This window comes from Cimex lectularius, unplaced genomic scaffold (genome assembly GCF_000648675.2).
Source record: "Cimex lectularius strain Harlan isolate CLEC.00 unplaced genomic scaffold, Clec_2.1 scaffold220, whole genome shotgun sequence".
Classification (NCBI taxonomy): domain Eukaryota; kingdom Metazoa; phylum Arthropoda; class Insecta; order Hemiptera; family Cimicidae; genus Cimex; species Cimex lectularius.
The window spans coordinates 406,111-550,289 of NW_019392830.1; the positions used below are offsets into that span (position 1 = coordinate 406,111).

At 34.0% G+C, this 144,179-nt stretch overlaps 8 protein-coding genes, 1 non-coding gene and 1 pseudogene across 32 annotated transcripts in view; 6 read left to right on the forward strand and 4 right to left on the reverse strand.

Moving 5' to 3' along the window:
* Positions 1 to 13,274: 13,274 nt before the first annotated feature.
* Positions 13,275 to 14,550, forward strand: LOC106665475 (trafficking protein particle complex subunit 6B). The gene has a single exon (XM_014391920.2). The coding sequence runs from the start codon at positions 13,441 to 13,443 to the stop codon at positions 13,930 to 13,932; it is 492 nt and encodes a 163-aa protein (XP_014247406.1). The 5' UTR covers positions 13,275 to 13,440; the 3' UTR covers positions 13,933 to 14,550.
* A 1,467-nt stretch (positions 14,551 to 16,017) lies between these two features.
* On the forward strand, positions 16,018 to 24,942 carry LOC106673969 (annotated as a pseudogene).
* A 2,309-nt stretch (positions 24,943 to 27,251) lies between these two features.
* Positions 27,252 to 29,917, reverse strand: LOC106665822 (TLD domain-containing protein 1-like). Of its 2 annotated transcripts, none has more exons than XM_014392580.2 (10): positions 29,638 to 29,917; positions 29,300 to 29,524; positions 28,920 to 29,072; positions 28,486 to 28,700; positions 28,259 to 28,416; positions 28,073 to 28,191; positions 27,722 to 27,889; positions 27,647 to 27,667; positions 27,480 to 27,569; positions 27,252 to 27,308 (listed from the first exon to the last, which is right to left on the reverse strand). In XM_014392580.2, the coding sequence occupies exons 1-9, from the start codon at positions 29,761 to 29,763 to the stop codon at positions 27,501 to 27,503; spliced, it is 1,254 nt and encodes a 417-aa protein (XP_014248066.1). In that variant the 5' UTR covers positions 29,764 to 29,917; the 3' UTR covers positions 27,252 to 27,308; positions 27,480 to 27,500. The 2 variants fall into 2 exon arrangements, with proteins under 2 accessions (XP_014248066.1, XP_014248055.1); XM_014392569.2 differs by having other exon boundaries at positions 27,271 to 27,308; positions 27,500 to 27,569.
* A 5,123-nt stretch (positions 29,918 to 35,040) lies between these two features.
* On the reverse strand, positions 35,041 to 61,518 carry LOC106662220 (C-Jun-amino-terminal kinase-interacting protein 4). 15 transcript variants are annotated; one of them, XM_014386163.2, is made up of 28 exons: positions 60,850 to 61,518; positions 56,535 to 56,655; positions 56,263 to 56,452; positions 55,476 to 55,629; positions 55,249 to 55,415; positions 55,096 to 55,187; positions 54,302 to 54,337; positions 53,777 to 53,806; positions 52,712 to 52,729; positions 51,525 to 51,582; positions 51,311 to 51,367; positions 51,080 to 51,227; positions 50,820 to 51,010; positions 50,563 to 50,742; positions 49,696 to 49,924; positions 48,747 to 48,911; positions 48,511 to 48,685; positions 48,173 to 48,448; positions 45,235 to 45,321; positions 42,458 to 42,617; positions 42,123 to 42,339; positions 41,892 to 42,063; positions 41,294 to 41,308; positions 40,948 to 41,061; positions 40,719 to 40,889; positions 40,518 to 40,649; positions 38,873 to 38,936; positions 35,041 to 36,086 (listed from the first exon to the last, which is right to left on the reverse strand). In XM_014386163.2, exons 1-28 carry the CDS (start codon positions 61,141 to 61,143, stop codon positions 36,083 to 36,085), a joined length of 3,717 nt encoding a protein of 1,238 aa, XP_014241649.1. In that variant the 5' UTR covers positions 61,144 to 61,518; the 3' UTR covers positions 35,041 to 36,082. The 15 variants fall into 15 exon arrangements, with proteins under 15 accessions (XP_014241649.1, XP_014241733.1, XP_014241667.1 ...); XM_014386247.2 differs by lacking the exon at positions 38,873 to 38,936 and having other exon boundaries at positions 50,668 to 50,742; XM_014386181.2 differs by lacking the exon at positions 41,294 to 41,308 and having other exon boundaries at positions 60,850 to 61,517.
* Positions 61,519 to 65,154: 3,636 nt separating this feature from the next.
* LOC106663332 (hippocampus abundant transcript 1 protein) lies at positions 65,155 to 80,177 on the reverse strand. Of its 6 annotated transcripts, XM_024228514.1 has the most exons (16): positions 79,724 to 80,177; positions 74,301 to 74,396; positions 73,646 to 73,708; positions 73,445 to 73,572; positions 73,270 to 73,384; positions 72,991 to 73,209; positions 72,792 to 72,905; positions 72,543 to 72,724; positions 70,784 to 70,881; positions 70,543 to 70,709; positions 70,310 to 70,336; positions 70,029 to 70,155; positions 69,851 to 69,956; positions 65,589 to 66,803; positions 65,304 to 65,532; positions 65,155 to 65,207 (listed from the first exon to the last, which is right to left on the reverse strand). In XM_024228514.1, exons 1-13 carry the CDS (start codon positions 79,802 to 79,804, stop codon positions 69,859 to 69,861), a joined length of 1,515 nt encoding a protein of 504 aa, XP_024084282.1. In that variant the 5' UTR covers positions 79,805 to 80,177; the 3' UTR covers positions 65,155 to 65,207; positions 65,304 to 65,532; positions 65,589 to 66,803; positions 69,851 to 69,858. The 6 variants fall into 6 exon arrangements, with proteins under 6 accessions (XP_024084282.1, XP_024084283.1, XP_024084286.1 ...); XM_024228515.1 differs by lacking the exon at positions 65,589 to 66,803; XM_024228518.1 differs by lacking the exon at positions 70,310 to 70,336 and having other exon boundaries at positions 65,589 to 66,628; positions 79,724 to 79,804.
* Positions 80,178 to 82,900: 2,723 nt separating this feature from the next.
* On the forward strand, positions 82,901 to 94,729 carry LOC106664762 (microcephalin). Of its 2 annotated transcripts, none has more exons than XM_014390761.2 (9): positions 82,901 to 84,046; positions 86,917 to 87,026; positions 87,098 to 87,286; positions 87,367 to 87,399; positions 87,471 to 87,514; positions 88,162 to 88,773; positions 88,832 to 88,994; positions 89,265 to 89,342; positions 94,365 to 94,729. In XM_014390761.2, the coding sequence occupies exons 1-9, from the start codon at positions 83,281 to 83,283 to the stop codon at positions 94,647 to 94,649; spliced, it is 2,280 nt and encodes a 759-aa protein (XP_014246247.1). In that variant the 5' UTR covers positions 82,901 to 83,280; the 3' UTR covers positions 94,650 to 94,729. The 2 variants fall into 2 exon arrangements, with proteins under 2 accessions (XP_014246247.1, XP_014246237.1); XM_014390751.2 differs by having other exon boundaries at positions 88,159 to 88,773; positions 94,365 to 94,728.
* Positions 94,730 to 99,916: 5,187 nt separating this feature from the next.
* LOC106662429 (paramyosin, long form) lies at positions 99,917 to 120,009 on the reverse strand. Its single transcript, XM_014386522.1, has 17 exons — positions 119,775 to 120,009; positions 119,602 to 119,658; positions 112,384 to 112,470; positions 112,104 to 112,270; positions 111,247 to 111,325; positions 108,053 to 108,298; positions 107,801 to 107,997; positions 105,657 to 105,789; positions 105,383 to 105,599; positions 105,187 to 105,314; positions 104,362 to 104,474; positions 101,592 to 101,787; positions 101,408 to 101,536; positions 101,187 to 101,351; positions 100,922 to 101,128; positions 100,656 to 100,856; positions 99,917 to 100,589 (listed from the first exon to the last, which is right to left on the reverse strand). The coding sequence occupies exons 1-17, from the start codon at positions 119,886 to 119,888 to the stop codon at positions 100,392 to 100,394; spliced, it is 2,634 nt and encodes an 877-aa protein (XP_014242008.1). The 5' UTR covers positions 119,889 to 120,009; the 3' UTR covers positions 99,917 to 100,391.
* Trnad-guc lies at positions 118,685 to 118,757 on the forward strand. The gene has a single exon. It is a non-coding gene; the product is annotated as a tRNA-Asp (tRNA).
* A 13,026-nt stretch (positions 120,010 to 133,035) lies between the features above and the next one.
* Positions 133,036 to 139,704, forward strand: LOC106664633 (pyridoxine/pyridoxamine 5'-phosphate oxidase-like). Of its 3 annotated transcripts, XM_014390546.2 has the most exons (8): positions 136,598 to 136,806; positions 136,880 to 137,076; positions 138,421 to 138,492; positions 138,636 to 138,781; positions 138,841 to 138,940; positions 139,002 to 139,073; positions 139,196 to 139,401; positions 139,461 to 139,704. In XM_014390546.2, the coding sequence occupies exons 3-8, from the start codon at positions 138,475 to 138,477 to the stop codon at positions 139,585 to 139,587; spliced, it is 669 nt and encodes a 222-aa protein (XP_014246032.1). In that variant the 5' UTR covers positions 136,598 to 136,806; positions 136,880 to 137,076; positions 138,421 to 138,474; the 3' UTR covers positions 139,588 to 139,704. The 3 variants fall into 3 exon arrangements, with proteins under 3 accessions (XP_014246031.1, XP_014246030.1, XP_014246032.1); XM_014390545.2 differs by lacking the exons at positions 136,598 to 136,806; positions 136,880 to 137,076 and adding an exon at positions 133,036 to 133,139; XM_014390544.2 differs by lacking the exons at positions 136,598 to 136,806; positions 136,880 to 137,076 and adding an exon at positions 136,045 to 136,561.
* Positions 139,705 to 141,211: 1,507 nt separating this feature from the next.
* The window catches only part of LOC106664634 (putative methyltransferase NSUN6), a 3,593-nt gene continuing 625 nt past the window's right edge, over positions 141,212 to 144,179 (forward strand). Inside the window, exons 1-5 of the mRNA XM_014390548.2 lie at positions 141,212 to 141,459; positions 143,241 to 143,351; positions 143,413 to 143,777; positions 143,834 to 144,032; positions 144,096 to 144,179. The exon at positions 144,096 to 144,179 is cut by the window's right edge and continues 207 nt beyond it. Coding sequence (XP_014246034.2) covers positions 141,376 to 141,459; positions 143,241 to 143,351; positions 143,413 to 143,777; positions 143,834 to 144,032; positions 144,096 to 144,179 — 843 coding nt within the window. The 5' untranslated portion in view covers positions 141,212 to 141,375. The remainder of the gene's footprint in view (positions 141,460 to 143,240; positions 143,352 to 143,412; positions 143,778 to 143,833; positions 144,033 to 144,095) is intronic.

Here is a 144,179-nt window from a genome sequence, read left to right on the forward strand (position 1 = left end):
AGCACTAGAAATGATAACCAATACTGCACCTCTACACATAGAGTTCAAGGTTAGAGTACTAACCTGCTATAGATTAATTAGTGAAGGCAGCTGGAATCATAAGGGAAACAATATAGGACACTCGAAAATTCTACATTTACTGAGTAAGGTTAATAACCAACTAATAAGTGCTAGCGACAAAAAGGTTAAAACACCTTTGGGGAAAAAACAATTTAAGGTAGTTACTCCATGTGATTATAACTATAATGCGGATGATGACCATAATAGCATAGATTGCTTCACCGATGGCTCACTCATTAAGGATAAGGGAAGCGGTGCTGGTATACACATACACAAATTAGTAATCAGCATCTCCTCCCCTTTTGGTAATAACACCTCAATCTTTCAGGCTGAGGTCTGGGCCATCAATGTTTGCTGTAGAACACTCATGGATAATAATACTAAGGGAAAAGATATTAGAATTTTTTCCGACAGTCAGGCCAGTCTTAAGTCATTACAAAAAGAATTATCTACATCTAGGCTGGTAGAGGAAACCGTTGAACTTATCAATAGGATAACTACTAGGGACGAGAATAGGGTAACCCTCATATGGATACCTGCTCAGGGGCACTGTGATAATAAAGAGGCGGACAGCCTGGCCAAAGAAGGATCAAATACTGCGTTTGTCGGGCCACAATCGGTATTACCCCACTCTATAAGCACAGCGAAAGAGAGTATTAGTTGCTGGGGCATGAAACAATTCCTTAAAGAATGGAATATGTCTCCCGGACACAGGCAATCGAAGGAGTTTCTGAAGGAAATCAAACCAAAAGAAACGAAATGGCTATTCTCTAACTCTAGGAGGGTAATTAGGAGGCTGATAGGTATTCTGACGGGCCACTGCCTACTGAGAAGACACCTCTTCATAATGAGTACTCTACCAGACCGCTTCTGTGAAACAAAGGAAGAAACGGCTCGACACTACCTTGCATAATGTGATAGGTATGCTAGGGAAAGAATTGAAAGTTTCGAAGGAGAGGACATAACCAAAACACTCCCCAAGATAAAATGGTCCAAAATCTTGGGGTTTGTGAATAGGTCCAAAAGGTTTATGCAGGACTCGTGAGCCGACCAGGTCCCGGACCTTTTAGGGATGGGGTACGGGCCTACCTAGGCTTTTAACCCCTCGGGTCCTGGTCACCCGCCCTGCGTAATATATATAGTACCGCTGTAACCATATTTTCTTGTTGCTTCTTTGGTCTGAAACCTTCGAAAATTGGTGTTACGGATCATTTTGGCCTGCTTGCATCCTTGTTGGGTTGGTCTGACGCCATTTTAGATTTTTATATGGTTTAGATAACTGCGGCTGTGAACATTTTTTTAGGTGTTGTCGAATTTTGTGTCGAAGACAATAAAATGCCTTAAATTAACGAGAAAAACCTGACTACAACTATTTATCTACGAAAAGAATATATTGCAGCACGTGATATACCAATTTTACAATGAAAATAATTCTTAATTAACTAGACGGACGATGGAGTCGATAAGAAATTGACATTCCTTGATTAAGGTCGCTATAAATCAAAATTCGTCTTTTCCAGTATTCGTCATAGGTAATTTTTATTGTTCGTGTGACATAAGAGGGAAATGTGACTTGGCGATACCTTGACATAGATGTTGCCGAGCCCACGCCCCGCCTCTCTTTGACCCCGGGTCGTCGAGGGGCGATTTTTCATGAGTGACGTCCTTTATTTTGAAAAGAGCCAAACCCTCAGCGGTTTCTATGACTGTCTTAAAGTCCGGATGTTTTAAGTATAAAAAAAATCGTCCAAAGTAAATATTGCTCCAAAAGCTGTTCCTCAAAATGGTCTAGACCTTGAAATTAGAAATTCACAAAATATAAAATGTAACTGGGCTGAAATTTTCAAATAATGGACAAAAGGTTCTTGCGTGTCTGCCGAAAATCCGCTAGTGGATCCGTGAATGACAAATTCGTTCCCCCATCATAGATGTTGAACAATGTTCATGTCCCACGTTCACCTCTTTTGCAGACTAGTTTTCACCTCAGCAAGATTACAAGAAGCAACAAATCACACACGAAAACAAGAAGCCAAAGAAGTCAAGCCAAAGCATGATAAAGCCAGATTTTTTAAAGATTTTTTAAAAGTCTATCGCTATGGTTTTTCTGTCCAGTGAGATCCAAAAGTACTAAATGCAACAAAACTATATAAGCAGCCTAACATGACGAAATTACCATAATGATTTGAAGACTCTACCATACGAAAATCTTTAACGAAATTGTACAAAGTATATTTTTGGATTAAAGTAATCCAATAATTTATATTTTTCCCCTGAGGTCACTCGTGACTAGTCTAATTTTCTTTCAATGCTACCCTAAAAGATCTATTGTGAAATTTTTCCTTCTTTATTTCTATACCCATTACGGTAGATGAGTACTTTCCAAGGTTCCTCTTTGCTGAAATGGCTGTACCAAGGTTAATGCTTTGCACTCACATGGAGTTACAGTAAATCTTAATTTTTACCATTTTTTTTATTGGCAACAGACCAACAAAATACCTGATCTCTTAGACTTTTTTATTAGCAAAAAAGTTTCTCCTAACTTCATTAAAGTAACAGAAAACTTTGATCTAAATTCTGATCACTTAGCAGTTATACTGACTAGAGTAGTTTTGCCTTAGACGTGGATGCAAAAACAGTCCTTAATGTTCCTCTAAAAACGAAAGAACAATTAGATAATGAAGCAGAGGTGTTCACCTCAATCATGACTTCAGTATGGTGTAATACTAGACAGACTATCCATAAAACAATTGGCTTCAACTACCCCAAGGAAATTAAAGAACCAATAAATCAGAAAAGAAAGGCTAGAAGAAGATGGCAACAATCAAGAGACCCTGTAGACAAAAACATTCTTAACAATATGTCTCAAAAACTTAAACAAAAGATAAAAAAACTACATGATGACTCAATCACAAATTATCTAGAAGACCTAACTCCAGGCGAAGCCACTGACTACTCGCTGAAGAAGACCATAAAAAACATTAAAAGACCAATCGCCCAAATTCCTTCATTAAAAAAAGATGATGATACTTGGGCGAGAGATAGCAGAGAAAAAACCGAATTGTTTGCTAGTTACCTTGCTGAAATCTTCAAACCAAATGAAATCATCAATAGCAGCTTACTTGAAGTAACAACCACGAAGAAAATATAAAGCTAGTTTCACCTAAAGAAATAGCACAAGAAATTAAAAATTTACATGCTAAAAAGACTCCAGGATATGACCTTATCACTGGAGAAATACTAAAACAATTGCCAAAAAAAGGGTATAGTTAAACTACCATACTATTTAATGCTGCAATCAGACTTGCAATCCCAGCATCTGGAAATTCGCAGAAGTCATTATGATAAAAAAAAAAAAGGAAAACCGGCGAACGAGGTCAAATCATATAGACCAATATCGCTACTACCAACAGTGTGTAAACTCTACGAAAAGTTATTATTAAAACGAATAAAACATATCGCTGAAAAAAAGAAAATCATTCCTGACCACCAATTTGGATTCTGAACAAGACACTCAACAATAGACTAAATTCAACGAGTAACGCACATAATAGAAAAATCTCTCGAAGAAAAACAAATTTGTTCTGCTATCTTCCTTGATGTCTCACAAGCTTTTGACAAGGTCTGGCACGGAGGACTCATCAGTAAACTAAAAGATATGCTACTAAAGCATTATGTCGATATTATCAGTTCCTACCTACTGGCAGATTGTTTAGAGTCAAACAATTCAAAATTAAAAACAATAAATGCAGGAGTGCCACAAGGTAGCATATTAGGTCCACTGCTTTACTTGTTATACACCAGTGATTTTCTAAAAATAGAGTAAAAATTGCAACGTTTGCAGATGACAGAGCAGTGATATCACTAGGACCGACTATCACCCACTCAACCAAAATCCTCCAAAATGCATGTAATAAGATAAACGAATGGACAAAAAAATGGAAAATCAAGCTAAATCAACATAAATCAGTTCATCTAATCTTTACAAACAAAAAGGTGGACCATGTTCCGCCGCTCACAATCGATGGAACTACTATACCATACAGCAATACAGCTAAATATCTGGGAATGACCTTAGATGCCAAGCTGAGATGGAAAGAACACGTGAAAAAAAAAGTACAGAAAGAGGATTAAGATATAGACAACTATACTGGTTGATAGGATGTGGCTCCGACATTGCTATACAAAATAAAATATTATGGACATATGGTATTAACAATGGGGTTGTACCAAACACAGCAATAAAATCTTATGTAACATGCTCAATGCAACTTGGCACATAAGGAATAAAGACTTACATAGGGGTCTTAAGATCCCTGAAGTCACGGCAGAAATACAAAGATTTGCCGCCAAACACCAGGCTCCCCTCAGCCAGCACGAGAATGTGGAAGCGACCAAACTCTTACATAACCGAAACATGGTCAGAAGATTAAAAAGATCAAAGTCATATGAACTTGTGTAGTTAAAAGTGAATAGTGAATAGTGAAATGTAAATCTTATTGTACCAACGGGTTTATAAGAATGTAAACATTTATTTATTCTATGATATTACTGTAAAATTAATGGTTGGAATGACAAAGAGGATGACATCGAAGCTGAGATTGGAATTTTGTTTCCAGTGAATTTGTTGAATATGTCAGCAGCAATCTCATTGTCACATCCTATTATGGCAACCTCACTACCATTTATGTTTTAATTTAGTTGCTATGTAGTTCTCCATACTTCCATGTCTATCTATGTGATCTGGTGTAATATTGAGCAGTGCTGAAATGTCCACGTTAATTTTATTCATCAGCTCCAGTTGAAAAGAGGAAAATTCAATTAAATAAATTTCTGCATCTCTTTCTAGATCCAAAACAAGAACACCTAAATTTCCGCCAATAGCTACTTTTTTCCCAGATTTTAATATGTGCCCTATTAGTGATGTAGTGGTTGATTTACCATTTGTTCCTGTGATGCTGGTTTGTAGTTTTAGCTTCAAGAAATAGTTCAATATCCGATTTTATTTTGCAATTAAAGCTTCTTGCAAGTTTTACTATCCAATGCGGTGCTGGGTATGAAATTGGCACTCCAGGGCTTAAAACCAATGTTCTTATCTTATGCCAATTTATTCCTTGGGATGAATAAAATTATACTCCTTATACATCATTTTTGCATTTGCTATTTGCTCTTTATAATCGTCCCATGCATATATTTTCGCACCACTCTTTATCAGAGCGTTAATGGCGGATAAACCAGTTTTACCAAGACCAAAAACCGCGACGTTTTGATTTTTGTATTTGTTTAGTTGCACTGCTAGATAACTTATGCGAACCATTTTATAAAGATAGCGTACAAACTACAACAGACTTGCATAGGTCACAACTGTCATTCAGTAGAAACGAAAAAATTTCCTTGACAAACTCCACCAGCCCCCTTATCATGAAACTGGAGCTATTTATTTATCTTCGCAATCTGTGCAGGTTAATGACAAAAAACTTAGGGTATTTGGCGTCTCATGTTTAATTTTTCGCATTATGTGCATCGCATGTCTTTAAAAACTTCTAGTTACCTATATAAGCCGAAACGCGCTTACAAAGCGTTTAAGACAGCAAAAAATGTCGTTGACAAGGGAGAATTTGAATACTAGCTACTCTGGGTTTTCTTTGCCTTTTTTCCTGCTTAGTAAATTTCTTAAACACTTGCGGTGTGGGTTAGTTGCAAGTTAAAAGCAGCTAAATCGCTCTTAATCGAGCGTCTTGGAATTTAAAAAAACGCCGATATTTTAGTACATAGTAAATAGCCAACCACCATGGGGCTTCTTTTGCCTTTTTTTATTTGGTAAATTTCTTAATGTTTGTAGCTAAACGACAACCGTCATCCCGCTACGTGTTAGCGGAATCTATGTTTTGAGATACGCGGCGGTATGACGTAGAAGCTATACTTTTATACTCACCAACTCAGTATCCAATCTGGATCCAAGTAGTCAGCTACTTGAATGACAAGAAAGGGGTACTTGGATGACAAAAAATAGGCCCTGGAATTGCAAAGAGTTTGCAAATATTAGTTATTACCTGTAGAATACAGAGGAATTAGTAAGGATTTTAATAGGAATAATATGCCATCTGTTACTTTTGTTTTACCTGATGGGAGTAAGAAAAGCTATGAAGCTGCAGAGGGAGAAACTCTGCTTAATTTAGCCCACAGAAGTGATCCAGATCTGCTTGAAGGTGCATGTGAAGGCTCTCTTGCTTGTTCTACATGCCACGTGATTGTTGATCCAGAATTTTATGATGCTGCTGTAAAAACGCATAATCCCATATCTGATGAGGAAAACCATGGTTATTGGTCTAATAAGACCAGTTTTAATCAATAAATTTAACTTTAAAAAAAAATTTATTGGCAGTATAATGGCCTATTATTTTCCTTAACTCTAGCCTACTGAGATGTTTTTCTTTTCCTGGTTGGGATGTTGAAGAACTTTGATTATTTTGCACCTGGTGACTTCGTCCATCATCGTCATTTCTTTCTCCACCCAGTTCAATTCCACTTGTAACATGCTTTTGCAAAAGGTGTAAGGGCTGCTCTTGATTTTGGTATTTTGTTAACTGGTTCAATCACCTTGTGTCCCGAACTACTCCACCAGAGTAACTTATGTTTTGAAATTAGAAGGAGAAGAGAAGCAGACCAGATTTGTATTGTATGCAGGAGAGTTTCAAGCCTTCAGTGCTGCTTGGCTGTCTGAGAACATCTGTGCACCTTTTAATTTTTTTTTAACGAAGTTCTATTGCATCTTAGCTCAGAAAATTTTATGGGGTGTAGTGGTTTTGCTAGGTCAAAATTTGGGCATTTGACCCCTACCCCCAATCAATGTTTCATTTTATATCTATCTGTATACCATAACTGTTAAATTCAGGGTGATCATTCTTTCATCACTTTCTTGTTATTTTTAATTGTCAAAATTTACTTTTAATTTCATTTCAGACATTTTTGTAGCCATCTCATTTATTTTTAACTTTTTATGATGGCTTACTCTTAGGTAGGGTTTTATTTCATTTTGTCCTAAGACTGCTCACACTCTCGATTGACATCAATGATGTATGCAATGGTGTCAATCCCAGTGCCACTTCCACTGTTGTGTATGAAAATTTTGTTAAAATCCTAGGTCAGCCTATTCCTTGCTGCATGTATCAGCTTTACATTTTTTTTCCTCTAAAAATTAAATAACATGAATGAACCGGTTTTATTATATGGCATTATTAAACAGTAAGTTTACATTTTCTTGAAACTTCGAATTTCTTGATAGTACAAATTCATCAGGACACATCGGTGAATCGAAAAAATTCTGTATATTTTGATAAACTTGGTAATACGAAATAATTTTCATAACAGGGGAAGGAAAATCGCACTATTGCTAAAATGGAGCCACTTCCTATTTTTATAATTTGTACTTTTTCTTTGTTATATTCCTCTAAATTTCCACGTATTCCTTCTTACTCCCTTACAGCTTAATGTTTTTTTATAAATTTTCTCTAATTTGTTATGTTCTGTGATCAGTGTTTTGTCAATGTGTTCTCAGCACTGGTCACTTTATGGAAAATCATTTAAACAAAGGGTACCACGCCGGATTGAAACAAAAACCACTTCACAATTTTTTTTAATAATGTTCAATTTTACAGTTGATTTATTTCCACTTTTTTCTTAATTTTTAATACGTTTTATACATGTACAATTTAAGTAATAACTTACAATTAATTAAGGTTTTTTAGTTGAGATGAAAAAAAGTTAATGGCACGAGAGGGATTTGAACCCACGACCTTCGGCTAGATACGCCGATGCTCTACCACCTGAGCTATCGTGACCTCGATCCGCTCGGACATCAACTCCCCATCTCAACCTCACCCTTATGAGTTTTGAGATGGGGAGTTGATGTCCGAGCGGATCGAGGTCACGATAGCTCAGGTGGTAGAGCAGCGGCGTATCTAGCCGAAGGTCGTGGGTTCGAATCCCTCTCGTGCCATTAACTTTTTTTTATCTCAACTAAAAAACCTTAATTAATTGTAATGATTTAATTGGTCAAGCGGGCCACAAAATTAGTTAATATTAAGTAATAACTTGGAAAAATGCATATCAGATCTAAACATTTTTTTTTCTTTTTGATAATTCAAATTATTTTTTGGTCCCTTGAGTTTCGAATTATAACGAGTCGACTGTATAAAAATAAACATAAACGTTAACTTATTATATAATAAGCAATAAGAACAAATCTTAATTTTGCTAAACAAATAAAACTTCCAATTATAATAAAAAAGTCAATTGTCAAATCTAATTATTTGAATATGATATAACAATTTGTAAAGAACTACTGAATATATCTATATTTCTGGAAACTTTTGAATAATGTTATTAACAATTTTCCGGAGTCGGATGATACCAGAATGAAGATAATTATGAGTGAAAAATATGGAAGAAGGTCTTTGATTTTTTTATAGGTGCAAACAGGGCTTTAAGCCCCCTTACATTGTACATATCTTAAAAATAAATTTAATTATATAAAATAAATAATAGTAAAATAATAATAATAAAAATAATAATAGTATCTAATTGCGAGTAGGCGAATCAGGCTAATTCATAATAGGCTTTTAATAGGCAACAATTTTCCAACTTGTCCTCGAAGTATGCGGAGTGGAGAACGTATCATTCTGACGTAAAACATATTTTGGTCGACTTTTAGGCAAAGGCTTAACTTTCGAGTGATTTACAGGAGTTACTGGGTGGGTCCCCAGTGATTCTTTCGAAGAGCACTTTTCAGCTTTCTCAAATTTATTGGAATTTATAATGAGATTTACGCCTTTTCCCAAATTGTTTGCCTGCTAATGTTTGAATGAGAGTTGTGCGTGCAAGATTTCTTCTTTTTTTCAGAAATTTTTGAGGCTGCCGGAGCGGAAACATGAAATGGAAGAAAATACAAATTGCGGGGTAATAAACTGAAATGCCCAAAATCGCAATTTAAATAAGAAAGTTAGCTCCACACACACACACACACACACACACACACACAAAGAGTATTATTATTATTACTATTGTTATGTAGCATTAGTTTATTTATCATATTTGAATGGCAGAATAAAAGAATAAGTATGAGCCTATACTCATGCTGAGACTGTTGCTAATCTGACTCCAATATTATTATTTTTTTCACTAATTTCATGGTCCGCTTTACCAATTAATACATTACAATTAATTAAGGTTTTTAGTTGAGATGAAAAAATGTTAATGGCACGAGGGAAATGGCAAAAAGGAGGGATAACTCATAAGGTGGGGTTGAGATAAGAAGTTGATGTCCGAGTGGATCGAGGTCACGGTAGCTCAAGTGGTAGAGCAGCGGCGTATCTAGCCGAAGATCGTGGGTGCCATTGACTTTTTTTCATCTCAACTAAAAACCTTAATTAATTATTAGCCATACAAGCCTATAGGAAATGTTTAAATTAAGGAACAAAAATACAAAATTCTAATAAAAAAAACAGGAATAAATTTTATATGTAATTTAAAATGAGATTTTTGCATACATTTGGCGTTCCAAATTAAGAATTTTAAAAGAATAAATTAAAGCTTTGGATGGCAATAGGATAAATTGGGCCAAAGCCCGTGCAGGTGCCCCTTATACAGAGAAAGGTTGCTCGATGTGTCCCACATACTGGAAACATGTCATGCCTTGACAGGGAGCATGTAGGCATGCCATCCAATCTGAAGATGGTACTCGAGCACTGCAGCGAGTTTCAGAGTCCCCTGTTCCAATTTGTAGGAGAAATTGGTTTTTTTTATTGTAATATGTCTTATATGTTGTGTGTCTATGTTTTATCTGAGTGCCTGTATTTATTAGCGTGAATGGCGAGGGGTGAGGGTGAAATATAACGTCATCATCGCCCCTTGAACGTTGAGAGCGGATGAGTGTGTGTTCGGGGTCGATGGCGGAGTATTTATAAAAATACTCCATCGACCCCAATCTAGATTAGTTTGAATATAGGTCAGTGGAGGAATATCAAGTACTCCACCGACCAAACGAAAAGAGTGTATTGTATGGATGTATTTATTTGTATGAATGTAGTGTTTGAAAGTGTAAATAGAATACAGACTTAGTTGGGGGCTGAAATGATGTCGGAAAGCCCAGTCAAAAAAAAAAAAAATTAGGATAAATAAGTTTATGAGTGAATGTTTGGAGTCAGAGCTTCATAGCACTCAGAAGGGATATAGCTAACCTAAGATAGAAGGTTTGGATGTTAGGGCGTGAAATGACCTTAGCTGTTAAAACACCCTTAAAAATTAATAATAATAGTGTTACGCCCAATGCCGTGTAAGAAAAAAAAAATAATTAAAAAAAATGAAATGTTAATAAAATAAATTTAAGAAAAATCTAAATTAAAATAAAATAAGGGAGAAATTCATAGGGGACTTACCACCTTCCTTCAGATGCCGGCTGCACGAAGTGTAGGGAGCTCGGGCCCGATTCCTCTGACTTCGTCGCAGAATATCCGATGAATTCAGGTGGAAGAGATCGATGCAGCAGCACAGAGGGTTTTTTGGAGATTCGCGTTATTTTGAATCTTTTTAAATTAATAAAGGAGAGAAACATACGAGATTAAAGAGAGGCGTAAGGACACTTTCTTTCGTATGAGTAGAACAGGACTGGGTTTGCAAGGAGCGTGGGAGTAGGATTAGGGATTACAATAATCCAAAACAAAGTATATTTAAAAATGAGATGGCTGGCGCCAACAAATAGTAAAACATATAATAAATTATACAATGGAGGTGTCAGTGGCAATAACAGTTTAGGTGTTGACACAGCGCACTGTGAGGTAAAGGTCCCAGGTTTGAATCCAGCGGCCATGTGAACCTGACAGACTTACAAATGGGCTTTTTTTTTTCAAAAACACTAGCACCCTGAGGGTTGATATGACCTCTGCTGTCGCAAACCCTCATAAAAGAACAAAAATGTACAAAACAGGGTTATTGAGGAATATCAAACACCTACTCAACAACTCTGAGTGAATGGTAAATAAATTGGAAAGAACGTATTTAAGAATGACTGAGAGTGTGAATTGGATGCTCAATTGACAACGCCCGCAGCCCAACCTCAGGGGCCAGACGCATAAGACCGAGATCGTACCCCTGACTGCCCACACCTAAAGTTGGTGATTCTCGAGTCCTGCCAGTAATTTATTGTAAACTATAAAATCTAGAATTGCAGGTTGACTGCAAAAAGTGATATGCTCAATTCGGTACATGTGTACATACATATCAACAAGTGCAGTTTTGAGCTTATATAAATCAATAAATTAAAATATTAAAATGTAAATGAATATGCAATGTGACCTATGTGTCGTTCAGATATGATATGATACCTATGTGGCTGGTCAACAACCTCAGCTCATCCTGAAGACTCCACCTCCTTGTAAGTCAATAATTGTAGTAGTTAGTACTATTTCCATTTCATTTTTTAGTATAGTTTTATAAAATAAGTAACATCTCTATATTTTGCAGAAACTAAATATACATAACATTTTTAAATTTAAATTTTGTTAACAAATTCAGTATTTTTCCTATATGTTGGTTCTTTCTTCAATCTATGTGTATTCATTCTCCCACCACCCCAATAATTTATTAGTCCTGTACGTTCATAATTTACCATTTTTATAAACTGATTAAGCAAAAATAAAATTATAATAACAATTATAAATGATTTTAAATCTTTTAAATAGTATACGCTGTATATACACAATTATATATTACATACATGCATAGATTACTTTTATGCTTAACAATAATTTCCTTTACATGAATCGAGTAGAAAAAAAAATCATTCAAAATTTCCTGAAATTGAAAGTTACACAGATAAAATCATCTTATTTTGTGTCCTCTTCTGTGTATAAGTGTTGCAAGTTGTGTACATGAAATCTTTTGGTATTTCCTGCCCATCTGCACTTATGGATCTCGCGACATAATATTTTTCTTATGAATATTAACTTTTATCATGGAACCTCGAAAGGGGCGAAGACTGAAAACGGCACGAGGCAACAAGTCCAGACTGGTACTCAGACCAGTTCAGAGCCCGGAAAGAAATAGTTCAGCTGCGCCTTCCCAAACCATGACTGCTGCTGCAGCTGCTGCAGTAACAGCTGTAGCAGCATCAAAAAAGAAGCCACGATACCTTCATCAGAAGAGTACTCAAGCCCCACCAGTCCATTCAGACAACAACCACAGTACGTAAATTAATTCTAGAGTTTGAACATAAGATAATACAGTGAAACTTCCAAATGCTGTTTCCCCAGCGCTTTTCCCATTAGTTTCCTCATATTAAATTTTCTATAAAGCAGACACTCGCATAAAAGATGCAGACAGCTTTTTCAACTATATTCTGACACCAAAACATTCGCAAAAGCGAACAGCAGCCTCCTGAAAATAAATGTTTTCCTGATAAACACAGTGGTGTTTCCCCTATGTTTTGTTCCCTTTTTAATATTCTTCTTTGTCTTGAATTCCTAGATTTTGATTAAACCACTTCGCAAACATGTTTAAATACTTTTTTTGTCTTCTTCAGTTTCACTTTGAATTTTGATGCAAAAATACTGACTGTGCCTCTCTGCTTGCATTTGACGCTTAAATGAGAAAAAAAATTAAAGTGAGTGTAAGTGAACAACTAAGTGGCACGACTTGGCCGTGAAGTTTTCTATCGGAAAGACTCAGGCCTATGAACAAAAAAATAAGATAAATTTTATGATCATGTAAATTTTCCACAGATATTTTCCTAAGATGTCTGGTTTGACCAAAAACAAGGATATTTTGAATGGTTTTACATGCTTGTTACATACCATTGGCTGGTTCGCTCCCTTTTTAAATAGTACATTTTAATGTCAAGAGTATTTGTAGGTCTGTTTTTTTAATTAATTAGTAATTTTGGAGTTCATATGACAGGCTGTTTGAAAGAATTGCTTTTTAGATGCAGAGTTATACATGTAATATTGATACATTTTTTAATTAATAAATTTAAATTATTTTCATATAAGATGGCGGTGCAATCATAAACTTTAGTTAATTGAATTATTGAGTTGACAAAAATTTCAGTTTTTCACACTTTCTGCAAAAACTTAGTATTCTCATTTTTTAAAAATCTCTAAGGCATAGAATATTAAAATGTAAATGAATATGTAACATTAATGGTATGAAGGAAGAAGAAACATGGAATTGAATGATAAGGAGTCCTGATAAGACTAAGATAAGAGAACCAGTCGTTAACCTCCCAGTTTGACTTTGAAAGTTTGAAGTTTGAACCTGTAGTCGTCAAAACAAGATGATGTTCGTATAGTTGATGAATTATTAAATTTTTAAGTGAGAAAACCATTTGTCATGCAGTACGCGGACGAAATCCTCCTTGAATTGTTGCACGGGGAGTTGGTCAATTATGTGGCGAAGACTGAGGTGAAGGAGCACGGAGTCAAGGAGGGCAATCTCTCAACCCTGGAGTATTTCGGCTTTAACACGGGTTTCCGGATAATCGAAAGGATCACCAAGGATACGCCCAGGTTTAAAGACGAACTCGAAACCGTCAAATACATATGCACAGAACTGTGGCCTGCGGTTTACCTGAAGCCCATCGACAACCTGAGAACGAACCACAAAGGGGTCTTCGTACTTCAGGATAATGCTTTCAGGTTCATGGACAAGATATCGTCGAAGAATCAATATTTGGACGTAGCGCCTTTGTACATCGCTTTCACGTCAGGGCTTGTTCGTGGAGCGCTGGCAAATCTCGGCATCAACTCGGTTGTGACGGCTGAAGTTGAGACGATGCCAATCTGTAAATTTCACATTCACGTTGATGTCCACAGCAATAATTAATGTTACGTTTGAATTTATTCATGTTCGATATTATTTTATGTACATTCGAAATATATTTGCAAATAAAATTGTTATTTCAATACAGCCTACAAGGTGGATGGGTGGGGGAGACAGACTCTGAGCATGTTTAGCTACTGGGAGACAAACTTTTCCATAGTTTTTTCAATCTTCATTTCATACGTTTAAGACAATGTGTTTTTATACATAAGGTACGTCTGTTTGTCTCCCAGCTCTTCAGTCTGTGCTTCCAGGCATCGTGTCATCTCTCAATAACCAGATCTACTATTTTTACTGAATTTTTTCCAGGCAGAATGAGCTTGTAATGTTTCTTGCTGATAATTTTGCTCTGCCTGTGCGCAAAACCAGACCAGCAACGATGTACAGACCAAAATGATCAGTAACAACCACAATGCTTGTTTTTATTCCACAAATGTTGAACCATACATAATCTGAGATCGTTGGTAATAAAAAATGTTCTTTTCCTTAACAAAATTCCTTCATTTAAGGTCCAAATATTAAATGAAATGTTATAACTAAACTGCCATGTACTATAATTGATTACTATAATTTTATTGTTATTATAAAAGCAGTAAGAGAATAAAAGTTTTAGACTTTTAATTTCAGCAGACTTCATCATCCTTATTCACTTATTTTAGCTAGAGAATACAGGGAGGGTCTTGATAACAGACAATGAAACTTGGCAAATACATAACTAACGAAAATATAGAATATACGAGATTATATATAAAAATTGGGGGTGAAAATGTCACTTCTGGCATGAAAATTTCAAGTGTTTTTGACTTTATCAATAAACTGTATCGGTACGAACTATTTGCTCCAAACTTTACATAAATTATGTAACAATTATAAATTATAAAAAATATAATGATACAAAGGGGCATCGGTGTCTTGGACATTCTTGTACTTGTTTTTGGTAGTATTTTTGTTCGCGTTTCCTATTGGGTGTTTTCCCAGAGTAGCTTTTCGCTAGAATCACAAGATTGCGGTTCTTTTTTTTAATGTGGCTCATGCCACAAAATTATTCGGACCTATGTGTCATTCAGAGGCTCCTTATTTAAATAAGACATTTCATTGTCAAAAGTATTTGTAAACCTGTTTTTTTTTTTTTTTTTTTTTTTTAATTAGTAATTTTTGTGTTGATGTGACAGGCTGTTTGAAAGAATTGCTTTTTAGATGCACATTTATACGTGTAATATTGATACATTTTTTAATTAATATGCACAAAATTTTAAATTATTTCCATATAAGATGGCAGTGCAATCAAACTTTAGTTAATTGAATTATTGAGTTGACAAAAATTCCAGTTTTTCACACTTTCTGCAAAAACTTAGTGTTCTCATTTTTTTTTTTTTAAATCTAAGGCATAGCCACCACGAAATCGGGGTGAAAATATCACCTGAAAATTTTAAGTGTTCTTTACTTTATCAACAAACTCTATCAAGGTAAACCATTTAATTTTGCCACAATTAGCATAAATAACAAAAATAATTAATTAATTTGTGTCTACAAAAATATATTGTACAAATTTTTATTTGAAGGTTAAAATGCAGCCTGTCAATATCTGTACATTTTAAACCATAATGCATGGCTCTAAAATGTTTTTTTGTGCAAAAAAAAATTTGAAAATGTTGAGCCACTTTTGAAACTAATTGCCTCAAATGATACATATTTTGGGGCCAAATTCAGTAAGACATTAAAAAATTTAATTTACATATAAAAATAAAACAGATTAACATAAAAAAAACATTATTCAGGAGATAAAATATTACATAATTTATACAAATGTATATAAATTTGCTTTTATAATTTTGGGTAAACTTTTGAAGACTATCAAATATCGAGTGTGTCTACTCCTATAATAATGCAAAATCATTCTTTACCAAGCCTATAGATTAAGCCTCTTTTAAACCAATAATAATATTATATTAGATCAGGTAGGTTGTTACATAAATATTTCAATATTTTTAGACAAAATTTCAACAGTAATTTTCGTTTTCTTTGAAGTTTTACCCATCATTTGCAGTATATTATCTGTTTAAGCAATTAACTTGTGTTTACTACGACGATAAAGCAAAAATTTTCTTTTATGACAGAACAACAACAATACTTGCTTTAAAACCGGCAGCTGAGTCAGTTTCAAGCTAGTAGATAATACGATGGAGTCGCTTACTGATCTGTTTAATGTTAAATTTTTAATTATTTGTATTTTCTTTCTAGCTTTTTATTACTATGGCAAGTCGACATACAATTACTGGAAGAATTTGGGCGTCGCTTACANCCTTATAGAATACCAGATAGTTCTGTTGTTTTAGAGAAAAATAGTAGAGTTTTAGTTCCTATTTATTCACTTCACCATGATAGTGCACACTTCCCTGATCCGGAGCGATTCATGCCTGAAAGATTTTCAGAGGAAAACAAGAGTATGATTAAGAAAGGGACTTATCTGCCATTTGGCGATGGGCCTAGGATCTGCATCGGTACTGTAGATAATATATTATTTAAAAATTAGTATTTAAATGTTTATTTATTTAGGAATGAGATTCGCGAGGATGGAAATAAAAACTGGTTTGGCCAAAATACTGATGAATTACAGAGTGAGCTTGAACAAGAAGACGATAACACCACTTCAGTATGATCCAAAGACATTATTTCTTGTACCTGTCGGTGGAATTTGGGTAGACATAACAGAGAGAAATCCTCACTAACACTTACAGCAAAATGTCTTATTTCTTGAAAGTTTGATTAACTAGAAATATTTTAATATTAAAGCAGTACCAATTATTTACATTGTCTTTTATTTAACATCATAAATAACATAACATAAATATTAGAATAATGATCAATTATGTAATAATAATAATGGAAATAAGATAATTTGGGATGAAATGGCTATTCTAGACCGGCAATTTTGTCAAACCAATTATTTAGACCCATATTAACATAAATAGTATATTCACTAATTTCGTGGTCCGCTTGACCAATTAATATATTATAATTAATTAAGGTGGTTGTTTTTTTTTTAGTTGAGATAAAAAAAAGTCAATGGCACGAGCGGGATTCGAACCCACGATCTTCGGCTAGATACACCGCTGCTCTACCACTTGAGCTATCGTAACCTAAATCCACTTCAATTCAAAAGGTGGGGTTGAGATGGGAAGTTAGTGTCCGAGTGGATCAAGGTCACGATAGCTCAAGTGGTAGAGCAGCGGCGTATCTAGCCGAAGATCGTGGGTTCAAATCCCGCTCGTGCCATTGACTTTTTTATCTCAACTAAAAAAAAACCTTAATTAATTGTAATAAATATTATATATAAGTAACAGTAGCCCTAGGGGTAAAATTGCTAATTCAGAACAATCATTTTCTAACAATTTTAACTGTTTTCTCCTTCAGTACTGTATCGGTGTATTGGTTGTTATTGAACATAAATAATTTAACTCTTTTCCAATAATAAGTTGAAGTGCTGATTACTTGAATTATAAATATTTTTATTTTTATTTGAGATTGCTGAGTAGATTATGCTTTAGTAAATATAAATAGAAAGGAAATACTCACTCCTTAATAAACTGCATGTTTGTAAAAAGAAACCTCGATAGTCACTGGCTATGAATACTTTAACATATCAATCACATTTAATTGATATATTTTATTGAAATTCTGGCCCAAAACAAATGAAAGTTGTTAAAGTTCTCTATGCTTTGTTTGGAACAAAAGTGAATCAATCCAGTACAAAAATGCGACCAAATTCATGGGTCTTAAATCATCAGCTCAGTCCAATCTTCACCATCTGGGCATTTTTTATTTTCTCCAATAAAAATTTAATTTCCTTTTTAATTTTTTCCTACTTAAGAAGTAAGAATATAGTTTTGTTTTTATTGTAACTAGATTTATGGAAATAGATGGGAATTGAACCAATAAATCAAGAGTAATTTGGACTTATTTTACCAAAATAATTGGTTAGTTACACAGATTCTTCAAAACTGGTTCAATCCAACATTTAAATTTAAAATTTTTTGCAACCTGGAAATGCAAATATACAATATTTAAAATTAAATCTTAAATGTATGGAGATGTGTCTTTCTTCCCCCCTCCCAAAAAAAAAAAATAATTACAAAATCTAAACCATAATTCATGGCTCTAAAATATTTTTTGTCTTCTGTAAAAAAAAATATTAAATTTTGAAAATGGATTGAGACAATTTTGAAACTAATTACCTCAAATAAATATTTATTTTAGGGCCATATTCAGTGTGACATTAGAACATTTAATTTTACATAGAAAAATGAAACATAGATTAACATTAAAAAAACATAATTCAGGAGATAAAATATTACATAATGTGTAAATGTAATTAAACAAACCTTTCAATAATTTATACAAATTGTTGGCTTTCCTTTTTGTTTTTATAGGGATAGGGATAAAAGAGGCGGCCTCAAGACCTACTGCACCTCGACCTGAAACGATCTATTGTGCTCCCCTGTTTTTTTTTTATTTATTTATTTTTTTTTTTTTTTATAGCTCACTGGTCAGCTTCATTAATCAGCCTCCACAGCTTTGCCAGTGCCATAAGGAAAAGTTTTAAAATCGTTTAACGAAGCATATAATGTAAAAAACATCACAATGAAAAAAGAAAAAGAAAATTATATCCCATTTGTAGATGTAAAAAATATTAAAATTTCATTTTAGATTGGTATAAAAATTCAAATACAACCAACAGAATAACACATTCAATAAAACAAAAAAATAATGTATATAATTTCGTAGATAAAAATTTAAAATTTAATGATATTAGATTTCCTAACAATAAGATAAATAATTTAATAAAAACTTTCTGCAAATAATTCCCCCAAAAATCTACCAGAAAAAATTGGAAAAAAAATTAAATTGTTATAGTAACTTAAAGAAAAGTACTAACAATGCCGGTATGATTTTTTATCTCAAGCAGGATAAAGAAAAAGTTTTAAAATCATTTAATGAAGCATAAATCATTAAATAAAGACCACAATGGAAAAAAAGAAAATTATATCCCATTTCCAAATGTAAAAAATAATAAAAAGTTCATTTTAGATTGGTATAAAAATCCAAATACAAATTTATATAATTTTGTAGATAAAAATTAAATTTTAATGATATTATCTTTCGTAGCAATAATATAAACAATTTAATAAAAACTTTCTACAAATAATTACCCAAAAAAACTAGCAGACAAAAAATTGCAAAAAATTAAATTATTATAGTAACTTAAAGAAAAATAATAACAATGATGGTATGATTTATGTACAAAGAAAAACAGAAAAAAATATTAACAATCCTTAAAAAAGAAAAGGAATAGATAATAATTTAATTGTATATCAGTATTTGAAAATTAAAATATGGAATTGCCTACTATCTCTACATAAATTTAAAAATAAAGAGTATAATTCTAATATTGTCAGTGATAAAGGTGGTTGGAAGAGCAGAGGAAAACGTATTTGCCTTCTTTGCGTTGAAAATCGTATGCGTCCACTTTTGCAGGCTGAAGAGAGCCCACAGCCTTCCGCAGCTCTGCCTGAGGGGTGAACGATAAGGTACGTAGTCGGTGACGTTCCTCTGTTTCATGTTAGATCACAAGCTTCGATTGACGCCGTCGAAGTGAAGGGAAGTAATAAACTAATAACATTGTTAAAGTTCATCGAACACTTCACGTGGGGTGCAGACAGGGAGACCCTCCTGGAAATATTTGGCTCACAGCTGTGCTCGACCTTCTTTTATGGTTACATGGACTATTCTTCAGCCCAAAAAACGTGCCTGCAAAGGCACTAAGGTCTTCCAGCGGTCTCTGACGCGTTCAGATCAAACCCTTTGGCCAACCTTTGCAATGAGTTGGGAGTGTTGTTCAGACGTGGTTTCTTGCCATGGGATAGGGGGATAGAGATAAAATAGGGAGCCATAAAGCCTACTGAACCTTGACCTAAATAGATCTATTGTGTTCCTCTGTTAATTATAGCGCACTGGCCAACTTCAGGTTATTAACCAGCCTCCACAGCTTTGCCAGCGGTTCTTTGGTGTAGGATCTTGCTTGTGGTTTTTCTTGTCCTAATTGCAAGAACCTGCACCTACATAGACCTTCACAGAAACATACAATGTGTTCTATGGTCTCCTCCTCTTCCTGGCAGTACCTGCACAGTGTTTCTTCTGTCTGTACTCCTATACAGTGCGTGTGCTTTCTTAAGTGGCAGTGCCCTGTCAGGAGTCCAACCAGAATCCTGGCTCGGTTGCGGTTGCCTTCTAGTAGTTCTTTTGTAAGATGCAGAGGTCGGGCGCAGTAGGGTTCTGGGCCAAGAGAGTCCAAGTTGGTTCCCTTTTTGGCCAACATGTCAACCTTTTCGTTTTTGAGTGTCCAGGGACCCATGCCAGGGTCAGGTCGTTAGTGTCACTCACTTCCATCAGGGCCTCCATGCAGTTTCAAACTCTCTTTGCCTTCGCCTCGCATGAGGCTATGGCTGTGAGTGCTATCTTCCGAGAATGTATTCCTAGCCTTTTTATTTCTCTGGCACATTGTTCGATCGCTATTATTTCAGACTGGAAAACTGTAGCATACTTACCTAGGTTTACCGTCAGTTCGGTCTTGGGATACATCCTGAAGACCCCACCTCCCGTACCCTTGTCAGTATTGGTTTTCAGTAGGAATTTGCCTTTAATAGTGTCCCTTTGGCCTATTCTTCCCGTTCAGGTATCAGTACTTTGTCCTTCTTGGTAAAGTTATACTTTGGAGTAGTGCCATCAATTGGCATACCTACAATGGCATCTGCCTGTATCTCCTCCCTGTTTCCATTGTTTATTTACACGACTTATCCTAGCATGTGGTTCCATTTATGAGGTCCATTTATGAGCCAGTGGGCTGCTGCTCTGGCTTCTTCTTAGATTAAAATCTGAAGTGGTGGGAGGTTTAACAAAACTTCCAAGGCCGCAGTTGGCATTGTGTTCTTGGCAGCAGTAACACTGAGACAAGCTTGTCTTTGGGTGCCACTTAATAGCCTTATTGCTTTGGCCTGAGGAGTTTTGGTCCAACCACACCACCGACCAATATGTCAATATTGGTCTTAGGACATAGCCATAGGGGTCATTTTGGGGTATAGTAGTAGGTAGTACCCCAGTTCTTGGCGCAGAGCGTTCTGCACCTCCCCAGGCAATTTTCCCTCTTTGGGTAGTTTTATTTAGATGTGAATTCCACATGACCCGCTGATCTAGTGTAATCCTTCGATATTTGGCCTCCTTGGAAAATGAAATCAGGCTTGGAGTTTTTAAGCTTCCTGTTGTCCTCTTCCTTGTGAATGGAAGTTCATTATGGTTTTATAGGGGTTGATAGATAAACTCCTCCCTTTTGCACCACCTGTCAACCAGATTGAGGGCTCGTTGTATACGATCCATCACGATGTTCTCATGGCGGCTATTTACTACTATGCAAGGCCATCCGCATAACCTAGGCAGTAGAATCCTTCTTGTTCCAACATTTGTAGGAGCTCGTCTTCCAGTGTCGTCCACAGTAGAGGTAAGAGAACACCCTTTATATGGTCTATACGAGTTAGGCTTGTAGTTGATAGGTCATCCTACTTTTGATATGTATACCACTCGTATCTCTTGTCCTCTTTTGGGAATACAGCCAAACGCTAAGCAGGCTCTGAATATTCTTACTAAGAATGGCATGAGAATCTCTTGTCCTTTTCATAGTAGCGCTGTGTATAGTCCATCTATTCCTGGTGCCTTGTATGGGCTGAACTTGTCATGTGCCCAGCTTATGGCAGCCACCTCCTTCCACTCTTCCTTTGTGGTTTTTATTTGTTTTGAGCGTGAGTGAGTTTGTGTTGTAAAGAGAGTGTTTCTTCTTCTGCTTGTGTGAAGCTTCCATCTGTTTTTGTAAGTAAGCTTATCTGCCAACTGTACCATCCTTGGCTAGGGTCCTGTGCAGGCACATTGAGGTGTTTGTGTGATTTCCCCACAAAATCTTCACCACGAGTCCTTGCCTCAAGGCTCCCTTATAGGATATCTCTTTGGGGGGGGGGGGCTTGACTTTTATGGCACCTGCTTGTTTTTTTTGTTTTTTTTTTTGGGGGGGGGGTCTTCTGACCTTGGCCTTTTCTTCTCGGATTTCGAAGCAGGCTTTGTCACATGAGCTGACTTTTCCTCTTGCTTCTTTTCCTTTGTCGGCTTCAAGGTCACCTTTATGAAGACATCCCGGATGATTGTCCTTCACCCCTTCATGTATTCAACTCCCTCCCTCCTTCAGCAAGGTTGTTAGCCCATTTCTGGAGGCTCCTGACAGGCGGACCTTAATAATCTCATCTGCCAAGGGTTAATCGATTTCATCCAGGCTTTTTGCCTTGAAGGGAATGGATTTCGCACTGCTGCCAGGTTGGGTGGCTTCTGGGCCTGACCCAGGTGGGTTTTTGTTTTTGTATTAGGTTCCATATGGTTCCCACGGGTAGCTAGGGATATAAGGTGTCAGCCCCAGCAGATCCCCGCTTGCTGAGGTAAGCCTAGATACAGCAGCGTGTCGGCCAGTTCCCTGAGGGCTCTGTTTGAGACACTATTTTTTTATCACCTCAGTGCCACTCTTCCTTCGCCACGGATCGCTTAACAACTTGGATTAGGGTAGCCATTTCCCCCTGCCTCACACTGGCCCTTGAGGGGTGTCGGCAACATCGAGGTGTTTCCCAGGCAGCACTATGTGGAAGTAGGGGTTGATCTTTGTTGCCTCACTTTTGTTTTTATGATTTTGATTAAACTTTTGAAGACAATCAATCAAATATCGAGTATGTTTACTCCTGTGACAATACAAAATTATTCTTTACCAAACCAATAGATTATGCCTCTTTTAAAGGCAATAATAATATTATATCAGATCAAATAACAAAATTCATTAATAATTTTCGTTTTCTTTCAACATTATCTTTATTCAGTACATTATCTGCTCAAGCAATTCACGTGTGTTTACAACCATGATAAAGCAAAATTTTTCTTAATCATAGAACAACAACAATATTTGCTTTAAAACAGGCTTCTATGTCAGTTTCAAGCTAGTAGATAATATGATGGAGTCGCTTACTGAACTGTTTAATGTTAAATTTTTAATTATTTGTATTTTCTTTCTAGCTTTTTATTACTATGGCAAGTCGACATACAATTACTGGAAGAATTTGGGCGTCGCTTACATGAAACCAAAATATCCCTTATTTGGCAACTCCTTTGAAAATGCTTTCAGTATTATATCTACAGTAGAGAATCAACGCCAAAAATATGATTTTTTCAAAGGGAACCGTTATGGAGGAATATTCCACTTTAGAAAACCTGTACTGTTTTTAAAGGATCCTGAGTTAATAGAAAGTGTTTTGATTAAGGACTTCCCACATTTTTATAATAGAACTACTTATGTTGACAAAAAATTGGATCCTTTATCAAACCATCTCGTCCACATGGAGAACGAACAATGGAAAAACCTGAGGGCCAAATTGACACCGATTTTCAGCTCAGTCAAACTAAAAGGGATGCATGAACAACTTCTGGATTGTACAGATGAACTGATTAGGTACATGGATCAGTTTTTAAATCGTAGTCCATTTGAAACAAGGGAAATGATGGGGAAATTTACTACAGATGTTATAGCTTCTTGTGCCTTTGGTCTAAGTGCCAATGCCATAAAAGACCCGGATTCAGAATTTAGAAGAATTGGAAAACAAGTATTCAAGATTTCTTTTTTAACAAAACTCAGACTAGTTCTTAGAAGTCGCTTTCCATGGTTGCTTAGATTATTGAATTGGAGAGCCAGGCCTACTAAAGTGCTACAATTTTTCACAAATACAGTCAACGAAACATTAGAATACCGTGAAAAGAATAACATCAAAAGGGATGATTTTTTGTACCTCATGAATGAGTTGAGAAAGAAAGACCAGCAATTAAGAAACGGAAATGCTTCACATCCTGATAATAAATGCAAGTATAATTTATACTCATGACATTTAATTTAATGACAATTGTTTTATTCTAGATATTTTTGATACAACATCCCTGGTTGCAAATGCATTTGTATTTTTTGCCGCCGGCTTTGAAACAACTGCTTCGACATTGAGTTATGCATTGTACGAACTTGCCATCAATGAAGATATACAAGAAAAAGCTTACAATCAATGTTGTTTCAAAAATAAAAAAACATGGCGGTGAATCAAATTATGAAGCAATCAAAGAAATGGATTATTTGGATCAAATTGTTTCAGGTGAATTCTAATTCACATTATTTTACAATTTTAAAAGTACATTTTGTTTGTGACTACTTGTTTGGGCTTTAGCTTTATATCAAATTTATTTTGGTTTAAATTGAACAGGAAAGTAATTAAATGACAAGATGTATTGTGATAATTTGTTTAAGTGTGTAATTGTAGAAACTTTTTTTTTGCAGAAACATTGAGGAAATACCCTCCTGTCCCAGAAGTCTCAAGAAAAGTATCCAAGCCCTATAGAATACCAGATAGTTCTGTTGTTTTAGACAAAAATAGTGAAGTTGTGGTTCCTATTTATTCACTTCACCATGATAGTGCACACTTCCCTGACCCAGAGCGATTCGTACCTGAAAGATTTTCAGAGGAAAAAAAGAGTATGATTAAGAAAGGAACTTATCTGCCATTTGGCGATGGGCCTAGGATCTGCATCGGTACTGTAGATAATATATTATTTAAAAATTAGTATTTGAATGTTTATTTATTTAGGAATGAGATTCGCGAGGATGGAAATGAAAACTGGTTTGGCCAAAATACTGATGAATTACAGAGTGAGCTTGAACAAGAAGACGTTAACACCACTTCAGTATGATACAAAGACATTATTTCTTGTACCTGTCGGTGGAATTTGGGTGGACATAACACAGAGAAATTCTCAATAACACTTGCAGCAAAATGTCTAATTTCTTGAAAGTTTGATTAACTAGAAATATTTTAATATTAAAGCAGTACCAATTATTTACGTTGTCTTTTTTTTTAACATCAGTACAATTTGCTTGCCAACCTTTAGACAGATTTGATTAACAAACTTACTATCTTAAATTTAAACATATTGTTTATACTCTTTCCATATCCCCTTCCCATCATGAATTTCTACATCCCCGAGGTTTTTGAACAACTAGACCAAAAACTGAATCAAATAAAAACAATATTCGAAATCAGATAAAAACTGTGGCCTGGGCATCACGTACAATATTTTATCACACAAACATATGTTTCATATATTCAATTTTAGAATGGTCTGAAACAGATTTGTGCGAGATTACTTTTTGCGCTTTGGGTTGTCCCCCTGGATCAATTCTAGGGCATCGCTCTTATACAAAAAGCCTTAGGTTCAGAGAGACATCCTAAAGAAAGTAGAAGTATTTTTTCAAAAAATAAAAATCTTTGAATAATTTAAAAACAATAATTAATGAAGTTCGGCAGGCTTCAAAAAGGACATTCGCATTTTTTAGTCAAATTATAATAATTTTTTCAACCAAATTATATCTTCTGTAATTACCAAAAATAGGTGTGCAATTGGATTTCTAATGAACAAATAAGAATAGTTTTTCCTTCTTTATTGACTTTCAGATCCTACAGCCATTTCAATACAAACTTAAATTGAAGTTATTACAGTTGCTAATCATTTTATCATCACATCATCTTAACTCGTTTATCATATTACATACAAAGAAGAAAAAATATACAATTGAGTATGTGACCATACAGTTTTTACTTGAAGTGTGAAATAAAAACCAGAATTAGTATAGTGCAGGGCAGTGATCTCAATGCCTCAGCCTCATGTCCGAGGCAGACGGTTTTTCAAGAATGTGAGTACGTTTATATAGACAGATATTATTAATATTTGAAAATGTGGTATGTTGCAAAGGGGTTTGGGATCAAACCTTCCATGACCAATTTAATGGCCTCCTCGTTGCTCCTCTACTCTGGAATACAAGGGTAATTTTATTGTCTTGAACTGATATGGACAGGAGCAGGACTTTACCTCCAATGAGGTAATTGCCTGGCTGTCCAAGTAAGCTATTTTTTGTGGCAATACCAATGATACATGCCATCAATGCTTGTGCCCTGGAAAATCTTAAAAGAGGTTACACATAAGGTCAGACAGCCAAGCAGCTATTAAAGCATTAGCATGTAAAAGAATCACATCAAAATTAGTCAGTGAATGCATCCAAAATCTCCAAAACCTGGGGAAACATAACAACCTGATGATTGGGTGCCAGGGCTCAGGGGAATTTTGGGTAACGAGAAAGCAGACAGACTGGCCAGAGGAGGATCTGTAAGACCATACAGGCCCCGAACCTATTCTTGGGATAACAAAAACAAATATAGAATCCTCCATCGCAGAATGGATCCAAGCAAAACAAAAGGAGAAGTGGATAAACTCTAGCAGTGCTATACATAATAAACTTATGATGAAACAACCCTCACCAAAACTGGCAAAAGCATTGCTGAAATTGGAGAGGGCCAAACTCTGAGGAGTGGTAGGACTGCTAACCGATCACTGGCATCTGAGGAAACATCTACACATGGGTATATACAGCGATGATCCCATTGGCAGATTATGTAATGAGGAGGAAGAAACAGCCACTCATATCATCTTCGAATGCGAAGCAACAGCTCAATGGAGATTTAACCTCGTACGGAAAAAACTTAGGGAATCAAATTGCAGAAGCGACAGTCAAGTGGTAGAGCAGCGGCGTATCTAGCCGAAGATCGTGGGTTCGAATCCCGCTCGTGCCATTGACTTTTTTATCTCAACTAAAAACCTTAATTAATTGTAATATATTAATTGGTCAAGCGGACCACGAAATTAGTGAATTTTATGATTTAAAATGAAGTATACTTCACTAAAGCTCTCCGTGGCCATTTCATTTGTCGTCGAGAAACCAATCCGATTACACGACATTTGAAAAATGGCAAAAAGGAGGGACAATTCAAAAGGTGGGGTTGAGATGGAAAGTTAGTGTCAGAGTGGATTGAGGTCACGTCAGCTCAAGTGGTAGAGCAGCAGTGTATTTAGCTGAAGATCGTGGGTTCAAATCCCGCTCGTGCTGCTGACTTTTTTTATCTCAACATTAATTAATTGTAATATATTAATTGGTCAAGCGGACCACGAAATTTGTGAATTCTTGAATAATGTACAAATAAAATTGGTCTTGCGCAATTTCTCATTATTAATTAATCGAAAGTAGTAATTTGGTCAATAGACCACCAAATACAATGGATTTAATTAATAATAATAATTCAAAAGTAGGCCATTTTTATAAAACTTTTATATTTTTTAATAGAAACATCAACTGTGTCACTTTTGAGAGTCTTAATCTGTATAACAAATAAATATTTTTATTGAAATTTATTATTTAAGAAACTTAAAAGTTGACATTTTACATGTAAGGCTAGAATTGTACATAAAACTAGGACATTAGAATATGTACAATGGGAAAATGTATATGATAACTATAAACTATTAATTTACTAAAAAAAAATAAGCACATTTTGAGGAACCAGTGTACCTCATCTTGTGATTTCAATGAGTGCACGGGCAAAAGGATCTGAATCTGTTATTGACAAACGACTCTGCAACTGTAATCGACATGTGAATGTGAGATTGTCCTATTTCAAATATTTTTTTATATATGACTAATTTTAAAAATACTTACGTAAAAGTTTTTGTCGTCATCCTAAAAAATATATGCGTGATATAGATGTTTATTAGCGGTAAAATTATTACTCACCTCAGAATCATCGGCAACAGCCCAAACCTCGATGTGAGTGAATGTAAACTGTGTAGAAACAGACGGGCGTACGAAATTTGTAAAAGTGCTGCAAAAGTCTGAACATGCACCATGCCCGAAATCGCCGTCAACCCACAAGCCAAAAAAACCTATCTGCCCTCCCATACCCTAAAATGGAAAACAATAGTAAATAATTTCTTTTCTGGTTGTTGACCTTTTATATTTGTTTGGTTTATTTTCAGGAACTAGACAATCATAACAGAAAATGAGTGATGGTTTAGTTCCTGAAAAAAAAAACAACCTAAGAAATAGCAAATAAGTATTTCTATTAATAGTTATTTTGATACTTACAAATCCATTAGGATAAGTGTGATGACTAGAATTGTGGTACATGAAGTTATTGTTGGTACCGCTTGGTTCAAAGAGGCGTAGCACAGGTGATAATTGAAACAAAAAGCATCTATTGTCACCTGAAAAATTTTATTTTTCCTTGCTGTACTAATACACGATCAAATTATACGAATAAGCCTTTCAAACCATAAAATTGTGTCGACTGTTTCCAAGATTCTGATGCAAAGCATCCAAACACATGATTCCCGTGGTCTTTGATTATTAATAAATTTGGCCCGACGCCGAGAATGGTTTTACACAGAAGTGTATAATTGCTACCGTGGCCTTGATTGTGAAACCGCAGCCTTTAATAAAAAAAAAAATATATAAAAAAAGTTTAAACACGAAATAGTACCTTTTACAGCTGGACATACTTCCAATTTTTTGTGCACGTCTTTGTCAAATGTGCGCATAGAAATATCACATGCGATATATCTAGAATTGTTGAGAAATACGATAACGGTTTGGGTAAAACACAAGGGACAGAAGTGACATCCACAATTCCATACGCTATGCATAAAAGCCCATTAAGAATATCACTGATTATCGGCTTAGTCCTGAGCCAATCTTCAACATCTTTAGCTACAACCTAAAAATCAACTATTCTTTATTTAATAGGTATACAATATTATATTATTAACACAGGTTTTAACCGATTTAATACATTTCCATTAATAAAATTTGAAGATATGTAAGTATGAAAATGATTTAATAGCCTGAACAAACAAATATTTTGTAATAGAAATTTTAAATTATGAATTTTGTCTAAAATAAATAAATAGAAAGTGTATTTTACTGTATTTCTTACTTCATCGGTTTTCAATTCAGATGTTAAACTGTTTATGATATCAGATAAATTGTAAGAGAACGTAGTTGCATCGATTTTTAACCACTTGAAGAAGTCTGCATTTTCATAGCTTCCCAAGCTTCGAAGATAGGAAGCTATTACATCCCTGAAATACTACAATTAAATTAAACTCTTAAAATTTTCCCTCCAAAATACTCATCCTTCAAATAATAATTTTTAGGGGAAAAACTGACAGCGATTGAAATGTTCTGAAAGAGACACCAAGCGTTTACACAGTTGTCAAATATTTTTGAAGCATGCATCCATTAGCACCAATTGTAAGCAACCCTGTATCTCTTTCAAAGCATGTTTTCAAATTTTTTGAGAAATTGCCAATGTACCGTTTTCACTTTTTCTGTTTCGACAGAGCGTTCTAAAGGTTCCTCCTTTGGGATGTTAATCAATACCCTGACAATCGCTTGGGCTTTTTCTTCCAAAAAGTGACTTCCCTGGCCTTTATGTAAGTATGTGAACCTGCTCCAATCCAAGTTCTTACTCGTTCCAGGGAACAAGTATTGTAACCATATGTCTATAGTTGTGTTGAGCATGTAATCATGCCATTTTACCTTAAAACAATGATAAAAAAAAAACACAAATTATACAAACTGCATTTATATATCCATATGCTTAATGGGATCATTACACCAAACTAGAGAAATTTAGAAAAAATTTCACTTACCGAGAGAACTTCTGTTGACATTGTAGCTATTTCACTCCTGTTAATTTCAAAAGATTCTTCTATTAATTTTATCTCCTCCTCTGTGAAAACCCTCGGGTTTCTAAATTTTGAAATCTTCTTACCCATCGCACAGCACAATGAACCGTGTATTACTCACAATTTTATTTCTGATATTAGTCGGTGCACAAATGTGAAATATTTTCATTCCTGACATGTGATAAGCAATGCTTAATTGATTTTTAAAATAAAATGAGTCCTGTTCATGCTCTTTTCATTTAAAAAAAAAAGTTTACATGAACCAACAAAAACAAATAAATTATTTTTCGAAACAAAGAATATAAGTTTACAAAAGTAAAAAAGATATATTTTATGCTCTTAAAATACATGTACAGCTCAATTTTATATTGAATTTTTTTAGATGTCAAAAATTCATGAAATTAAAACTTAAATTTTATTGTACAGTTTTATTCAAATTATTATACCTTCACTAGTTTCGCGGTCCGCTTGAACAATTAATATATTACAATTAATTAAGGTTTTTAGTTGAGATAAAAAAGTCAATGGCACGAGCGGGATTCGAACCCATGATCTTCGGCTCGATACGCCACTGCTCTACCACTTGAGCTATCATGACCTCGATCCACTCGGACACCAACCTCCCATCTCAACCGCACCTTTTGAATTTTCCCTCCTTTTTGCCATTTAATAAGTTTAAAATGAAGTATACTTCACTAAAGCTCTCCGTGGCCATTTCATTTGTCACCGAGAATCAAATTGATTACACATTTGAAAAATGGCAAAGAGGAGGGAAAATTCAAAAGGTGCGGTCGAGATGGGAAGTTGGTGTCTGAGTGGATCGAAGTCACGATAGCTCAAGTGGTAGAGTAGCCGTGTAACAAGCCGAAGATCGTGGGTTCGAATCCCGCTCGTGCCATTGACTTTTTTATCTCAACTGAAAACCTGAATTAATTGTAAGATCGTTATTACCTCAGACAAAACATTTTGTTAAGATCTGTGAACTTAGGAACCTGTAGCTTGTCTTCAAACATCCCATACAATCACAGAACAGAAGCTATTAATTACATCCTCAGGAATAGTTACAATTCCTAGGGATTTGAGTCCAAATTTCTATCAAAACTCATACAAAGGGGGACCGCGGTAGCCGAGTGGTGAAGGCGTCAGACTCTTAGCTAGTAGATCCTGCGGTCGCGGGTTCGATCCCCACCGTCGCCTCTGGACTTTTTCTGACACTTAAGAGGACCTATGGCCGCAATTGAAATTGACACAGCACTCAACTATGGAAGGGGCGGGATCAGATCTCAGCGACCCTGAATTTGGTCCTCTTCAAAAATGAGTTTCTTCGATGGAAGAACACCAGCACATCAGGAGCCCAAATTCACATTTGTTTTGCGACCCCCCCCAAAAAAAAAAAAAAAATGAGCCAGGGGATAAAGGACAATAAGCTGCACAGCTGCAGTGCTCAGGAGGGAACTCCTCCAGTTCCTGGTATTCATTGTAAAAGAAAAAAAAATCATGCAAAAGCGTTTGAACTCAACGTGAACAAATTCAATTTTTGAGTTGGGCTCGGTCCCACCATTCCATTTAGCAGTGTTATGATAAAACTGAACCAATAATTCTCTCAGTAGACAGCACAAAGCGTGAGATGCTACAGTTTTACCATGAGATTTGCTAACACATCCAAATCGCCAATGGATACACGCAAATTGGAGGACCTTGGCAATTCTTTTTGGGTGCCAATTATTTCATCGGTACCTTCATTCGATGGAAGAGCCTTGGTACCTTCTTTTTGTGTAAACCAATCATAAACCTTTAGAACCCATTTTTTAAAACAATTGAGAATAAGTGCCCCCTGCTAATTCAATGATCGGTATTGATCTGTCGTGCATTTCCATTGTGGTCTAGAGCTCCTCATTAAGCTTAAGACTTTTTCCCAGATCCCAAAGATTTTTCAAGGACTCCTTGTGTATCCTTCAGGCCCTGGCATTTCCTTTCTCAGAAGTAGGAAGCCTTTGCACCAGCAGGTTCCCACTGTCCCTTATTCTTCCTCGCAATATCTGCACAGGTTCAAGTCTGTATTTATACCTTTGGAGTCTGCAGTCTAACTATTCTAGTCCTAAATTTAGTAATTCTGCCATCAGTTTCTGTGATGGTCCTGTCACGAACAGTTTTGCATACATCCCAATTGAATCTTATTTTTAATCCATTGTCGAGGGATCCAATTTTTGTCAGTTTGGTACGCCACAAAAGGCCCTCATCGAACTTTCCTCGGCCAATTTATTGGCTTTTTCATTGTCTCTCTGCCCTGGTAGAGTAGGTGTAATTTTGTTGCTTTCTCCAATGTGTTACGTAACATCATTGTCAAGCAGCGCTACTGTACTGGACCTACAAGATCAACAAAGAAGAGGAGGGCAGTCTTACGCTGAACGCGGTACCGCAAACTTCTCTCAAAAAATAAGGAGACGGATTTATCGACTCTGAGGGATAAAGAAAAGCACCTATTCTCAAGAAGGAAATCTTTTTTTTCTTTAATCAGATAAGAAAGTTAAATTTTTATTTATAATTAATTTTGAATAGCGAAATAATTTATGTTTATTTTTTAATTATATTTTTTTATTGTAAAAAGGAAATTTTTTTAGTTTTAAGGTAGAAAACAAACAATTTAAAGCTGTTTATTTTTGTTAGTTTTTGCTGAAAATTGATCATAAATATAATTGTTTCCATCATGCCCATTTTATTCTATTTACTTACTGAAAACTCTTATTTTACAAATTCAAGAATTTTAACAACCAACTTACAAATTTTAGTAGCAGAGCGTGGTTTCTATCCTCTTTACTTAAAATAGCTAAAGTTGAATTTAGTGTAAAGATAGATATTTCCTTCTTAATTAGAACCTGATTGTCCCAATATTTTGCATCATTATTTTTTACAGAATTCAATAGAAACTGAAAATTTTCAAAGCCCAAATGGCAATCAAAACCTATCTATGCCTTCATTAAAAAAAAAACAGAAATTATAAGCCACAAGGGCCTTATCTCAAGCCTTAGATTTATCAGAAAATGTAATTTTCCAATCAATTTAAAAAAAAAAAACTTGCTAATCTTTTACAAAATTCACCAAGAAAAATAACAAAAGATATTAAAAGTAATGTACATAAAATTGTCAGTAAATATGAAAAAGCGTTAACCTTAAAACTAAAAAAAAATTTCCTTTTTACAATAAAAAAAATATAATTAAAAAATAAACATTAATTCTTTCACTATCCCAAATTAATTATAAATTAAAATTTAACTTTCTTATCTGATTAAAAAAGATTTCCTTCTTGAGAATAGGTGCTTTTCTTTATCCCTCAGCATCGATAAATCCATCTCCTTATTTTTTGAGAGAAGTTTACGGTACCGCGTTCAGCGTAGGACTCCCTTCAGCATAAGACTGCTCCTTTATGAATACCGTCCCATTTCCATCCTCTCAAACCAGAAAGATTAGTCGAAGTTACTATACTTGTCCTTCCTGATTTTTCTAAAGCCTTTGATTCTGTCCCTCACTTTTCTGTCCTCTCTAAACCCGAATCTTTTTCCTTCTCCGCCAGCACCATCCGTTGGTTCCATTCCTACCTTACCAATCGCCACCAAGCTGTCTCCCTTCCCAATGGCTTTACTTTCTACTTCCTCTAAAATCTGGGGTGACTCAAGGGTCTAGCATCTCTCCTATCCTTTTTTCCATTTATATCAATGATCTGCCCGACTCCATCCAGTCCTGTAACTATCACCTATATGCCGATGACTCCCAAATATACATATCCTTCCACCCTTCCGATCTTCCCTCAGCCACTCTCAAGATCCAAAAAACCTAAACTCCATCAACAAATGGGCCTATAAAAATTCCCTAGTCCACAATCTGTCCAAATCCACCGCCATAATTATCGGGTCCAGGCAACTCCTCAATTCCCTCCCCAGCATCCCACCTCTCATGCTAAATAACCATCCCATCCCTTTCTGCTCTTCGGTTAAAAACCTAGGAGTCATCTTTGACCAAAACCTTTCCTGGCGTTCTCACATTTCCCAAATTTCCCGCCATTCCATTGCCTCCCTCAGCCTGTTTCGTCGGTCCTGGGTCCTCTTACCTTTCTCCACCCTCAAACTCCTTGTATCTTCCCTTATACTTCCCTTCTTCGATTATAGCTGTTTGGCATACGGTGGTCTCTCAGAGAGGGAGAACGAGCGTTTGAAGCGTATTTTGAATTGTTGCGTAAGATTTGTGTACGGCACCACACGGGGATCCCAGGTGTCGGGGTTGTATTTCCAACTTTCCTGGCTATTCCCCTCCTTCCGTGCACAGTATTTCCTAAGTTGCTTTCTTTTCCAGTCCATCCACACTTGTCATCTTCCTTACATCATCCAATCCCTCCAATTCAACTCCTCACATCTCACTCGTAAAACCCGCTCATCCCCAATCGATCTTATCCTTCTGCAACGTTCAACCCACACCTTCGAAAGATCCTTTCTGATCCGAGCCCCTAAACTCTGGAACTCCCTTCCCCTACCTATTCGTCACGCTGCCTCCTTCTCCTCATTTAAATCCCATCTTTATAATCACCTCCTCTCCCTCCAAGCAGAGACCTCACGATAACATTTATTATTTTTGTTTAATATTCTTGTAATTTTCTCTTCTGCCTTACTGGCTTTTTTTTTTCGATTTTGTAACTTCATAGAAGGTACTTCCTTTATTTTATATCATGTAAATTATTCTTAGGGGACACCAGTCCCAGAATAAAGTTATTTTTCTTCTTCTTCTTCTCCTTTGTTGATCTTGTAGGTGCAGTACGGTAGCGCTGCTTGACAATGATGTTACGTAACAAATGTCTGACATGGTCCTAATGAAATCCAACTTATGTCTCATCAACATTATCTCAATTATGTTTCGTCACTGAATGCAGAGCAAAATTCAGCTGCCATACTGCGCTTTAATTCAAACAATAAGCACTAGTAACTATTGAGTTTGAAGGTTTTTCCATGAATTTTAACTTCATTTTTAAACTTTGCTAAGTTTTTTTTTCGGTAACTTAGAATGGCTGCAAACTCTATGTTCTGTCATCAGAGTTTCTAATTCTACCTCTAGCTATTAGGTTAGATCTGGCTCACCAGGGTCAAATAATTACTAAGACCTAAAAATAAAAATTAGGCAATAAATTAAAAGTAGGGAAGGGTAAAGGAGAAATTTCTTAAAGGAATTCTTCCTCGACAATTTTATAAAACAAGGGAGACAATAAAAAAGAAAAATTTAACACCGTATTTGTTAATTTATAAATTAATTGTTTACTTCAAAGGAGAAAAGTCTTTGGTAAAATAATCAAATATCGCATGCTAAATAAATAAAATATGCAAATAAAGTTTTTCAATAAAAATGTATATAAATAAAAATGCTTCCCTTCCTGGGAATTTACATATCCCTACTTATAACATTCATCTACAAATGTACAAATTAAGTCATTTAACAACGTAATAATTTTTGTTACTCACCAGGCGAAAAAATGCAACTGAATATTTACAGACTGTGCACTCTACAAGTTAAAACAAAACCCAATAAATTAATCTTATTAAAATTAGTTATTAACATATATATGTAACATATAAATATAAATATCACAAGCTTATATTTACGATAACAAATCGCCAAACAATCCTGAAATTATTATAACATTAAATTATTATAACAATTATAATTTATGTAATTTGATTTCTAACAAAAACCATTTAATGAACTAGATTGCACATTCAATCTTTCTACAAAAATATTAATCTTGTTTAATTAACTACTTTATTTTCTATTTTTAGCTTTGAAAATCTCACTTGTTTAATTTGTAACTGTAATTGTATCATTGTTCTTTTTATTTATTTATATAGTCACTATAATTTCAACTGATAATTTTTTGCTTATTTAATGCTTGCTCAAGAAAAGCACATATAAATTTTTATCATACAAAGGTAACAATCTCAAAATAACATTCATTACTTTTTTTTAAATATAATTTTACACCAAATGTTATTAACTTTGCCAATAATTCTTCGTTTGAGCTTTGACCTAAAAATTCACCCTGGTCAGCATATTCAATAAGCAATCCCTCATTAATCTTTCATATTGGGTAATTTAAACATTAAAAAAAATGTGAGAGGGGCCCATAATTTTATCCGCTTACATCTTGACACAATCATTTAACAATTAAATAATTTTTCATCATTGCAATATACTCTCAATTGTGAATACGTTAAAACCAATCATTAAGTATATTAAAGTTGAATATTAAAAATTACATATAAAAGTAAAATAAAAACTTGCTGTCGATTAATTGTTTGGAGGCGTCACCTGCCACACTATAAGATAACACGGATCACTTTTCTTTTCGACAGAGGTATCATCATCATCGTCATCACCTGAAAATACCACCACTAGATAATAAATCACAAATAAAAATTAAAAACACAATACAACTAGTGCCCAAAACCTGTATTAGTATTTGTGAAGAAAATAATGCATTGGTTAGCCATGCCATGTTTGATTAAATTAAATTTTGCACTCAGATTAGGTTTAGGATAAGAGAAAAAGAAATATTGTTTTTGAATGGCAATTAATAACAGTAAAAGTTTAAGAATTGAGAATATCAAGGAAAACAGAGTGAAGGGCTAGAATGAAAAACAGACTGATTATTACAATTTGTTCATTATGTCCATGAAACAATAATGACAATAAGACAGTTAAGACAGATAAATAGAAAAATGTTATGTTCCATTCCAAGAACTAAAAATACCTTCAAGCTAATAACAAAATTTAAATTTATCCAGTAGATACTGTCATTTTATGGGACTGCAATGGCCGAGGGGTCAGGCCATTGAAGTTTTGAATTTTAATTTTATTTTGTTCAATAACAGATGAACCAACACTTCGACCGTGTTTTCTTCTTTTTTTGCTTCTCTTTTTGCAGAAGAGCAAGCACTTGTTTTTCTTAGGTTCTCATCATACCCCTTGTGAAGAGGTGTTTCCTTAAATAGACCAAACGGCCTTGTTAGTGCAATTTCTGAGGTAATAAAGAAAAGCCACTATTTAAACAGTACATCTTTTAGACTGCAGTGGAAGAAACGTTGACTAAAGACACCAGAGACCATGGGAAAAAAATTCTGGGTCGACTTATATTCGTATTGCCATGACTTGCATACTGAGCTAGAACCCCGTAAATACTGATGTTAAAAATAGTAATAAAGTGAGCTCTCGAAAAAGAGGCCAAGGTATCACAGAAATCAAGACAGAATTGAACATTCGGCCATAAAATGGCAGATTGCAATTATACTGAATTCACTATTTTTCGTGCTCCGCTTGACCAATTAATATCATTCAATTAATTAAGGTTTTAAGTTGAGATAAAAAAGTCAGTGTCACGAGCGGGATTTGAACCCATGACTTTCGGCTTGATACGCTGCTACTCTACCACTTGAGCTATCGTGACTTCGATCCCCTAAGAATAATTTACATGAACTAAATAAAGGAAGTTCCTTCTATGAAGTTAAAAGTTTAAAAAAAAAAATAGAAATCTTGGCACAATGTATACCAATAAGGCAGGACAGAAAAAAAAAATTACGAGAATATTAAACAAAAATAACAAATGTTAACGTGAGGTCTCTGCTTGGAGGGAGAGGAGGTGATTATAAAGATGGGATTTAAATGAGGAGAAGGAGGCAGCGTGACGAATAGGTAGGGGAAGGGAGTTCCAGAGTTTAGGGGCTCGGATCAGAAAGGATCTTTCGAAGGTATGGGTTGTATGTTGCGGAAGGATAAGGTCGATTGGGGATGAGCGGGTTTTACGAGTGAGATGTGAGGAGTTGAATTGGAGGGATTGGATGATGTAAGGAGGACGACGAGTGTGGATGGACTGGAAAAGAAAGCAACTTAGGAAATACTGTACACGGAAGGAGGGGAATAGCCAGGAAAGTTGGAAATACAACCCCGACACCTGGGATCCCCCTGGGGTGCCGTACACAAATCTTATGCAACAATTCATAATACACTTCAATAGCGCGTTCTCCCCCTCCGAGAGACCACCGTATGCTAAACAGCTATAATCAAAGAAGGGAAATATAAGGGAAGATACAAGGAGTTTGCGGGTAGGTAAGAAAAGCCAGGACCGACGAAACAGGCTGAGGGAGGCAATGGAATGGCGGGAAATTTGGGAAATGTGAGAACGCCAGGAAAGGTTTTGGTCAAAGATGACTCCTAGGTTTTTAACCGAAGAGCAGAAAGGGATGGGATGGTTATTTAGCATGAGAGGTGGGATGCTGGGGAGGGAATTGAGGAGTCGCCTGGACCCGATAATTATGGCAGTGGATTTGGACGGGTTGAGGACTAGGGAATTTTTATGGGCCCATTTATTGATGGAGTTTAGGTCTTTTGGATCTTGAGAGTGGCCGAGTGAAGATCGGAAGGGTGGAAGGATATGTATATTTGGGAGTCATCGGCATATAGGTGATAGTTACAGGACTGGATGGAGTCGGGCAGATCATTGATATAAATGGAAAAAACGATAGGAGAGATGCTAGAGCCTTGAGGCAGCCCAGATTTTAGAGGGAGGAAGGAGGAGGTAAAGCCATTGGGAAGGGAGACAGCTTGGTGGCGATTGGTAAGGTAGGAGAGGAACCAACGGATGGTGCTAGCGGAGAAGGAAAAAGATTCAAGTTTAGAGAGGACAGAAGAGTGACGGACAGAATCGAAGGCTTTAGAAAAATCAGGAAGGACAAGTATAGTAACTTTCTGTTGGTCCATTGCTAAGTGGAGGTCACTGGTAATTTTTATTAGTGCTGAATGGGTGGAAAAACCTTGGCGGAAGCCAGATTGGAGGGGGTTGAGAAGATGGGACTGTTCAAGGTGCCTGGAGGACTAATCTTTCTAGGGGCTTGGACAGGTTTGAGAGGATGGAAATGGGACGGTAGTCTGTAGGGGAGGATGGGTTGGGGGTTTTATTGACAGGATAGACATCAAATTATGTACAGCAAAATGTAAGAAATCCATACGGACTATTTAGAAGACATCAAACATGAATAGTACAAAAAGTACAAAGGAACCCAATTGACATTTAAAGAAAAAATAGACAAAAAAGAATTCACATGCACACAAAAGCTTACAAAAAGAAAGTGAAATATGCAATTGAAGTAACACATAAAACATGACATACCGAAGGAGCAACTGCCACACTATTAGATGAGAGGCTCCATCCTTAGGTTCCTCTCCATCGTCAACTGGAAAACACGATGACAAACTCAAAAACACTACTACACCACTTACCTCAATATAATCCATTAGCTCTTTATATAACAGCTCACCTTTTTGACTGTTCGCTTTTTTAAAATGATGCTTCTACTCACAGATTTGTTGTTTACAACAATCCAGATTTCAAGCATTAAACGCTCATCAGGTTGAAAGAATTACGAGACCCCATTGGAAACCGTTTCGTTTCATAAAATTTATTATTAACTGTACAATAATTAGATAGAAAGCATATTTAAGAGATCTATTATATTTTTTTTAAATTGTATCATTATTGTTCTATCCTCAGTGTATTATTGGAACGTTGCGTTGGTGGTTGATCAGCAGGTTCACTCTTACAATTTGTTTCAAGAGACTTTTTTTTATCTTCTTCAACCTGATGTCGAGTGTTTAATGCTCGAAATCCGGATCGTTGTAAACAACAAATCTCTGAGTAGAAACATCATTTACAAAAAGTGAATCTACATACTCACCCTAACCTTCATCATTTCTACTTCTGACTGTTGGTACTGAGTGATCAAAACTGTAATTGGTCAACCCATTTATGTTAAATTTGCTTAGATGCGTTTGTCATGAAGGCATTTGTAGCGGTACATTTACTTTTTATTCCATTTTATTGCTATCATTATTATATTAGTGTGGGGTCTTTTAAAAGCTTATGAATGAATCTTTCTGTTAAGAGTAGCTCTGAAATTTGATCATTACCAATCATTTTGGTCTACCTATCCTTGATGGGTGTTAAGTCGGATTTTTTTTTTTGGCATTTTGTGTGTCCAGGTAGAATTAGGCAGACCAAAATAATCGGAAACAACTAAATTTCAGGTTCATCATGGAGACGACATGGAAAAATCTCATCAAGACAATAAGCTGACCAGGTTATTAAAATTAACCATCCCCGATGATTTCTTGAACTTCGCTAGCATTTTTTTGGTTTTTTTTTCTAATTTCTAAATTTCACAAACTAAACAGCAACACAATATCTAACACCAGACCTCATAAAAGCTCAAATATTACTGACGAGTTTGTTCAAATGTTCAAAATCAAAAAATCAAGTTTAGTTTTTAAGATCGAAAATTGTTTAATTCAGAATTGTTTATTACAAGAGGCTAGAAATTCCAAGGCAGAAGAGATTCAAGCCTATAACCATACCAGTGACAAATCGAGTGACTGATGCTCCCTTACAAATCTTAACAAATCAAAGTTAATTAAATATTTAATTAATCCCGAGGATATTCTTTTAAAAACCAACTGTTCTTCTTGCCAATGAATAAATTACCTGATGATTAACATATAACAAATTATTAAGATAAACATTTACACTAAAAAAAATAGTTGAATAAAATTTTTGAAAGGTTTGATTTATTTTGTTTTATACTGGAATTGAGTTAATCTTTCCTCTTTTTTTCTTGAATATTTGAGCTTACAGGTGTTAAAACATGCAACTAAGAACGACACAAATTTTTGTAAGCAGAAAAAAAGTAGTTTCCAAAAACAAACTGGTGCAAAAAAGAAAAACCAGCTAAGCATTACTCCAAAGTACAATTGGTACTTACCAACTCTGAAATCGATGTATCCCTCACCGCCGGACATCACAAGCATAGACTGCGGTTTATCGTTTTCATTGTTGTTATTAATTATCGGGGATGTTGTATTTGTCGCCGTCGCTGCAGACATTCCTCCACAACCTAGGGGCAGATTACGCTTAGAAACGATTAACGGAAATATATTTGGATTTTATTTCAACAAAAACGGACCGGGAACTGCAACAAAGAATTTGACGGAATCTCTATGACCGTGGAAAGACAACTGGGCATGTTGCATCGAACAGTAAGGAACGAAACTGGCAGGAGTTAAATGCGACGTGGCTGGATCTGCAAAAACATTCACTACCGCTCCAGGTACTTTATTTGGATTGACAGTACCACCTAAAAAATCGTTAAAATTTACCGGTGAATACTGAAATTTTATTTAATTAATACTTACTTTCCGATAATGGAACTGAAATAATAACTCCATTCCCGGTTCCAATCCAAAGCCTTGAACATGATATTAAGAGCGCGGTGATTCTGACAAAAGAAAACCCCAATTTTCCAGCTCCTGTTTTTTAATTAAATAAACGAAATATTTATACATTAAACGATATAATATACAGATAAAAAAAGAAAATCAGATCAAAATCTGGCTCCATGCTCGTATTAAGTATTAATTGAACAAGCATCGTTAATGATTAGACAGTACAGAGACAGTAACATTTTTTCATGATAAAAAAAAACATGCGGAGTATAAAGGAAAAAAGCATCTTTTATGTTATGAATTACTAATAATGTACCTGAGGGTATGACTGCTACGTGGGTAAGCGAAGCACATCCACAGCAAATAGTAGCAAACAGATATAAAAAAAAGAAGTAATGTGAGGATAAATAATAGAATGCCTAGTTTTCTATATAAAATAAAATATTAACAAACAGTCGATGTAACCGTTTCAAATCAAATTAACGACATACACCTATCATGCCACAATGTTAATACATAATTAATGAAAAATCTCAGGGGGGTGATTGAAATCAGAATGATGTGTTATTTTATGCAGGGAATGTTTTTAAAACCATGTTAACCCCAAGAAAATGATAGTAAAATAGACGTTTTGGCAACCAATTTGTTCCATCGCCTCTATTTACATAAAATTACTTTTAAAAAAATTTTTTTTTTAAATTAAACTAATCATATTAAAACAATATGATTCTCCAGAAAAGAGCAAATCTACTATCATTTGTTAAATTATCATATTTTTTAGCTGAAAACATCAAAGGCAATGCTAAAACAAAAAGTGCTCATGCTGCTTTTATATGAGTGTCGGGAGTTAATTCGCGTTTAAAATGAAAGGAGGATCATGAGATAGCTCTCTATGTTAAAGCTAATATACAGACCTAGCATTTTGCTGACGTAGGGTTCTATATCAACATCCTGTAGGTGCTCGTATGTATGGGCGTGGTAAAGCCGGAGTGTCGAGTCTAATCTGATAGACACCCAGACACCATCACCGACCCATGCCATTAACTTTACATGGCTTTCTTTCCTCGGATGGACGTCGAGAGTTTTCTAAAATGTAAAAAGTATTAGAAAATTTATACACAGGGACTTTTTTATGTTTTTAGTACCTGAACAGCCATCGATTGTGGATCAAGCACGAGTATTTTATTTTTGTAGCCACACCATACTTTGTTGTGCACTACTAACAGGCATCGCATGGATTGCTGAGGTGGGCCGAGATGAACTATGTGGTAATGGTTGAGATCCCACTGGCCGTCACTGCCTCGTCTAAATATTGCGACTGTGCAATCAGCGACGGAACACAAAACTCTACCTCGCACATGACTGGAAAACAATGAGATAGTTTTTAATTTTTTTTTTAAATTATAATTTGAGTTTTATTATACTTATAATCTTTTAAATCAGTCTTCTTATCATATAAATGTGGTTTAAAGAAACTTACACTATACTTAGTACAGCATCTTTCAATTTGATCGAGTGGAGGCACTTTTTCCAATTTGACACAGCAGAATGAACAAATATGCAACCGTTCTGAGCCCCGAGCCACATTGTTGGCAAAATACTGCTCGCCTTTTCTAGCTCTTCATTGGCTAAATCATTTACTGAAATTAAAAATTTAATGAATTACTAACTGATAGAAAAAAAAACTTGTTAATTAATAAAATATAGATTATAATAATCCACTTGTTAACATGCCTAACAATTTGAGAAAAATGATTTCAATAATTTACACGAGAACAAAAACTAATATTCATTGCCAGGCATTTTGGGTTATTTTATCCTTATTCTAATGTGGTTGTTTTTGGGCTGGATCACACATTTTTCAGACAAACATTTTTGTGTCATTGATTTTAAGTTATTGGAGAGTGCGCTTGGGCTGAGATGGTTTGTGTTATGTTACGTAGGGTTACATTTAAGGTTTGTGTTAGGCTGGGTGAGAGATGAATTACATAAGATAGGGTTAGAGATGGACCAGGTTAAAGAGGGTTAGGGATGCATTAGGTTAGGAAGAGTCAGGGATGGGTCAGGTAGGGTTAGAGTTGGATCAGATTAGGTGGAATTAGGGATGGTTTAGGTTAGGCAGGGTTAGGGATGGATCGGATCAGGTGAAATTAGGCATGAGTTAGGTAGGGTTAGAGTTGGATCAGCTTAGGTGGAATTAGGGATGGTTTAGGTTAGGTAGGGTTAGAGATAGATCAGCTTAGGTGGAATTAGGGATGGTTTAGGTTAGGTAGGGTTACAGGTAGATGAGCTTAAGTGGAATTAAGGCGGTTTAGGTTAGGTAGGGTTAGGGAGAGTTAGAGATGGATTAGATTAGGTGGAATTAGGGATGGTTTAGGTTAGGTAGGGTTAGAGTTGGATTAGATTAGGTGAAATTAGGGATCGTTTAGGTTAGGTAGGGTTAGGGATGGATCAGATTAGGTGAAATTAGTGATGGTTTAGGTTAGGTAGGGTAAGAGTTGGATCAGATTAGGTGAAATTAGGGATGGTTTAGGTTAGGTAGGGTTAGAGTTGGATCAGATTAGGTGAAATTAGGGATGGTTTAGGTTAGGTAGGGTTACAGATGGATTGGATCAGGTGAAATTAGTGATGGTTTAGGTTAGGTAGGGTTAGGGATGGATCAAATTAGGTGAAATTAGGGATGGTTTAGGTTAAGTAGGGTTAGAGTTGGATCAGATAAGGTGAAATTGGGGATCGTTTAGGTTAGGTAGGGTTAGGGATGGATCAGATTAGGTGAAGTAAGGGATGGTTTAGGTTAGGTAGGGTTAGAGATGGATCAGCTTAGGTCCCCAGTTAGGGATGGATTAGGTTAGTTAAGGTTAAGGTGAATAGAAATAATAAAGGTAGAGTGAGAAAGGAGAGTGATGTAGATTCAATTTTTGTAAATGATGGTTCTACTCACAAAATTTGTTGTTTACCAACTATGTTGTAACTAGTTGTAAACAACAAAGAGTAGAACCATCATCTATAAAAAGTAAAGGTTAGGGGTTTTGTTACCTGTCCATGGTTCATAATTTTTCCGTGAAGCGGAGAAAATATGCGAATGGGAGTTTCATCGACAAAGAGCCCAATTAGAAATTTTTTTGAATATAGATATATTTTATAATATATATATTTTCTCTCAAGATGCTTTTATTAAATAATTGAAATAAATGGTTTAGGTTTAATGCAACAATTTCTTTTCCAAGACGTCATTCCAAACATTTTTTAAACAAAAGTTTTATCAGACTTGTTTGCCTATTCTTGCTGGTGCTTACCCCTTTACAGTACATTTGACAAATGTATAAAATACACACAGGCCAACAACCAAAAACAGTGAACTGACAAAAGAGCCAAAACCAGCAAGACAGGCAGACCACAATGATCAGAAATGATCGAGGTACTGGTTTAAATTTGAAAAAAAAAGTCAAATAAGCTAAACAAATATTACATTCAGAACACTTGAATTATCTTAATATTGAAAGGACAAACTGAACATCTCTATTAAATTTTTTATACAATTATATTAAGAAATAAAAACTGGAACTCCACATAAATATGTAATATGAATACAGAAATTACAATTGTCATGGCTATATTAATATTGTAAAACCTGCCATATCATCTATATCTCAATATTATCTATATTATATGCATACTTAAAATGTTTTCTGTGATTAACAACTACTTACATAAAGAAGCCGTAAAGCATCCATCGGCTATAAAAGATCAACTTTAGACTCAGCATCATGCTCAAGACAACGCATAAGCAATTGCTAATAGCAGGCGAAGGATCATGCCCAACAAACAGATACACGTGATTTTGCAAATCAATTTGCAACATGTTCATATTTACTTTTATATCATAAAATTTAAATAGAATAAAAAACCATTCAATGGCAAAAAAGTGTCAAATATTTCATACAAAAGTACTAACTTCTATTAATGGTAATAGAAATCATTTTAGAAAGTTTTGTGTGATGATTATTATATAAAATATTACTAACAATTAGCGAACAATATTTTGTTTAAATTCAATAAGACCTATTAGAATAATATAGCTACATTGTTCGTTATTTTCAAACTATACCGTGAGTAAATTTTTTTTCAATTAGCAAGAAAATTTTGAATATATATGTATATGTGTGTGGGTGAGTGTGTGTGTGTATGTGTATGTTCAATAAAAATATTCATACAACCATGCAAGAGAGAATGGTTAAAACTGTGAGCAGAAATTACCTGTAGGTGTTGGCATAACACCATCCTTGAGCAAACCCTCCTTGTATTCCTTGACTAGCCTTCTCTGCAGTGGCGTGCCAGGTAATTCTATAGATAACATACACTCACAACACTTATATACCTAAATGGTTGTAAAACAAAGCATACTTGTCATGTGTTTAACAATATTTAAAAAATTACGATATTCATCACACTGACTTAATATCGAACGAGTCTTGACCCAGTATATCATTAAACACATGACAAATAAGCTATTATATATAAAGAAATGTCTATTTTTCCACACAGATAAGCACTAGAAACAAAAATGGTTTAATTTTTAGTTTAGTTACAAGTAGAACAAATTACTTAGTTGATCAATTAAACTAAAGTCATTTTGTGATGAGTTGTTAGAAAGTTATCTTAAAAAAGTATATTTATTAAACTGGATAGAGTAAGACAAACGCTAACTCTGTGATAAGAAGAAAAATCTGAGAAAACAGTCACAGTAATGAGGGGCCACTCAAGCAATTCAGAAAAGCAAGGACCTCAGATTGAGACCTTATTGCACGTTTTTCTTCCCCACAAGGATCCAATTTTCCGATGTTTGAAAACAACAGAATTCTATATGATTGCACTTTAGAGAAATGTTGGTTAACTAACCAAACTAACAACAAAACTGACTCGCCCTGCACAACATGAGCATGTTTTTTTGTTTTTTTTTTTGGACAACACCAGAGGTAATATAAACCCTCAGGGTGCTGGTGTTTTTGAAAAAAAGCCCATTTGTAAGTATGTCGGGTTCGAATGCAGGGCCGCTGGATTCGAACCAGGGACCTTTACCTTACAGTGATGAGCGCCGTGTCAACGTCTAAACCATTGTGGCTACCAATACCCCCCCTCTGTTTTTATTAATACTCGTTTTATATAAAACCAGAAAAATGCCCATTTTTATTGATTATCTAAATATAAAAATTTGTTTCAATACCCAATAAATGTACAGTCGCTTCGATAATTCGAAATTCAAGTGAGCACAAAAATAATTTGAATTATGTTCGAATTATCAAGAGGAAAGGAAAAAATGTTAAGAGTTGATGTGCATTTTTCCAAGTACTTAATTAAACTGTACATGTATAAAACATCATAAAAATAATGAACAAGCGTTAATAGATCAACTGTAAAATTGAGCATTGCTAAAAAAAATTGTGAAGTGGTTTTTGTTTCAATTTTGCCCAGCGTCCTTTGTTTAAATGATTTTCCAGTGACCAATGCTGAGAGCAATTGTCAAAATACTAACCGAACATAACAAACTTGAGAAAATTCAATGAAACTTTAAGCTATAAGGACAAACAAATTGTATAAATTTGGAGGATTATTACAAAGAATAAGTTCGAATAATAAAGAGGGGAAGTGGATCCATTTTGACTGATAGCATCCCCCTGTTACAAAAAATATTTTGTAATACAGAGCGTATCAAAATACACAGAATTATTTCGATTACCAAAGTGACCTGCTGAGGAGTTCGTATTATTATGGTAAATCATAAAATTTGAATTATCAAATTTTGAATTAACAAGAGTTGACTGTATTTGTAAAATACTTATGTCTTTCATTTCAATAACATCTGTCTGTTCCTTACAATAAATAACACCAACAGAGGAAAGACCAGTTGAAAAGAAATAATTTTTCAAAAAAAGCTATAAATTTGCCAATTGGGGAATGGGTAAAAAGAGAGAATAAGAAAGGTCCAGTACAGGTCAATAACGGCTGATTCGCCGCCCCGCGCTGAACATGTTAATAAATCAGACTGGTTTTACTGCTTGCTTCCGCATTATTGCATTTATTTGGCTAATCTCATGACTCAGCCCTAATTAGTCCGGACTACCGGAACTCTACTACTGTTTGAAAATAATTCTTAAAAAAATCTGTTTTATGTTGTTTATATGTTAACTATCAAAAATGTGTTCATATTTCAGGTTTTTTTTTTAATGTGTGGTGATTAATCTCAGGACAGCCCTAATTAGTCCGTACTACCGGAACTCTACTATTGTTTGAAAATAATTCTAAAAAAAATCTGTTTTATGTTGTTTATATGTTAACTGTCAAAAATGTGTTCATATTTCAGGTTTTTTAAAGTGACTGTTAGTCGATGATTATTCAGAAATTGTGAGATGTGGTCTGGTGTGATGTACGTTTCAGAAAAACATTTTCTTTATCGTGCCAACGTTTCGATCTTTATTGAGATCATCTTCAGGACCTGGGATTTACAAACATTGTTTAAATTTAACAAAAACATGTAGGATGTGGAAAAAAGTGAATTTATACAATGCAAAAAAATATTTAAAAAAAAAATAAATAAATAATTTTTTTTTCACTGTATAAATTAATTTTTTCACATCCTAAATGTATATGTAAAATTTAAACAATGTTTATAAATCCCAGGCCCAGAAGATGATCTCAATAAAGATCGAAATAACGCACGATAAAGAAAATGTTTTTCTGAAACCTACATCACACCACACCAGACCGCACCTCACAATTTCTGAATAATCTTTTTTTTTAATTAATTAAATATAATTTAATCATGTTTTTATACCAATCAAATTATTTAAAGGATTATTTTACAAAATTGATTCATTTAAATATATGAAAGTTTTATAAATAAACTCAATACCTGAAGAGAGATGGCAAAAGCTCCATTAATTTACAAGTATACAAAAAATACATACAATTCCTGAACCATTAATGCTAATAACAAGCAAACTAAGCTTACAACAGCTGGGGAATTTGGGTTAGAGCTTCCAATATGTACAAATACCAAAACCATAATCAAACAAAATTTCACTTATAACAATAATTAATCGATAATAATTAAACTTGCAATGTTTTACAAAAATCTAATGTTTTTTCACTTGCATACTATAACACAGAATTATACGTAATTCAATTTTTGACTTACCATTTGCGTTGGTGTCGATTGGTTCGATGTTGTCTGAATGAGCCGTTTCATTCGGCGGCTCGGCTGGAGGGAGGGTAGAAGCGTCTTCGCTACCTGTAGCGCAACTCACGAATGTTATTTTTCCGATTCCAGCTTGTTCTGTTTCTTTTTTCTTCTCCTCTTCCCCTTCATTTTCTTTTTCGATATCTTCGCAATTCTCTTCCTTTGGAGAATCGGGTTCACTGGTTCTCACATCCTGTGGTTCATCCTCGGATGGATAATCACCCTCGCAGGCCCCTAAAATAAGATATTCAAGTTTATGAAAAAAAAAAAAAAAAACTTGAATAAAAAAAACTTACCAGGTACACTAGCTATACAAAGGATATAAGACTGGCAAACTCTAAATGCTAAAAGTATATCAGCAGGGTTATTAGCTTCTATCACAGTGACGTGACTATTGGACCTGGCACTCGTACAGATCCAAACTAGGGAAGACAGTTGTTCTTGGCTTTCTTTCCTCTGCCTTTCACCTTCCTGGAAAATCAATAAAAATTAAAAAATGTGTAAAGAATATTTTTAAGTTTAAATAAATTACTTCTATGTCTTTTTCTAACTGTTCCACCGGGCTTGAAATTGGTTCATCTTTGGTAGTTTCACACTCGTTGTTAAGGGATTTACTGTAAAATACACTAGCACCAACGATTTCACCACCATCCTGAGTACGCCCACCTGCAAGGTTGACTCCAGTTGCACACCAAACCTGAATATAAAAATAATAAATAATAACTGCAGAACACTTACAGTATTATTCTTACTTTTAAAATGAACATATATAACAACTATTTTAATAAGTAATACTAAAAAAATAAAATTTGAAAATTGAAATTTTTTTTACTAATGGACTTGTACATAACATAGTTCAATTTTTGTCTAATTTGGAAAAATATAACTGTTAGTGATTTAAAAAAAATCCATGATCACAGCCAGTCTCTGGTGGCTTGCACAATAAAACCGATTTAATCAAATTTAATTGATTTTAATCTTGTTTATTTACACGAAACTAAAATACATTTGCTGTCATTAAAATTGTACAGTGCTCAAAAAATTCGTAAGTTCCATACAACCCGTGATGAGCAAGGAGCACACCATATCCTAGAAACACTGCTATTATTCTTTTTTTTTTTTTTTTTTTGTAAATTTATGTAGTGCCACCTATTCAAGCTAGATGAAGCTAAGTTTTTTTTATCATTCTTTGATACAGCAATTAAAAAAAAAAAAAAAAAAAAAAATTCAAGCTATAGGCAAACCTTATTTCATTTTTATCACCACTATTAATTATTTATTATTGGAACATTTTGCTACAAGATAAAATACTACACATGCCCATTACTATGTAGCTATTTTTGTGATTTTTTTTTTTATTGGAAAAAATAAAAGAATTATGAAATTTATTAAAATTAAAATTCTAGCAATTGGAAGCAAAGTTTTATATTTTTTGATCCACTAGTCATGAAAAAGTATATATTTTCAAGCTATGGGCAAACCTTCATTCCGTCTTCTTTTTCCATTAGAGGACGACAGTATACTGGGACCGGGACTGGAACTTGTGGCGTTCCCGTGTTTTGAGGTTTGGGTGGTGTTGTTCCACTTTTAGCGGGAAGGGACCATCCGTACGCGTGAAGCCTACCGTCGTCCTTGCGCACATGGGCTTGTACAGACCTCAATTGTTCTCTACGTTCGCCTGCTCTCTTTGCTTGTATCTTCTCAAAATTTCTGCACAATTTTTTTCAAGGGCAAAATTCAGATAAACAAAAGAAAAAAATTTATATCGTAACGAAGATGCCATGTTTTAAGGATTCGGGGCCAACAACTAAAGACCATTAAATAAAAACGATTTATTTAAATAAAAATTTGGCAAACATTCGAATTTGGTTAACTTTTTTTTCGTGTCTTAACTTTGTGTTAAAAATTAACACAAACAACAACAAACTAGTATTCACAAATTGATATATGGACGAAAAGTATTGTCTCAAATTAGTCTCATTGCTGGCCTCGATTCGATGAGAAGAAAAACCGCAAAAGTTTCAAGTCCCCGCCTTCTCAATCCTGCAACCATAATCAGAAATGTTAAAAATTTAATATTCCTCCTCCTTAATGAAAAAGAAAGTATATATAAAATAAAAAATTTCTGATTCAGTGTAGAATGAGAATGCTGGACTCCAAAATATTTAGAAATAAAAATCAAATCAAAATATAAGTCGAAAGAAAAGGATAAAAGCATTCACGAAGGCAGAAATATTTTAAAAATTTTTGTAAAAAAAATGCAACATTCCTCAAAATTTAAAATAAAAAGAATAGAAAAAAGCCAAAATAATAATCAATAAAAAAGTTAAAACTGTACAAATACTAACAATTCCCCTGAGTCGGATAACTCAAGGCCTCTTTTCCTTTCGTGAAGAGATTTTTTCCTCATTGTGTCTAATGCAGGGCTTATGTGTCGAGTGGGTTTATTATACCTTAAACCAATTGTGGAGTGATGATTTCTCGCAGTAACTATTTCTCGGTCATTACTGCTAAAAAGACTGCTGAAGCTATTTTAAAACAACAATTCGCATTATTAGAAGGGTAAATTTTAAAACCTGGATTGCAGTAATTAATGTTAACTTACAACTTCCAGACACTCTGTTTGCTCTTTTTGTCAAGGTCGGTTTCATTGTTTCGCGACGCTCTCATCATTTCAGTGAACCGGACTGCTTCTTGAAGTTCCATGAATCTCTCTTTGTATTGATTTCTTTCCATAAGTACTCTTGCCATTTCGACCCTCGTGAACCTCTTTCTCTGCGCCATCGGAACATCCTCCTTAAAGAAACCCAAAAGTATAAATTATATAAAGAAATTAAAGATGGAAATTTAGGCTGAATTTCACACCTCATCATCCGATTTATTAGATTTAGCTTGCTTTTCCGCTTCTTCTTTAACTCTCTTCAATTCCTCTTCCTTTTCAGCTAACCGTTGCTGAAGTTGAGCATTTTCCGTTTTTAACAATTTTTTCTCTTCACGTAGAATTTCTTGTTCACTAAACACAAATTTGTTTCAGGTTTTTTTTTTTATAGTACAAAACGAATTTTTTTTCTCAACACAGTAATTGGCACACAATACCTGGTAAGTTCATCAACTTTAATAATGAGATCATCTTTCACAATGTTAAGAGCATTCCTGAAAAAATTAGTTTTTAAGCAGTTAGTCACGGGTGTGATGTTATAGTCATAATTTTGCACAGCATTTTACAATTCCAGCAGAGCAAATACACAACAAATAATAAATTAAACATAATTTAACAACAACAATCTAATTTGCTTTTATTTATTCTTACTTTGTAGCAAGAAGTTCATTGTTCTCCATAATTAAATTTTCTACTTCTTTGCCCATTCCTGCAAAATATCAAATAATAGTTTTAAAATAAGAACTTCAAATTATTAATAAATAGAATTTGTTTATCCATTTCATGTTAAAGGGTGCAAAAGTATTATTAGTAAAATGTTAATTCATATTTCATTGCCACTTAAAGCGCCATGGGACCCTCTGAATACCTCACCTTCGGCCAAAATGAGATTTTTGATTTCTTAACATTTTTAGGGTGTAAATGAACACAAGCATGATCTTTGTTTGTTTCCGCAACAACAAATGTACCAATTTTTCCAAAAATGTTAGTGGTTCCATGGAGGCATGAGGGGCTGATTTTTTAAATGTTCTTCTCCTGGCGCCAAGCAGCCCCACCTCGGTGACCCACCTGAGATAAAGATTGTAGGGATTGTGATCACGTGACTTAGGAATAAGATCAAAAAAATCTCATATAAAATACAATACTGCGGATTATAATTACTAGATGATACTAATTGCAAAAATTGGATCTACGCTGAGGATAATTTAGCCTTAATAAAAATTTTAAAAAATTTCACTTGAAAAAATCTCATGGACTAATGTGTTCAGGGTTTCATTCCAGAACAAAGCGGTCAAAAATGCGTTAAATGCATGAGAAAAGCGGTACTGTTACTGGAAGATGATCCCGACCATCCCGGGGACTGCTGTGGCATGAGGGTGAGGGTGAGGGTGGGTCCACTGGCGCTTTAAATGTTGACAAGGAAGAAAAGATATCTGTAAATGTCCTGTAATAATATACTCAATAAATAATTATTAAAAGGATGTTTGAAAATGAATGTATATTTTTACAGAATATAACAAGAACTACATGTGCTATTTTGTTTAATAATTTAAATATTAACTTCTTATTTAATAATTAGTTTTCAAATAAATGTAAAAATTGTTGAATAAGTAAAATAAGATCAATAAACAGAACTATTTCCAAAATAAATTAGCACAAAATATTAAGCAATAAAATTTTCCAATAAAAACTTTTCAAATAAAATATAATTTTGTTTATTTATTTTGTATGTAATGCACTTTTTAAAATGTTTTAATATTAATTAAACAATTAAAAAATATAACAAATAAAAACTTAATAAATCGGGATATAGATTTATGAATACAAAAATGGCTTACCAAAAAAATTGTCATTAACTGTTGATCACCACATGATGAAGCAGACACATATAAAGAAAATATTAGCCTCAGTTAGTAAGAATTAATAAAAGGCAAATTTTGCATACATTTTAAGCCAATTTGATCGGTTTTTAATGTTTTTCATATTGGATCAAATTGGCTTACAGGAAGTTAATAAATATATACAGATTATTAATGAAATGAAACTGTTCTGTAAATCTTTACGTTCACTATCAACAGTAAAGAAATTAATTTATTTACAAAAAAAAGAAGACGTTTTACCTCTTCCTGTAGCACTGAGTTTACTTTTATCAGTTTTAGATTTTGTTAAAAATCTTGGCACTAATGTATTTATTAATAAAATATTAAGCATGTATAGTTAAGTTGTTAAAACTATAAAATAAAAGATGCATCTGCTGAAAGTTTTTTTTTATAACTAATTTTGCAAGAAATAGTGAATATTCACATTAAGACCCACCGCACACGACAGACTGTTAGGCTGACTGTTTAGGCGGTTGATTATAAATAATATTAAGTCTTAAAGATGATACATACCTGACTGAACAGTGAATAAGCTGCCCGATTGCCTTCTAACTAAAAAGTTAGAACTGTTCATTCATGGCATACTCTTCAAGGGCACATATTTTTTTTCTTTTAAAATTAGTCATGGATTGTTTGAGATACAATTTTTTTATAGTTTTAAAAGTCTGTAGTGTGTGGTGACGCTAAATTTGCATTATTCATCGTTTAAAACAAGGAAAAGTACAATCATTTTGGCCAATTTAAATAAAATAAACTAATAAAAATCTTACATTATAGGACAGTTTGTAAAATTATAAATTATTAGACATTATAGGAACATTTTAACTTGTCCAGGCAAAGAAAAATATTTGTACTTTCTTGTTTGTTTTCTTTTTATATTATATTACTTTTTTTTTAAAAAGAGAGAACAAAGCATTTTATTCCATGCAAAATAATAAAATTACTTATAGTAGCTTGCATGCAACTTTGAAAAAAAAAAAAAAAACTATATGAAAAGAAATATAAATAAAAGAAAGTGCATACCGGAAGTATTATCTAGCTCGCTTTCTGAGTCTGGTATTTTCAGGATAACACATGCAACAAAATAGATGCATAAGGGATCTATTTATCAAGCTATAAAACATACCATAAATTATGACTGAAAAGCATCTATTCATTATGTAAAAATATTGACGTGAAAAAGTTGTCTTAAAACAAATTTTACTTTTATGTTTAAAAAAAACTGTTTTATTCTAGACCTATATTTACTGTGCTATGTAAATTACTTTTTAAATCATTAAATTTGTAGATTAACAAATAATTATATTAAATTTAATTGCAACATTAGTAATTATTGCCTTTAAGCAAGCAAAGCAAATTTTATTTTAAAACCCTAACCCTACGCACACACCAATTTTACTCAGCTATTTACACAAGGGATTGACTAAATTAAATAAAGCCAGGTGCATGAAGATTGTTAAAAAAGCATTTGAAATAAATAAAAGTTAGTGCAAAAATAAAATAAAAAATTGGAAGTAAAGAAAATTGGATTTAAGCTTGAGTACAGACCAGATGATGCATATTCTCCTGGGTGGACCCATCCGCCTGCACAAGTCATTTTTTTTATTTAAATATCATAAGCTTTTAAAACAATATACAAAGTTTGAAGGAATGAAAAAATAAAAAATACATCAAATTTGATTATAAAAATTAATTAATTCTGTGAAAACATGTGAAAATACAAAGTTTATATGTTTGGTCAATTTAATTATGTATCACTTACAACACATAATTAGAGTTTTATATAATAAAAATATTATATAAAAATATGTCATGCAAATACCAGACTCCCAACTGGATTTTTACACTTTTATCTTAACTAAATTTAAGCTTTGCAGTGTTCACCTGTGTAAAACAATTAAATATCTCTTGGCATTTTTTTTAAACAAGTGTAATGGTGAATTTCAAAACAAATAATGGACTTATTCGGGCCAATTCAGCTGCACAGAAATAAGCAACAAATTCCAACATTGCACCACACCAATTCTAGATATTCCAACAAATTTGTTTAACCACAAAAAAAAACCTTTAAAATGTATATAAATAAGTCAACGAATAACAATGGATTATTTTTCATTAACTAATGTGATTTACAATGAATAGGATAAATGGTAAAAAAGTCATTTTTAATCAAATCTATTGTGGGGTAGATTCAAGTAATTATATTTTCAGAGCAACAGGAAATATTCGAATTAAATTCAATATTTTTTTCCAGCCCTTTTGACATTTGAAATTATATTTTGGTAAATTAAAAAGTTCAGCTTTGAAACGACATCGCAAAATAAAAGAACTTGAAACAATACCTGTGATGTCAGCACCTTCGTCCATTTCGCCTAAAGCTTCTGCGTCTTGGAAACTAAGCTCCTGATAGAGAGTGTTTGCACTTCTCTGTTCTCTGTAAAAAACACAAATTAATTTTTTTTTAATATTTCGATTAAGTGAAATAGAATATTTACTTTTTTGTTGTACTCCTTCCGACTGGTGTGGTTATCACAGGCGGGGGCGGACACTCCTCCGAACTATCGGGCGAAGGGTCTTTCGATCCGGGACTTAATGCTTCTGACCAGCCTTTTTCTGATACTTCTCGTAATGAGGTATCGTCTTCTGTATTTTCGATTACTTCCTAAAATTTAAGTTTTTTTTTTAATAGATGATTATTGAGTAGGCTTCGTCTTTCACTTACTAATTCATTCCTAAGACTAGCAGTAGAGTGGTTGCTCTCCGGTGGTGAGGAGGGTATTGTTGGGAATTCACCCGGACTTCCTGCACCTCGTACGATGCTTGGCATGGTATTGTTTTCTAATGATTGGAAACCAAATGAAACTGGCCCAGATGATCTATCAACAAGAAAAAAAATTGTAAAAATGTATTCGATTATGATACAAAAAGAATATTTAAGAATTGGAACATTTCTAAGTAATATAAAATATATAAAACTATATAAAGCCAGATTCTTAATTAATTAAGGATCGTCATCTATTGGCGCTTATCTTAGATGTGGGTCATGACTCCTCTATTTTTTTTTTTTTTTTTCATCAGTCCTTGTTTCTTGTAATCACCGTCTAGTTACAAATCTGAAGGATACCTCTTGTTTTTGGGCTACTCAATTTTCCAATCTTCTGATTCTTATCTTAGATTAGGGAAATTCTTGTAATTGTAAAAAAAAATTTATAGTAAAGGTTCCAACCCTCCAACCCATCATCCACAAACTCCTTGTTGGACAATAAACCCTCCTATTTGACAGGAATTATTTAAATTTATCTGCTTATTGTACCCTCTTTTACTTTACCATATAAGGCATATTTCTTTAAGTTTTCAAATGTGAACTCGCCCCCTTTACGTTTCTTGCTGATACAGAATGCCATTAAGTATAAGATAGACTACCCTAAATGACCTACAGGTTCATCACTCCTCAGACATCGAGAAGAAATCACACAATTAAACTTTTCAGAATGGGAAAGAGTTCGTACCTGTTCATATGAGAGAACGGGAGAGTGGGCATACGCTGCCTTGTCTGTCCGTCCATCCTGTCTCCAGTCCCCATGAGTATTTTAGTCCTTTCTAGGTGGTCCATGTGAGTCTTGAACAACTCTGTGTACCGTTCGTGTAATTTTGAATATTCCTTCTTCATCTCCTGCTCCTTTTCTTCCAACCGATAAACTACAGAGGAGTATTAACAATTTAATTATTTTTAAAAAAACTAAAAGAAATGAGGGTAATAGTGTGGAATGTCTGTTATTACCATGATCTGAAGAGTTTTTTGCCTTGAGCTCTAACATTCGAACGATTGACTCGAGGCTTTCAATTTTACTTCCCTTTTCTTTCCTCTCTGCTTCGATAAGATCCTCCACCTCCAAAAGTTTCTAAAAATATAACAATATTGTTAGAATTATACATTAAATTTAACAAAAAAAATAGTTAATATAAATTAATTGTAAACCCATTCTTTGTTATTGAACTATAAGTTGAATTTAATTATTCTTTTTATGTAAGGTCTTGGTTGAAATGAAAAGTTGAATGTTATTTTTATAAAACTGATTGAAATAATTATGTATTCAAATTATGTATTCAAATAAAAATTTATTTTCTAATAAAATATTAAACTTTATTTATCCTCTGAAATTTGCTTTTCATTTGAGATCATGATCATTTTTGTCTTTTGCATTGAATAAGCTTTGTCAAAAAGAAATGTCAGCATTCATTGTAATAATATAATAAAAATTCTAATTAAAGGTATAATAACTGGTATTTTAACTACTAAACAGTAAAGTTTATGAACAGCAAAAACCAAATAAATGATAAAATTGGTCCGTTAAAATTAAGTTTGTTTATTAACAAATCACCCTCTTCTATAGATGAACATATCAACTGCAAAATTGTGATAGTTTCTCCATGTAAAAATTAGTTGTATTTATTTATTTGAAGTTAATAAGCTTTCTATTGAAGACTGAAATTAACCAAATGGTTGACAAATCATTCTATTAGAATATAATCTATTGTACAAGGGCAAATATGCAAACAGTGGCCCTGGAGAGTCAAAAAGTGGATAATTCTCACTATACCAGCAGAAACATGATTCAAAAAATAATATCATAGTGAAATAAAATAGGTGTTGTAAAATTTTAAAAACAAATTAATAGAAAATCAGCAGACACGTAATGCAACTTGTAATTAAATTGAATAGGTCATTTTCCTCTTATTTAGTTATAGTTGTTTTATAATTTAATTATTAATGAAATTAAAATGATACAAGGAATTTTTTAAATTGACATTTTAACAGATTATTGAGAATATAATATTTCCAGTTTAACGTTAAAAAGTTTTTATACTGTAAGTTCATTTATTCCTTAAATTTCAAGAATTATAAGGTTTTGAGTATTAAAGCATGAAGAAAAAATTGAAAACAGGGCACTGAAATATAGAAATAATGGTATTTATTCAGTAACAAATCCCTTTATGAAGCCAAGCCGCAACTTCTATATTTAGCTGTATATGTTAACAAGTAATTTATATAATCAATAAATGTAAAATACAATTTATTTATATTTAAAAAAAAATAAATAAATAAAAGGTTCCTACCAACAAAAAAGTAAATTAAAAAAACTCTAATTGTTTTTATTCAATTATTGAAAAAACATCAAACTTACCTACTGAATAACTACCAATAAAAATGTTATTTTCGATCTTGTAAGCATTAAAAAAAAATTTTCATAAAAAAACCCAGATATGTTCTTTCACTTACACATTTGACTATTTATGTCCTAGCTCAATATCTTTTGATTGGATTTAATTAGCTTTGTAAACTTTGATAAAGATTTTGTCAATGGAATAATCGCAATGTAAAGCGTACAAATTGCCATCGATAGATACAATCTTCCTTGTTGGTTCCTGACTTTCTATTGAGATAATTTTATCGAGAAAAATGAATGTTTCTTTTCTTTCTGTTATGCTCCATGTTATATTTATTGGTCTTGCTTGAGGAAATTCATGTTTTGAAATATATTTCAATACACAAAAATTTTTTATTAATAAAATCTTCTTTTTTTTGTATATTATAGAAACAGGCATAATTTTTATTCTCTCCCTGGCAAATTCTTTAAATAATGTACTGAATATAAGAACACAAAATGTATCTTTACAAATTTAATTTAGCTTTATCAGCAGGCCATAAAATTACTATCCTTTCCATTACTACAACATAACTCATACTTTGACAATATTCAATCAGCTGTTGAATTATATCTAGGTCTTATTCAAGTAATGCTAGAGTGCCACCAGGAAGTGTCATACATTTCAGGCGTATATGCACAACTTCCCTGTTCAATTGTTAATGATTTTTCAATATGAATAAGGTAGATGTGAGTTGTCTGAGATGTTGAATAGGGAATGCAATTGGGATATGGTTAGATTCAAAGTTCACAAGGAATATACAGCAAATTAGAATCTTTCAGGAATAATCTGTGATTCAGCCTGTGATTCTTGGGCTAGAAGGGTCCAAACAATCTAAAAAAGAGTATATACATAGTACCGAAACTAAACATCATTTTCGGCTCAGCTGCCACTTCAACGAACTTCTTCATCAACTTAGCGTTTCATCATTCAAATCGAGACTTCTCCAGCGATGAGAGCATAGACGCCTTAAGACGCTTCACTCGTTGAATAAAATCAAACTGTATCATTTTTATAACCAATGTTTCCAATCGTTCTAGACTGCCCATCCTTGCTGTTTTGATATTCTTTGCTAAAGATAGTAACAATAAGGATAGTCAGACCCAGCAGGATAATGGGAAACGACAAAAATGTATATCCATAACCGCATTTGACCTAAAGGAGAATTTTTATTGATTCACATTCTTCTTTTCCAAGATTTTCATTTGTTATACTGTCTTAGAATAACTTGTACATAGGAGCCTACCATTGGGCAGTGATATCAAAAATAATAATATAATGTTCAAAAGCAGACAGGATGTACAAAACATCAATAAAGTTGTGAGATTTCCATTCTGCGAGGTGACGAACCTGATATTTGGTCCTTACTGACCATCAAGATCAATTTATCCTCAGTGGGTTGGTTTTCACCATCTTCAGTGTGTCTTAATGCCTGCACATGCTACTTGAATATAACAAAATGCTAATATGTCTGACAGAGCAACACAGCAAGACAGGCAGACCAAGGTGATCAATAACGTTTGTAAAATTCAGAAGAGATTCAACCACTGAACCCAGGCCTACTAATCAAGTTTCTTGTTGAACTAGGATTCAGTATGCTATATGTGCAGAATATGAATACAAAAGCTTTTAACAGACGCAGTAATACACACACCGACAAATAATCTTCATCCGATGACCATTTACCCGATGCTCACTCAATTTCACTGACCAATCTTCACTTCACACATTTAAAAGAAACTAATCAATTATATAAAAAGACTCATTTATTAAAGATCTTTTATTTAGGCCCTACTGAGTGTAAAGCCTATTAATATTTCCGTTTTAATACAAACAACCATTTATGTTTAGTTGTCTAATTGACAATATTATTTCAATTAATTATTCTTTTTATGCAAGGTCTTGGTTGAGATGAAAAAGTTAGTAGTAAGAACCAAGACCTTACATAAAAAGAATAATTAATTGAAATAATTTACATGGTCAATTAGGCAACTAAACATAAATGGATTAATTATACAACAAGTAAAGAAGTATCACTTCACTAACAGCTCCCCGTGGCCACTTCATAAATTGCTGAGAATTGAATCCTGATTACACATTTGAAAAATGACACAAAATAGGGAAAATTTGCAAGCTTGTACATTGAGAATGGCAGTTGGTGTCCGAGTGGATCGAAGTCACGATAGATCAAGTGGTGCATATTGAACCAAAGATCATAGGTTCGAATCCAGCTTGTGACACTAACTTTTTCACAACCAAGACTGTAGATAAAAAGAATTGATTCAATACATTCGGTATTAAACTGATCATATAAAACTCAATGGCTGTTTAACAGGGCATAACGTATGCTTAAGTAGTTCATTCGGCTGTCCTTGAATTTTTATTTTTTTCAGGCCGCTACAGACTGAATTTGAACTCATTCAAAAAAGCAAATTTCAAAATCGATTATATTTTTATGTCAAACTGAGTATTTAACTGATTATGTTATTTATTGAATAAACTTTTAATGGAGAGGGTTCTTAGCAGTGTACTTCTGTTTAAATAGGTTCATGAAGCTGATACGCCACGGTTATTTAATAATAAATTAATACGTATCATGACTTAAAATAACTCAGATTCTAGTTTGATTCTTTTTTTTAATCTTTGTTGTTTTAAAGGTTTCAGCTGAATTTCACAGTTGTAAATATTGACGGAGCAAATCAAAGGTTATCAATGAATCATGTTCTTTGACGTTATCAATGAATCATGTCTTCCACTCATCCGCGACCCTTTCTCCACGATTGATGCGAGTGTGCTGAAGATGTCAACACGAGTCGTAAGATAAAAATATGAAATTAAAATCCTTTGTTTTTTGTTTGATTTCCAGGTGAAAATCAATGCAGACTTACTTGATCCGATGCTTTCCTTAATTGTTTTTCCCTTTCGTACTGTGTCACCAGCTGTTCGTTGTCCTCCCTGAGTAGTTCCAGTTCGACCTGGTGCTCTTGGTTTTCCGAGTAGGAAAGGTCCAAGGACTCGAGAACGTTGACGACTAGCGGCATCAGGTCTTTGACGACGTTCTCGTCGTATTTTTCTATCATCTTTTCCAACTCTTGGTAAATAGAACCAGCCAGGGCCTGGACCCTGTCCGACATGACGACGTGGGAATCCTCGTGGGTCCCGTAGACGATCTCCTCCTCCATCTCGAGAAGTCTTGGACACCGGTTCGACAAAAAGTATTCCTCGGAAGAATTACCGGACGGTCATAATTATAAGAAATAAAGGGATGGTTGACGTTACCCTTCTGCCATCTTCGAGTTTGCAAACTAGACTGCGGAGCACTGCCACCCCTATCATACTTACCTGTCAAGTCGTACCAACAGACTGTGATTAGGTCGTGAATCGATTTCTATTCTGCCGCCGTTTTTTAAAATTTTTGGCCAATATTATTCAGACAAAAAACCAAATATTTTCAACATAGTAACCGCTTATTAACTACCAATAAACAAGGTAGTTGAGCGCATTATACTGAAAAATGTTTTATAGAACACGTTTTTAGAAAATAATATTTCAAATAAACAATATGGCTTTCATAGATCTTTTTTTTGCATTGACCTATTGTCCTCAACCATGTGAATAATTGTTTTATTGGTCATTTACAGCACTCACAAACTACAACCAGTTTGTTTTATAAAATCGATCAAAGCCCTATAAACGATGAAGTTTTCTGTATATATATTAAAAAAATTTAATTACTGCAATTTTGCATTGATCTATCATACGGGAAAGAGTCTTTTTTACCTTTCCAAATTTTAAAAAGCTTAAATTATAGTTTACAATACTTTTAATATGTGTTTACACAGGAGGAAAGTATCAAAGTATTACTACTCACACACAGTGTTCGTTTTCTGCGTAATTGTACCATTCTTGCGTGACGTGTTGAGTGCCAGTGACACGACACGCAAGAATGGCACAATTACGCAGAAAACAACACTGAGTAGAAATACTTTGATTGAATATAAAATTTTCTAGCATTGTATACATTTATTTTTTCCACATCCTACATGTATTTTTTGAATTTAAACAATGTTTGTAAATCCCAGGCACTGAAGATGATCTCAGTAAAAATCGAAATGTTGGCACAATAAAGAAAATGTTTTTCTGAAACCTACATCACACCAGACCGCATCTCACGATTTCTGAATAATCAGAAAATATTATTGTTTATTTGAAATTTTTTTTTTTTTTTGTGTGTTGACCTATTGACCTCAACCATGTGAATAATTGTTTTATTGGTCATTTACAGCATTCACAAACTACACCCAGTTTGTTTTATAAAATCGATCAAAGCCCTATAACGCTGAAGTTGCCATAAAGAAAATGTTTTTCTGAAACCTACATCACACCAGACCGCAACTCACGATTTCTGAATAGTCATAGAAAATATTATTGTTTCAAATAAACAATATGGCTTTCGTAAACAATTTTTTTTTTTTGCATTGACCTATTGTCCTCATCCATGTGAATAATTGTTTTATTGGTCATTTACAGCATTCACAAACTACAACCAGCTTGTTTTATAAAATCAACCAAAGCCCTATAAATGCTGAAGCTTTCTGTTCACAAACCCCAAGATTTTAGACCATTTAATCTCAGGGAGTGATTTGGTTGTCCTCTCCTTCAAAGATTTCAAATCTAGACCTAGCATCCTATCATACTCTGCGAGGTAGTGCCTTGCTGTTTCTTCTCTTATTTCGCAAAAACCGGCAAAAGGGATCTGGTAGAATACCCATTACGGAGAGGTGTCTTCTCAGTGGGCAGTGGCCCATCAGAATACCTATCAGCCTCCTAATTCCCTTCCTTGAAATAGAGAATAGCCATTTCGATTCTGCTGGTTTGATCACCTTAACAAACTCTTTCTATTGCCTGTGCCCGAGGGATAAATTCCACTCCCTAAGGAATTGTTTCATGCCCCAGTTATTAATATTCTCTTTTGCCGTGCTCATACAGTGTGAATAATTGTTTTATTGGTCATTTACAGCATTCACAAACTACAACATTTATTTTATAAAATCGACCAAAGCCCTATAAATGCCGAAGTTTTCTGTATATACTAAAAAATTTAAATTATTGCAATTTTGCATTGATCTATCATATGGAAATGTCTTTCTTACCTTTTCAAATTTCTTGCAGTACCATATGATGTTTCGCGTTTTCAACTTGGTTGCACACGTACACAGGTCACTGTCTTCATGTCGAAACATGTGTAGGTATGCTTTACAGATGGTTTGAACGTAGTTGGCCTATTGTGATAGTGCTGAACTGCTCAAACCTTTCTCTGGTGAATCAAGGTTGGGAACCAACCTTAGGGAAGATAGATTTATACCACTGTCCAGTGTTTGAATTTTTTTCGTAGGCATCGGTCTACCATAGCACAAATAGCTAGGGTGACTGACGTTGAACACAACTTTACCCTGAACTGTACTGCATACAAATTTTTTTTTTTTTTTTAATTAATTCAAGTGACTTTTCCCAAGTATCTAGTTCACTTTGTAAAAAGCTATTTAGACAATAGAAAACTCCATGTAGTGGCTGGTAATGCTGTATCACCAGTAAGATCTATTTCAGCTGGGGTACCCCAGGGATCCGTTCTGGGACCTATTTTATTTAACGTATTCATCAATGATTTAACCAAAACCATTGCCAATTATCTCTCCATTGTTCTCAAGAAATGCTTCAAATACTTTCATATTAAAAGGATTGTAAACTATAATTTAAGTTCACTACAATACAAAAGATACAAACATAAGAATTTTAAACCTATTCTGTTTTAAGGCAACTCTTAAATTTTTTTTTTTTCCTTTACAAATAAATAGTTCTTTTTAAATTGTACAACTTATTAGTCGAAAGTATGTAGGCAGGGAGCGAGCCTGAAACATCTATATCACACTGTACATATTTGTAAATAAATTATTCTTATTCTTATACTAACTACTAATGCTAATGCTCTGCTTAGTTTATATATCCACGCTTTGTTGCTTACACCTTTTTTTGTATTTTAAAGTTGTAAAATTCTTAAAAATTCTTGGGACAATTTTCTTCAAATTGAAAGCTGCAGAGAACAATCCCTTCAACTCATGGGAAAATAGTGGAAACAAACCACTTCCAACAAATTACCAAATATAAAAAAAGGCTGTTAAACCTTGGGAAACATCCTTCCAAACTTCCAGGAGTCGGATTACGTATAGGGCACAAATATATGACCAACAGGCACCTCATGGAAAAATCTATACCACCAACATGCCTTTGAGGTGATTAATTAGATGTATTACACATACTTGCATCCCCGACCTTTTGCTTGAGGTGGGCTCATTATCCCAAAATTCCCTGGACTATAAAAGAAATGTTAGGATTGAACAGAAAAAATTTATCTAGTGTTCGGAAGTCTAAAAATGAGAAACCTCTAAACTTTTGTATATTTCTAATAAACCATTGGTATCTTCAAGTTGATGAATATTTGAAGAATATGACAGTATAGATCCTTCAAAAATATGTAATTCTGATCAGGGTGATTAACGGTAGCTTGATCGGGAACCAACCATCTGCCATATCAAAATGATTGAAAACAACTAACTTTGCTTTTGTCAAAGGTTGCAATAACACTACTTTGTAAAAGTAATAATTAGCATAATCAGTGCACAGGAAAAATTAAAATCCAGAGATCAGCTCGTCAGTTCTTTGTAGGTGTAAAAGATAAAATAATCTTAAATCATAGCGTGATTTCACCTTGAATTCTACATTCTAAAACAAAATATCTTAAGATCTTAATATTAAAATCAAACAAAGGAGATTAAGTTTGCTTTTTTAAAGTAAAACATCCATTTTTCAACTTATTGTCAACTTCAATAGCAGATTTTCATTTTTTTTTTTTTTTTTCAATTAGATTAATTTCTTATACTTCATTTACCAACCTTTGTATTGGTTTATTAAAATTTTGCATTTTTCCCTTTCTAATCACTGAAGTTCAAGGAGTAATTTGCCTTCTATTGTCATGTCACACCTAAAACATATCTCTTGCATTAAGAAGGAAATTTAATAAATTGAAACAATGCAAAAAATAAATATAGCAATTATTTTATTATGGTTATTTCAATTTGATGCATACCATAGTTTCTACTCCTTGAGTCAAACATGTAACGACCATCAGTACTGAATTTTTTTCTTTACTAGGAAGTACGCACAGTAAAGGTCCCAAGAGGGTGCCAATCTTAAAAGCGATACATTTAAGCGATATATGAGATTTAAAACAACAGATTTCAATATTCTTAATGTTATTTTGAATATAAGAAAGAGATTATTTTACCTTGTTTACAAATTAGCGATATTTTTATTGTACTGATCAATCTCACAGCCATTTGTGTAGGCAGGTTTCAAAGCGAATCAACTGGTACTTCACATATATAATCAGCATAAATATATATAGCAAGTCAGCATAAAATGCAGTGATGTATGAGAAACAAAATGACGCTATCAGGGCATAGCCATAATTGTATCTTCTCGGATTTCCCTTTTCTTTTAAGACCAAGCCAATTCTAATACAAAATTTTCAGTTAATCGATCCATTCACTCAGTGAATACAACAGATTACCATTTTAAATTAAATAAGAGGGCAGAAATGTTAATTTTATCAGGGCAGGTGAAACAAAGAATACGTGTGGAAGTTTTAAGGCTGGCAAACTACAATAATCATCGCCAGCACTATTCTTTGAAATTCTATTATTTTCCTTCTCGCAGTGTATTCCTTTTGAATCATTTTTCTGATATTGCTGCCCAATTATATTCAAATCTATGATGTTGCCAACTTCTAGGCCTTGTCAGTCAATGATAAAATTTATATATGATAAACAGACAAACTTTACACATATAATGAAAGTATATTCATTTAAAAACAAATTAATCCGGTTAGCATTCATACTGTCATTTCTTGTGGTGATTGGGGAAGAAGTCCCACCATTCATGCTAATAAATTACATCATTTAGTACAAGGATACAAGTACGAATTATTTCTCATCTATCCTTTTTATTTAAGCCAATAAAAAGGAATAATAAATACAGTGTAAAATATTTATGGCTGTGGTGGTGGATCAGCGATAAATGCCCCAAGGTACCCTATACGTCATGTGGAATGTCTAAGTTCTTACTTCAACTCAATTCTTTACTATTTGTCATTATGCGCTTTTCAGTGATAAATTCCTGTCATAAAGGGCTTAATATCGAACTGTCCATTGGGTGTCCCGGATGAGGTGTCAAACTACTATACAATACATTCTCTCCATATTATTCACAGTTAAAATTCTATAGGCTATGCCGAGATTCGAACCCAGGACTACTAGGCAGGGTACATGGTCAGATGGGATGGCCTAACCACAGCCACCTGATCCCAGTATTTTACAGTGACAAATTCCATGTACGGCCTCACTCCATTAAGAAGACCCATTTGTGACCTCTGAGCAATCAGACATGACCTTTTCCTTTCTAGACTCCTAGATTTGTTTATTTCAGCCCAGCGAATTCTCCATGAATTTTTTATTGCAGTGACAACTGTTCTTTTATATCTGCTGGAAGCACAGCACCGATGAGGTTGTGTGATCTCTTGATTAACTTTACTCCCTTATCTACTTCTTCATTCTGGAACACACACAAAGATTTTCCCACTAACATTGATCGCTCTCAGCTGTTAATATATATATTTTTCTGATTAATGAATCTGTAGAGACTATTTCCTGAATTCTAGTACTGCTTCAATGAATTTTCTTCTTTTCTTTCAACGTTCCTAAGCACGTGGGATGGCCTTCAGCTCCACCTATAAACACATACTGAAGGAGGGAGGTACAAAAAATAAAGAATAGTCGGTTTTTGTTTACCAACTTGTTTTTTGTTTGTTTTTTTAATTAAATCAAAATATACATTACAAACAACTTGGTTTTATAGTTACAATTAATGTTCTTTGAAAAAATTAAAGGTTCTTTTTTGTGTTATATAATTTACTTAAAATTAGTTTAAACTATTTTCTATATTTAAATATGTATATATATGTAGGTACTGATGTTTCATTTAATATTCGATAAGGTTTAAAAATAGTCCTATTGTATTATATGTTGAGGCTCCTTTTTTTTCTCTCTAGAACAGCAATTTAGTAGAAAAAGCGTATTCATTCACACTTTATACACAGCAACCAGATGGGCCAAGGTCGTTTTTATATTTATCATATTGTTTAAATATAATTTCATTAAAATATATCTTGAAATGCTTAAAATATATAATTCTCTTAGAACTTTGAGACTAATAAGTCAATTATGTACGTAAAGTCAATTTACAAGAGATCTCATTTAAAGATATATACATATCTTTAAAGGATATCTATATATATATAAACTGGAACAAAAAAATTGTGAAAGATTCTTTTTTTTTTTTTTTTACAATTTCCAAACATCTATTAACAAGAAAGTTTAAAAAAAAAATTCAACAAAGATCAAACAAACACTTTACAATTATTTACAATATAACTTTTAAGTACCCGCTTACTGAAGTCATCGGTAGATAAACATGGGAAAAATTGAAAAGAAAAAACAGTAGAACACTGAGATATTTTCGTACAGGGAACAATGAGAAAAACACCACCAATGTTTAAATTAGTCATGAAAGCTCATAACTATTTGATGATCTACTGTATAATTGTTTTTCATCCTGTGTATAAAATAAGTGAACACTTATTTAATATAATAAATGTAACATATTAGACAACAATGTATAAATTGTGAATGAGAAAAATCCTCGCTTCCATCTCATAACAAATCCCATTTCTAAACCACATCAGCTACCTGTACAATTTCTTATAATTATTAATACAATTACACAAATTGATACAACTTTTATATTTTTTATAATTGTATTTGGTAATAATATTTTTAAAATTCTACATTCGTAAACTGAAGGAAAATTTTATTTAAAAAAAAAATCAAACAAGAAAAAGTCATAATACTTTGAATTTAACAACTATGTATTTACAAATTAAGAGAAATATTTCACAATCTCTTTCACAGATGGGGATAAAAATATTTACAGGAATGTCAGAAAAAAACTACTTTTCTTAAACAAATTTCTTACGATAAATTTCTTGTTTAACAGTGAAATAAGTGTTCAGAAAAGTAATTACATTTTGTCTGTTCAGTTGCTTATTTTGTGCAGTGAGTGAAACATTGTAAAAAAATCTTATCAAAATTGCTTCGCTAATGCTGATAGGCAGAGAGAAAAAAAAATGGCCAGGAATGAATGAACCTGATGCTAGCCTATAAATCTTTGATTCAACGCAATTCTCTTAGTACACTTATATGAGATGTATAAGACAGAACAAAGTTCCTTCTTTTTTTTTTCTAATGGAAAAGTACATTTAAGAAGAAGAGTGAACTGTCCTTGTACGTTTATCCAGACAATATCACACTGGCAGCATTATAACATATAAAGTATAAATACATTAAATGGAATAAGTTTTATCATATTTTATTCACAGAAGAAACCTGATTTATAGACAAACCTGACTTTAAAATTACTGTAGTTTCATTTACTGCACAAACAAAAATCACAGGAGTTAAAATAAAATAAAAGAGCAACATTTTTTTCTCTCGAAAAGTGACAAATCTCAGAACAGTTCTGGAAGTTACATACATACTCTTTATTTTTATTTTACTTTATTTTTTTTTTTTTTATTTTTTTTTTAAACTAAAGCATTACATTACCATAATTACTTATTAATTATCGTGATCAACACCGTTTCTTCCTAATTTCTTGGTTAAAATAATGCCCAAGGAAAAGCAAATATCACTACAGCTCAACAAATCCAGCTGAGCCTCTTTTATTACCAACATTTTGCAATATTTTATTTCATAGCCCGTTTTAAAGTCTAATCCAAAAATTTCGATAAAGCACTCCCATTTGAAAACTTTCATTGTACTCTTTAGTATAGCAAATAGAATTATAGTGAACCAGAGGATTTTAATTTTTTTTAAACAATTACAAGTGTTAATAAAACTCAATTATATTTTTCCTTTATCACAAATTAGTTATTGCTTTTAAACTCTAGCAATAAATTATTATTTATCCTTAACTTATTTTTGACAATAAGTAATAAAGTGTTACAAAACAAAACAATTATATAAAGTTTTTCAATATGAAGAAATTGAATCCTTTTTTTTACCTTTTTTTTTGTAAAGGAAAGATGAAGCGCCAAAATTGATGAATATTGACACCTTCCAAACAATTCATATTAAAAGGTCCACCAAAATTTCCATGGTTGCATTCCATCGAGTGTCAAAAAATCCTCCGATTCACTTGTGAAAAAATTTGTGTCCCCTTTTAAAGCTTTGGTTACTAAGTTTTTGGGTATACAATTTTTATTGGAAGTGCCTAAAGAAAAGCTGAGACTAGGCAGTGAAAATCTAATTTTATAACCTTAATAGCAACTAATAATATATTTACAATTAGCTAGCTTTGGTTTCCAATAATTCAAGTTTTTTGTTGAATCCATTCAACAATTCAAAACAACCTTAGTTGGGTGGGATTGAAAAAAAAAATGTATTTTTTGTGCTATTGTTAACAAAGTAACATTTTCCATGATACAAAATAAATAGGATAAACTAGAATAATTTCAATCACAACCAATGCCATGTACAAATAGAAAAAGTGTCACACATCTTTAATTTTAAAAAATTAAAACAAGGCATTAATCTAATTAATATGAATGTACATCGCTAATACTTGAGTCAATTTTTTAGTGAATGTCAAAATTCTAGGAAGTTGTGGACTATTTGATGGCGACCGTATATTTAAATTAAAAGTAGTTTTGGAACTTACCTAATTATTTATAAGAGGGCAGAATTGTCGACAAGAGGAGACAGGGGACTGAGGCCGTCGTGCTTTTTAGACCTTTCCATCTCATAATGCACTTCCATTGATAATCCTGTAACCATCAAAAATTAGTATAGACACATAAAAATTGTTAAGCATAAATTTACACATATTGAAAACACACCTGACTGTCTCCTTGTTGTTGGCCTTAAAGTGAGAGCTTGACTTGTACTCTCAGGTATAAAAGCAGCTACAAGAAGAGCACATATGACTAGAAAAGCTCCAAACACAAATGGAGGTCCTGGAACCAACTGAAAAGGACAAAACTCAGGTATCGACAAACAAAATATAGGAGAGTACAAGCTATTATAAACATTAAGCATGTTTATACTCATGTTTTCACTTTGAATAAGTCATTGGGAAAGCTATGGAGAACAGGTTAATGATAAATTTAGTTCATTGTACCTGTTGAATAACGTTCCAAACTGGTTCCTGTTAGCCATGTCAAAAAATAATAATATGTATAAGAAGAAACAAAACAATAAAAACAACTCCTTTCATACTATCACTCGTTACCTTTCCTTAATTGACTTTCAAAACTTTTTGTTTATAATATACAAAACCTTATACAACTTTTATACTTACAAGTGTACGTAAAAAAACAGATAAACAAAAGGTTTCAGATTTAAGATTTTCACCTGCAATGTTGGAGTAACATCTATATGTTGGCCTGAAGTATTGTTATCATGTTTCAATGTGTTATAATTGAGATCGACATGAAAAAGGTAGAATATGATTCCGAACATAGCCGGACCGAGGCCAGTGCATAATCCTCTCATCCCTGTAACCATACCTTGGACCAGCCCTGAAACGATATCATTGAATATAAATCAGAATACGCAAATATAAATACACTTTAGAAGAGAAGAAACTTTTTACCTTGTTTATCCGCATCTGAGTGCATCGAGACAAAAGCGCTAATGGCAGGATATGTAATACTTGAAATCGACGCTAATAATCCAGCTGCCCACATCATCCTAAAAAATCATATTTAATATAGAGGTTATGACTTAATTATTAGCTAGTATATTAATAATCAATAATCAAAATAATGCAATTATAACAAAAAATTGTTAAACAAATCGTTACAAATTTTATTTTCATTGTTACTTTGGTTGTTACTAATCATCCTGGTCTGCCTCGTATGTCTAAGAGACCAAGGATTACCAAACTAAATAATTTTAAACACACCGGAATCTCTTTTTCAATTTTTATTTGTACCATTTTTTAATATTAATTATCTCAGTTGTTGCTATGGAGCCGTTAAAAAGAATCTATTATTAGAATTGTTTTGGATTAGGTGATCATTAAAGACCGGATTTTCATGCCGTAAAAACCTTCAAAACATGAAATAAAAATTTCAAAACACGAAAAAAGTGTAAACCTATCATTTAACATATCATTTTTATTCAACGGTTATTTGGAAATTGTGAGAAGCGTTCTGGTGATCTCCAAATAATCATTCATTAGCAGACACTAAACATGACACATTTTTTTAAAGGGTTTTTGTGCAGTGCACCTTCCAAAAAATCTCAAAAACTGGAAAAAAGTTGAAAAATAACTATACAATGTCTGTATTTAATAAAATTAATTAATGTCAATAAATCCACTAATTTCGTGGTCCACATGACCAATTAATATATTACAATTAATTAAGATTTTTAGTTGAGATAAAAAAGTCAATGGCACGAGCGGGATTCGAACCCACGATCTTTGGCTAGATATGCCGCTTGCTCTACCACTTGAGTTATCGTGACCTCAATCCACTCGGACCGAATCCCGCTCATGCCATTGACTTTTTTATCTTAACTAAAAACACTAATTAATTGTAATATATTAATTGGTCAAGCGGACCACGAGATTAGTGAATTTAATGATTAAAAATGAAGTATACTTCACTAAAGCTCTCCGTGGCCATTTCATTTGTCGTCAAGAATCCAATCCGATTACATGACATTTGAAAATTGGCAAAAAGGAGGGAAAATTCAAAAGGTGGGGTTAAGATGGGAAGTTAGTGTCCGATTGGATCAAGGTCACAATAGCTCAAGTGGTAGAGCAGCGGCATATCTAGCCGATGATCGTGGGTTCATCCCGCTCGTGCCATTGACTTTTTTATCTCAACTAAAAACCTTAATTAATTGTAATTAATTATTGTCTTTGTTGTGTTTGTTCATTTTATAATCAATCGATTATACTCCTATTTTAAACCCATATTATATACATATATACAATTAAATTTTATTTTGATTTATTATTTTTTATGCAGCAGTGGTTGAATTGAAAAATTAGTCTCATGATAGGAGACCCACTCTTCCCTTTAAAAACATTTTACCATCAGCCTTCATTTCTGAGTAGCCCTGTAGCCACCACTTTTGAACTTTACGTATATGAATTTATTGTTTTCATGTGGTTCTGCCTGCTTTGCTCCAAGCCAAAGAATGACTGGCAATACAAAAAGGAAACAAAACAGATGTGAAGGATATGTGGAAAAATGATGGTTCTGGTCTGCTAATTTTGAGTACTTTTAGTCATTATTTAGTCATACTTTAAGTCTTTATGAATAAATAAAATAATTTGATGTATGACAATTTTATAATCAAATGTAATATCAGACTTTTATTAATCGTATGAAACTTACCAATTTTGAGATCCAAAGCCGTACCACATCAACTGGAGCAATTCAAACAATAGGCCGAGCATTATTGTATGTTTACTTCCGAGAGACCTCATAAGAATGCCTAAGACGAGTTGAGCCATAACAGATAAAATCCCGACAATGGCTATAAATACAGCAACCATAACATCGCTGAATTTCATCACCTATGAATGATTTATAATTATTACAAAACTCATTGGAAAATGATTATTTATTCATAACTGAACTTACAAGTTTAAGGTACATAAAAATACACGAGTATTGTCCTGCTTCTGGTAAATATGACAGAAAAACCGTCACGCACAACATGAGAACGGTCCTGTCTTTACCAACCTTTCGAAGAGCCTGAAAATCAAATAAATAAAACATGTACCTTTGAAATAACTATTTGCTAGTTGTTTTTTTTTTTAAATCAATATGGAATACGTACAGCAAATGGATCAGCTTGTTCCCATGAAATCGGAGCACCCCATGATGATGGCCGGACTTTTTCAGGCAGGCTTTCAGGTACTGCGACAAGAATAAAGAATACATCTAACAGCGCAATTGCGGTTGCAAGTGCAACGACGACACTTTCACTGTATATGCGCATGATGTAAGCACCTAGCGCAGGGCTGATAACCATGCTTGCAGCAAAAGTAGCAGAAACCTAAAAAAAAAATTAATAAATTTAAAAGTTAATCTTGTAATAATAAATAACATTATATACCAATCCATATGCGAGGCTTCTTTCATGCTCTTCAGTAACGTCTGCTACATAGGCAAAAACAACGGAGAACGTTACAGCGAATACCCCGGAGATGCTGATCATTGCAAAAAACCACCTAAAAAAAAAAAAAAATGGTCAGTAACACCCATCAAAATTGGTTGATGTTAAAACATACCAAGTGTTGATAGTCATTAACGGAATTGGAGCGCAAGTGAAGAATACAGTTATTAAAAGAAAAAACTTCCTTCCCCAAACATCCGACAGTGCGCCGATCAAAGGAGCGCTCAAAAATGACAGAATTCCCTGTGCAAAAGACAGTTGTATCGTGAAAACATACCCCAGGGTTTTATAAATTGTTCTGAAAATGTGAAAATACCTTTATGCCCATAATCAGCCCATTCATTAAAAATGTATGCCCTGGAAAGGTTGTGTTGAGAGTCTGAAAAATGTTTCAAATACGACATAAATATAAAATATGAGTTGGAATTTTTAAATTGTAGGTTTAAATTTAGCAGATAGGAAATATAAATTGTATCAATTAGGAGGCCAAGGACTATTTAGTGAACTTCATCGCCACTGATGAATGAAATTGTTCCATATTTGGCTATAAATAAACAAAACCGATCTAGCGTAGTCATGGGGGGGGAAGGGGTGCAGTAAATTGTTTTACATAATACTGCTAAATTGGCTATCATTGTTCTATTAATAGCTCTGCTTGAAGGAAACCCTTCCTAATGTATCGATAGAAATATAAGAATATGCCTGGTGAGAGACTTTTTGATTAATAGACAAGGCTAATATAAATATTTTTAAATTTGATTTGGCTCAATATATTTGTGAAATTTGGTTGTTATCTTATAAAAATTAAATTATGGAAATGAATTTTTTGCATAATTCAATTCAAAGAGGGAAAATGTGAGCCTATTTTGATCATTATGAATAATTAACAAAGAAAGAAAATAAAATTTAAACTCCTCCTGTGACTGAATAAACTTTATTTGGTGGTTAACAGAAATCAATTAAATACTTACTTCAATTAAAGGCATTGTCAGTAAGCCCCATGCGAAAAACTCAAGGAATATAACCACCAAGGCGTGGTATACGCTGGGCTCTCCGACTCCCGAATTCTAAAAAAAATAAAAATAAAATTTTTAATATTAGTTACATTCACATATGAGTCACGGTTCAAAAATTTTCATTCTATGAACCCTTGATGCAAACTAAATAAACACCAAATTTGTGTATGATGTAGGGGAATATTATCAACTTAAGTTTATTGTGAAAAATTAAGCAAAATTTCAACCACCTTTTGTCGCCAACTTTAAAATACAATTTAATTACAATGTCACTGTTTAAGCATGCAAAAGATTAATGTCAGAAAAATATAAATTAAACTGAGAAAAATTAAGACATTTCTATTATATTTATATCATTCACCTTATGAATAATAAATAACTATTCGTTTGTCAAATTATTTGATTTAATATTAAGCTAGTGTCTGTTTCTATGTTTTGTTTTTAACTTAATTTGAAATTTATTAATTGCACTTTTATCAACGAAAAAAAGAACGAACTGTAAATTCATGTTGCATTGACAGTTCATTATGAGGTTCAACTGATAAAACTCGCTATGAGCCAATAAATGCATCCTGCTTTTAAAATAAGCTTGGAGTCGACAATTTTTAATAGCACATCTAAATGAAACAGCCAATAACCCCGGAGAAAAAGGTTGAATGAACTGTACAGAGTGAAAATTATCGACAGTCTTGAGACAAGCATCATGATTAGTCGATAATATTAACTATTGGAAATTGAGGAAAAACCAACAAAGCATTGCCATAGAAGGTTCATTTTGAATGATTTCTAATGAGTTTTTTAATTGATAAAATAGTAAAATATTGTTGATTGATGTGAAATTACATGTTTTATATTTTTTAAAATATACCCAAGTGCATTTTGTGTAATTGTTTTTTTGTTTTATATACAGGAACTTTACAATTTAATGTTTCAGGCTATTCAGAATCTCATAAACAGAAATGATTTTTTTTCCAAGTCATAGAGAAAACAAAATATGTACATATTTACAGTTTACGTCCATTCTAAGGGGGTAAATTATTCTGATGTGGACTGATTCTATTGGCAAAGTCTGCGACCTGTACGGAGGGGTTCCTTTACAGAGGGGTTTAAAATGTATAGAAATTGAATCTTTTTTTGCCAGGGAATGCAAAAATTGTTTGTTAAGAGAGGAGATATGTGTATCACTGAAATAAACAAGTTTTGTTGTATATTGTACATAAAAAAATTTGTGTATATATTAAAATGGCCAAAATATGGAAACCAAGTATATAAAAGTGTGGGTGTTGAAATCTCTTACAAATAAGACAAAAAAAATTAATTAACAACTGTCCACGCAAATAGAAACCAGAAAAGATAAAGAGCCAAACAGATCACAATGTTTATAATTTTATTTTCCTTCCTGGTTTTCATTTGTGTGGATAGAACATGTACATGTGTCATAATCATTTCTATTTTTTTTTTTTTTTTTTTTTACTATTCTTTTTCCCATTTTTATTTATTTACCACACCTTATAATTGAATCATCTTTGTATGAAAAATTCCTGAGCATTCTGTATTCATTTACTTCATAATATATAGTAAAAGATAGGCCATTCATTATTATTGTGAGTGTTGTAAACAACTCTGTACGAGCCCAAAAAGAAAGGAAAATCAAAATATTTATATTTTACTTTTCTCTTTTCTAGTTACTTAGCCAAGACTTCTTTTAAAAAAATTGGCTTATTTCATGAATAAAAACACATTTACTACTTAAATAAAGACTATTTTAGAGCTCTGTGCTGTGATCATTGACAATTTTATTAATTTATTGATCACGCCTAAATTAAATCTTTAATTTTGAAAATACTTCCAGGTATTTTATCAGTTTATTTACTTCTTTCTATAATGTGATTATATTATTCAAGTCAAAAGGCTAAAAGCAGAACTGTAAAAACATCTTTATATGGCTGTGAGGGAACGTCACATACGAAAGCTTTCAATATTTTGATTTTACCCCTCTTGTCTTTTTGAAGAAATGTTTATTTTAATTACAATTAATTAAGGTTTTTAGTTGAGATAAAAAAGTCAATGGCACGAGCGGGATTCAAACCCACGATCTTCGGTTAGATACGCCGCTGCTCTACCTCTTGAGCTATCGTGACCTCGATCCAATCGGACACTAACTTCCCATCTCAACCCCACCTTTTGAATTTCCCCTCCTTTTTGCCATTTTTCAAGTTTATTTTATTTTAATCATTATTGCTCAAACACTGAAAAATTTCGATGTTTTTATTATTTATCAGTTTCAGTCAAGATTTTCTTTTTACAAGGTATTTTACTAATTTAATAGTAAAGGGAAACCCAAAGCTCAGACTGCTAGGAAAATTTGCCAATACTGAAGATGGTGAAATGCTGAAACACAAATTAAAAGGAATGATAAAGGTGGGGTGAGTACGTAGATTCACTTTTTGTAAAAGATTGTTTACTCACAAATCTGTTGTTTAACTATCTGAATTTCAGGCATAAAGCTCATCATCAGATTGAACGCAACCTGATGAAGAGCTTTAAGCTAGAAATCCGGATAGATGTAAAACAACAAATTTGTGAGTAAACAATCTTTTACAAAAATATTAATTAATTTAAAAAAAGGTCACAAATGCTAATGATCCAATTATAGGTTCATCACCCTGCAGACAACAGGAGGAATTCTCACAATTTCTATACAAGCAATTTGGTCGTTATCCATCATATTAGGGCTGACTAAAGACATGGTGAATGCCGAGTCTGATAGACCAACCGACCACCCAGCAAGTATAGGCAGACTGAAGTGATCAGTAAAGATCAAATTACAGGAAAAATTTCACTTCACTTGAGGAGTGATCGTTCTGGGTCCTATTAAACGATCATTGATTTTTGTAAATAGAGAATAAAGAGACTGAAGGATATATATATATANAATATATATATATTATTTGGAGATCGTGAGATGCAGTCTGGTGTGGCGTAGGTTTAGAAAAACATTTTCTTTAATGTGCCAACATTTCGATCTTTAGTGTGATCATCTTCAGGGCTCAAAGTGTGTTTTCTGTGAAGTTTTCTAAACCTGTCACACCAGACCCTATCTCACAATCTCCAAATAATCATTAATTAACAGTCACTAAATACAACATATTTCTATATGTTGTCAAATATTAACTCTTGTACTTTTTACAATTATTTGACTTCTATGATACGTATAGGGATAAAAGAGGCGGTCACAAGGCCTGCACCTCGACCTATATAGATCTATCGTGCTCCCCCGTTATTTACCACTCACTGGCCAGGTTCAGGTTATTAATCAACCTCCATAGCTTTGCCAGCGGCTCTTTAGTGTAGGACCTTGCTTGTGGTTTTTCTTGTCCTAGTTGCAAGAACCTTCACCTATATAAACCTGCACAGAAACAGAATGTGTTCTGTGGTTTCCTCCTCTTCCAGGCAGTATCTGCAGTGTTTCTTCTGTCTGTACTCCTATCCAGTGCTTTCTTAAATGGCAGTGCCCGGTCAGGAGTCCAACCAGAATTCTGGTTCGGTTGCGGTTGCTTTTCAGTAATTCTTTTCTAAGTTTTGCATATGGTCATACTATGAATCTCTTTGCATTCCTCATGCCTGTGGTATTGTTCCACCAGGGTTTGGTTTCATTGAAGATCCATTTTAAGATGTATCCTCTTTAATAGCAGGATGCTAAACCACAATAGGGTTTCGGACCCAGAGTCCATGTTGGCCCCCTTTTTGGCCAGCATGTCAACCTTTTCATTGCCTCTATGCCCCAAGTGCCCAGGGACCCATATCAGGGTGTGTCACTGACTTCCGTTAGGGCCTCTTTGCAGTACCAAACACTATGGCTTCGCCTCGGCTAACTTCTGGGAATGTATTCCGAGCCATTTTATTTCTCTGGCACATTGTTCAATCGCTATGATTTCAGACTGGAAAACTGTAGCATATTTACCTAAGTAAAGTGTCAGTTCTGTCTTTGAGTTCATCACAGAGACTCCAGCTCCCATTTTTACAAAAGAATCTGCTGCAAATACATGTAGGACGTGAAAAAATGAACGTATACAATGGTACAAATTCATTTTTTCACATCCTACATGTATTTGTATAATTTAAACAATGTTTATAAATCCCAGGCCCTGAAGACGATCTCAACAAAGATCGAAACGTTGCCATGATAAAGAAACTGTTTTTCTGACAACTACATCACACCAGACACCATCTTACGACCTGCAAATAATCATTATTTCCTTTCCTCCTTAAAACAAGCTCCTACCAACCCAAACCGCATTACATTATTATTAGTGTGTGTGGTGATTAGTGACCGTTAGTCGATGATTATTCAAAAATCGTGAGATGCAGTCTGGTGTGATGTAGGTTTCAGAAAAACATTTTCTTTATCGTGTCAACGTTTCGATCTTTATTGAGATCATCTTCAGGGCCTGGGATTTACAAATATTGTTTAAATTTAACAAATACATGTAGGATGTGGAAAAAAGTGAATTTATACAATGCAAAATACATTTTTTTAAAAATATTCAATCAAAATATTTCTACTCGTTTTGTTTTCTGTGTAATTGTGCCATTCTTGCGTGTCATGTTGAGTGCCAGTGTCTCAACATGACACGCAAGAATGACACAATTACACAGAAAAAAACACTTTGAGTGATTAGAAATACTTTGATTGAATATAAAAAATAAATTTAAACAATGTTTGTAAATCCCAGGCCCTGATGATGATCTCAATAAAGATCGAAACGTTGGCACGATAAAGAAAATGTTTTTCTGAAACCTACATCACACCAGACCGCATCTCACAATTTCTGAATAATCATCATTATTATTAGTTTTGTCGCGTCCTGCTTTGTTTTTCCTCGTACAACAAAAGGAGCCTAGCACTCAACGTTTATTTATTTCGTTTACATACATTTTTCTTTTTTCCCCTCTCCTTATCCATTAGCCCACCCCTTCATCCCTGACCAGCACACACCTAGGTAAGGTTTCAACTGCAACACCGTACCCTTGTCGGGTTTCGAGCTTCAGCATACCAGTACGATTTTGCCTTTAGCGGTGGCCTATTTTTCCCATTCTTGTATTACTGAGTATGTATTTTATTGCAATGGAAATATTATTGATATTAAGGTGTAATATAAAAAAATGTCAATGATTATGACATAGTAGTGAAACGTAGCCATTCATAAATTGTGATTGATGATTAATCTTCTAAATAAGCCATAATGTATTAATTTAGACGAATATTAGGGACGTTATCACAAAAAGTTGTGATTTTTTTTTTATTGCTAATAAGTGGAAAAAAATTTAAAAAAGTTTTGAGTAAGTTAAAAAGGATATGTAATGAATTTAATTACCGTCATAACGCTGTCCTTAAGAATGGGCTTCCTGTTACGAATTATCATCCCAGTACCTTTCTTAATCGCCTTCGTCGGCATTTTGATTATCCATGAAAATTAATTTTTTCTTAATTTTACGAGTCCTCAGAGCGGGTATTGGAAGGACGGCATCCCTGCAGGAAGGAGCCCTTCGTCGCGTAGACGGTTTAAACAAGAGACGAATAAAGAACGGGCCGACGTCCCTTTCCTGGCCGAATACGAGAGACTTTTCAGAGACGACTAAAAAACTTCAACACAAATTGCCCGACAATCAATCGCATCCCTGCCAAGTCGATCTCGTCGCCGTTCCTCGCCGAGCGGAGTTCGAGGCCCAGAACAAATTTTTCTTTTCTTTTGTCCCGACCGAATAAAATCAAATTTTCTTCCAACATAAATCGCCTTTTAAATATGTTTTTACAAACTAAAATCAAGAAAAAATGGACTTGAGAAAAAAAAGAATCGAAACAGCTGATCTTGGTAACACAGATCTACGATTTACGAGGGAACCAAAGACACATGATTTCATCATTTTGATGATTGCCAAGCAATTTCAGCTGACTCACTCCCATCCCTGCATTTAACGGTTATTAACTTAAAATCTTGAAAAAAGATCATTTAACATTCTCGAATAATCTAACGAAATAGTTTTGTTCTTACATAACTTAATTAACATAAACTTTATACTCCAAAAAAATATCTTGTCCAATGTGGAGTTTCTCAAGGCTCACATCTTGGTCCTTTCTTGTTTAAACTTTTTCTAAACGATATTTTCTCTTATTTTCCATCATATTCATTTTGCACTATGAGCTGTCCATAATCTATTGATTATTACAGTTATTCTTTAAAATCCAATCGCACACTGTTTAATTTATAAAAAATTGTACACATTTTAGTGGGTTTTTTATTCATTTTTTCTCTATCTTTTTTTTTGTCTGTTTATTTAAATGTATTCCTTTTCATATTGTATTTTTTTGCCCTTCTTATACTTTCCATTTTCTTCCTATTCTATTTGAATTAAAAAATTTTTGGGGCATTGTGTTGTAATTTCTGTTTTTCATTTTTGTGTTTTTTATTCATCTCTTTCACACCGCCTCTCAATCTCTCTCTTTCTAATTTTCTCTCTCTCTCTCCTTTTCTTTCTCTCTCTTTATCTCGCTCCAATCCCTCTCTCTCACTCTTTCTCACTCTCTCTCTCTTTCTCTCTCTCTCTCTCTCTCTCTCTCTCTCTCTCTCTCTCTCTCTTTCTCTCTTATTTTCTTTCCCTCACTTTGTTTCTCTCTTCTTTTCTTTTCTCTCTCTCTTTTCTTTTCCTTCTCTCTCGCCATTTCTTTGTCTCTCTTCTTTTCTTTGTCTCTCTTCATTTCTCTCTCTCTCTCTCTCTCCTTTTCTCTCTATTTCTTCTTTTCTTTCTCTTCTGCTTTTCTCTCTCTCTCTCCCTCCTCTCCATTTTTACTCATCCTTTGATTTTCTATTTTATCTTAGCCTTTTATGTGTTTTACTGTTTTGTTGTTCTTATTTGTTTTAGATTCTTTATTGTTTCCATTTTTGACTTTTCTTGTTCTATTTTTCTTTCAGTTGTTTATATGCTATTTTTGTTTGTTTCTCTGATTCTTATCACGTATTCAATGCATATCATTTTTATGTCTTTTCTTGTTTTGTCCCCATTCTCATACTAGCTCTTTTGTGGGTAAGATTGTTGAATTACCAGATCTATACTATTCATAATGAAACTGACTAAAGTTGATATAATTAAAGATTTAGAAATTCACTTTGACTACCAATTATCTTAACTACTCTTTACCTCTTTTGTTCGACCAATACTTGATTTTTTCTATATTTTTGTCTCCTCACTATTCTCAAATCATCTAAAATGTTCAACAATTCTTTCTTATCTGTAACTGGTTTTTGAACCATAATTTTCATTGCAACTATGATCTCGTGTCTGTTCTGTACATTAATACTGTAGAGGTTTGACTGTTTCTCTTTACAAATTATTTAATAACTACTGAATTATTTTCCTATATAATTCAATGTCCCTAAATAAAAAACTTGTAATTTATCATTATTCAATGTCTCTCACTGCTTCACCAGCTCCATTCTCCCATTAACACAATTCAACGAACAGGAGATTTACACAACAAATTTATTTAATGCTAGTCACACGTTTAAAACATTTCAAAATTGGATTTTAGAGTTATATAGGCTCAAATCTTCACATGTATAGAGTCTCATAGTCCTCTAACAATTCCAGCTGTTGTAAATTTTAAAAAATTACCAGCAGTCGTCAAGAATCACCCACCTTGGGTGTTGGCCTCAGTCAGACCCCTACACACTCTCATTCTTAAATGCATTCTTTCTCATTTACATTCTATTGATTCAATTAGGATGGTGGCGTTGATATCCCTCCATCACCCTTTGCACCTATTATATAACTAACCTAATTGACGGTCGATGTGTACTCAATATTTTACCATCTCTTAACTACACAATCACACTAGTAAATACATTCACTCTAACTAAGCATACAGCACATGCTACTCATGATAGGCACACAGAACTATCAGTATGCAATAAAACAATCTTGTTTCCTCCAAAAATCGATTCGGAAACATATACTTCCTGTCGTGCTCAACAATTCTCACATTGGGTGGCATTCCTACACACTGGCTATATAGCCAAGGAATCATACCCTTCAATTAGGTGGCACATCAAGCATCGTTAATGCCGGACATATATGTAAGCTTTGGCCCTAAAGTAAGTGTTCGTGTGTCAACCTTGTATGTCCTATCCTGTACAGTTTTATACTGTAAATTAATTATTTATATATTTTATATAAATAAAATATGTAATATATTATATATTTTATGTATTATAATATAATATTATATATTTTGTTTCGTACATTTTAATTATTTTATGTACAATTTTATAATTTATCTTACCCGGATCCTAGTATCCTCATCATCATCGCCATCACCATATCTATAAGTTTTTGAGTAAATTAGGCTATCAGCTTGTAAAGTATATAAGTAAAAAATAAAATTATGTATTTTATATGTTAGCATATGCTGTTGAACCAGAAAGCTCTTTTCTCCCAGAAAACTTTACCTTTGCTACAGAAATTAAAGATCGTTAAATAAACTTTTAACTCACGCCAATAAAAACTTATGTATTCTAATTTTAAAGTTTAAATTATAAGTTGTAAGTTGTCTTTTGATTCCGCCGTGCTTCGTCGTTACTATCAGTGAAGTTATGATGCTTTGTGTACTCTGGAGGTTTCATATTTCAATTTTGTGGCGCCTTTCATCAACTGGGCTGTCTATTAAGACTTGACTTTTCTGGTATTTCTCTTCTTCTTTTTTAATTTTGACGTGTTAAAGGTCTTTTTGTGATTCTCTTGTGATTCGGGTCGGGAAGATGAGAAAGATCTTCCCCAATGTGAGATTCAAACTGTTAAATTTACAGCTTGACAGCTGACTTGTTTTTTTCTGTCAACTTTTTTTTATTGTTGTTGATTTTTTGTTGATGGATCCACGATGATGGCTCTGGCCAGGATGTCCTTTGAAGAAGGAGGAGAGAAGGACGAAAGTTTAGTTAACGATACGACAGAGTATTCCTGCGATACTCTTGGTCTGACTTTGACATCGCCTTATTGCCCACCTAGGTATTCCAAGCAGGTTTATTCCGTGCCATCGGTTCTGACTAAAGGCAAGGAAAACCAGGATTTCAGTGGTTTTGAGAGTGATTCGAGTTCAGATTCGATCGGACCATTTTCTGCCAAGAAGAAACTACCGCCGATTTCCCATACAGGCCCGAAAAAGAGTTACGTTGAAAATGTATTTGACAAGTACGATGACATGTATGCCAACTTGCCCTTGGCGGACGGATTTACGACTCCGGAACCGAAGAAACTGTTGGAGAAGCATCGTTTCCAGCTGAAAATGCTCACCCACACACCAAAATTTGATTTCGTCCCTTACCAATCTGAAGCGGAAAAATCAGCCAGGAGAGATGCTTACATCAAAGAGCAGAAAGAGTACATCGAAATGACTAAGGCTGCTAAAAAGTTGATTGGTGCAGCGACGTCGGAAGGCTGCGTCACGCCGGTCAGCAAGGGCACATCTCAAGTTCAAACACCGCTGACAGACAGGTCGAATATGATGGAGACGTCATTTAATATGAGTGGTATTCAATTACTAGACACACCAACCTCCTGCTCTGCGTGGTCACCGCTTAATTTCCTAACTCCCAGCAATACCACCCAAGAGATTCCAGAAGAGATCAAAAAGTCCATTTTGCTTGGTAACTATGTGCTTTTCTTTCTTTCATATAATTAATAGTTTGATTTTGAAAACAAACTAAACTTGGCTTTTTAACAGTTACATTATTCCACTATGTTATCAGATGTTTAATATTTTTGTATTCAATTAAACTTTCATACACATCAGCAAAACGAATAAAACATGATTTAATAAATAAACTCTTTATTTTGTTGTTTAGGTGTTGTAACTCCTGTCATATTGGAGGCTTTAAAATCTGACTAATTATTCAAATACAAGTTAGACCCCTAACAACTTAGATACTGCAGCCCCTAGATTATTTGTAAACACAATTCATACTTTTGTGTGACATTTCAGCATATTTTGTGCCAAATTCATTCGGGATTTGCCAACAATTAAATTCGATAGAAGGGGTGGTCATGGACTGGATGTTTTTTTGTTTATTAGAACTCGTTAGTCAGCTTTAGGCTGTTGGTCAAGTTTCATCACCTAGCTAGTGGTTCTTTTGTGCGGGGGATGAAGACAGGAAATAAAAAAAAGGGGGAGTTGTATTCTTCCAAGCGCTGCAGTCTTTTGGGTTATTGTACCTTTCCTAGTTCTTTAGTTCAATTAAGAAGTATTAGGTCGTTGATTGTCATTGCAATTCTTTTCCATAGGTCTTGATTATTCTAGATTATGTCTTCATTGAGCAGTTGCTTTACATTTGGAGATAGATATGGTAGCTAGTTTTTTCCTTCTCATTGCACAACCTTCAAATGAGGGTCATCATTGAATATACTGTTATTGGTAGTTCTGAAATGCCAGTGACTGGTATATAGTCCTATCCTTGAGTTTCACTACGTCTAGCCGTAGCAATGCAATTTTAGTGAAGGTTCTTTACTCAGTCTACTATGTCTGGAAACTCCTGTCCACCTTGCTTGTCACTCAGATGGATGATTCTGTTTGTGGGAGATTGCAGTTTTCCCTCAGTAGCAGAAACCTACATTTGCATAGCTGTATCTCTTGTTTCACGGCCTCGTCGTGGCTAAATGTGCATATTTCTTCTACTATGAAATATGTGGTGCTAATGCTTTCTTAGACAACAGTGCCTAGTATTGTTACCTGAATCCACATTTTATATCGCCTCTAGTAATTTTTTTCAAAGTTTTGTGCCTGGTTCTTACATGAATCTTTTTGCGTCATCCTGGAGTACTGACCAACCAGTATTGGGACTCATTAAAGATCCATTTTTTTAATATGTACCTTTTTGCGGCAAATTGCTAGTCAATAGGAGGGTTCAGGGGGGTTGGAAGTGGTAATACTGATTCTCAGAAAATGTGCCCAGAACTGCTCTGAAGTTTCATGGAATACTTGTCAGTTTGACAACAATGTCCTGAATAGGATTTCATGAAACTTCAGACATATTTTGACTTTACCTCGTGAGGTTAAAGCTTTAGGTGCTCCTGACTGTCAGAGAGTACGGCTAATTTTTGGAGTATTTCAAGAGTTTTGATTTCTCTGGCACAGCATTCAGTTGCTATGATCTCTGATTAAAAAACCCTTAGTAAATCTAGCTTGCTTTTTAGTCAATTCAGTTCTCAGAAAATGTGCCCAGAACTGCCCTAAAGTTTCATGGAATACTTGTCAGTTTGACAACAATGGCCTGACTAGGATTTCATGAAACTTCAGACATATTTTGACTTTACCTCGTGAGGGTAAAGCTTTAGGTGCTCCTGACTGTCAGAACGTACGGCTATTTTTGGAGTATTTCAGACTTTTGATTTCTCTGGCACAGCATTCAGTTTCTATGATCTCTGATTAAAAAACCCTTAGTGAATCTAGCTTGCTTTTTAGTCAAGTCAGTTCTCAGAAAATGTGCCCAGAACTGCTCTGAAGTTTCATGAAATACTTGTCAGTTTGACAACAATGACCTGACTAGGATTTCATGAAACTTCAGACATATTTTGACTTTACCTCGTGAGGTTAAAGCTTTAGGTGCTCATGACTGTCAGAGAGTACGGCTAATTTTTGGTGTATTTCAAGAGTTTTGATTTCTCTGGCACAGCATTCAATTGCTATGATCTCTGATTAAAAAACCCTTAGTGAATCTAGCTTGCTTTTTAGTCAATTCAGTCTTTAGATTTACCCGGTATTTGAAACGTCACAGTACAAGACAGAATTATGAAGGGTAATTTGCTCTGGTATTCCCTCAGCTTTAGCTGTTCATTAACATGGTCCTTATGGCTGTTGCTCTAGTTTCTTGAAAGAGGATTGTAACAGTGGAAGGATAAGTAATTCAGAAAAACATAAAAAAGGGGTAAGTTGGGCTATTTCAGCCATAATATTTTTTTAGTAGATTAAATGTGTTTGCTTGGGATTTATTGAAGTAATTAGCCTTTTCTTATAAATTTGTTTTTATTATAAATCTCTTTTTGGCTAATCGCACACTTCTTTCTCTTTTTTTACCTTTTTGACAATCTAAGGTACCCATGGGCGGTCAGTACACACACTCTGCACTGAAAAGATGTGATAATGAAAATAAGTGTAGAGAATCTTATTCAGAGAGGTCTAGCAATGATAATAGCCATTTATCAGCCCAAAAATAAACAAACTTCTATTATTTGTGGTTGATGTATAATATATAATGGTTATCAATTGGCGGTGATAGAGTGGTTAGAGCGTTTGACTTGTATTTGCCACACTAGCAGTTCTGGGTTCGAATCCTGCAGAGCCTAGGTTTTTTTTTTAATGAATTTGGTTTTACTCCTTGTCCACAAAACCCAATGGGTAACTGGACATTAAGTCCTCCTGTGTGACAGGATTTACTTTACTTTTTTATTAGAATTTTTATGACAAATATTTATTCAATGAAAGATATTTGTTTTAACAGTTTTTTCATCTTGGAAAATTTAGGTGTAACCTGTTATGTAGAAGTACGGATAGGGAGGGAAAATCGTTCGGAATGCGTTAAAGCGGAGTTACGCTCTCTTGGGGCCAACGTTGAAAAGAATTTCACCAAAAAGGTAATTTTTACAGGAAGAGAATATATTTCATTGCTAAACATGCACCAAATTGTTCACGCCCATTATCACAGGTCACCATAGTAGTGTTCAAAGAAGGTTTGGTCTCGACCTTTTTGAAAGCGAAAGAATTGGGCGTTAAAATGGTTTCGACGTTTTGGATTGAAGCGTGCAAAGTAGCCCGAGGACAGGTTGACCCTTCACTCTATCCACCATTAAAAATGGAAAAATACGAGAGTATACTTCCATTTGAAGCTGTCAAAGTAAAATATTTTACTAATTATTATTTCATTTAAATGATTCTAATGATTTCTTCTAAATCGAGTTTTTTTTTAAATTTTAGAAACGAAGGTTTCGATTGCCCAAAAGAACAAAGGTTTGTTAAATTTTCCTTTTTTTCTTTATACATTATTTATTATTGTACATAATAATGCATTTGTATTACAGGAAAATCAGAATCCTGACTCTCCTACATCACAACACCCCAAAAGGTAGTTTTTTTTTTGTCTAGGTTTAATTGTATTTCCAATTATTTTGGCTATAGAAAAAGTAAAAGAGAATATTGAAACTACTGCACATAATTTGTGCTTGTTTATGAAATTGTTCTCGATTGGTTCTACTCGGTATGTAAATCAATTGTGAGATCAAAACTGATTATGACTCCAGGAAAATAATACTGTTTTTATACTGGCTATTGCCTATTTAATTACCTTACTTTAATTAAAACAATGGGAACAACTGAAACGGTAATCTGCTCTGTCATGAAATAGCAGAAATGAACTGTTTGCCCTGAAATGATACAGCCACTTAGGTAATGCGACAATAACGCCTTGAGAAATAAGCAAAGAGGACTGGAAGGTAATGATATTTGATAAGTAGTGCTCTTTCTAGGATATTCTGCAATTGATCTTTTAAGTCACAGTGGAAGAAAGGGAGACTATCACCAGTGACCTTAGGAAGAAAAGTAGAAGATAAAAAAGCACTCACCATTAGTTTTTGTGTAAATATGTAGTTATGGTATAACACCACATTTAGACAGGCAAAGTTTGAATTATTACTTCAATTTTTTTATATTTAAACTTCATTCTCATTGTCACTTCCATTGTTAAGTTTTTCTAAAAATTGTAATTTTCAGAAGATGCCGCAATGCTATCACTGACAGAAAAGAAATCGCAAACTTCCCCAAATTGAAAGGCAATACCAAAATGAACGTTTGCACTAAGAAGCTCAATTTTGAAAAAGATTCAGGATATAATCATGATTTTTCTTTAAAAAGCTTAAACGGTGTCGTAAGACGAGACAGTGCTCCGGCTTATCTAGAAGCAAAGATAAACACAAAGCAGGTCAACAACTCAAAAAAAACTTCAGGATCTTCAGTTGTTGCCGAAGGCGCAGATTCTAACAGGAGTACAACCGATAAAAATTCTGACGTTTTACCGCAAAAAAGAAAAAGAAAACTTTTGGACCCAAATAAAACTTATTTATCCCAGGGGCTGCCTTCAAATACAGAACCTTTGTCTGTTGAAATGCCTTATAAAGACAAAGAGTTAAAACCAGTCAGTTCAGAAAAGGCTATCAATTTAAAATCAAAACAGAGAAGTAATTTAAAGTCGAAGCTTATTTTAAATGACCAAACTATGAATAACACATTAACAAGAAGAAGCTCCATGTCTTTATTTGTGACTGCTAAGAAAACTCCATTGAAACCGTACCAACACCCTACCATTGTTTTCACTAGTTTCAGAGGAGAGTAAGTTATATTTAATATTTATTAACCAACATTTTATTTTAATTATAATTTTTTTTAGGGAACTTAAGAATTGTGAAGCAATTGTTCAAAAATTAGGTGTATTTCAAATTGAAGAAAATGTGTCTAAAAGAACTACACATGTTGTTAGCAAAGGACCGAGAAGGACGATAAATTTATTGAAAGGATTGGCGAGAGGATGCTGGATAATTGATGAAGAATGGGTATGGATTTATCAAATTTTAATATAGTAGACCTGAAATTTATTGTTTTCTGGAATGTAATGGGTATGAAATTGTAGCAAGATTACTCTTCTAGTATAGTCTTATGGGTTCTCGCCCAATAAGAAATAATTGATTAGTTTGTTTCATACTTTCCGACATAAATTTGTACGTTGACTTGTTTAATTAAAATGTGGAAGTTAACTTGTGAAAAATTTGAATTTTGAATCTTATTAGAACAATTTATCTTGAAGGAATAAAAATATTTTATAGCTCTACAAAAGTGATGCAGCAGGGACTTACGTGTCTGAGGACCAGTACGAGCTCTCTTCATTTTCATCAGCTGTAGTGGTAAGTAAAAGAAAAAAAAACAGATTTTGTTGTGTTTATGATTCTAAAAGTACTCTTAGTACAACAAACAGTAACATTTTCTTGACAGTATAATTAATAAATGCTAGTTTTTTTTTTTGTTTCCAAGTTTGGACAGTTTACCACTGTAATTTTCAAATTTTTTTAAAATACTATTTATTGCCTTACTGTTTGGTCCTTCCCCGATGGAGTGGATCTTTTCCTAGTTTAGATAAATAAATAAATAATAAACAAAAGAATATTTAAAAAAAGAAACAATTCTTATATTGAGATATTAACGAAATTTGAAATTAATATTGTCAGTTTCGAATTAACAATTTGACAATTTTTAAAGGAAACCGACTGATTATTATTATTTTCTTTTAAATTAAAAAACAGAAACAATTTTCCTCCCGCAGGGGGATTCTCTTAAAAGATACGGGGCTAACATGACCCTTGGTGGTTCGCGCCCCTCAAAAAAAAAAAAANAAAAAAAAAAAAAAAAAAAAAAAAAAAAAAAAAAAAAAAAAAAAAAAAAAAAAAAATTACATTGACTAAATATTATTATTATTTTTAAAATTGAAAAATGGAAACAATTCTTATGTAGAAATATTAACAAAACTTGAAAGTAAAGCCGTCAGTTTGGAATTAACAATTTGACAATTTTGTAAAGGAAACTGACTGATTATTATTATTATTATTACTATATTAAAATACAGAAACAATTCTTACTTGACTAAATATTATTACTATTATTTTTTTAATAATGGAAACAATTCTTATATTGACTAATTATTATTATTAATAATAAAATTAAATAAACAAACTGCAAGACAGATTTTGTGTTGATAAAACAAATGAAAAATTTGACTCTATGTTGTAAACTAAATGATAAAGAAATCCTTTTCGACGAAAAACAAATTAAAATGATCGTTGCTGCTTTTTCACAAAAAAAAAAAAAAAATCAAAATATACTTTTTTCTTTCCAAAAGGTAGATTGGGGATGAGGCCAGGAAGACAGAAACAACATTTATTTTCTTGTCGAGCTTTCGGCAGAATATATCGCCTTCATCAGGACTATATAACATCGATGAAGCACCCCGCTGTTGATTAATATTTTCTTTGGTGATTGATCAGCCTTCTATGAAGACGATATATTCTGCCGAAAGCTCGACAAGAAAATAAATGTTGTTTCTGTCTTCCTCGTCTCATCCCCAATCTACCTTTTAGAAAGAAAAAAGTATATTTAAACTGAAAAGGCTGATCAATCACCAAAGAAAGTATTAATGTTTATAAATCCCAGGCCCTGAAGATGATTTCAATAAAGATCGAAACGTCGGCACTATAAAGAAAATGTTTTTCTAAAACCTACATCATGAGAGAATAATCATTAACTAACGATCACTAAACACCACGCATTATGGTTTAGTTTGGTTGTTTCCAATAATTTTGGTTTGCTGTTCTGATGGTGTGATGATGAACCATATTTGCCAAACCAAAACAATAGAAATACATAGACCTAAATAATCACCCACAGACCCCAAAAGGAAATTCACAATATCTATATAATTTTTTAGAAAAAAACAAAAAAAACAACAACAATCCTTGCACTTTTATATCTCAGAAAGACAATAGGTTAAATAATTAGCCAGTAGTTTTACAAAGCTATAATTTATTTTTATTTTTTTAAACTGTTGATTATTCTAATTGATTGTTCTTTTTGAAAGCTTAAGGGCCCAACCATACTACTAAATAACCACCTTTGCCTTTTGTCTAAGTTTATTTTGCTTTTACTTATTTTTTAAAATGTACTAGCGGGCCATCTGACACTACTTTAATATGTAGGCATGTAATAAATCTAGGTATATATATGCTCTCCGCCTTAGGATAAATTTAATGTATATGAGGGTTGCGATGAGGAGGGAGGACTGTATCAACTGAATGTTGATTTGGGGCTGGATCAGAGATACTCTACCACTTACTATCCTTGGGCTCAAGGAATCATTCAAAAATATTAGTGCCTCCTGGTCTTAATCGTAAGTCTCTGTGACTCAGGATGCCAGGTCTAATACTGGATGGTACTAGATTTCAGCCAGATATTGTTGTCACTGATGTGGAGAGAATATTTGTCCTGGATCTCATGGTAGCACAAGAAACCGCAGGTGCATTGGATCGAGTAGCAGTCCTCAAGGTCTGAAAAATGTGGTTTTAAGGAAAGCTCTCATGGAACAATCCTAGAAATTTTTTTTCTGAGAGTTTGCGTAGCAGTGAGGGCCCAAGAGTGCATACCTGAGTAGCAAAGACCTTGGGATTAAACAACTTACAACTATGCTCCTTGAGGTCATCCTGTAGACATAACTTCTGATGATTCTGGCTGTTGAACATAGCAACCAAGTGACAAACCCTGGCCAGTCATACTGGTACATGATTAAACCAGGTGTGAGTGAAATTGGGAAGTGGAAGATGGAGAGAGGTTAATTTTTTTATTTAATCAGGAATAAAGCCATTCTCATTCATCTTCTGCCTTAGGTTGTTTTCTACATACTACTACCATGCCAGCTTTCCTTTGTCGCTATATTAAAAAAACTGAACTCTTCTATTTTTATTCTTCTTTACCAGGATCTTCCTGAGGCCTTTCCTTTCCCAAAACTTTAGGATCATCTCACAATTTCTTGGTTTGAGGATCCAACATTCACTCAACCAAGAGAGTTTATATCAGGGCAAACTTTTACTAGAATATGCCGTATGTAAAAAGTTAATTTTGCCTTGAAAAAGCTGAGTGCAAATTTCAAAATATGAGGAAGATTTCTAATATTCTGTAATGAGTCTTATTCCTGATAATTATTTTTATGATAATCAACAAATTGGGTCTGTCACGTAGTTACACATGATTCTACCGATTTATTTTTTAAAAAGTAATAATAGAACTTGGCCTACTTAAAGATTTTTTTTTTTAATAGCCTAAATAATGTAAAACAATAGATGCTTAGAAAATTTGGCATGTAAGTTAAAAAGCCCATATTTTTACTAATTGTCTAGACAAAAAATATTTTTTTTCTCAATAAGCAAAAAATACCTGACGAAAATAGGAGCTCGAAGGCTAAACTTTCTTTCATATAACCCTGATAACCTACGAGAAATCTTTTTTTTTTTTAAATATTTATTTTAATGACAAATGTGACAATAAACTTGTTAATTTTTATTATTGATTAAATATTGAACTATGTATAGTATAACAAATACAGTGTGGCGCTGGCCCAAAGAGAGAGGGAGAGAGCGAAGAAACAAGCAGAGAGGGGAAGGTCAAAGAGAGTTATGAATGGTACCGGGAAGACAGGACTTTTTTTGGGGAGCTGATTATCTGCACTTAATCAGACATCCTTGGCCTCAGGATCATACAAGAGGACTCGTTTCACACATCGGAGACCAATATTCAAGAATAGCATTTCCTCGAGCTCGAAACCAGTTTTCTTCTCTCTACAGGATCAGCATAGCGAGGCAAGAGTTATCTTACATACAGTTATACAATACAATTATCAACCATCAACTTAATTTGTATCTTTCCATAATTAAATTTATATAAGATATTCAAAATGATACTATTCATAGTATAGCAAGCATGTATGTACATAGTTTTCTGAAATTTTGCTCATTGCACATGTACTTTTGTATGCACTACGGTTTGTACAATCTACATTTTACATTATATAAATAATATTGTCAAAGATTTGGTTGAATTCTTCATTATCACTAAATATTGTCTAGGTATAATAAAAAACATAAATTTTCAAAGATCTTAGAAAGCTTTCGTAGAGAAGGTATTGTCAATGATCAGTTGGACAACCCTAAGAGGGAGAAATAAATTGTTTTTTTAAAAAAATTAATTAAGGTTTTTAGTTGAGATAAAAAAGTCAATGGCACGAGCGGGATTCGAACACGATCTTCGGCTTGATACGCCGCTGCTCTACCACTTGAGCTATCGTGACCTCGATCCACTCGGACACCAACTTCCCATCTCAACCGCACCTCTTGAATTTTCCCTCCTTTTTGCCATTTTTCAAATGTCTTGTAATCGGATTGGCTTCTCGACGACAAATGAAATGGCCACGGAGAGCTTTAGTGAAGTATACTTCATTTTAAATCATTAAATTCACTAATTTCCTGGTCTGCTTGACCAATTAATTGTAATATATTAATTGGTCAAGCAGACCACAAAATTAGTGAGTTTAGTTTTAAGTTAAACCACACTCTGCTACCATTTTGTATGGCTTGCTATCATTTTTGTAATGATACGTCTTGTTGTTTGTTAAAATAAAATCTTCCAAGTTTTCTTTTTAATTGAATCTTAACCTTTTGTCCAAAAATAAACATCTCTAAAGGGGGCTTATCTTGCTGGAGTTAGGTCCTGAGTTATATTTAAAAAAAAATGTATTTCCTTGTACTTGAAAAATGGTATAATGTATTCTATAAGAATGACAAGATTCTTTGAATTCTTTTTTTTTAAACAAAACAAACAAACAAAAAACTTAACATAAAAAGTACATGTGCGATGAGCAAATTTCAGAAAACTATGTACATACGTGCTTGCTGTATTAAGAATAGTTTTAGTTGCTCTCTTTTGAATATCTTATATTAATTTAATTAGGGAAAGATACAAATTAAGTTGATGGTTGATAATTGTATTGTAAAACTGTATGTTAGTTGATAATTCTTGCCTCGCTATGCTGATCCTGTAGAGAGAAGAAAACTGGTTTTGAGCTCGAGGAAATGCCATTTTTGAATATTGGTCTCCGATGTGTGAAACGAGTCCTCTTGTATGATCCTGAGGCCAAGGATGTCTGATTAAGTGCAGATAATCAGCTCCCCAAAAAAGTCCTGTCTTCACCCGGTACCATTCATAACTCTCTTTGACCTTCCCCTCTCTTGTTTCTTCGCCCTCTCCCTCTCTCTTCGGGCCAGCGCCACACTGTATTTGTTATAATAGTAATAATTGTTTATTAGTAATTTCATTGTTTCGATTTACAGCAAAGCCGACTGGAAAGGCGAGCATTTAAGGAGGAATATAACATGGATCTTTTTTCCGAATGCGGCCCTATTTACGTATCGCTGGCCTCAGTTCCACCTCAGGCCGATCTGACCGAGCTATTGAGGATTTGTAAAGGGAGGGTTGTGACGCAGGCAAACATCGCTGAAATAATTATAGGGGGAAAGAGGAAAAACAATTCCTCCGTATTCAGGGTCAAAGAGACGTGGGTTTTAGATTCAATAACACAAAATACATTGTTAGACATAAACGATTACAAGTACTGACTTCTGAGTGTTTTTTTGGTGTGCGTGTGTGTGTGTGTGTGTATGATTATTAATTTTTTCTTTTATTGTTAGTGAAATTTCAAACAAATTGAATTAATTATAAATCCAAATTTATTAAATTTAAATGGTATTGAACTCAATTAAATATAACACATAAATAATTAATTTAAAATATATCTGTGTAACACTTTTAAACAACAGATTTAGTTATAAATTTATTTATATATGAATTTACGTTTGTACCTTTTGTATTTATATTTAAGAAAAATAAACGCATAAGGAAACAATGTTCAACATTTTGTTAATGTGTTGACTGTCAGTATCAGCTATGTGTCGACATTTGCCTTTTTTATTTTAAACCGGTTCCTCCTAACTAAGCATAACTGAAACATTTAGTTCTTTCTTGCAGAAAAAAAGTTTATAAGCTCCACCTAAGGATTCCAGTGTTTTTCTCTCTCTACATTTACTTAGAAGGTAAGTTAATTCATTCCTAACATTATTTTTATGTTGTATCGCATATGTTTTATCAGTATATTTGCACTAACATTAAATTTGCCCAAGCTCGTTTTGTAGATGCATAAATAAATTATGTTTTCTAACAATTTTTTTATATTATGTGTTATTATAAAAATTTATACGCAGGGGAGGTAGGCTTGGCTCGAAAGAGCGTTGGAAATACAAAGGTCAGGATATAGAAGTGGTAAATCGTTATACATACCTAGGAGTACAACTGACTTCTCAACTTTCTTGGAAACCCCACTTCTCGGAGAAATCTTGTTTGGCCAAGTTTGCCCTTAATTCTGTTTGGCAAGGAGCAATGATGCAGCCCCAGATCCTGCAAAAGGCTAAGCTGCATATCTTTAACACGGTCTCACGCTCAATTCTGTGTTATGCTGCTGTTATGGGGATGAGAGGAATTCGTGGAGGTGGAGAGGATGCTGTGGTTCTTCATACGAAAACTGGTCTTCCAAACTACACTTCAATTTACATACTGCACATTGAAACCTTCACCCAATCTTTCTATTCACGTTGACTCCGAGTGGTCGTTATTTGGTTAAGGTGCTCTGAATGGACTTCAGATTCCCCCGTATGGTGGCTGAAGAGATCATCAGTCTGGGGATATCTTGGGCTGCTGACTTGTGGAGACTGGCGGACAGGTTGGGAGTAGGTTTGTCCTTTTTGCAACCCGAGAGTAAGGCTCTCTCTCTTCAACTCCAGTCAATGATTAGTCGACTGAAAGATAGTTTTATGGTGAGCAACATAGAGAGAGTGCAGGCTTCCTGTCGATACCGAATATATAGGATGCTGGATTACGGAGTCAGATGTGCCAGTTTGGTTGGGGACCAAAAGCCAAATAAGAAAATTACAGACATATGTTGGATCCTAAAACTGAGGGGAGAATTGCTGAACCTACGGCATAAGCCGTATGATCTCCTCAGCCAACAGGAGTGTGAGTTATGCAATTACCAAATAAAGAAAGACATATACCATTTTGTCGCGGAATGCCCCATTCTGTCCCCCTATCGTTTGTCTGCGTTCGGCGAAAGAACCGTATCAATGGACAGATGCATCAGATTGCACAAACTTGGTAAATTATGCTAAAGCGGCCTGGGCCTATCGAAGGCTAATAGTAAACAAATTTAATTAGTAATTCTCTCTTCTTTTCCCCTTTTACTGCCCATCTCTTTGCCCCCGCTCTTTCCCTTGATATTTGGTGTTTCTGTTTCTCCGGTCTCAGCTCCGCTCATTGATTTTTACTTCTCAGTTTTGTGTCCTTTTGATTTAGTATTTTGTTATAGATATTACACTTAGCATAGATTTAGTTTAATGCATTTGTATGTTTATTTTACAGGATTAATCAATAATTAATCCAAGCTCCGGCAGACGGTTACCTTGCCGTATTAAGTTTATTTTCTTGTCTGATTTTTTTTTTCTTCTTGTGTGCAATAAACTTTATTATTATTATAAAAATTTATAAGAAATTCATTTCTATATTATCTACTTAAAAAATAAACTATGGATAAATAATTACAGATTTGTTTTAAGTGGTTATAAAAATATATAATAGTCCAAAAAATAGTTTCACAGTTTATTTTATTTTACTTAGAAGGTAAGTTAATTCATTCCTAACATTATTTTTATGTTATATTATTTATGTTTTATCAGTAAATTTGCACTAAAATTAAATTTGCCCTAGCTCTTTTTGTAGATGCATACATTCCTAAGGATTCCAGTGTTTTTCTCTACATTTTTTTTGTCATATAAACCCTCAGGGTAGTGGTGTTTTATTTATATAAATAAGCAAATTTTTCTGTTTTTATCCACGATTATTTATTTATCTATGTAATCGCTTAAAAAAAAAAAAAAAAAAAAATTGCAAGTATGTCGGGTTCGAATGCAGGGCCGCTGGATTCGAACCCGGGACCTTTACCTTACAGTGATGAGCGCCGTGTCAACGCCTAAACCGTTGTGGCCACCGACGCCCCCTTACATTTACTTAGAAGGTAGTCTTTTTTCCTGTTATTATCAGCACTGCTGTACTTATTACTTTCAATTTTTTTTATTTAACTGTACTCTTTATGGGTTATCTTTATTTTAGGTGAATATAGTAAGACTTGTTATCCACGGGAGATACTTACGAGGCAGCACCGTAAATAACAAGAACTGTAAGCATTTTCTTCCATACCAGTCAGACACTTTATATTTTATGTGTGCTTATCATTAATGCTATAAATGAACTAATGTTCAAGTTTTTTTTCTCAATAAGAATTCAATTATACTCAGTTGTTTTTCTGTGATTCACCACGCTCCAACTCTCCTCATTTCCATCCTTTTACACTCGATAGGGGGGCAACCGCGGACGAGTGAAAGTGCGGATAACTAGAATCTACTGTATAAAATTGTCCAAAAGGCGTTGGATTTCGAAGCAGATCCTGGCCGTTGAGGTTTACCCAGGTGATTATTCATTGTCTTCCAGATTTCTCATGCATTTACATTTAAAAAAATAATACAGCATATTATAAATTTTTAAATAGAATAAAAGAGTATTTTGAAATGTGTCCACATTTTTGTGACCGTTTAAAAAAAAAAAAAGTAAAGTAAGTAATGTCATACAGGAGAGCATCCAACTACCTGGACGGGTCATAAGATGTTTCAATAAATTGAAAAGCCACGGTCTCTGCCATGGTTGAAACCCAGAACAGCCAGCATGACAAATACGACACAAAAGTCGCCCTAAACACATCCGCTGCGGTACAGTTGGGACTTAGTTGTTGACAGGGTAAGCACATATATTTTTGTAAAACTCAAGTATAAATCGTGCTTTTCATTATGCACCTCTTAATTAGAAAGAAAGTAGATATGATTCTCTTTCAAATTATCTAACATAGATCAGTGTGACCAATTTTATTTGATTTTTATAACACTAGGATACCAAGGTCGACAGCTTGCAACACTGAAATTGTCTTCTTTGATGAGAGTGTCAACAATGCATCATCAACTATTTTCACTGAATAAAGTAAAAAAAGAAACAAGTCATAATACAATTAAATTAGTGCAAAAGGAATCAATTTTTAAAATACTTCAGTACAGGTAATAACGGCCGGCAGTCAACGTGAACTTTTCATCATTCACTGTGTATTCAATGCTTGTGAAAAATACTGTAAGAATATATAACATAAAATATATATAAAACAATATTTTATAAATAGACCTAAAAAAAGAAATGACCAGAGTTAACCTGGAAATGGTACTGTGGAAAGGCCAAATTTAAAAAAAAAAAAAACGTTTTACGTCCACACAATTCTTGTCAAGAAACACTCAAAAAGGTACTAAAAGGTGCACAGATCTATTTTGAGATGGTCAGGAAGCTCGAAGTCTTCAGACTTCTCCACTTTCAACGAAGACCTGGTCTGGAATGTCTGACCTCCAGCAACTGGGAAAATTCAATTAATTTGGTGCCAGGGCAAAATGCACAGGCTGACAAGCAAAAGTGCAAAAGCAGGAGTAACCCTCAGGCCCTTTGGAGTTTGGACTAGAACAGCAAATCGGCACACCACAAGGCATGCTAAAAGCAGAATTGAACAAATAGATGGTGAAAGAAATTCTGGATGAATTCACCAAGTGCAAAGTGATCAAAGAAGTCTCTCAATGTCTCAACCAGGAAAACAAAAATCTATGTCACTCTCAGCAGGCAGGAATTAAGAAAAATAACTACTGATATTGCTTCTTGAAAAAAAAAAATGTTGAAAACAGAAAATCAGAATTTATAAACATAATAAGCAAAGTAATTTCATATATATAGTCATACAATACATGTCGTACGAGATGGTCTGTTGGGTGTTGTGAATCAGGCATCAAACCACTTTACAATACATTTTTCATACTATTCAGTTAAAAAGCCGTGGATTCTGCTGGGATTTGAACCCAGAACAGCTAGAATGGCAAACAAAAGTTGGTCGACCTACAACTTAGCCATTGCAGTCGCCTGACCAGAACATAAGTGACTGCAAAGCGGGGTCAATTTCTAAATAGTTTTTTTAGGTTGGAGTGAAAGAAAAGAAGACTATCATCACCAATGCTAAAAAAATTAAAAAAAAAAAAAATGCAAGAAACAAACGATCACGTTTCCCATTTTTCTGCATTCTTTCCCATCTTCAGTTCGATGTTAGTACTTATTACACAGAGTAAATTAAGATTTTTCATTTATAGTGAATTTGTGTTATTTTCGAATTTACACTGCTCTAAGTTCATTGGAATAAATTTTTAATAATATTTGTTTATTGCTGAATTTTTTAAATCTTTTTTTTTTTTTTAAATTCTGTCTAAATAATGCACTAAATTTCTTTAATCTTAAATCTTCCCATGTTCAAGGGTTTTGTTTTAAGGTGTGTTTTCTTTTGATTAGCAATATGTTTAGGTTTGTTCCTTGTTTTATGAACAATTGAGAAAATGTAGCTGCAGTTTACTGCAATTTCAGGTTGATTTACATCTCTGAGTTTATGAATTTATGAATCTGTTTTTAATTTATAGTGACTGACATATAAAATTGTCATGCATATTTTGAATTTGTATTTAGGCAAAGAATGCTTTGAATAAAAAAAATTATCTGTTTATTATTTATATTTGTTAAAATTGTGAAATTTTGAGATTAAACTGTCTATACAATAACTGACAACACAGACATCCCTTTATCAATAATGTAGTATGTATTACATCAGTATACTTCTATAAACGTAATAATTTTGTTATTTCAATAAAAGCAGCCATATGGAAAAATTATATTTTATTATTGTAAAAGAATATGTTATGTTACACTTTTAAAATGCAGTGTTAACATTTACATAAATTAAGTCATATTGATAGGCGTTTTGTATGGCTCAAAATTAATAATACCCTTATTTAAAACTGGACATATATTTTTGTTTCACCAAAATAACACAAAGTGAATAAATTAAAAAAAAAACTACTTTTCCTTAATGTATAGTGTAGTTTGGAAAAGTTATGGTGTAAGTAATAAAAGTAAATCTATCAGACATTACCGTTTGTTTTATTAGTTACACGAAGTGCTACAATGTCCTTTAGATGATAACAAGCTTTTGAATTATTGAAAGCATTATAAATACATCTAATTTGGATGTTTACTTTCTCAACGTAGATGTTTTGGATTTCTCTCTTCTCTTTTTTTTTTTTTTTAAATTGATTTTTAATATATTTATATATATAAATATTCGTTCGTTGTTTTTAGTAATTTTCAGTAGTGCGGGTTTCTTGTACAAGATAGACTTGAGAACCAGGAACTGATGATGTAGTGACAAAAGTGCGGTGTTTGGCACGGATGAGTGACAGATTGCTTTCAGCGGTGTCGGCACGGTCCTCAGCGGCTTCAAGTTCACGTTGGAATCTGCGTACACGGGTTACGCTCTGTTGGGAAACGCCCTCCTAAAACGCAATAAATAATAAAAATTAATTTTCAGGTCTTTTTACAATTACAATAATTTTTTATACCTGTTCTTGTAGTTGTCTCTTGTAGATGGAAACTTTCTGGCTCATTTTGTCAAGGGCCTCTTGAAGAAGGGTGACGTTCTTGTGGTCTTCCTCAAATTGGATCATCATTTCTTTGAGCGAGCGTTCTTTCTTTCTCAAAAGTTTGACAGACTCGGCATGCCTGCGTTTCTCTTCATCAAGTTCTAATTCCAAGTCTCTGATCTGTAGTTGTTATTATTATTATTTTTTAAGTTCTGCTTAGAATTATTTTTAATTTAATGATTTACCCTAGCTTCGAGCTTGCTGATAACCCTCCTTCCTCCGACAATAGCATTAGCCTCTACTTCCTCTAACCTGACGGACAAGTTCTTGACCTCAATTTCCAAGCTTTTCTTGATGGTTTCAATTTTAATGACACGTTCCTGTTCTTCGTGTACGATTTCCATGCTGTGCTTGAGTTCAATTTGTACCTTCTGATATCTTTCGTCGCAAAGCTGAAGATTAAACGAACAATTACAATTTTTTTACTGCTATTAAAACATTTGAACTCACTCTTAATTCCTTAGTGACTTCTTCATAATCAGAAGAAAGAGAGGACAGTTCCTGTTCCAATTTAGCACGGCTGGCTGAAAGGTTGACATTGATTGTTGTGAGCTCGTTGACACGGCTTTGGCAATCTTCGTACAACTGTTCTACAGAGCGTTTCTGTCTCATGGCCTAAAAAGACAAAACGGGAATATCAAGTTTATAAATTTTTTTATTTCTAGACTCACCTGGTCATAGTTTCCTCTCATCTCTTCCAATTCGACTGTCAAAGATTGAACTTTGCGAGTTGCTATAGCCAACTGATCCATGGTGACGGCCAGTTGTCTTTGAGTTTCGTCATAGTGAGCTTGCAATTCCTTGAAATAAAATAATTATGATTTCATGCCGATCTACTCGATAAAATAAACTCACAGTTAGTTGAAGAGATTGTTTCTTGACGGTTTGTTGAAGTTGAAGATTGTTCTTGTTAGCAACATCCAATGATAGTTCAAGCTCGGTGATCTGTACTTGCAGCTTCTTCTTGATGCGGATAACTTCAGTCTTAAGCTTAGTTTCAGCTTCAGCTACCCTGGCGTTCAACTGTTCAATTTCAATGCTGGTCTGCTTGCTGTAATAACATAGTTTAATGTCTTAAATTATAAACAATTTATTCAAACAATGGACCTATTATCCATAAAGAGATTTGCAGTTTTAAAATCAAAACCGACAAGCTCATTCCTGATCCCTTCCAAAGGCTGTATAATTTTTTGTTCATCTAGATCATTCTTTTCGACGATTTTTTTACGCGTTAACTTTTTCACCGATGTAGTAGTTTCATTGATTCGACGCTCTTTCGTCTGTGAATCTTGGAATAAATTGTGGTAAATCTCGCCCATCAGCTGGGTTTTGATTCCTCTTGCAGATCGGCCTCTCGTATTTTTGAATCCGTGTAAATAATACGTTTCACTCATTTTGAAGTTCTTATTTGAAACTATCACAGAAAATGGAACCAAACGATTGAGCACTCCACCTTATTTGCTTGCATTCAAACGAATGAGGACCCTACTTAAGAGCAATTATTATCTATGCGGTGGTCTAAAATTAGCTGCATTTCTTGGGCCCTTATTGTGTTTTCAAAGCCAAGTTCATCAAGGACCTATTACCCCTGTATATTAATACATTTGTTCTCAATTGGCAGTATAACAATTGTGTCATTTAATTCCGATGATAATTTTAAGATATAAATTTTCTCTAAATTATTTTCCATCGAAAAAGTTTTTATAATTTTATATTATGACTATTACTTTAAGTTTTGATCATCTTATTGTCAAAACAACAATATATTTAATTTCAGAAATTATCAGTCTTGATAGAAAGATAATTTACTTAATTTCTTGAGGTTTTACATTTTTTATGGTAATCATAAATGTATAACCTGTAATTTGGTCATTGCTGAGCCTTCTTTGCTGGTTTTTTTTTTGTCAGGCGTTTCAGAATTTTGCCATCTTCAGTGCCAGGAATAGGCAGACCAAAATGATCATTTACGACCAAATTGCAGGTATATCAGAATAAATGAAAATTTTTTAAAATATTAATCATAGAATTTCTTGTTCTACTCACTCGGGTCTTATCTCTCCTTGAAATAAATGCATGAAAAACACACCAACAAAATATAACACAATGTATGTAAAGGGAAAATAAATTAACAGAAAATAATAGTTGTAAAATTGCAATAATTTTAACAGGATGATGAGTAAAATTACTTCCATGGATAATTGGCTAAAAATTTGCATTCGTGCCAAAGTTATTTGTCATAAAAATACATTTAGTCCTTGATAATTATTTAAAAAAACAATTAATAATCTGATGCTTGGATGATTTAAACTGGGAATTATTTATTCTGTTATGTTGTAATTTTGTGAATTTGCCAATTAATTCGTGTTTATTTGCAAGGAAAGAAAAATAAACTTTATTCTAGGATTTAGACTCGCTTTGAATGATTAATTATGAATACAATTTATTTACAAAGATTCAAAGGTCTCAATTAAAAAATATATACGTACATAATGAAAATACTCTAGCATTAAACTTAAAAGGGACGTTTTATCAGCTTCTATTAAATATATAAATTATACAATTAATTATACACAATTTTTTTCAAAATGAAAAATTTGTGTCACAGGCGGGATTCGAACCCACGACTTTCGGCTAAATACGCTGCTGCTCTACCACTTGAGCTACCGTGACCTCGATCGCCCATGCCACAAACTTCTCATTTTGACTACCCAATTTTATTCTAATTGTAAGCAAATCGCGGCTTCATATAGAAACACTTTTTATTAACGATTGTACTAGATTAGCGGGACTGTGAACGATTCACAGGTGTGATTCTAGATTAATACTACATTTTATCAGCTTCTATTAAATACATAAATACTCAATTAATTGTACTAATTTTTTTCGAAATGAAAAATTTGTGTCACAGGTGGGATTCGAACCCACGACTTTTGGCTAGCCATTTTTTCATTTTGAAAAAAATTGTGTACAATTAATTGAGTATTAAAAAGGTACGATTAAAAATCTTTAGTGTTAAGTTGTAAAGACAAGAGGTAATCAAAGAGACTGGACTTTAAGGCGGATAGAGTGATTGCACACGACATGTCTATAATCAAAGTGGGAAAGAACAATGAAACAATATTACTGGTGCTAAAGGGGAGATAGCAGCTGGCACAATGGAACTAATAAAGGGTGAAAAAGCATAATGAAATCTGGGAAATAAGCTTCTAGAACAAGGTTCGATCAAGGACCATCCAAAGTTTCTGGAATGTGGTACAGGAAATACAGTGATTTTGATAATTGAAGGTTTTTTGTAGGGATAGGAGGTACGAAATGGAGGATCTAAACACAATATCCTGGGACTTATTCCATATTCAAGTTAAGCCCATTTTCAGAGGCTCATTTACAAAGGCTTAAGAAAAATTGAAGAGAATAAGAATTATGATTTTACATTGATTGATCATTTACAACTTTCTGTATACCAGTGGAGATTTTTAAAATAGTGGATTGTTGAAAAGTAAGTCTGGAAGTTAGTTTAGAGCTTAATAGACTACTTTTTCATGTTTAACAATAGCTTATTTCCATGATTTGTTTGTTGATGTTAATTTCATCGTTAACCTAATGCTTTAGACTTAAAAATGCTTACCGGATTGTTTCAATTTCCTCATCTTTTTCAGTCAAGCGTTTTTCAGCTTCATGTCTGAACTGTCCAAATTCGGCAGAGAGGCGCATTACCCTCTGTTCCTCAGCTTTACGGCCCTAGAGTAAACATTTTATTAAATTAATGTTTTGCATTTGTTTTCTGTTTTAAATTTTCAGCACTGCTCACATTTGAAGGTTTTTTATTAACAATTTTTATAAAATTAAAACAATTTATATACACTAATTTCGTGGTCCGCTTGACCAATTAATATATTAGAATTAATTAAGGTTTTTAGTTGGGATAAAAAAGTCAATGGCACGAGCGGGATTCGAACCCACGATCTTCAGCTTGATACGCCGCTGTTCTACCACTTGAGCTATCGTGACCTCGATCCACTCGGACACCAACTTCCCATCTCAACCGCACCTTTTTTTTTTTTTAAATTTTCCCTCCTCTTTGCCATTTTTCAAATGTTGTGTAATCGGATTTGATTCTCGACGACAAATGAAATGGCTACGGAGAGCTTTAGTGAAGTTTACTTCATTTTAAATAATTAAATTCACTAATTTCGTGGTCCGCTTGACCAATTAATATATTACAATTAATTAAGGTTTTTAGTTGAGATAAAAAAGTCAATGGCACGAGCGGGATTCGAACCCACGATCTTCGGCTAGATACGCCGCTGCTCTACCACTTGAGCTATCGTGACCTCGATCCACTCGGACACCAACTTCCCATCTCAATCGCACTTTTTTTTTTAAATTTTCCCTCCTTTTGGCCATTTTTCAATTTATATAATTAAAAAAATCCAAATAGATTTTTACTTACAGCCTCGGCTTCTTTGTAAGCGGCTGTGAGCTCTTCTCTTTCATTTTCCAACCTGCGAAGCTCAAGTTCAAGCTCATGCAGTCTACGGTTCATCTCACCCAAGGTGTTCTTGGCATCATGGAGATCATCTGACAGATAATTTTTTTTTTTAGAACTCGAAATTTCTCTACGTTTTAAAAATTAAGAACAATTATACCTGCTAGTTTCTTGTTCTCCCTTGTGAGCGAGTCCTTCTGTTCCCTAGTCTTTTCAAGCTCATGGTTGACACGCTGCAACTCAGTGAGGCGGTTACGCAAGTCTCTCTGGCATTGTTCAAAAGCAACCGTCGTCTCGTCAAGACGAGTCTTAAGGTCAACGTTGATGCGTTCGACTTGCTCGACCCTCTTTGATAATTCCCTAGCAGTGGTGTTTGCCTAAAAATAATCATTATGATTTAGTTTCAAACAGCATATGTTCAAATTGTAAATTACCTTTTCGAGGTCAATGATAAGAACTTCAACCTCACTCTGAAGCCTAGATTTTTGCTTTTCAAGATTGTTAATCTTGACAACGAGGGTTTCAATGTGCTCTTCTTGTTCTTGAAGGCGGATGGTGTATTTCTTACTGTGAAAGAATTATTACATTTAAAAATATGCTAAACATATTAAATATATTAGAGATTCCAAAAAAAGTCAATTATAAGAAAATCATGCAGTGCCTTGACTGAAAACCTTTAAGTCCCACATCATAAATTTTTTCACGCTGAGATCCATGCAATAGGATAAGAAATACCCAAAAGAGATTAAAAGAAGCATAGATCTATTTTCAGACGGCCAAGCAAGCCGAAGGCTGATTCCTCCAGCTTCAACTCAAAGTTGATCTGGGAATGCCAACCTTCAACTCCTGGGAAAACGCAATCTGGTGACTGTAAGTGCCACATGAAGAGATTGAAGGCAATGAAAACTAGCACGAGAAGCAAATCGACATCCTCAATGTAAAAGCAGAACTGAACAACTAGATGGAGATGATTGGATGAATTCACCAGGTGCAAAACAAAGAAATTTTTCAACACCCCAATCAGAAAACAACAACATATTTCACTCTCAGCAGGCAGGAATTAAGGAAAATAACTGTCATTTATACTGGCAGTTACCTTTTTAATCTGAATTAATTTCAGTCTAATTTGAATTAAAAAAAATTGGGAAAAACTGAGGCAGAAATTTTCTGATTTTGTGATGAAATAGCACAGACATCTGGATATATCTTATGACTGCAAAAAATTAGTCTAGAAACAGTATAACCACTTGAAAAAGGTGATTAGGGAAATCAGTGAAGAGAAACCGTGGAAAGTGTTGGTCTGTGGGTCAGTGAACGCATGTTAAATTGGCATTAGTGGGTCCCAGATTTTGGCTTTGTACTTTCTTCCTTTCTGTTATTCCTCACTGAAGATGGTGCAATGCCAAAATGTGCTTTATGAACATAAAAAAAGCACCAAAACTCACCAGATTAGTGTACTGTTTTAGTATAAATTCAAGTAGACCAGTCTGGCCAACGTTTTTTGTTTTCTTCAGTCCTGGTTTGCTTCAAACATTACCAAGCAAAGATAGCATGTACTAAGCATTTGTCTAAATCCCACGTCTAATATCTTTCCAGAAATGATTGACTGTTATTATTGACTATGTTACGCACCCAACGGTTCATTTTCTGTAGTCGACAACAAAGCCAAATGTGTCATAAAACTCCCCTTTGAAATTGTTTAAAAGTTCAATTCCAGAAATAAGTATATTGTCAGAGGCCAGGTAAGAAGAATTTAAACAGTTTTAAATTAATATATAGGCAATGTTAGAACAAAAAATTTTTGTTGTGACCCTTTCAAATAGTCCGATGAATAACAAGAGTTCATCAGAAGATAAAAAATATTTTTGGCAGGCGAATATATAATACTGCAATTTGTCACACAATCAGACATTACACTGAACACAGTTCAGAAATGACTAAACGTATTTTGTAGTATGGTTTAACGTTGTCCAAGTTATATTCAGACACAATTAAACATTTTTTTTTTAGTTCGTTTCAACTAAATTGACTAATCCGGTGTGTGTTGGAACTAAGAGAGTGCACTTTCTGGAATATGGACAATATAAAAAAATGGTCAATTCCACCCTAGGTCGCAGTGGAAGAAAAGACTTCTCCAGTGACTTCAGAGAATTTGCAGTAATGTTCCTCTAAAGGCTTATAATTTATTATAAATTTTTATTTATAAAATAAAGCCTAAATATTTATCAGGTCATATGTATATCATTTATGTTCTGATAATTATTTCCGGTCAATTAATACAATAAAGTTAATGATTTTAATTTATTTTTATTTTGGAATACTGCATGAGTGACCGTTAAGTTGTGATGGTTTAGTATAACGATGACGCCGTTCTTTTCAAGTCTATTAAAACAGGTATATTTTTTATTTGAAAGAAAATGAAATTGAGACAATTATTCTCTCATCTCAAGCTTGGAACAAAATTGTTTTAGAGTTTATCGTTAAAATAAATTAATTGAAGACAGTTTATTACGAAATTTTCAATGTGGAATTGTTTCCACAGAATATTGTTAGTATTTTTATTGTTATTCTTTCTCACCGCAATTCTTCGACTTCTTCCTGACGTGCAGATGCCTCGGAATCGTATTTGGACTTCCAAGTCAGGCAGTCGCTGTTGGCCTTTACCAATTGCCTTTCGAGGTCGAGCCTGGCTTCGGCTTCTTCTTCGAGCTGAACTCGGACTGATTCCAGTTCGATTTCGACTTGGTGAAGAGCAGCTTCGAGGGAAGAACGCCTCTGTGAACACGTACGTTAAACGATTGAGATTCGCCGATCGTAAACGATCTCTTACCCTTTCATCGTCTTCCAATCGGCGGCGGGCATCTTCGAGCTGGGTGACAACCTGCGACTTGAGATAAGTGACGTTTTCGATGTTGACCTTCAAGTCCTGGACTTCTTTGGTCAACTCGATGTTCTCCTGTGAGAGGCGGGTCTTGTGAGATGTGATGTCGACCACGGTGCGGTTGAGCTCTTCGATGCGAATGTTGAGTTCGTGGACGGTCACCTCCAACTTTTCAACGTGCTTGACACTGAGTAACTAAACAACAATTAATAATTAATTTTTTGAAAATTATAACCTGTACATATTGCGAATTTGCACCCGATACTCAGGTTAAATAGGAAAGCCAGGAGTGTAAATGGTACACAGGATAGGACCAAGGATGCTTCCTTGTGAAACGCAGGTTTGTATTGATTTGATAAACTAGTCATTGCCAAATCTCACTCGAAGCCAGTTCAGTCAGAAATCAGTTAAATAGGATGTCAGGATAAAATAATAAGGGTTAGGTAAAAACATTTTTTGTTTATACAAGATGGTTATAAAAACTGAAGGCTAGAAAAAGAAAATAACTATCAATGATTAATAAAGACACTATTAAGGACCACTACTGCTTGTTTTTTGATAAGCTGTTGCGATTTTTTATTTAGTTTGAAGCTGTGTTTATGGTAAGAACCTTACAGCTTATTCTATTGATTTAGCAAGAGCAACCCCCCCAAAAAAACAAAGAAAAAAGTTATATACCTAGTTCTGTTACAATCATTCACCTTAAAAATAATCCCAAACAAACGCCTGGCGAACCTTCCTCTCTTGCCTATTGTTTACCTTTGATATAATGCTAAATTCTTTTACTCAGTAGTTATTGAGAATTAATAACGTCAAGATGGAACGCACCCTTGAGCAAAACCGTCATGCCATCATCGCACTGCACAAGGCAGGTAAATCAAAATCGTTAGGAATAAATCGAATGTTTGTGTGGCGCACCATAAATCGCTTCAAAGATATTCTATCTATTAAAGACAAACCAAGGTCCGGCCGTCCTCGCTCTGTGAGGACGAAAAATGCCATCAAAGCGGTTGAAAACCGAATTCGAAGAAATGCGCTACAAAAACAAAAACTATTGTCCAGAGAAATGGACATTTCTTCCCGATCAATGTCGCGCATCATAAAAGACGATCTTTCGATGAGCGCTTACCGTAGAATGTCAGGACAAAGGCTTACAGTATCTTTAAAAAAAAATTGCGAAAGAGCCAAGGCATTGTTGACCCACGCCGATGGAGTTCATCGAAACATCTTGTCTACCGATGAAAAAATTTTTACCATCGAGGAAAAATTTAACCGTCAAAATGACAAGGTTTATGCTAGAAGTTCTCTAGAAGATCATGAAAAAATCGGAAGGGTAAAAAGAGACCATCATCCTGCTTCCGTGGGGAGTTTGCTACGATGGCACCACAAAACTCCAAGTGAGCAAGGAGTCAAAACAAGGGCGAAAAATTACCAAGAAGACATCCTTGAGAAAGTAATAAAGCCCTTAAGTACTACTCTTTTTTCCGGAACTCATTGGGTCTTCCAACATTCAGCTCCTGCGCACAAGGCCCGAACAACTCAGCAGTGCCTGGAGGAGAATGTTCCGGAATTCATTAAGGCTTCAGATTGGCCCTCGGGAAGCCCAGATTTGAATCCTCCGGACAAGGTGTGGTCCCATCTTGAGCTTATGGCTTGCCACAGGAAACGCCAATTTAGAGAGCCTCAAGTCCGCTCTGCTAAAAGCAGTTGAGAAATTTCCTCAAGGCGTGTTGCGTACTGCCATATATGATTGGCCCCGAAGACTAAAAGCTTGTATGAAGGCATTTCGAGTAATATTATTTTATTTCAATCTTAAACAATATTGGATTTTTTAAAATAATTTTCTTTTTCAAATTATCAAGTTTCTCTATTCCCTAATGGCCCTTTTTCTTGTAACAGAAGTAATGGCAGGACTAGGTACACATAATTTTTTTCCCACTAGAACAGATCCCTTACCATAGATCTTTCGCTTTTGATAACCAGTTTTTTTTTTTTTTTTTTTTTAAACTCGATAACAGGTTTATCAACTCTGACGAGTTAGTACTGATGATGACAAGGATCAAATTAAAATAAAATTGTTTTATTCGTTCTTTACTCCTATTGTTCCTAGCTCATGCTAAGTTTAAAATATAAATAATTTAATTATTGAATTATTTAATTTATGAGCTTACATGGGGGTGAGTGTGTGACGTCTGGAGAGTAAAAGTAAGTTATTAGCGAGAGTGGAGAGGGTTCAACCCCGCCCTGAGGAATATCGAGTACTTTGGGGGAGTGAAAGTGACCAGACCTCTAAGTTTCTATCGAGTGTTGTGTTTGTGTTAATTTATCGGAATGAATGTAATTTATTAGCGTGAAAGGAAGGGGTTGCTTATAACCCCGCCCCGAGGAATATCGAGTACTCTGGGGGAATGAATGTGACCAGACATCTATGTTTGTGGTGATGTATATATATGTATTGTATGTTTTGTTTTTATTCTGTATTTGACAACCTGAGGTACAAACGAGAGACTAGCATTCTAGAATATCAACGTAGTATATATCTGAAATTAGAGAGTCAGTAACCAGATCGAGATGCTCAAATGGCTGCAGTTTAAAACAAAATATGCGCGAAAGAAAAGAAAAAGATGTAGAGAGCCGGCGATGACCTCAGCTGTTTGTTGGCCCATAAATTTCCCACTTATATATATATGAGCTTACACTAGAACAATTCACTTTTGTGAACTACTGGTATATGCTCCAACATTAGCTCAGCCAAAATAAAGTTTATTTATAGAACTATAAGTCTTTGGATTAAAAAAAAAAAATCAGTTGTCCCAAGACTTTTGTCTCAAAGGAGAATTGTTAATTTTTTTTGCAGTTAGAAAGATATTTGTAAAATAGCTGACTAGAGAACAAGGCAACCAAATTGGAATTTTTTAAAAGTATCACATTCTCCGTTGCCTTCGATTTGTACAAAATTCTCAATTTTGTTTTGAAAAATTTGAATTTTCAAGTCAAAAGAGGGAACGTTTCAATAATTTTATACCTTACTTTTAGTATAACAATTAAAAAATGAATATAAGAAAATAAGATTGATGAGACCCCATAATAATAAAAAGTATATTGTATTTCTTAAAAATTTAACGGTATTTTTAGCCACTTACTCTCTCCTTGTTAGCGTTTTCCACTTGAGAAAGTAGTTCGTAAACTTCTTGTTGAAATTTAGCTTTTTCCTTCTCAGCCCTGAAACAATCCAAGTCAGATCCATTAAAATTTTCACTTCTGTTTGAATTTGATCGTTATTTGATAAGAATCGGTTATAAAAAAATTTTTTTTATACGGAAACAAGATCTGAATGGAGTTGCACAAATATGGAGGTGTGACTCGCCGAGGGAGGAGGTGGAGGTGGGCTCTGGCTTGGCAAAAGGCCCCAATTCCTTTGTAAAAATAGAACTCGGTGGCTTAGTTACACACTTCTTGGCAGAGTCGGTAACCCTCGACACAACTCGTTACCTGGTTTTGAAATGAAACTTAACGACAAAAAAATAATTTATTTTGAACAATAAACTTGTCCCGAACAAATTTGTCAAAAGGCGAATTTTTTTTTCGGTAAAGGTTCAAATCCTGACGTTTCAGAAGCGACCAACGCTAAGAGCGCGTGTTGCGCTATTTTTAAAATCAACAGAAATAAAAGATTTTGCGGTAAAATTGTGATGTTAGTTTGAACTACTCGCGAAAAAAATATTTACAATATTTCAAAGCGTACTTATAAAAACAAACACGTATTAAATATTTTTTTCACCAGAAAGACTAAAAATATCATCATTATTATTTTCGAATTACTTTCCATTTACAAGATTTCACAATTTCAGTAACCCATATAAATAGACGAATGAAAAAAAAGAAATATTTTTCAAAATATTGAATATTGTTCAAAAAATCAACTGAAGTGACAAAATGAGCTTAAAAAGATCTTGTTTCATTACAAAAACAGGATGATTTTTATTATGGACTTAATTACCTAGCTTTAGCTTTTGAAACTTGATCCAGTTGTTCTTGGAAGTCGACTACAACTTCCTGGTGCTTTTTCCTTAGGAGATGAGCAGTCTCCTCCGATTCAAGATGGACGTCTTCCAAAAGTTTCCTTAGCTTGGTCAATTCGGTGTCACGTTTCTTATTGACCTCGAACTGAAAATATAGACATTAAGTTCAGAAATTTGACGACTTAATCAAAGTGTAAGTTCAAGATTTCTTTTTTTTCTAATAAGATCGTAGAATCTAAATTGATTAAATTTATTTACCTGACTTTCAGCTCCGCCTTCGGCCTCTTCAAGTCTCTCTTGCAAGGTCATTACTTGTACGCTCAGGTCAGCTTTTTCTCTTTCGACCTGAATTATTAAATTAATCAATAAATAGTATACATTTACCCGTAAAAATTGATTGAAATTGTTATTAGCAAGCTGTAAAAAAATTAACAGCCAGGGATGACTTTCATCTGACGAAGAACGCCAATTCCAGATCAATATGAGAAAAAAAACTATTGATCTTGGATCAATTAATGTGGGTAACTATTCATTCTCCAAATAAAAAGTGCGTATGATGATTGGAAATCGTGAGATGTGGTCTGGTTTGATGTAAGTTTCAGAAAAACGTTTTCTTTATCGTGACAACGTTTCGATCTTTATTGAGATCATCTTCAGTGTGTATGATTTTAAAATGACATTAAACTTCATGAATATTAGCCTCTCGTGCTTATCAAAGAAAAATTGCTGACATTTGAATTTTGAATTATTTAAATAACAAATTGTATATTAAAACGTTTCTAATTTGCAGTAATGATATCATATAAATTTTTTTGCCAATATAATCTAATAAAATTAAAAGAAGTTGAGTCCAGTAGATTATATTGAATATAGCGTGTAATAATAACATTCTGGGGCTTTACGACTTATCAAGTCTTTTTAAGAAGTAATCAATTATTTTTTAATAAACTTGTGCTTATTTTACTTAATTCTCCTTTAAGGGACTTTTAGACTTTTGGGGTAGACTTTTGAAAATGTCTTTTTTTATCTTAGAATTGCTCCCCTTTTAAGCTCCCTAGTTTCGAGATATTTGTACAAAGCAGGAATTGCTCTGGAATTAGAAAGGCGCATATAAATTTTCTCGGGTGTCGGTCTTCACATCCAAACTTTTTAGAAACTTGACAGTCATTTCCATTCGATCAAGTTTTATCGGTCTCGATTGATATCCCGAGAAAGCCCCTCGCTGATCATTTAATTTCCTCAGAAGACCGCCTTAATATTTTTATAGGTCGAAAGTTTATCCAAGTTTATAGTAATTTTGTATTAAAGAATAATTCCTAATTTTTTTTTGTATGAAAAACATCAATGGTGGGGTTAAAAGTACATAGGATTTTGTCTTTTTCAAAAAATAAAAACGGATCCTAAAAGACAAAAGAAGTTCTAAAATTAACCGTGATTTGTTTTCCATTCTAAATGGAGGTGTAAATATTTCTTTTTCCTTTAAGTGGGAATAAGGAATTTCGGTCTGTAAATAAAAGCGTAATCTTGCAAAAAAGTTGATTTTTCAAATCGCTAAATGCGACAATTGTGGATCAGAAGAAGTGCTTTGTTGTTTTTTGATTACTGTTTGGAACAAAAATAATATTTTTATAAATCCTAACGAAAAGTATAGGAAAAAGAAAAAATGAAGTACCATGTCTATACTTTGTTATTACTTACATTTTATTAGGTTTCGTGGTCCGCTTGACCAAATTAATTATTTTCAATTAATTAAGGTTTTGGTTGAGATAAAAAAAAGTCAGTGTCAAGCGGGATTCAGCTAGATACGCCGATGCTCTACCACTTGAGCGTGACATCGATCCACTCGAGGACACTAACTTCCCGTCTCAACCCCACCTTTTGAATTATCCCGCCTTTTTGCCATTTTTCAAATGAAAATGAAATAATTATCAAATATCATATCAAATAAAATATAAACACTTTTGGGAACAATTTTTCGCGCCCATGTCTGGTGTTCCACTTCCTTTTTGCCATTTTTCAAATGTTATTACTTACTTTTTCTTATTGTTTTAATGAATATGACTTTAATAATTATTAATTTATGCCTTTCATTATAGTTTTATAACGAGTCTTTAGTGGATTTTGGATATCACAGGAAGAAGGCTGATCAGGAAGGGTTCGTGTGCTTTAGTAAGTAGTAGCTGTAACTCAGGTAACAGGAGGACTTAAAATCCAAATATGCCTTGTGTCTCGCGAACGTCAAACCATATTAAAATACTTTTTACATATTATAATTAATTAAAATTCAACGGGCTGTGACGGGATTCGAACCCAGAAATCTTAAGGTGGTAATACGCAACGGCCCACTGGACCGTTTCATTTTCTATTTGTCATTCCATTTATTAAAAATTACTAAGAGGAGTTTATAATATATTTTTTAAAAATAATTTTGTGTTCTACACGTATTTTATTGATATAAAATTGTACTGTTGCTTATAAATAAGAAACAAATTGTTTAAAATCATTCTTTTTCCCCATCCGTCTCAGCAAATTCCCAATGGTAAGGCCTTTATGGGCTAAACAAACGCCTATTGTAATAAATTGGAAATTAATCACGCCAGCAGTTTTAATGATAGTTCCAATTAAACATTTTTGGCATCAATTTTTTGACTGTACTATTTTTGGGCTGCTTCCCTGTTTGGACTTTGTAATAAATAAATGAACTTCCAGGTTGAAAATAAGATTTCGTATTTTTTTCGACGATTAATTAAGTAATTCATTATCTATTCGTTAGTTCATTTATTAAATATTTGTAGTTATTTAATATACATAAATTTATCAAAGTACAAAAATGCCTAATTAGATTTTTGGGTTCTGATGAGCTTCTTTATTTATTTATTCGACGGATTTAATACTATAGTCTGGTTTTATTTGTCCTGTGTTATTACATAAGAATGACAATAAATATATAAATATACAACTATTTAAATTCTAAATAAAAAAGCACGAAACTTTTTTTAAAAAAATCCTTCTAAGTTGTAAAAAATTAAACGAGTTGCTTCCAAATAGCAGATTCAAATTTACATTTTGGAAAGCTCACTAGTTTTCGTGGTCCCCTTGACTAATTAATATCTTTCAATTAATTAAGGTTTTTAGTCGAGATAAAAATGGCATTTGAAAAATGGAGGGAAAATTCAAAAGGTGGGGTTGAGATGGCTGTTAGTGGCCGAGTGGATCAAAGTCGCGATAGCTCAAGTGGTAGAGCAACGGCGTATCAAGCCGAAGATCGTGGGTTCGAATCCCGCTCGTGACACTGACTTTTTTATCTCAATAAAAAACCTTAATAAACAATTTTATAGATCAATATTTTAAATTACAAGCTGTATTAAGTCTCAATACGTAATTAGTCAGCAATGCTAAGTTTATCGTCATACTTACATTAGTATTATAAGTCATTGCTTACAATAATTTTTCAAAGTTATGTAAATGATCACACATAAAAAGTAAACAATGTCAGTGACATGATTGACCGGACAAGACAATTATTTTATGTTTTTTTTTGTTTTTTTTTTCCACCATCACAGTATTTTACGGATGGTTATTTTAATAATTAGATAGGTCTTTAAGTCCAAAAGCCAATAGTTTTGTCATTGCTGAGACAAAAAAAATTGTAATCAAACCAAAACTTAATTATGTACTTATGTAAATGATAATGTACAAAGGGCCGGTAACTAATCCTTGAGGAACACTCTCCTTAATAATTAAGAAAAAATATCCAAAATAATTTCAAAAAACCGAACAAAAACAGTAGAAATAGTTGAGCAATCTGCTGCCAGATAATTGCAGTACAGATTCAAGAGATCAACGTTTTTTTTTCTTTTATAAATCTCCTTTTAATATAAACACCTTGGGTTTGTAAATTTCGAACAATTTTTGTCTAAATGAAAATAATTTATTCGCCTAGGGGGAAAAGTGAAATGAAACCGTCCCCAGGTGCTAAAAACAGAACGTCTATCCTTGCACCGTGAATCATGGCTTAAAAATAATAAGAGTTCTATTTTTTTTTAAACGCCTCTCGTTGCAATTTAATGCTATCCAATTTCACGCAAATTCATTCGGCGAAGCGGATAAATTGTATCATACAATAAATTACAATTGACCCAATTTTAATTTAAATTTATGCATTTCACTATTCGTCACCTTGATACAAAAGAAAATTGATAAATAGTGAGCCAGTTTAGTTTACTAACAATAAAAAAAAACTTAATACATTTTTATCATAACAAATACACAAGAGCTATATGGGGATTTTATGCAAGAAAATATGTAAGAAAAAAAATACATTTATTTAATGTATTTATATAAATATACATATAAAGATTTTTTTATGTATTCTTTGATATATCATGTACCTTCTTTCAATTATTTAAGTTGATACACGAATAAAATCTTAATTATTATCTTAATAAATCTTTAATATCCAAACTAACGAAAAGGACATGAAGCGATTTTTAGTGAGATTAATTATCAAAAGAGACGAAAAAGGCATGCGATTTTTTTTTCAAAGGTGGAACGCTTTGGCACGATGCCGAAATAATTAACGAAACAGCCATTAAAACTGATAGCATGAAAAATTCTCAAATAATTACATTAAAGACGTATTTTAAAGTTTTATATATTGTTTTGCCAGTGATATCGATTATTAGAGAGTTTTTAAAATAATGTTTTATACAGAAATGTACATTTTTTTCATGTTATACAAATTTATTGTTATTTTTTAATGTAATACTTTTTTTTAATTAAACACGTAGATTACCAGGTTTAGAATTGAAATAATTTTTGAAAGTTGGGAAGTTTTGTTGTATTATTGACTCGTTGCGCTTACAAAATTACCAACTCTTACGGTATTTACTTTTTTTATGTTATGTATAGTCTTCATCAAAAAGTACGTTTCAAACTAAAACATCATCAACTCGATACTGCAAAAGGATTCGGCGTGTTTTTTTGAGGGGGGGGGATTGGGCTTGATGAGAAAATCCCCTGAAAAGTTGAATTTATCATTTTTCGTTACATTTTTCTTCAAAGCTTTTCTTCATATTGAAACAGTCCTTTTTTTTTTTCTGAATTAAAAAAAGATGTAAAAATTTTTCCAAAAAAAATAGTTCGTTGCTTTAAAATTAAAGTGAAACAACAAATTAAAAAATTATTAATTTTCATTATTTACCTCGATTAAATTATTTATAGCGTATTAAGGAAAACGAAAAAAAAGATTCGATGTAATAGACCAAATAGATTTTGAGAGAATGGAACCGAAAATGGTCCTTTTGTGACCTTTGAACAACTAAACGGACTTGAAAAATTTCTAAAATAGGTAAAATTTTACAATTTGATGATTTAAACAAAATGATCAGACTCTCTTACAAATTAAAATTTTGAAAAAATAAATAGGAGAAGCACTGTATGCCCGAAGAAACGATTTCCACCTCATTAAATATTACAAACTTGTAAGATTTTCACCCAAAAGTTTTTAACGAGTAAAAAATGATTGGTAAAAAAAATTATAAAGTACTATATGCTATTTTACTATTCTACTTTGGCACATTATACATATATAAAATATTTTATATTTTTACATATAGAAAATTTGACGCGATTAAATAATTACCAAAGAGAAGCACTCAGAATTTTATTACTTATTACCATGAGAAGTTTTAAAAAAGAAGAACTTTAAATAATAAAACGGCCCATAAATCCTATCAAATAGTATGTTTCGGACTGACAACACCTGTCACTATATTGCCTGACGTAAATAATGAAAAATTAACTTTTCAAAAATAAGTTTCTACTTTTATTTTTTAACACGTATCTAATACGTAAATGTACCTATAGAGAGAGAACTTTCAACCCTCGCGAAAATTTGGCAGCCGGTCAAACACATTCCCAGGGATCATCGACTCGCTAAGTTCGTTAACTTTAAGCACCCGAAAAACCCAAATTCCTTCAAAGAATGGTATGTATATTACCTAAATGTAAACAGACGTGTATTATTTTATATATTTAATGAATAAGTTGGTTACAAATTTAGGCAGAATATGAGTAATAATGTTCAAATATTTATCATACTAAATTCACTAGTTTCGTGGTCCGCTTGACCAATTAGTATCTTGCAAGTAATTAAGGTTTTTAGTTGAGATAAAAAAGTCAGTGTCACGAGCGGGATTCGAACCCACGACCTTCGGCTTGATACGCCGCTGCTCTACCACTTGAGCTAGCGAGACTTCGATCCGCTCGGACACTAACTTCCCATCTCAACCCCACCTTTTGAATTCTCCTTTTTGCCATTTTTCAAATTTCAAATGAATTTAATAAGGTTATAACATTGAATTTTTATAAAATCCAGAGGTGTTTTTATTTTTGAATTTTTAAGTGGACCACCAGACATAGCGCGAAAAATTATTTATCCAAAAAGTGTTTATATTTTATTTGATAATTATTTCATTTTCATTTGAAAAATGGCAAAAAGGAGGGAAAATTCAAAAGGTGGGGTTGAGATGTGAAGTTTGTGTGCGAGTGGATCGAGGTCACGATAGCTCAAGTGGTAGAGCAGCGGCGTGTCTAGCCGAAGATCGTGGGTTCGAATCCCGCTCGTGACACTGACTTTTTTATCTCAACTAAAAACCTTAATTAATTGTATTTATCATACATTTTTAAAATTTTACGTAAACAATTTATAGTGCAAATATTTTACAGTGTTAATTGGTAATGTTAGCAATAAATTACTTAAAAAGTTTTATTAATCGTGAAAGTTTATAAAATATATGTTTTAAAAATGAAAATATTTTTTTGGTTTTTGGGGTGAAGAATTTTTTTATTACTGCTGTATTGTATGCAAAAAAATTGCCCTATTTTCAAACTGTATAAAATCAAATAAATTATTTAAAAAAAACAAAAATTTAAAATTATTTTCCCTGTGAAATTGAAAATTTAATTAGAAATGCGAATATTTAATGTCTAAGTTAATTATTTTTTCGTAAAGGGTGGAGTGTCCGTAAATAGTCTTTTGGGGGTCTCTTGGCAGGAAGATTTCCTGGCAGCTTTCCCTACAAACATATTGGGATTTTTACATTTCTCGCTTAAGACTTCCACCGACTTATTTCTAGAAAACCGTGTCATACGTGGACGGATCCTCTCGCCAGTTCTGACCGATCAAAATTCACGAAATCTCTATTATTTTGAAAGATTATATACTATTTTAGGGCAGCCTGAAGCCAGGGTTATGATTTTTTAATTACAGAACGTCCTATCTGGCAAGATACCCCATTACAAATAGGCAATTCGGGCCAATGCCGCTTATTGTTATTTTTAGCAAACTATTTTTTTTATAGTTTAATAAAAAAAGGTAAAAATTTTTTATATTAAACTTGAGTTAGAAGAAAATGAGAAGCCTTTAAATTCTGTTAAATAAGTTTGAAAGCGGAACTCAAGAATTAAACTCACCCGCTGCCTGAGCTCTCGTTCGGCTTCCAGATCTTCCGCCAGAAGTCTGAGCTTATCCTAGAAATAACACAGTTTCAAGGAACTTAAAAAAAATCCTTCTTTTCTTATTTTTTAAAATTGAAATATTTAATCCTTCTGGGGTGGATCGAGAAGAAATTTAAAAGAAAAATTACCTCGAGCCTCGTAAGGGCACTAAGGTCGGCAGTGTATTCGATGTTGACATCCGCTTGACCTCCGCCCGTCGTACGGTAGGTGTACTTGGAAGTTCTGTTCGTTGTCATCGGCATCTTGTCGCACTCTTGTAGCACTGTTTAAAATATTAAAATCAGTGAAGAAGTGCACGTATCGAACGGGTGGTTGCCAACACGGACGCTTCCAGACGGGATATTGTGATCCCGGGCTAGTTTCGACTATCTCTAGTCTGGTCGACGCAGGCGCACCCCCCACAAAACCGCCCCTGAATCATCTCTCATCAATGGATTCCAACCCACGCTTTTCTTATTTTGAATATTTTTAATTTCTCTTTTCCTGTAAAATTAGCTGGATGTTCAGTTGCAGACGGTGCAAAAGGGAGAATGCAGCAGAACAAGAGGGGGGTAGGCACGTCTCTCAGGTCTCTTTTAGGAGACCTAATTTTTTAGGTCCATTTCTACCTTTATCACACCAAGGGAAACAATTATCCTGTCATATTTTAAAACTTCACTGTTATTATAAGGTTCCATGTCAAACATCTTATGTTTTTGATGAATTAAGACTGACTTCTTTAGAACTTTGGATTCGCAATTTGGGACTCGATATCCTGAACTATTTCCTAACAGTTACAGACCAGACAGCATGCGGTAAGGATCATAACAGGAGCACCCAGATAAGAACCATTTTACATAGCGTTCTGGGTGGACAATTAATCGAGGATGTCATTAAAGTTTAATACCAAAGACTGCAATCTATTATCACCATCTTCAACCCAATAGCAAAAATGGTAGCCGATTCTGATTATTATGTTGTTCGTTAGTTACCTATTTATTAGCTCGAACCATGAAACTGGAATCATCAGTGTGGCTAGTTATCAAGCGATTGGTGGTACTAAGAAAGGAAAGCAGGTCGTTAACGTAGAGCAGAAACAATAGTGAGTCTAATATGCTCCCTGGAAAGACTCCCGTATCATCTTTATGGGTGACCGCGCGGAGCCATTGCGAACTTCGTAGGAGTTGTACGCTGAAGAGAGAGTGTATCCATGGTGCATCCACTCAACTAACCCGCTTGACAACAACGGTGTTTATAGCATCACATGTCAATGCGGATACAATTACATCGGACAAACTGGAAAGAAACTAAGAGATCGATTCAAAGAACATCTTAGATCCTTCAGAGACAATGACGGAAAATCAAATTACGCCACACACTTAATACACTACAACCACGAACCAAACACAATAGAAACAAGCATGACATTAATACCCAACGCGCAAAAAGCACAAAAACTAAACATACTGGAGAACCTCGAGATATACAAACAAATAACACTTAAAGACGGAAAACTTATAAACGCACAAACAAACTCACAATCACACACCACCTTCACACCACTAAAAACACTCCATAACAAAAAACGAAAACGTTCAGAAGAACAAAACATCGCAACCAACACCAGGAAAAAACACAAAAAATAATAACTGACAATGGAAATAACCGCCACCAAGATCGACCAACGAGCACGGAGACCACGCCCCCTAACGCAACGCCCCCAGCGACAAGCGACGGACACAACACTATATAAACCCCACTCAGACGGAATGACAGACAGTTTTTCACTGAAGATGGCGTAATGCCGAAACGCGTTTGAATAACTCAAACAAAAAACCCGCGAGTGAAGACAGACCCAGTAGTGCCCGTGTTCCGGTTAAACATGAAAAAAGTCAATGTCACAAACGGGATTTGAACCCTCGACCTGCGGGCTAAATACGCCGCTGCTCTACCACTTCGATCCACTCGGACACTAACTTCCCATCTCAACCCCACCTTTTGAATTTGCCCTCCTTTTTGCCATTTTTCATTATCTCCATCTTTTATCTCAAAAAAATTTAATTAATTGAAGTTAATTGGTCAAACGGACCACGAAAACTAGTGAACTTAGTCATAACAATATCATTACGAACCCGATTAAAAGATTTTGAGAAATCCGCGAATGTTTCAAGACCATAATCTTTCTCATACAAAGCAGAGGGTCCAGTTTATTAAATCCAAAATTTTGGTGATTGCCCCCTTTCAGAAAGCCATCTTGGGATTTGGAAAGTGATCACATTTATGTCCAATTCATTAAATTCACTAATTTCGTGGTCCGCTTGACCAATTAATACTTTACAATTAATTAAGGATTTTAGTTGAGATGAAAAAAAGTTAATGGCACGAGCGGGATTCGAACCCACGACCTTCGGCTAGATACGCCGCTGCTCTACCACTTGAGCTATCGTGACCTTGATCTACTCGGATATCAACTCCCCATCTCAACCTCACCTTATGAGTTTTCCTCCTTTTGCCACTTTTCAAATGTCGTGTAATCGGTTTGGATCGACGACAATTGAAATCCGATGGAGAGCTTTAGTGTAGTTTGAAAAATTACATTACATGTACATCTAATATAGACATAACCCCGGATACAAAGAAAACCTGAAAAAAATAATTGTAACAACGACAGACAATGACCTAGTCTTAAAAGAAGAATGGAATCGACTGACTGAACTAAGGAACTAGGAAAGTACAATAAGCCAGATGGTTTAGTGCTTGGGAACATTAACCCCATGTCCGAGTCTCCTTTCATCATCATCATTACGAGATAACAGGGTTCATTTTATTAACCTGTGCATTATCAGAGTTTGGACGTTTATGTTTGAATCTTTCTGCGATTATCAAAAGGCAACTTATCAAATTACTTAGATGTGACTTTCGAAATTTAATTATACTGAACAGTCCAGGCACTACCAGGAGGAAGAAAAAAGAAAAATTTTCCTCCTTTAATGAAATGAGTTTTTAAGTATGAGCCTATGACAATTTTCGAGGGATATTTCCAAATTTGTCTCACTGCATCTGTAGCATTTTGGCTGTTATAGTTGTGATCAATGGTGATCAATTCTTTCTGATTTAATCAGTCATAACTAATTAGTTAATGATAGACGGTCATTAAGTTCATATTTAATCATTCGAATTTTCCAACATATAGAATGCTTTTACTTTCATTTTTACTCAACCTTAAAGAAGCCTCACTTCGTAAGCGTCAATTGGAGAATTTCAAGAGGCGAGTTTTAACGGTACTAAATATAGAAAGGAGTGTTTGTTTCACGCTCCCGCGTTCGCTTGTGCGGTCTTCAAATGACATTTTCATCAGCAGGTGAATGGTGCCATCTCCAGTGGAGACCTAAAATAGCAAAGAGACAAACAGCTGCCCATAATGTCCGTACGAGTCATTAGCTAAGGCAAACATCTTTCCTCGTTACTATTGAATCATTGCCCATTTCTGAAAAAAATCAACAACAATCAAGGCTCTATTTTACCGTCTAAAAAGGTTTGACTTGAACAGGTTGATATAGGCTCTGGTACTGGTCAAACAGCGAATTAATAAATAATTTTATTGACAAAAACAGAATATTAAAAAGTATTTTAGTCTTAAGATATTTTGTGGGTGACATTTTTAACAACACAAGTACTGAAATTGGCGAGAAGCCGAAACTTGACAGACCTGACAGAAACAGACGAAAATGATCGGAAACGCCGAAACTGCAGGTTCTTTAACCCGCAGACTCCTAGGAAATCAAACTGATTTGTACAGAAAATATAAATGAACGAAATAATTCATCGAAGTCGTGAGGAGCGGTCAAAAATGAGGTAGTTTAGTACACCTTTTTCATTTTTTTGGCAGACGTTTCGACCTTTATTCGGGTCATCTTCAGGGCATAAAGTGTGGTGCTATTCTTGTGGTGTCATATTGGTTTTGTTTTGAAAGTGTTGTGTCAAATAAAATAATATTAAACAAGGAAGTAAATAGGAGCATTAATACAACATAAAACAAATTTAATCGAACAATTGTAACAAAAACAATTTTAATAGTGATGTAAAGGTAGCGTCGGTGGCCGCAACGGTTTAGGCGTTGACACGGTAAAGGTAAAGGTCCCGGGTTCGAATCCAGCGGCCCTGCAGTCGAACCGGACATGTCTTATTTCTAGTTATGAATTTGATGTATTTCGGTGTAGATTTTGAAGTTTTTGATAAAGCTGTCACCCAAAATCGTTTGTTCTAATTGATAAAATCATATTTTATTTTAATGTATTGAAAAACCAGGTAGCAGTAGAACAATCATATTGAGATTTCATCTTGTATCTTCCCGACATACTTACAAATGGGGTTTTTCAAAAACACCGCAATACCGAGGGTTGATATAAACTCTGCTGTTGCGAACCCTCGTAAAAAAAAGAAGAAAAGAGTAAAATTTCTTTAAGGGGACGCCCAGTTGATAGGAAGATGTATATGTATATATCTGATAGACTTCTATGATGATTCCAATTGTTAAATTATTTATATATAAATATAAATATAAATATAAATATATATATAAATATATATACATACATACATATATATCATATATATACATATGTAGATATATGTATATATGGGTGAATAAAGAGCAGAAGTCATATCAACCCTCGGGGCGTCGGTGTTTTTGAAAAAAAAATAATTAAACATATAAGTACAATATTTATGTACACCTTTATCTCAAGTAAAAGCCTTAATTAATTGAAAGTTATCACCTTATGTTAGAAAGGTGAATTTTTCTACTTTTATCCTAGTTCAACAAGTTCCATAGGGTCTTTTTTTAACATAATTAATACTTTCAACTACGAGGTTATTTGAACCCTATGGGTGCCGGTGTTTTTGAAAAAAAACACAAAAAAAACATTAAACATTAATAATGCAATAATAAATAATAATGATATTCAAGCTGAGTTTAACTTCTGCTCCCTCCTTATATATATATATGTACGTATGTATATAGATATATATATCTATTTATATATATAAATAATTTAACAATTGGAATCGTCAGATAAGTCTATCAGATATATATACATATATACATCTTCCTATCAACTGGGCGTCCCCTTAAAGAAATTTTACTCTTTTCTTATTTTTTTTACGAGGGTTCGCAACAGCAGAGATTATATCAACCCTCGGTGTTCCGGTGTTTTTGAAAAAAAAGCCCATTTGTAAGTATGTCGGGTTCGAATGCAGGGCCGCTGGATTCGAACCCGGGACCTTTACCTTACCATGATGAGCACCGGGTCAACGCCTAAACCGTTGCGGCCACTGACGTATCAATTGTTAAAACAGATTTAAAGAAGAAAGTTGTACAATACATTTAAAAAAAAATATATTGTATTTTTTATATTTTATTTAAAATATATATCCAATTCAAATTTTTCTACAAATAAACACGGTTTAGTATGAATTTGTGAAAATATAAATTTCACAAAGAAGAGGCTTTAAAAAAAATATTATATGTAAGGGAAAATTATAATTTTTATAATATATAATTTCATAATAAATAATTTATATTGTGCCTATTTCAAAATCAACGAATTTATGATAATTCTTAAATAAAAAATATTGGTGTCTAAGGAACCTTGATTTTTTGGATTAGTATTGTTCACGGCTTACAGAATCGTTTATCGAAAATGAGTCAAGTATATTTAGATCTCTCATATAGATCGTGAGTCAAGGTTTAAGTGTTTTTTTAAAATTTTAAATTATAATTTAATTAAACAAATATAGTCCGGCTTTAATTGTTCATGTCTTAATTTTATTTCCTTAAAAATTTTAATGTTGTTACCAAACAATATTTTCGCGTGAAATTTGAATTTAGAAGTGATTCGATTTGACCGGGACTTTACGTGAGAAGAGTAGACGAGGTATCATGTGAATTTGTCACCTGGAGGATCGAGAATAGCAAATAGTGGCTGTAGTGGGGGTGGTGTTCTATTTAGGAATAGAGTGGCTGGCTAGGGTTACCTCTAAGCCTTTTATAGGCCATCTACTCCCTCTAGGGAATTCCTCTACAACTAACCTTATTCAAGGACTTTAAACGACCTTCACCTCCTTCAAAATATGAGCTATGTTCGCCACGATCCTTTGAAAAGTGAAGAATCCTGGAATTAGCGTCCCAGAGGTATTTCTTTGATGAAGCAGCGAAAAAAAGTAGGAAATAATATTGCCATTTTGGCTTTAACTAGTTTCTTACTTCTTTCGTATTTCATTCCCTAGGATGGAGGTCGTATTGGCTCTCTACCAGAATGCCATTACAATTTAAATTTCAAAATTTTATTTGTAAGAAGTCATTGCGAATCCTTTTAAAACCACAAATATATAAATTGGCTGTTAGTATGTTTTTATTATTGAAATATGTTTTTATAAGTGCCTCTTTTTATCTGTCTATCTGTCTCTCTCTCTCTTTCTCTCTCTCTCTCTCTCTTTCTCTCTCTCTCTCTCTCTTTCTCACATTCTTTCTCTCTCCCTCTCACTTTCTCTCTATATCTCACTTTCTCTTTCACTTACTTTTTTCTCACAATATTTTTCTTTTTCCTTCATTTGTATTCTCTCACTTTTTTCTCTCTCTTTTTGTTGCTATCTGTGTCTCTATCACTTGCACTCTTTTTCTATTTCTTTCTCTTTCCCCACTCTTTCTCTCTCTCTCTCTCTCTCTCTCTCGAAAGCTCTCTCTCTCACTTGCTCTCTCTCTTTCTCACACTCTTTCTCTCTCCCTCTCACTTTATCTCTATATCTCTTTCACTTACTTTTTCTCACACTATTTTTCTATTTCCTTCATTCGTACTCTCTTTCTCACACTTTTTCTCTCTCTTTTTCTTGCTGTCTGTCTTTCTATCAATTGCTCTTTTTTTTCTAACACTATTTCTTTCTCTCTTTTACACTCTTTCTCTCTCTCGCTTACTCTCTCTTTCTCTCACCTCTTCTATTTTTTTCTCTCTCCCTCGCTTTTCTCCCACTTGTTCTTTTTCCTCACACTATTTCTTTCTCTATCACTTGCTCACTTTTTCTCTTTCTCTCTAACTTGCTCTCTCTTTCTCTCACTCGTTCTCTTTCTTTCTTGCTCTCTTTCTCTCTCCCTCGATTTTCTTTCATTTACTCTTTTTTCTCACACTATTTCTTTCTCCATAACTTGCTTTCTCTTTCCCCTACTCTTTCTCTCTCTCAAGCTCTCTCTTTCTCACACTCTCTCTCTCTCCCTCTCACTTTATCTCTATCCCTCACTTTCTCTTTCACTTACTTTTTTCTCACACTATATTTCATTTTCCTTCATTTTTATTCTCTTTCTCACACTTTTTCTCTCTCTTTTTCTTGCTGTCTGTCTCTCTATCAATTGCTCTTTTTTTCTAACACTATTTCTTTCTCTCTTTCACTTGCTTTCTCTTTCTTTCTTACACTTTTTCTCTCTCCCTCGTTTTTCTTTCATGTTCTCTTTTTTCTCACACTATTTTTCATTTTCCTTCATTTGTACTCCCTTTCTCACACTTTTTCTCTCTCTTTTTCTTGCTGTCTGTCTCTCTATCAATTGCTCTTTTTTTCTAACACTATTTCTGTCTCTCTTTCACTCGCTTTCTCTTTCTTTCTTACACTTTTTCTCTCTCCCTCGCTTTTCTCTCATTTGGTCTTTTTTCTCACACTATTTTTCATTTTCCTTCATTTGTACTCTCTTTCTCACACTTTTTCTCTCTCTTTTTCTTGCTGTCTGTCTCTCTATCAATTGCTCTTTTTTTTCTAACACGATTTTTTAAATAAAACTATATTCATTTTTTTCTCCTTTGAGATTAAAAAGTGATTTTTTGAATAATTAATACATAAGTGGATTCATTTTGCAATGAATCTCTGTTTTTATAAAATCTTATCAATATTTGTTTAAATTGTTAACGTTCCCCTACGTTTGTTTGTTTTCGATCTGTGCCAAGATAAGCAAAAAATGTGCGGTTCATGGGGTGAAATTGTGCAACTTTTTTTTTGCAAGGATGTATCATGCTTACCAGAAGCATGTGGGGAAGAGGGTTTAAAGCATTTTAGCTGATGATAAAGCGTTGGAAGATACGAGACAAAAAAAGGTTGACCAAGACTGAAGCCAGTAAAAAGTATGGTGTACATCGCTATACTTTATCCTTCAGATAAGGCCCAGCAACGATGTTCCCGCTGTGAAGAAGACTGGAAGACAGTCAAACAAGCGAAAAAAAAACTCTCACAGGAAAAAGTGGATTGTAGTTCAAGTGAGGAAAGTCATGAGGGCGAGCCGCGCAACCAGAAAATGAAGATCTTTTAGCACCACCTTCAGAAAATTCGTCTGAAGATGAACTAAACTTAGACCCAGAGGTTTCCGACGAAGAACATTGAACGTGGGAAAAAGCCTGAACAAACAGAAACACCTTCTGGCTCTGTTGTTGTTGGGTTTGTATTTTGAATTTATTTTCTCAAATGAGAAGTGTTTCAGTGCCTTCCTTCAAAAAATTGAAACATTTTTGTGTTTTTGGAACTGAAACAATTTTTTTTGTTGAAAAAGGTTTGACACTTACTGAGGCATGTGATCCATGGGGTGGGACTGTTTAGTCATTATAATGAGGGTTTTCATGGGAAAAGTGAGTTGCACAATTTCACCCCTAGTCTAGGGAAAAACCCCTCCCCTTCATCACTAAATAGCATTTTTCTAATTGCATGAATTGATAGCTGAAATGTGTAGTTTTATCGGGTAAGAAGATCATTTATCAAAAATTAAAGAAACTGTGATAAGAAAACCCCAATTTCTTGAACTACCAGCAACAAACGGATTTATTGGTAAAAATATCTGTATTAGTTATATTCCGGAATCTTCAAAAAGTAATTATTCAATTATTGTATTTGTCAAAAAAGATATGAAAAAAATTAAATACGAAATGATCTGTAGTTTGGTCGTTTTCGATCATTCTGTTTTGTCTATCCTTCAAACAAGAAAAATGCATCATACATGGTAGTAAAAGTATAATCATCAACTCAAAATAATTTAATTTTTTTATATATTTTTAGCATTGGTTTCGTAAAATATATACATTCAGCCTTACTTTATGTTCAAATTATTTTTAAAAATTATGAAATTTAAAAACCTACAACGCTTCCAGCGTTATTATTCTTGAGTGACGACTAATGTAGGGTAGGTATATCGAGAGCAGAAGTAGGTAAGAAAAAATGTATTTTTTTAGCAAAAAAACAAATTTAATATTTGTTTTTAAGTCCTCAAAAACTAGATCTTTAAGGAACTTAACAAATGGTTAAAAACTTAGAAACCAAGCAAATTGTCACAAACCAGCCCTTTGTAGATACATTAAAACTTCAGTTCTAAAATAAAACGTTTTAGAAGTTTTTGTAGATTTAAATCTTATTTTCTCAATTTTATTAAATATCTAAACTTGGTTGAACTAGGCTGAAAGTAGAGGAATTCAGCTTTTTAACTGTAATAACACCAAATTTGTATAAAATCCAGAGGTATTTTTATGTTTGAATTTTTAAGTGGAACACCGGACTCGAAAAAAAATATCCAGCCAAAAAATTCCTATTTTTTATTTGATATGAAAATTCCTATTTAAGCACTTAATCTTTACAATTTTTTTGCTTTCCAAATGCCTGTGATTTTTGTCGAAAATCAGAAATGTAGTGGTAACATATAAACCACTGATAAACAGGAAAGTTTAAAGGGGTGCTAACTACACGTAATTAGCATAATTATGGCTTTCGTGAATAATGGAAAATAGGAAACATAAAATAAAACCAATATATTTAGTGGTGTGACGATCAAATTACTTCTGTGAAATAATTATTTTTTGTATGTAAGGTCTTGGTTGAAATGAAAAATCTAGTGTCACGAGCGGGATTCGAACCCACGAAGCCGAAGGTCTATATAATTGTATATCATTTGTCGCCGAGAATCAAATAGATTACGCGACATTTGAAAAATGGCAAAAAGGAGGGAAAATTGAAAAAGGTGGGGTTGAAGTGGGAAGTTAGTGTCCGAGTGGATCGAAGTCACGATAGCTCGAGTGGTAGAGTAGTGGCGTATCAAGCCGAAGGTCGTGGGTTTGAATCCCGCTCGTGACACTAGCTTTTTCTTTTCAACCAAGACCTTACATGGAAAGAATAATTAATTGAATAAAATAAAACGTTAAAAGTAGGGCTGTGAAATATATGCATTTGCATATTTTTCCTGATTAACTAAAACATCCAATATTAACAAACTGTATATGTTTTGAAACATTTAGAATCAATTTAAGCTATATTTGTTTTGCATATTTGTGCATATATTGCCATAAATGCATATTTTTGTATAAGTGGGTTATAATTGCATATCTTTTTACATATCCGGCATATCGGTATTTGGCACGTCAAATTTTAATGTTTCTGAGCAGGCCAAAAGAAAATTTATCCGGAAAAGAAGCTACAGGCTCCCATTCTTCCGTTTCCACATAATGAACGAGTGATCAGTTGCTGGTCCTCGGCTTTCCGCAAACTTTCAGTCGCCTTTGCTTCTCTTGGAACAAATAGAGAAAGGAATAATGTTTGTACCACTGTAAATGTTCTCTTGGAATAGTTTAATAGAAATATTACAGCCTCAGTTCTCTTCTTTCCTTACCATCATACTTCTCAGTTTTACCCAGTCTCTCATGCATTTTCCATCGTGAAACATTATTTGTGTGTTGTGAACTGACTACTCCTAAAATGTCGAAAGTCACCGCAAAGACGAAAGATCTTGTTCAAAAGTATATGCGTGAGTTTTCAAGTGAAATTTTTAAGGGCTATACAGACGTTATACTGTGTTTGTTGTGATAAACCTGTATCAACAGCTACACGTAACACAGCACATAAAGACTGCAAAACACAAGGAAAATAAAAGTAGGAAGTCTAAGTTTCAACAAACCTTTTTGACACAAGCTGCCACAAAAGCTGGGTCTGGAAAGTCCGGTTTCGATACCGATTTATGTCGTGCTTTAGAGCTGACATAAACATACCCATCCATAAACTCAGCCACCTTGAATTCAATGGTTTTTTGGAGAAATACACAGGGAAAACTATTCCCCCACGATAGTACCCTCAGGAAACTCACCTGGATCTTATTTACAATGAAACACTCCATAAAAATCAGAGACTTAATGGACAGATCTGGGTCTCGATAGATCAGACGACGGATTTTTTAAATTAAATTTTTTTTAATGCGTTTTTCTTTGTTAATATTAGCAATGTGATGTTCCTCTTGCCACTGTTTCTCTTTACAACAATACAATTATGTCCTTTAATTTGAGGTTTCCTTATTTTTCCCCATGGTAGTTTTCGCATATTTTCAGTTTTAAATTGCATTTTTTACCAAATATTTTACATATGTTTGTGCATATTTGTCTGTTTTTATTGCATATAAATCACAGCCCTAATTATTATATATCAGTGTATACTGATTTTTCTAAAGCTTTTGATAAAGTAAATCACACAATACTGTTAAGGAAACTAATGGATTATGGTTTCACCAGAACTATCTTGAATTGGTTATCCAGCTTTCTCACCGACAGAAAACAAATAGTCAAAATAAAATCATTTAAATCATGTCCCTTTGCAGCTTCCTCGGGAGTCCCGCAAGGGTCTCATGTTGGACCAGTTTTGTTTCTCTTATTTATTAATGATATCCATCTTGCTCTCCCTTCTGCTCAATTTTTATTATTTGCTGATGATCTGAAAATCTATTCCATAATCACTTCTCCTTCCGATTGCTTACAATTACAAAATTCTATCAATAATGTGCTAACCTGGTGTTCTAATAACAAACTTGCTCTTAATGTTTCCAAATGCTACACAATTACATTCTGTCATAAGAAACAACCTTTTATTTATCTCCATAATGCTCTTTTAACGCGAGTTGAGGTCGTAAAGGATCTTGGTGTACTTTTTGATCAAAAGCTCAAGTTTAAAGAACCTATTTCTTCAATAAAAAATAGATCTATGAAGATGCTAGGTTTCATCATCCGGAATACCTATGAATTTAAAAATCCTCTATGTTTTGTCCATCTTTATAAAGCTTTTGTACAACCCATAGTAGAATATGCTACACCTGTTTGGAACCCATTCTATCTAAATTATCAAAAAATTCTTCAATCTGTACAAAACAAATTTTTAAAAAAACTTTCCTACAAACTCAATCTTCCTCCGAATTCTGCCTATCCTGGAATCCGCTCTGAATTTAAACTTTTCGAACTGGCACTAAGAAGGGATTACTTTGATATTGTTTTTGTATTTAAATTATTAAACAATCTCATTGATAGTCCTTATCTCCTCTCTCAACTACAGCTACATGTCCCTTCGTACTCTCTTAAAACCTATAAATTATTTTATATTGAATTCCAAAGCTCTAACTACATGCTCTCTTCTCCTCTACACAGAATGATGATCAAGAGTAACAACATCTGCAATAGCATTGACTTCTTCAATAGTTCTGTGCAATCTGTGAAAAACCTTATCCTACAACCTTAGTTGAATGCTTTTATATTTCATACTGTACAAAATTATTACAATTTATTTCATTTACTGGTTCAACTAATTCTCGCACTCTAGTCTTATTATATATTTACAAAGAGCATTATTTTCATTAAATATGTACCTAATTATTGTAGTTTCAATTGTCTTTCAGCTTTATTTTGTTTCCTCTGCCTTATTTGGTTAGTAATTATGTCTTTCATTTTTGTTGTTCAGTTTTTACTCTTTAATTGTATTTTTATATGTATATACGTACTTATTCTTTTTATACATATTATTTGTATTTTTACATATATTATTTATATTTTTTGTTATTGTAAAATGTCTTTTTTTATAGTGGATTTCGATCCGTAAATAAATAAATAAATAAATAAATAAATAGACGCGCACCAATTGGAAAACATTCTCAACATCTCCTAAATTTCACAACGAGCACAGCCTCTTGTTTTCTTCTCTATTAATTGTATAATTTAAACACAATAACCGGCCTCTCGTTTTAAACGTTATAGACATAAAATAAAATTTATCCTTATTATTTGAAGTGTTATTATCATTTTAAGTGTTAGATGAATCAACCTCTCTTTTTAATCATGAAAAATCTGGATGGAAAAAAAATTTAATTGCCATCTACCAAGCTTACAATCTATTATATTAGGGTCATTATTATTGACCTTAACGGCAGTTTCTATAATTTTACTATGTTTATGATTTTTTAAAAAGCTAAGAATTTTTTTGGCTCCATGATTGTACATTTGTGCTAATAAAAGTTTAAAAAGAACATTGCGATTATTTTTATTAATATTATAATTTTATTTGAATATTATTATTATTGCACATCTGTGACGAGCGCATGCGCATGTACCGTCCAAATATCAGTAATCTTGGCAAGAACTCAGGTGTACTTATTAAAGTGGGAGTGAGTTAACTTCAAATATTTAGCAAATCAAGTACGTATCTCGTTCAAAAGAATTAAGATTAGTTTAATATTAAAGAGAGTGAGATAGTTTGCAAAATACATTTGTGAGGGAAATAAGTGCGAAATACCTCCGACAAAACACAATAAATAAAATAAAAAGATCCTGCAAGGGGTCCACGGGTGGTTATCCACGTGCCCCACCCTGTTCATACCTTGACCAACCGTTGCGTCAAACGAAACAAATGAGCAAGAATACGGGACAAAACTACAACTTTAGCTTTTATGAGATTTTTCTTGTATAAAGTCATGTTGTTCTTGCTATCTTTAAACGTGGATTTCTGCTGTTCTCCCTCCTTATATCCTTGACCAACCGTTGCGTCAACGGAACAAATGAGCAAGAATAGGGGACAAACTACAACTTTAGCTTTTATGAGATTTTTTCTCGTTGTATAAAGTCATGTTGATCTTGCTATCTTTAAACGTGGATTTCCGTTGTTCCTCCTTATATCCTTGACCAACCGTTGCGTCAAACAGACAGAATCAACCAAATTCAACTTAACTTTTATGAGATTTCTTCTTGATATCTGACGAATCATTTCCGATCATTTTGGCCTTGTCGACTTTAATCGTGGTTTTCTGTTGGTCCCTCACCCATCTTATATCCTTGACCAACTACAGCGGTAAACCCAAAAAACCAGGGAGAAGGCTGAATCGACAAAACTAATACTTCGTTTTTTGAAAATTTCTTCAAGAAATCTGCTAGGTTATGTATCAACACTAACCTCTATAGATAATTATTCTTTTTATGTAAGGTCTAGATGATAATTATTCTTTTTTCAATTAATTAATCTTTTTTTGGAAGGTTTTGCTTGAAATGAACAAGTTAGTGCCACGAGCGGGATTCGAAGTTACGGTAGCTCAAGTGGTAGAGCAACGACGTATTTAGCCAAAGGTTGTGGGTTCAAATCGCGCCCGTGACACTAACTTTTTCATTTCAACCAAAAACCCTACATAAAAAGATTAATTAATTGAAAGAAGTAATTTGGTCAATATACCACGAAATATAATGGATTATTCTTTTTATGTGAGGTATTGGTGATAACAATTCTTTTTATGTAAGGTCTTGGTTGACACGAAAAAGTTGGTGACACGAGCGGTATTCGAACCCACGACCTTCGGCTGAATACCCGTTGCTCTAACCAATTGAGTCTATCGTGACTTCGATCCACTCAGACACCAACTCCTCATCTCAACCTAAACCTTTGGAATTTTCCCACTTTTTGCCATTTTTCAAAAGCCGAAGGTCGTCGGTTGGAATCCCGCTCGTGACACTAACTTTTTCATCTCAACCAAGACCTTACATAAAAAGAATAGTTAATTGAAAGAAGTAGTTTGGTCAATTAGACGACTAAGCATGATGGATTAATAGATAATGTGTATAACGCCAAGTCAAGTATTGCTGTTGCTTCTGACTACTGCTTGCTCCATTCGTAATTATTTAATGTGAAAACTCGTCGACGAGTCGGACTTCTGGTGGTGCTGCATGATCATTTGCTAGTTTGGAAGCGGGAACATTGTTGATTTAATGGTATTCTGGTGAAAATTTTATCGGTAGACAGTTACCACACTGGAAAGTGAAATGACGAAGGAAGAAATTATAGAAAAGCAGCAAAGGCCAGGTGTAATTCTCGTCTTTAAAAAATACAACGTAGTGGATATTAAATAATTCTGAACCATCTCTATTTTAGACTTCAAACACGTTGTGTGTAGGTGTATGGACTTGTTTATAACTCTGACCCGCACACCAGGTACAAAACGACCAAACTATGGGTTCACCCCGCAGAACACAAAAGCTTTCCGGTTTCCGCCGTCTGTGTGACATTCTGTTGCACACTCAAACAATTGATGCACTCCGCTAGTTAACATTTCGGTTCTGTGTTAGGTGTTACAATGTTAGTTCTGTTAGCATTACTGTGATGTAATGCTATCACAACTTTTTGAACCTTTTACCATTTGAAGTTAATTGAACCAAAGTTTTTATTCAGGTCATCACTAAGATATAATCGGATGAAATCCTCGATAACAACAGCCAATGTTAAGTTGAATAATTTCAACGAATTCTTAGGCAAATTCTAAGCTTTTTCCTGAAGCTTTAGAACACACATTGACTTATCGACCGCAGCCATGATGCCCGAGCCTTATTAACTCGTAGCTCAGGTTAATGCAGAAGTAGATGTGAATATCCTTCCAATTTCGTTGAACATTTTGCGACTTGTGGATAGTTATGACACAAGCTGATACCATAGCGAGATGGTTCGTTCAATAGGAATACTGTATTGTTTACCATACTGAGTTGGATGAATACAACAGGCGTTTTGTTGATCTTATGCCTGTTCTTATGATGAAATTCATCTTATTAATTTCATCGGACGCATTATTGGTGTAGTCGACTTTCATCAGTGATACACTCACCTTAAAATGAAGTACCTCTCAAAAACCATGGAGTTTATCCAGGCGAAAAGTCTTCTGGAATATCGAAAATTTTGGAGGTATAAGCACTTAGAAGTTAGAACCATTGTAGTACAAACATGTAACTTGTAAAAAGCATTGTTTAAACTACGAGTTAAATCTTCAGGAAAAGTACAGAAAAATAGGCAAAGACCTGGAGTATGCACGTTTAAACGAAATGCATAAGCTACTTAACAAGAAGCGTCGTCAGTGAGTTATATCACCAGGAGGATGAAACCAAAGTGGCGTTCTCAAATTCCAGTTCTCAAATCTCCCAGAAATATCCACTTACAAATCAAACGAAATAGGACCGCAGTGTGAAGTGCTGTAAAGAAGGTGTTATCCAAAAATAGTACGTATTAGTACTAATGAGCATATATCAAATAAGTAACCAACTGACGAGGAAGTACTTGGCCTACCCTTGAAAACTTTAATCTGCAGCTGCAGTTCTTTGTGAATTTGCTCGTGCTAAATCAATTTTAATCCGGTATTACTAATCGTATTTGAGATTAAAATAATTATATCAGTTTATAATTCGCCTGAGACATTGGTAAATTCTTTTACCAAAGGGTAGTTTCACAGCAGGATTCAGCACGATCTATCTTAGCCCGAACTTTTAACCAGCACAATAAAAATATATAAAATTGAAATTCCGTGTAATCGGATTGAAAGGACCATGCCACACCAAGACGGTTCCATTTTCGTTTTCACCCAATGGTCTTTTGGTCATTGAAACCATCTTTAAGTTCAACGCTTCTTGCTTGCCTTTTCTTCACGCGTACAACCGCCTCCGATGAGCTTTTTGACAAGTGCAAATGATACTTCTGAACCATACAATTTGATACAGCTTACGTAAGCGTTATATAAGCTCAAGAGGGAGGTGGAAGAAAGCCAACCCTTTAAGGATCATTCTTCAAGATCACACCCACCAAACACAACACCATGGTAAATATTGATCCAATTTATTTTATTCCAAAAAAAGGAAAATTTTAGGAAAATCCATCTCGAAGACAGAACGAGACAACCGTTTTATATCCGCATTATTGCTATTATATAAAAAAAACATTAATGTCATTACGATGATTGTAACTTATACGATATTTGTTTTTCAAATTGCTTTTCTTAATTGCCATATAATATCATACGTTGACACCGTCCTGGTTTTTCAGTTCACCATAATATTTAAACGGGTGTGTACCATAAATTATTTACAATTTTTACGTTTTTCAACTCAAAAATTCGTTCTAGCACATTTGATTACAGCTACTTTTAAGGTATTTTGAGAAAAAGCTTGTACATATTAATAAAAAAACAAAAACATATTCAGTATTGAGCTAGTTGGAGTTTAATTCGTATGACAACACAATACCGAAGCACCAAAATTATACATAGGATTGGCCAACTAGGTCACCTGTTATATACAACATCCGCAATACCTAGATAAGAAACGCCAAATACAGGTAGGCACAAAACTACAAAGTTTTAACATAAATTCTTGTGGTGTCATATTTGTCCCCTGTGAAATTGTGAAACGTGAATTTGTATTCTGTTGTTTTTGGCGGTAAATCTGGGAAATGTGTGTTGATCATAGGCGGTTTTATTTGATTCAAAGGAAGTCGATAATGATGATTTTCTGGATTGGATTTCTGATTCGGGGTTTATTCAATATTGGAAAGGAAGTTAATTATTAAGGAAAGGGAAATATAAAAATAAATTTTAATAGTTTATTTGCTTTATGATGTTGGTGTAGCTACAGCTACGGCTGAGTTTGCATCCGTTTTGTAATTAATTCTGTGTGTGGGTCTCTGTTAATGACAGTTGCTCCCTCCTCACGTACTCGTTATTTATTCAACCACTGAAAATCCTAAACCCACCCGCTCCCTCACATATTAGTTCACTTACCTACTCACCCATTCTCTTACTCATTCGTTCACTTATCTACCTACCCAACAACTCACTCACATAAACTCTCAACACTCACTCACCCACCCACTCATTCGTTCACGCACCTGCTCACCCTAGAACTCACTCACTCATACATTCTCCCTCACAATACTCAACTCACTCACACAACTCCCAATACTCAACTCATTCCCTCACATATTAGTTCACTTACCTACTCACCCACTCTCTCACTCGTTCGTTCACTTATCTACTTACCCAACAACTCACGCATATTCTTTCATTCGCAATACTCACACATCTTTCACAACTTACAACATCCAGCTTCAGTCATTCATTCACTTACCTTCTCACCTATCAACTCATTCACATATGGTCTCACCTACTCGTCTACTCACTATTACATCACTCTCCCTCACTAACCCCTTTGCTTTCTAACTCATAACTCACACGTTCGTACTCTTACCAATTCACTCACATATGGCCTCACTCATCTACTCACCTAACCCATCGCTTGTTCCTCACTTTTCCCTCGCCACAAGCCCAAACTCACTCTTTTACTCACAAATTACACGCTCGTTCACTGACCGAACTTTAGTTTTCACTAACTCATTCATATACTCACAAACTTACTCTTTCCACACATTCTATGTCTATTCCTTCAGCTTGTAAGTGAAATTCAAACTATAAATACGTTATTTAGGAAGAAATTTAACGTAGTTGAGATTTTCAAGACCAAAAGACCTAGTTTATGTGCTTTATCTGTTTATCTAACTTGCTCTATTACTTATTAATATACTATGTACTTATTCATTTTTCAATGTTTGTTTTTGTACATGTTTAATTTAGAATATGTGACGATTCCTTGTTGTAAATCTAATTTGGTGTTGAATTTTTTAAAGATTGACAATATCATAAAGAATATCGCAAAAACTGCGATCAGCTCGTTTAAGAGAATGGCAACATCGTATCCGGTAAGTAGTTTAAAATTAATGTGCAAATTTAATTTCTGTAATCCGGATCGCTGTATAAAACCAGTTCGGAGAAGAACTATAGTTTACAACTAGTCTGACATGCATTTAAGAAAGACAATCTAATTTATATTTTTATCCTTCAGGTAGCCAGGAATGCTAACGATACCGGCCTCCATAAAATTGAATTTACTCCTAAAGATCCGTTCCAACTTGTCCAAAAGTGGTACGATGAATTTGAAACGGACAACTACATAGCGAAGAACAGCTTCTGTCTGTCCACAGCTGCAAAGTAATTTTTGAAAAAAATTCCGGTTTTTTTCTTTAATAATTGGTTGTTTGTTTTTAAAGAAGTGGTCGTGTGAGCGCGAGGAACTTAATCTTGAGGAGGCTGGACAAAGACGGCTTCGTCATCATGACTGATAGTAGGAGCAAAAAAGTCCGGGAAATGGTAATCAATGTCTATTTTATTTCGCAGCGTTTAAAATTTATCTGGATTTATTGTTTTAAAGGAAGAAAACCCCATGGCTGCTATGACTTTTCTATGGGTTGTTCAACAAAACGAGCTCGTTCTTTCACGGCAGGTTGTTTTTAAATATTTGCTCTTTAGTTTGATCATTTAATGAGAGCATGAGAAACAGCCCTTGATGTATTTACAACATTTCTGCTAGTTTTAAATTTAGATTTGTTTCACTTTCTTTTAAAGGTGAGAGCAGAAGGTCTTATAAAGCGCTTGCCGTACGAAGAATGGAAGGACATCTACGACAACGAACCTCTTTTCGCCAAGATCAGGGCTTACCTTTGCTACCAGGGCCAGGAAGTGGATTGGGACGAGGCAAGGCAGGAACACGACAAAATTTACAATAAATTTCAAGCTGGGAATCTCGACCTTTCAGTCAAGCCGGATCATGTGTAAGCATCCAATGAATTTTGTCGTTAAATTTTTAAATTCCCATTTTATTTTTTCAAAGTGTCGCTTACAAAATGAAACCGGACATGCTGGAATTCTACGAGTCCCTAGGGCCCCGGATAGCCGACAGGGTGATGTACTTAATGGGTGAACTCGGATGGAAAGAGCCGAGAAGGATTTGGGCATAATTCAATATTTTTTAAATAATTTTTTTCTATATATGAATACTGTATGTTTGTGTGTTAGTTTATAAGTTATGTTACTTATCTTCACATAATACATTAAAAAAAGAAAATAATTTTTAATGCCTTTAATTACGTCATCAATATTTAGTTGACACCTTCATAAAAACTTTTCTACCAACTCTCTGATTACGTTTTTGTTTTTAAATCATCATAATCATTATCATCATCATCAGTGGTGGGTTGTTGCCGAAATACGTCTGATAGACCAAGACAGTGAGGGCAGGCAAAATGATCTTACAACATACAGGTCAATGTTGTTGGTGGATCAGTAGATCGGTGGATCTGCGAATTGGTGAAAACATGTTAAGTTCCTCACTGAGGAAGTCGCAAAGCCATAACGCGTTTGAGCAACATCAAAAAACCCGCGAGTGTAGACGGACAGTTCTACAGGCTATTCCTTGTAAACTTTAAGCAGTCTGGATTAACTAAATTTTACCATGATCTATTTTAACGAAACTTTACGTGAAATGGGGCGGGGTTTCTGATGGGACAGGACTAGGTTCCCTGGTACGCCAATATTCTGGAAATAGAAGCATAGTAGCATTCCATCATCACCTCTGGCCTAAGCAGATGCAATAATCGTCTGGATTGTTGTTTCCTTATCTAATCTGACTCAATCTTCTATAAAATTTCAAACTGCCATTAAAAACGGAGTAACTGTCTAATAGGCCTAGTTAATGACTTATACTGCCTGATGGAAAAACTTCAGGACCAAGGCAGGCAAATGACTTCATCAGGAAAGTTAATTGTTACAACAGACCTGATATAACAAAGTCAGAAAAACAAAATTATTGAAGATCTGTTAATTAATCATCGACTCAAGCTGAAGCCCTAATAATAACAGAAGGAGGATATTTGAAGTTTAGAGATATGGTACAAATTGGAATCCACTACTCTCCAGCACTAAACAATCGTGAATCTACGCTGGACACTAATAATTCTCGTGATGAGTGAGAAACCACTACCAGCCTGTGGGGGCTCATCGAAAGCTCGATAGTAAGCACAATAGTTTTACCTGTCGTACAAAGTGCAAAGGGTTCTTTAACCACCTGAACATTTAAATATTCTGCAGAATCTAGCAATGCATAAGAACAAACAAACTCCAGAGATAAGGGCTGCAAACGTACAAACAATATATGTATGTTAGACATAAATTAATAATGAAGGAACATCGTAGTCAATTTTGAATTGTTTCAACTGAGGTCATGACTATGGTGTCTGCTGTATGTAGTAGTTCTAAAAGAACTGAGTCAGTCAAACTGCAGACCAATGTTCATCATGTTGCAATTGATTATCTGCGATTAGCTTTTGTTGTTTTTTGATCGGTTTTGCTTAATCAATTGTGAAATGCGAGTACTGAAAGGTGAAGGTAAATTGATGATGCTCTCGTGTGAAATGAACATATTCAGTACCAATTTCTACCGCGTTTTCTGTTTATTGTGCATTTTTATTGGTTTAATTGTTAAAATAAAGCATAAACATGTTTGATAAAGTGCCAGTTAACCAACGTTAATGGCCCGTTGTAACCGTCGACCTTTTCTACTTTCTAGTCGTCAGAACCACATCACTGGTTGGCATGTGAGAACCACGTGGATGGGTGGCGAGGTTGCTTCTGGTTGCCAAATGTTTTTGTATTTCGCATTTTACAGCCCAGTAAATGGTAGTTTTTCATAGTCGCAGGGCCATTAGTTTAAGTCAATAGTCTTCACTACAACCAGGCCACCCCAGAAGATGAGCGTCGGCCAACTGGACAGCTGCTTCACCAACTTCACCGAGATTCGTCCCCTCATCCCAGACGACTATGTGACCAAAGAAGTGAGCTATCTCATTTATTATTTTAATTTCTAAATTTTCAATTTAGTTTTAGTTTCCAGTTATTTTTAAAATATATAAAATCTCTGACTATAGTAACAGCTTGTTGTATGATATAGCATACCTGTATGATAAAAATATGCCTAGAATTTGCTTTATTAATACAATATGTCAATGTGTTGTTATAGTCAAAAATAGATAAAACAAAAAAAAAAATTGGAAATGGACAAGTAAATGTACTTTCTATATGTATTTTTTATTATGTTACCCAAAAACATGTGAAAGGGAGATATAAGTATATATTTGTAATAAAGCTCCATGCAATAACAGATAAAAGACAGATAAACTTTAAAGTTCTTTGACATTTGTTTTAGATTTTAAGATTTTTTGTTTAGGTCTGTAAGTTGGCTTAGAGTTTGGCCATGTCCAACTTTCCCCGCCTACCTATTGCTGCTTTGGTCTGTCAGACGGTTTTCCACCTTCCGCCAAACCAACCATCGGTTTTAAAGCAAGGCAAATGTAGGGTGAGGTAGTTTTTGACAAACTGTTGGAAAAAACTGCGCAACCGGCTTAAATGGTCTATCAAGTCACACCTAGCCCATAGATGTAGTGAATGTCAAATCGTCCCTTGTACGGAGGCTCAGATTGAGGAAAGAGCCAGTGGGGCTGCAGAGAATGGACTAGGGAGGAGCAAATGTTCAAAATAAATATTTCAGCCTTGCAATACTTAGATTGCTTTTCTTCCAACCATCCGCTTAAATGGACGAACAAGTCATTCCTACCTAGCCCATAGCTGCAGTGTATGCAAATCGTCCCTTGTACGAGGCTCAGATTGAGGAAAGACCCAGTGGGGCTGCAGAGGATGGACTAGTGAGGAGCAAATGTTCAAAATAAATATTTCAGCCTTGCAATACTTAGATTGCTTTTATTCCAACCATGTTCTTAAATGGACGAACAAGTCATTCCTACATAGCCCACAGCTATAGTGTATGCAAATCGTCCCTTGTACGAGGCTCAGATTGAGGAAAGACCCAGTGGGGCTGCAGAGAATGGACTAGGGAGGAGCAAATGTTCAAAATAAATATTTCAGCCTTGGAATACTTAGATTGCTTTTCTTCCAACCATCTGCTTAAATGGATGAACAAGTCAGTCATACCTAGCTCATAGTTGTAGTGTCAAGTTGTCTGTTGTACGGATACTCAGATTCAAGAAAGACCAAGTGGATGAACTATGGGCCCTAAATATACTTTCCTAAAGGTAGATTGGGGACGAGGCCAGGAAGACAGAAACAACATTTATTTTCTTGTCGAGCTTTCGGCAGAATATATCGCCTTCATCAGGACTTCGAAAAAAATCATTATATTATATGAACAGGTACATGTGTGGTTAATTTTTACCGGGATCACCGGCTATCCGTTATCTACACACATGTACCTGTGGACAATTTCTACCTATTCGATATATTTATTGTAATACATTTTAAAATATCTTCTTTCTTTTGAGAATTTTAGAATATGTTAAAAATTTTAATGATTTTTTATAATCATTGTTCCAAATTTGAACTTTGTTGCTGAAGGAAAGTTTAATTTATAATAATACATTAAAAAAATAAATATTTATTGTTAGTTTTCAACTTTTTCCAAGTGGGTTTTTCTTGCAATATTTCCTATTCACGATGTATATTACTTGCATTTCTCTTTATTATCAATAAGTTTTGTGTTCAGTTTTTACCACAAGATTTATAATTTTTACATTATTTGAAACATATTTTTATTTTTTTAAAGGACGAAAAATGCTGGTTTACTACGGCACCTGCTTTCACAACGATTAGAGTCAACACGTTGAAATGTGGAATCGACGATATTCTAGAGTTGCTGAAGGTTCAGTTCCCTGAGGTTTGTCACAAAAAAAAAAAAAAAAAAAAAAAATTCATTACTATAAGTAGTATATTTTCAGAACTTCGATGAGAAAGTAGCCAAAATGCCAGTAGTGTACCAGCATGAGATTATCCGGGATTGCATTGTCGTCGGTAGCTGGAAAAAAGAAGAGAAATCTGATTGTCTCGAAGGTGTCGATAAAGAAATTATCATTGACGTCTCCTGTGGCAATGCGGTACTGAGAGGTGCCGATATTTTTGCCCCTGGGGTAATGGGAATGCCAGCCGGCACACAGGTCGATGACGCTGTCAACATATACGTCGATCTTGCCGGTGTGTGCCGAAAGGGTTTCTCGAAGAAATTCGAAGGGGAAAAATTACTCATCGGACACGGTCAGGTTCTCATGGATCGCCCACAGCTCTTTGATAACAACAACAAAGCCGAGTGAGTTAGCAGTTTTGTATGATGTACAAAATTTTGTGTAATTTATGGCATTTTAGAGGAGTGGCAGTCAGGGTCAACCATAGGATAAGCTATGTGCCATCGATAAAAATACCGCAAGATGCAGGCGTCCTGCAGAACCTTCCATCGATCCTTTCCTCACATGTGCTCAATCCGACATTTGAACACCTTGTTTTGGATATGTGTGCAGCACCAGGCAATAAAACCTGCCACTTGGCCACCCTTATGAGAAACAAGGTTTATTTGTATTTAAAAAAAAAAAATGTTTTTGTAATAATGTGAAAACTTAAATTCCAACAGGGCAAATTAATCGCATTGGATAAAATCGCAAGCAAGGTGGCAAAAATGAAAGCAACCTGTGAGCTCCTCGGAACGACCAATGTC

What these genes read in the sequence shown, in the direction of transcription:
- LOC106664762 (XM_014390751.2), top strand. Translation starts at nt 83,281, where the DNA reads ATGATGGCTCTGGCCAGGATGTCCTTTGAAGAAGGAGGAGAGAAGGAC. An exon ending in GATTGCCCAAAAGAACAAAG is followed by an intron (nt 87,400 to 87,470) that starts GTTTGTTAAATT and finishes TTTGTATTACAG; the next exon opens with GAAAATCAGAATCCTGACTC. An exon ending in ACATCACAACACCCCAAAAG is followed by an intron (nt 87,515 to 88,158) that starts GTAGTTTTTTTT and finishes TGTAATTTTCAG; the next exon opens with AAGATGCCGCAATGCTATCA.
- LOC106664633 (XM_014390544.2), top strand. An exon ending in AGCTCGTTCTTTCACGGCAG is followed by an intron (nt 139,074 to 139,195) that starts GTTGTTTTTAAA and finishes TTTCTTTTAAAG; the next exon opens with GTGAGAGCAGAAGGTCTTAT. An exon ending in TCAGTCAAGCCGGATCATGT is followed by an intron (nt 139,402 to 139,460) that starts GTAAGCATCCAA and finishes ATTTTTTCAAAG; the next exon opens with TGTCGCTTACAAAATGAAAC.
- LOC106662220 (XM_014386118.2), bottom strand. Translation starts at nt 61,143, where the DNA reads ATGGAGGAGGAGATCGTCTACGGGACCCACGAGGATTCCCACGTCGTC. An exon ending in TAAGGAAAGCATCGGATCAA is followed by an intron (nt 56,656 to 60,849) that starts GTAAGTCTGCAT and finishes TTATATTTTTAG; the next exon opens with AAACTTTTGGAGGTGGAGGA. An exon ending in CACAATCGATGGCTGTTCAG is followed by an intron (nt 42,064 to 42,122) that starts GTACTAAAAACA and finishes TTTACATTTTAG; the next exon opens with AAAACTCTCGACGTCCATCC.
- LOC106663332 (XM_024228515.1), bottom strand. Translation starts at nt 79,804, where the DNA reads ATGCCGACGAAGGCGATTAAGAAAGGTACTGGGATGATAATTCGTAAC. An exon ending in GGCTGATTATGGGCATAAAG is followed by an intron (nt 73,573 to 73,645) that starts GTATTTTCACAT and finishes TCTTTTGCACAG; the next exon opens with GGAATTCTGTCATTTTTGAG. An exon ending in TTTGGAACGTTATTCAACAG is followed by an intron (nt 70,156 to 70,309) that starts GTACAATGAACT and finishes TGTCCTTTTCAG; the next exon opens with TTGGTTCCAGGACCTCCATT.
- LOC106665822 (XM_014392580.2), bottom strand. Translation starts at nt 29,763, where the DNA reads ATGGGTAAGAAGATTTCAAAATTTAGAAACCCGAGGGTTTTCACAGAG. An exon ending in ACACTTATCCTAATGGATTT is followed by an intron (nt 27,890 to 28,072) that starts GTAAGTATCAAA and finishes TTTCCATTTTAG; the next exon opens with GGTATGGGAGGGCAGATAGG. An exon ending in ATGACGACAAAAACTTTTAC is followed by an intron (nt 27,570 to 27,646) that starts GTAAGTATTTTT and finishes TGTCGATTACAG; the next exon opens with TTGCAGAGTCGTTTGTCAAT.
- LOC106665475 (XM_014391920.2), top strand. Translation starts at nt 13,441, where the DNA reads ATGCAGTACGCGGACGAAATCCTCCTTGAATTGTTGCACGGGGAGTTG.
- LOC106662429 (XM_014386522.1), bottom strand. Translation starts at nt 119,888, where the DNA reads ATGCCGATGACAACGAACAGAACTTCCAAGTACACCTACCGTACGACG. An exon ending in CTTACAAAGAAGCCGAGGCT is followed by an intron (nt 104,475 to 105,186) that starts GTAAGTAAAAAT and finishes TGTTTACTCTAG; the next exon opens with GGCCGTAAAGCTGAGGAACA. An exon ending in TCAGCAAGCTCGAAGCTAGG is followed by an intron (nt 100,857 to 100,921) that starts GTAAATCATTAA and finishes TAACAACTACAG; the next exon opens with ATCAGAGACTTGGAATTAGA.